The sequence below is a fragment of the Cynocephalus volans genome, chromosome 4 (assembly GCF_027409185.1).
Source record: "Cynocephalus volans isolate mCynVol1 chromosome 4, mCynVol1.pri, whole genome shotgun sequence".
NCBI lineage: Eukaryota > Metazoa > Chordata > Mammalia > Dermoptera > Cynocephalidae > Cynocephalus > Cynocephalus volans.
In genome coordinates this window covers 80,061,078-80,205,256 of record NC_084463.1, presented here as the reverse complement: position 1 = coordinate 80,205,256, position 144,179 = coordinate 80,061,078, and the positions used below count along the sequence as shown (strand labels likewise).

Below are 144,179 nucleotides of genomic sequence, written 5' to 3'. Positions count from 1 at the left end.
AGCATCCCTGTGTGTTAAGTAATTCCTCTCCCCATGTAGTAGATGGTTACTTCCTCTCCACCTCAGAGACTCTCCTCCCTAACCAGCCCTAGCTCCCTTCACCTGGTTACCTCCTACTTATCCTTTAGGACTCACTCAGTCATTACCACCTCCTCTGAGAATGTTTCCCTCCCCTGGGCCTCTGACCTCCCACAGCAGCCTGCATTTAACATCATTATAGCCCGTAGTATATGCTGTGTAGTAATTATTTGTTTACTTTTCTGTCAGCCTCCACTAGGCTCCTGGAGGGAGGAATTTCATCTTATTTGTCTTTGTGCTTCTCAAACTTAGCATAGTGCCTGGCATGGGATCCATGCTTAGTTAATGTCTGAAGAAAGAACTGAGTAAATTGCCCATAGGTATACAGTTAGCAATGGGTAGAGCTTCCATGTGATTCCAAAGCCTTATCACAGTAGCATCTATTGAAGACTTTTTAATAAGTAGACATAGTATGCAGAGCATTGTTTCAGCAAAAAAGGGAGAGAGAGGAAAACTCATTATCCAAGTTTAAATTGATGTCAGGGGTCATGGGGAATCTTCTGGCATTTTTGGAAAATGAGCTTTCAGAGATATGTTGCTGGTGAACACAAGGGTAGTGCTGCAGAGTTGCGTAAAATGAGTTAGTTGTTTGTAGATACCAGAGCAATTCTGCCCCCTTTCCAATCCTTCTGTGGCCCAGTTCACTAGGACCAGGGGACAACAGCGCCTCCTGCTGCCCCTCTTCAGAGTATAAAGATTTCAGGTTTCAACACCTTGAAGAATACCCAGCCCAAGAACTTAATCTTGTTCCCCAAAGTAAAAACTAAACAACTTTAATTTTCAAGCTTTGGCAAGATATTCCGAGTAGCCGAGTCGGGACCTTTGAGGGGTAGATGGCCATAATGGTCCTGGTTTTTTTTCACCAAGAAGGCACAGGACTAGGGACTTGCAGAGACTGACAAAACTCTGCATAATAATATAATATTCTATCTCTGTCACTGGTAAGAGCATTTCAGTGGACCATGTAGCAATTAGAATTATGTTTCATTTCCTCAATATGGATTTAGGCTGCATTGTGTGTGTGTGTATTGTTAGTGTGTGAGTGTGTCCAAGTGACTTAATAGTTATACAAAGGATCACCCAGAAGGGTGAGGCAGCCTATGTGCACCTCATCCCGGCCAACAGACCTTGAAGGGGGCAGTTAAAGCCCATCCTTGACTATTATGTTAAATTCTAGTCTAGAGTATATCATTCAGACTGTGAAATGTACTTCAGGAGATTTCTGTGTTCTTGGATTGCCCCAGGAGTTTGGGGGAGGTCAAAGGGGACAGATCCTAGGGCCAGGGTAACCCCTACGTGTAGGGTAAGAGTTCCTGAAAGGGTGCCAGTCTGTGCACTTTGTAACTTTGAGGAAGAATGTGTTCTCCGAGAGGAATGTGGTCCACCCTGGGGATGGAGATCAAGGCTAAGAACTGGGGTGTGCTCTTGAGGTTCCCTTGTGAAGGAGCTGATTTTGTTCATGCTTTTACATTGACCTTGGGGACAGTCACTTGGAAGTTTTTCTTTAAGTTTTCTTTAATTCACTTTAATTCACTTTGGTAAAGTCTGACACATCCACTCACTGGCTCTTGCTGTGGGTAGAAAAGGGACAGAACAATAAAGAGGATGTGGAAACCACCCATTCATGTCCCTCTGCTGATACCCACACAAAAGAGCAGCATCCTAGTGGAAGGACTGTCCCCCGGTGGGCCAGGCAGTATGCCAAGTGAGAGGGGACCCACACCAGGGCCAGAAGCAACAGAGGAACACAGAAATGATGACCCCAAGTGACTCAGGTGTAACCAGAGGGAAGTGGCCTTCAAGGGAGGAACTCAACTGTGCAGGTATAAGTGAGTAGCAGATATGGAGAAAGAGGAATTGTCCTCACAAGCCTTTTCAAAAGTGAGCTAAAACTTCCTCATAAAGTGATAATTAACCTGAATCATGTTTGATATGATTGACCTGTTGATTTTCTTCCTGAGTGGAAAGAGCTAGATTTAAAGTAGATTGTTTCTCTTCCATGCCTGGAAGTCTGCTGCCTGGAAGTTCTCAGGAGACACTCCTGTTTCGGAGAGGACAGAGAACAACAGAGCATATTGCTTTCTGGGACTGGATGCTTGGGCAGTCACAGGAGGTCAATGGGGTCCACTTGGAAACCTCCCTGGGACAATCTGGATGCACTAAAGCAAGACACAGGAGAGCACCTGAGTGATCGCTGTAGCACTGGCCCCAACAATCAGGGACTTGGCAAAGATTTATTCTGACTAGTGCTGTTCCCCAGTTCATTCTTTCCTCTTTCTACTACAGTAAAACCTGAATTATCTTCTCTAATCAGGCTCTCGATGAACCATATCTTTTCTGTCCTCCATTTTTAGGATAAAGAAGTAAATCACAGGTAAACGAGCTACTATCAGCAGTTTATTAATCATTTTTTTAGGATACAAAGAAGAACAGTAACAATACTTTATGTTACAAAGCCCTTACTTAACAAAGTGCTTTCATATCTGTTAGCCCATTGGTCTTCACCACAATGCTCCAAAAAAGAAAGTTCAGATATTGTATTAATGTTATAATTAAGGAAACTGGGGTTCAGAGAAGTTGACTTATTTATACAGGCCATGCAGTTAGAAAATGCTGAACTGGGCGTCCAATCCAGCTCTTGTAACTCCATGATCCATGCTCTTTAATATCATACTAATATTTGAAGAAAACATGACCCATCCACATGCTGCCTACAAGAAACACACCTTACCTACCTACAAAGACACACATAGACTGAAAGTGAAGGTTTAGAAAAAGATATTCCATGCAAGTGAAAAACAAGCAAACAGTAGTAGCTATGCTTATATCTGATAAAAGAGATTTTAAATCAAAATATGTACTAAGAAGCAAAGAAGGGCACTATATAATGATAAAGGGATCAATACAGAAAGAGGACATAATAGCTATAAATATATATGCACCCAACACCACAGCAACCTGATATAAAAAGCAACTATTATCAGATCTAAAGGAAGAGATAGACACCAACACATTAATAGTTGGGCAGTTTAACATCCTACTCTCAGCATTAGACAGATCATTGAGACAGAAAATCAACAAGGAAATATTGGATTGAAATGGTACCATAGAGCAGATGGACCTAACAGACATATACAGAGCATTTTATCTAATGGCTACAGAATACATATTCTTTTCATCAGCACATGGAACATTCTCCAGGATTGACCATATGTTAGGCCAGAAAATAAGTCTCAAAAAGTTGAAAAAAATTGAAAATATAACAAGAACTAGACAAGGATGCCCACTCTCACCACTCCTATTCAACATAGTGTTGGAAGTACTAGCCAGAGTAATCAGAGAAGAGAAGAAAATAAAAGGGCATCCAGATTGGAAAATATGAAGTCAAACTGTCCCTGTTTGTGGAAGACACTATCCTATGTATTGAACAGCCTAATGCCTCTACAAAAAAAACTCCTAGAGTTGATAAATGACTTCAGTAAAGTTGCAGGATACAAAATCAACACACAAAAATCAGTAGCATTTCTATTCTCCAACAGTGAACATGCAGAAAAAGAAATCAAGAAAGCTTGCCCATTTACAATAGCCGCCAAAAAAATAAAGTACTTAGGAATAAAGTTAACCAAGGATGTGAAAAATCTCTACAAAGAGAACTACAAACCACTGTTGAGAGAAATTAAAGAGGACACAAGAAGATGGAAAGATATCCCATGCTCTTGGGTTGGAAGAATTAACATTATGAAAATGTCCATACTTCCCAAAGTGATCTACAGATTCAATGCAACCCCCATCAAAATTCTGATGACATTTTTCTCAGAAATGGAAAGAACTATCCAGACATTTATATGGAATAACAAAAGACCATGCATAGCCAAAGCAATCCTGAGCAAAAAGAATAAAGGTGGAGGCATAACAATACCTGACTTTAAACTATATTGCAAAGCTATAATAACCAAAACAGCATGGTACTGGGATAAAAACAGACAGATAGATCAAATGGAATAGAATAGAGAACCCAGAAATCAACCCATACACCTACAACCATCTGATCTTTGACAAAGTCAGCAAGTCCACACACTGGGGAAGAGACTGCCTCTTCAACAAATGATACTGGGAAAACTGGATATTCATAGGTAGAATGAAAATAGACATGTACCTTTCACCCTATACCAAAATCAACTCAAAATGGATTAAAGAATTAAATATACATCCTGAATAAATAAAACTCCTTTAAGAAAACATAGGGGAAACACTCCAGGAAGTAGGAGTGGATACAGAATTCATGAATAGGACCCCAAAAGCACAGGCAATTAAAGATAAAATAAACAAATGGGATTATATCAAACTAAAAAGCTTCTATACAGCAAAAGAAACAATCAACAGAGTGAAAAGACAGCCAATAGAGTGGGAGAAAATATTTTCAAAATATACATCTGACAAAGGATTAATATCCAGAATATACAAGGAACTCAAAGAACTTTACAGCAAAAAAACAAATAACCCAAATAAAAAATGGGCAAAGGAGCTGCATAGGCATTTCTCAAAGGAAGTTATATGAGTGGCCAACAGACACATGAAAAAATGCTCACGTCACTCAGCATCAGGTAAATGCAAATCAAGACCACTTTAAGATACCATCTCACTCCATTCAGGATGGTTAATATCCAAAAGACTGAGAATGACAAGTACTGACGAGGTTGCAGAGAAAAAGCAACTCTTATACACTGTCAGTGGAGCTGCAAAATGGTGCAGCCTTTCTGGAAATTGTATGGAGTTACCTCAAACAATTACAGATATATCTACCATATGACCCAGCTACTCCACTGCTGGGAGTATACCCAGAGGAATGGAAATCATCATGCCAAAGGGATACCTGTACTCCAATGTTTATTGCAGCACTATTTACAATAGCCAAGAGTTGGAACCAGCCCAAATGTCCATCATCAGATGAGTGGATAAGAAAACTGTGGTATATGTACACAATGGAATTCTACTCTGCTATGAAAAAGAATGAAATACTACCATTCTCTACAACATGGATGGACTTAGAGAAAATTTATTAAGTGAAACAAGTCAGGCACAGAAAGAGAAATACCACATGTTCTCGCTTATTTGTGGGAGTTAAAAATAAATAAATAAATAAACACAGAAACAAATAAAGTGGGGGGAAGAAGACACAACGATCACAACAATTCCTTGAACTTTTTAAGACAAGAGAACAGATATGATTTACGGGGGGAGGGGAGAGATGGAGAGGGGAAGAGGAATGGGTAAAGGGTCATGAAAATCGACTACAATGTATATTGAGAAGTTAAAATAAAAAATTTAATTTAATTTAATTTTTTAAAAAAGATAATATACCATAATTAAGTGAGATTTATCCCAATGATGTAAGGATAATTCAACATGTGTATGAATGTAATAAGCATAATATATCATATCAACAGAATGAGAGAAAAATCCTATGATCATCTCAATAGACACAAAAAAGTATCTGATAAAATTCAACATCCCATCATGATAAAGACTCTCAACAAATTAGGTATAGGTGGAAAGTATCTTAACACAATAAAAGCCATATATGACAAACCGACAGCTAACATCGTATTGAATGGGGAAAGCTTTCAGAACTGGAACAAGATAAGAATGCCCACTCTCACTACTTTTATTCAACATAGTACTGGAAGTCTCAGTCAGAGCAATTAGGCAAGAGAAAGAAATAAAGGGTATCCAAATTGGAAAAGGGCAAGTTGTCCCTGTTTGCAGATGACATGATTTTATATAAAGAGAAACCCAAAGACTCTATCAAAAAACTCTTAGACCTGATAAACATATTCAGGATACAAAATCATCATACAACAATTAGTAGCATTTCTATACACCAGCAATGAACTTGCAAAAAAGAAATCAAGAAATCAATCATTTATAATAGCAACAACAACAACAACAACAACAATAACAACAGAATACCTAGGAACAAATTTAACCAGGGAGAGAAAGATCTCTACAATGAAAACTATAAAACACTGATTAAAGAAATTAAAGACACAAAAAATGGGAAAACATCCCATGCTCACAAATTGGAAGAATTGGTATCATCAAAATGACCGTACTACCAGAAAAGAACTACAGATTCAATGCAATTCTCACAAAACCAGATACATAGGCCAATGGAACAGAATAGAGAATTCAGAAAGAAACCTGCGTACCCACAGACAACTGATTTTTGACAGAGGAGCAAGAACACACTTTGGGGAATGTCCGGAGCCATAGAGCCTGGCTATTGCCTAAGAGCCTGCCTGTCTGGAGCCATAGAGCCCGGCTATCGCCTCGAGGCCTCAGAACCTTGTTTGCTGTTGTCTTCGACCCTCCCCGTTCTGTGCACTATGGGTGTGGGAAACTTTGCAATTTGCCATAGATAACAGGGGAATTTTCCGTTTACTGGAACAACCCACCCTGCGGTTTTCTCAGTAAACCATCTGCTGCTCACTTCCTTATCTGCTGATTCCCTCCTGCTGGCTATATAAGCTGTGACCTTCTGGCTAATAAACGAGACTTGATCAGAATACTGTCTTGTCTCCATTTCTCTCGTCTCTTGTCCCATCCAATTCCTACTCCCCCCTCCAGGGTCTGCGTTGAATATCCTGCGTGTCAGGACAGGGGAAAGGACAGTCTCTTTAATAAATGGTGCTAGGAAAATTGGAAATCCATATGCAGAAGAATGACTCCTTTCTCTCACCGTAAACCAAAATCAACTCAAAATGGATTGAAAACTTAAATGTAAGACTTGAAACTATAAAACTTCTAGAAGAAAACACAGGGTAAAGGTGTCAGGACATAGGTCTGGGGAAAGATTTATAAACAATACTTCAGAAGCACAGGGAACAAAAGCAAAATAGGATTATATCAAACTAAAAAACTTCTGACAGCAAAGGAAACAATAAACAGAGCAAAAAGACAACCTGAAGAATGGGAGAAAATATTTGCAAACTATGCACCCAACAAAGATTAATATCCTGAATATACAAAGAACTCAAATAACTCAATAGTAAAAAAAAAAAAAAAAAAAAAAATTTCAATTAAAAAATGGGGAAAGGAATTAAATAGACAGTTTTCCAAAGAAATTCAAAAGGCCAACAGGTATATGAAGAAATGTTCAACATCACTAATCATCAGAGAAATACAGATCAAAACCACAATGAGATATCATCTGATCCCAATAGAATGGCTATTATCAAAAAGACAGAAAATAGCATGCTGGCAAGGATGTAGAGAAAGGGGAACTCTTATATATTGTTGGTGGGAATGTAAATTAGCACAGCCATTATAGAAAACAGTATGGAGATTTCTCAGACAACTACAGATAGAACTACGTATGTACAGCAGTCCCACTACTGGGTACATATCCAAAGCAATGGAAACCAACAAGCTGAAGGGACACCTGCACTCCCATGTTTATCACGGCTCTATTCGCGATAGCCAAGAGTAGGAACCAACCTAAATGGCCTTCAACAGATGATTGGTTAAAGAAAGTGTGGTATATACACACAATGGAATACTATTTGGCCATAAAAAAAAAAAAAAAAATGAAGTTCTACCATTTGCAGCAATGTGGATGAGCTTAGAGAGAATTACATTAGGTGAAATAAGCCAGGCACAGGGAGAGAAATCCCACGTGTTCTCACTAATATGTGGAAGCTAAAAAAAAATTGATTTCAGAGGTAAAAAGTAGAGCAATGGTTACTAGAGACTGGTGGGGTGAAGGGTGAGAGGGGGATAGGGAGAGGGGAATGGGGAAAGGCGTGGTCATTGGATACAAAATAGTAGAGAGACAGGAAGAATGGGATCGAGTGTTCGATGACAATATAGGGAGACTACAGTTAACAACAAAGTTCTACGTATCTTTGAATAGTTAGTCAAGATGATGCTGAATGTTCCTAACACAAAGAGGTGACAAATGTTTGAGGTGATGGAAATACTAAGCACCCTGATATGATCACTGCACACAGTATGCGTGTACGCAAATATCATATTGTACTCCATAAATATATACAATTATCATGGGTCAATTAAGAAAAATAAATTAAAAAGAGAAATAGAGAGTAGAATAGCGGTTATCAGAGACAGGGAAAGGGAAGCGGGAGGGAGGGCCAGGGAAATGTTGGTAGAGTGATAAAAGTTACAAAGTTACAGTTAGATAGGAAGAATAAGTTCTGGTGCCCTAGGGTGACAAAAACTAATAATACTGTGTGATATATTTCAAGTTAGCCAGAAAAGAGGATCTTGAATGTTATAACCACAAATAAATGATAAATATCTAGGTGATAGATATGCTAATGATTCTGACTAGATAATTGTACAATATATGCACATATTTAAACAACAAGCTGAACCCCATAAACATGTATAATAAAAAAGTTAAAATAAAAAATAACATAAAATAATTTGAGTGCTTACCATGTGCCAGGCTTCACAAATTGACCGGTGTGATTTATTACATTTAATTTTTCACACTTTTTATTTCAAACAAATATTCAGTTCACTTCAAAATGTCTACATCCAAGGTGAGCAACATGTCAAAAGGAGTGTGGCAGGGTAGGCCACTATTCAGAAGCTGTGATGTCATAGGGAATAGAAACAACACTATTACTGACTCCTGGGTTTTGGAAATCTGGGCTGCGCATAGGATATTGAAGTTGAGCTTGAGGACATTTCCCGCTTTAAGAGTCTAGACCACTGCTGACCAATAGAACTTTCTTTGATGGTGGAAATGTCCCATATTTGCACTGTCCATCGAAGTAGCCACTAGCCACATGTGGATACTGAGCATTTAAAATGTGGCTAGCATGACTGAGAAAGTAATTTTTTCAATTTAATTTAATGTTTATTACTTTAAATTTCAATTTATTAGAGTACAGTGTTATAACACCAAGGTCAAGGGTTCGAATCCCATCCACCCCTTCCCCCCAAAAAATTAAATTTAAAAAACCACATGTTGCTAGTGGCTACCATATTGGATAGCACAAGATTTGAGACTATCAAATCAGGCAAACCTGAAATCAAATACCAAATCTGTATAATTTAACTTCTCTGAGCCCCAGTACATTCAAATGGATGTAACAAAATCTGTTTCAGAGATAATAGATGTAAAGTGTCCAGAAGAAAGCCTGATACCTAGAAGGTGATTTTTATATCTGATAATTGTAGTATCTTGGTTAATGTCTCTAATCCCTGCAGGACTGTAAACTCATGAGGGCAGAGATTCTATCTTATTCACACATGCATCACTAGCAATTGGTATGGCATATATAGTAGGTGCTCAATAAATATTTTTTGAGCACAATTAAATAAAGGATGGCAAGCTGGACTGAAGCAAAGCTAACAAAGGATGATTGATGTCCTCTGTTCCTCCATCCCCCGCCAAAATGCATTTTTTCTGAATTGCACTTGGGGGTAACACCATCTGCCTGTATTGAAAAATATTACAAAAAACAGTTCCATAAAATTCATGTTAATGCTGTTGTGAGGATGCAGCTGAAGATGTTGCTCACTATATTCAATAGTGTAATTTTATGAGGATATTCAGAATAATTTTCTGTCTTAACTTAGAGTAGACCATAACCACTTGAGTATTTTTACTAGTACTTCAGTATCTCACGGCACTCTCAGCTATATAAAGATGAAGTTTCCACGTTCACACTGGCTACCATAGAATGTCTGAAAAGTCTGGAAACAGGATAAACTTATTTTTAAATGAAAGGTACTTATTTTTTCTGACAATATGCTAACTAATTCAGATATTTGACCAAAATAAATGCACTACAGAATATCAGATTGTTAATCTGAAAAAAAAGTATAATAAATACACCATCTACCCTGTGTTTTGAAACTTTTTCACTCTGTTGTGTATTTATTGAACTTTTTTCCAGAATAACAATTGGACCCACTGCTTAAAATTAAGAGGTACTTTAGAGGTACTTATCTGGAGTTGAGGATATTATTTGAAAATGTAATAAGCTCCCTCTATGTTTCCAGACTTTGAACATCCTACAGAAGGCTTAGGGTCAAATCAGTGGCCCAGCTTTAGTCAGGGATTGTTTTGTTGAAACAACAAAAACCACCCAAGCTAACTAAACCAAGAAGGGAAGTTCTGGAAGGAAATAGCATCACATGTCACTGAGAACTGTCTCTCTCCCAGGAGAGAGAATCTGATTAGTTCTGTCCAGCTAATGCTTTGTCCAATCAATTCCCCCAATTCCTGCTCTAATCCGCAATGGCAGCAGAACCAGGCTCACCATAATATATACAAACCTGGCCACACAGCAGGGGGAAAGAGAAAAAGTGGCTGAGACCGGTTTATCTGTAGATAATGACTTTTCTTTCTTTCTTTCTTTCTTTCTTTCTTTCTTTCTTTCTTTCTTTCTTTCTTTCTTTCTTTCTTTCTTTCTTTCTTTCTTTCTTTCTTTCTTTCTTTCTTTCTTTCTTTCTTTCTCTCTTTCTCTCTTTCTCTCTCTCTCTCTCTCTCTCTCTCTCTCTCTTTCTTTCTTGATTGTCGTTTTTTGTGACCGGCACTCAGCCAGTGAGTGCACCGGTCATTCTGCCGCACTCTACCAAGTGCGCCACAGGCTCGGCCCTACTTTCTTTATATTTTAGGAGTCTTTGTAAGCTATCTTAAATATCTTAAATATTTTCTAGAAAAAGATGGGAGAAAAAGAGGTGGCAGGAGGGTTGGGGATGTTGGGAAGCAAGGATGTAATTATGACATACTTAACAAACATTTGAGTACAAAACTATATATCCCAGTAACCCTAGTGAAAATTTAGCCTTGGTGCCAACTTGCCTAAATTTGCCAAAGTCTGTTCTCCAGCTTCTAGATTTTCAGACCTCTGTGATGAAAGCCAGTATTCAGAGCGATGACCAGGTGCCCAAAGAGCTTCCATCACTGCAGATAGATGAACTTACATACTTATGGAACTGTCTGAGGGTGGGAAAATGGGCTTGTCCACTTGGAGTTATTTTCAACAAGATCTGGACCAAAGGAGCTTCGTAGTTAATTTTAAATTAAACTTTCAATAAACAGGACACTCCATTCCCCATCTAAGGCCTTACCATAAAAGACTCATGTCAGTGAGAATTAATAAGTAAACAAGAACTGAGAGAAAATAAACTATAGAGAAATATAATTTGGTGGTAGATGACATGATTATTTCCTGCTTGCGTGATCTGCATGTACATGCAAAATTAAGCAAAACATATGCCAAACGAAAAACACAAACCTAAGGGAAACAGAAAATTAAGCCCATGGTTTTTATACATCTGAGTGAGGAATCCTGGTAAAATCCTAGAGGGGGCCACTGCATAGTAATTGCAATGATAGTTATACCAGGTACCACTATGTTAGCCACTTAGTATGTAGTAACTTATTCAAATAAGATACAAATACATGTATTGATGCATACACATATTCATATATATTCATATGCATATATGACTTGTGTATAACTCTGTGAGGTAGAGATTATTATCACTTTTATTTTACAAATAAGGAAAGTACAGCAAAGAGTGAATAAAACCTTTTGATTACACAAGCCAGTCTGTTCTTAAAAAACTTTGGAGGTTTAATAAGTCAATAGTTAAAGAGTAGAATATAAAGATGAAAGTAAGTTAGTTAACTACTCAGTAGTTGTCCAGGCACCCAACCTAGATAATTCTGGCTCTGAAATAGATTTTGGAGGGCCTAAATTATTCAGTCATTCAAGTAAGTTTCAATTCTACAGTTTAAATCAACAATGATGTCCACTCCAAATCATGCATAAGGGTGACGACCACTTATAAAAATCCTAAAGGGTCTAACTCTTGAATTCAGTTGTGGAACTCAGACAAGAGGCTTTATATTTTTTTTTTTTTTTTCGTGACCGGCACTCAGCCAGTGAGTGCACCAGTCATTCCTATATAGGATCCGAACCCGCGGCGACCGCCGCGCTCCTAGCGCAGCACGCTACCGAGTGGGCCACGGGCCCGGCCCGACGAGAGGCTTTTTAGCTCAAGCACAAATGTTGGGGTAGCAGAATCACACTGAGTCAACAGGGAAGTCATTTATCATCAGTCATCTGAAAACTGGGAAGTCACCTATCAAAGAAAATCAAAGACTGTAGCAGAATTGCTTGTTAAAAGCAATCATAAACCACGGTGCAAAGATTGATGTTTATTAACATTTTTATTATTTTCATTTAAAAATGGATAGTTTAGCAAACTATTTATCTGTTTTGAGGCGCCCCCAACTGGGCTCTAATGAGTTGACTTTATAAAATACTGAAAGTGGACCATGTTGTAAAGGCTGAAGTTGAGTAGCCCCGTGAGGACTTCTCAGTAAAATGAACAGTCAACACAGACTGTATTATTGGAGGGGACAGTGTCATGTGGAATGGCAAAAGGAATGAAGTCTTGTGTTTGGCAAGAGTATAAAGTCAGGTAGTTTTGGAGCAACGGGAGATGAAAGGCATACATTTTCAGTTTGGCAGTCACTAATGTGGGTGACACTCTGTCCCCAGATTTTCCTTGTACTTTCTAATTGAGTTTTTCCTCCTCTCAACCATATAGAACTTTTCTCCTGGCTCTTTGAACAGAATGAAACATCCCTTCCATTCCTCTGCCCACCAATCACTGGGCACGTAAGCTCCTCTCCCCACCTCTAATCACACTGCGTTTGTCTATTTTAGCATTATCTTGCTTGGCCGTGGTCTGGCCATAACAACAGAAAGCAAATGTGTCCAGTGAGAGAGCAGGTGGACAGAACCACTCTGGAGCGTGCGCAAGGCACTCCTGGGGCTGCCCAGTTCCTGCCTACATGTTCCGCATGCTCCTATCTAGTCCCAATTCTCATGTTGGAAACTTCCCAGAGTATGGTGACCGGTACTTGTGAGCAGCTGGCGGGGTCATACTCGGACCAAATAGTATAAAAAGGAGCATGTAAAGTTAGTTTTTAATGCTGGCTTAAAGGAAAATGGGAGATTCTAAACAGGGCTTCATAGACTAGAACATTTAGAATACACTGAAATATTTAAGAAACTAGTTATAGTGGTTGCCTCTGGGAAGAGGAACTGGGAGACTGGGACCAGGTGAAAGGGTGGCTTCCTTTTTACTGTACTGAAATTGTTTTATGTGTTTTAGATTTTGTATAGGGTGTATTTTTTTTTAATTAGTTTTTAATGGACCTCGGGGGTCATCTAGTTGAAGCTGAGACGTAAGGCATGATTTTCAAAAATGGAATCCTTGACAACTGTTCATCTGCCTCTTCCCTAGACCACCCCAAATGGAGGCCGCCCATTCACCGGTTCCCCATGCTTGCCCACAGAATTGGTGCAAAAGTGGAGAGCAGGTGGGCCCAGCTTCCTTCACGCTGCTTCCAACTCATTGCTCATGAAACTTCATATAAAAACTACTCCTTCAGTGTTCTTGTTCCCCAGGTATTCCATGCTTAATAATATCTACATTTATTGAGTTTTACTAAAGATATACCATTGCTAAATGCTCTAAATACATGATCTAATTTATTCCCATTTACAGATGTGAAAGCTGAAACTAAGAAAAGTTAAGTGATGACATGGCTGCTGGGTGCTAACACTGAAATTCAAATCGAGATGTGTCTAAAGCCTACATTCTTAATAACAATACAATACTCCCAGTTCTTACTCTCTCTTTGCTCACTTCTGTTATCTCCTGTTACCCCGACATACACTGAGGTATTTGCCATGTGATATGGTATTTCTGTACTCTCCTTAGCACAACTTTATCCTAGGGTGAGGGAAAGGACTATAGAAGGGCAGGAAGGGAAGGTGGAGGAAGCAGAATTAAAAGCACTGGGGAAAAAATAACCATCAGGAATATCCTAGCATTACCTCTTCCTCACTCTCTGTTACCACCTCCTCTTTCCAACACACACACACACACACACACACACACACACACACACACACACACACACACACACACACACACACACATATACACACACACACACACACTCACACATACACACACTCATACTCAGAAACACAAACATGCATACTTAAGCCCTGACAATTGTAGATTCTACTGTTTAGAATTCTGTTTCGCTTATTCCTAGGACCTTGAGCTTTGGCTTTTTATTTCATCTTTTATTAGGAATATCACTAAAAGACTCACTGGAAAAGAGAGTAGAAAGACCTACCTGGTGGATTCCCGCTTAGTAAACAGAAAAGAATGCTCTCTCACATGGGGAGCCTCTACAGGGTTGGGATGGGTGTAATCCAGAGTGGACCAGAGTGTGGAATGGGGAAACAACAGCTGGCCAGCAATAGGCTGAAACAGGAAAGAGGAGGGAAGCCAGGATCAGTGAAGCTCAGTAGAAGAGAAGGAGAAAAGGGACATGTCTTAGTTTTGGGGGGGGGCTGCTATAACAAGTTACCATAGACTAGTGTGTCTTAAACAACACACATCTATTTCTCATAGTTCTGGAGGCTGGGAAGTTCAAGAGTAAGGCACTGGAAGACCAGGTGTCTGGTGAGGGCTCAATTCCTGGTTTGCAGATGGCCACCTTCTCACTGTGTGCTCACAAGGCAGAGAGCAGAGAGAGAGAGAGAAGCAAGCCTTTTCTTCTGTCTTTTCTTATAAAGGCATTAATCTCATTCATGAAGGCTCCACCTTCATGATCTTGTCTAATCCTAATTACCTCCTACAGGCCCCACCTCCCAATACTACCAAATTGGGGGTTAGGATTTACACATATGAATTTGAAAGGATGGGGCACAAGCATTCAGCCCATAGCAAGACATATTTTTTTCTTCCAAATTTACAAAGTAATCATAGAAATAAGAAAGTTAATCATTTCTTTGCCCTTGACCCCTGACTAATCAATGGCCCCAAAATAAGTTCCTGAATTGTCATCCTCCTCTCAGCCATCCCAATAAGCCATCCCACAGTAAAAAAGTAAACTATAAGCAGAACCTGGGTACCGGGAAAAAATAGAGAGCTCATATTTGGTTTTCAGACTCAAAAGTGGTTGTCATATAGTTGGGTATTTTTGTATCTTTTAAGTTTCCTACAGCTTGTGTCCCAGGCAGAAAAGATGTTGTTTCAAGTTCTGATGGGGGACTAGCTTCAGAGAGAAACTTTGAAGGATTTAAACAGCTTTCTGAATGAGGTAAAATTCTGTCAAGAATATTTATATTATTTTTTTCTTTTCCCTTACCTTCCTTTTTATTTTCTTTTTTTCTCCCTTGCTGCACCCCGATTGTCTCCTCTTTTTTAGCCTTCCTTCTTTTTCTTCTTCACAAAAACTATTAGAGCAGCCAATAACATGATTTATCTGTATGTCAGTGTTTTGGGGAATTAGAAAAAATAAATGGGATAACCTCATTAGAACGCTGTCAGCCTGGAAAAAAAAAAATCCAAGTGTGAGACATGGGAGCAGAATATCCGGAGCTACAGAGAGCAGCACATAAGCAGGGATACGGGAAGAGCTGCATTTTGGGGGGATGGCTTCACTTAATCAGCTGGGTCGGTGGTAACAGTTATTCCATTGCTGTTCCTAAGGTTAATGCCATAAGCACAGGGCCAAGCCTGCTGTAGTTCTTAAAAATATTATCCCATTAGGATATTTTGGCAGAACTTATAAGCAAGATCTCTAACGTTATGCCTCTGGTTTGCAAGCCACTGTGACTCCTGTGTCAGGGACAATGATGGCAAAAAGAACCTGGATAATTTTTAGAGATATCCTCTCTATCGGTTTGATCAGCCACATGGAAACCTCAGCATGATAGTTCTTTACTAAAGAACCCTGGATTAGGAATCAAGCAAAGCAGACAACATCTACTGTGTGCCAAACCTATGCTAAGCAAGCTTGCAGTCTCTGCCCTGGAAACGTTAAAGTCTGCAGAGGTGATAAAACGTAAAGAAAAAACAATGTACTAAGATAAATACAACAATAAAGTTAAGGATATTTATGGAAGAATTTGTTCTGCTTTGACGAGTAGAAACAGCTTTCTATCAACCTGTGGTCTCCGCTTTCTTCTGCTCTAACCAGCTGCATTCTCTTTTCACCTCAGCTCCCATGTACGGCCATGGGCTCACCCAAATGCTGACATCATTCGTGTCAAGACAGCTGCATAACAAAGATTCTTCACCTCTGAAAACTCCTAATCCATCTCTGACCTTGGCAGCTAGTAGCCCCTTGGCCCTTTGTGGTTCCCCAGACTCCTCACTTTTAGCCTATTTCTGACAAGAATTACCCATTCACTCCTTAGCCCCTGCCCAGACTTTCTAGACTCCTGACTCCTGTCTGTTCCTGTCCACTGATATCCCACTCTCGTGGGTCTTGGGCTCACTTCTACCTAGTGGTCTGGCTAATGCCCAGAACCCAAATGCTTCCTACTTTACTCTCTCTCCCCTTGGCCTGATGAAGCCCTATTCTATGTCTTGCTGGATGGAAGGTCAAGACCCAGCATTCTTTTTTGTTGTTGTTTAATGTCATTAGACATTAGGGAAATTTATTTTTTTAATTTTTTTTATTTTATTACGTCGATATACATTGTGGCTGATTATTGTTGCCCATCACCAAAACCTCCCTCCCTCCTCCCTCCCCTCCCCCAACAATGTCCTTTCTGTCTGCTTGTCGTATCAACTTCAAGTAATTGTGGTTGTTATATCTTCTTCCCCCCCCCCCGGTTTTTTTTTTTTTTTTTTTTGGTGTGTGTGTGTGTGTGTGTGTGTGTGTGTGTGTGTGTGTGTGAATTATATATTAATTTTTAGCTCCCACCAATAAGTGAGAACATGTGGTATTTCTCTTTCTGTGCCTGACTTGTTTCACTTAATATAATTCTCTCAAGGTCCATCCATGTTGTTGCAAATGGCAGTATTTCATTCGTTTTTATAGCTGAGTAGTATTCCATTGTGTAGATGTACCACATTTTCCGTATCCACTCATCTGATGATGGACATTTGGGCTGGTTCCAAATCTTGGCTATTGTAAAGAGTGCTGCGATGAACATTGGGGAACAGGTATACCTTCGACTTGATGATTTCCATTCCTCTGGGTATATTCCCAGCAGTGGGATAGCTGAAGACGCAGCATTCTTACCCTAGTTAAATGATTTACATTATAATAACAGAAGAATGGAAAAATGGTAGAATTTTCTCTGGCAGTGATGTGTTAGCCTTGTCTAACTGAAATTACTCAACCAGTCCCTGTAAGTTTTGGAATCCAGAAAGAAGTCTCCAGGGCTTTAAGAGACCAACCAGGGGTCACCATATCAGAGTGAGCCTCATCCTTTTCCTAGTCATAAAATGAATTAACCCCACAGAGGAAGTCAGCAAGTATCATTACTACCTTCAAGAGTTCCAAAAAATACTACAACTAAATCGACACACTGGGTTCAGTAAGGTGTGATTCCTTGTGTGGCTTGGATTTACCTGAGGAAGGAGCAATGGAGAGCTAACAAAGGGGACAGCCCATGCCTGCTGTCTTCTGTCTTTCTCCCGATCTGTACACCAGATGCGAAAATACTGCTCTACTTTGCAGAAAGGTGCTGAGGAAACATTGTGGTCTCCCCACTGCATTAGAAGCCTCTAGGATGAAGACAGCATCTTAACTTCACACCCCTACGCTTAGGTCAGTATCTGGCATGTAGCAGCACCTTGATTAACATTTGATGAACGAATAAATTGGACTGTGTTTCACTCTGTTTTGAATCTTCCGACTAAGTATTCCTTCAATTAATACTTCTTGAATTGAATTTAATTGTCATTAACAGAGATTAAGGGGCCCTTTCTGAAACATTGGCTTAGGAGACCCAAACTTTTTTTTTTTTTTTTTGTCTTTTTCGTGACTGGCACTCAGCCAGGGAGTGCACCGGCCAGTCCTATATAGGATCTGAACCCGCGGCGGGAGTGTCGCTGCGCCCCCAGCGCCTCACTCTCCCGAGTGCGCCACGGGCTCAGCCCCCAAACTTTTTAACTAAAGTAGTGATGCTCCTTCTGTTTAGGCAGCACATAATCTTTGGCCAAAAAAAAAAAATTAATTTGAATCCATTCTAATGTGAATGGTAAAGATTTCTTTCTTAGGGTTGGTGTCACTGAGCTGTGACCCTCAGATTTTAGTCTGGTATTTAGAAGCTGGACTCTTGAGTTTAACTATGATTGAGAGCAATCAGTTGAATGAAATTGACTAAAAATTTTTCATTTGGACAAATTTCAGATGTTCGTATAAAAACTATATTGTGTTTTCTTCCGATATGGCAAGAATACTAATGGACAAAGAGGTACAAGTCTCTATCTAAGGCGTAATTCTGAAGCACTTAACTGAAAACTTGAGTAACAATGGTGACTTGGATATGGCTTTTGGAAGCAGTGACAGTGCCTAAGAATCACTTTACCTGAGACTGAAATGCATCTACTTCTACATATATATTATGCAACTCGGACAGTGTTGCATGTGCACATGGAACCTACTGAAGATTAGTTTGGAGCCGGGACCGAATCCTATGGGAAATCTGTTATATTTTTCTCAAAATACTAATCCATCCTCCTAGAGATTATGCCAGGACCCAAGGAGTTAGTAAGGCTTTTTCTAAACTTATCAATAATTTTTAGTGATCTCCTAGTCACAAGGCCATCCTCTATGTCATTTGGTCTAAATGATCACATCTGCTTGCCAAGTCTTGGCTGCTTGCTGGTGTGGAAAAACTCTGGATAAGACTGTAAAAATGTCAGAGTTTGTCTTTGTGACTCAGTTCAATGCCCTGCACCTTCCCCTACCCTCTCTATGCCACCTCTCTGCCCAGATACCCTTCAGATACCCCAGGCCCACAGGCAAAAGTTCTGCCCCTTTCTCTGCTTGCAGGAAAGGCTTGACATGTGAATCCAAGTGACTGGACTTCCTATTCTAAAAAGCATTCTTGTGGAATGAAAGGCTTTGTTCCTTCTAATTTGGGGTGGAGGCCTAGTGAGAGGCATGTGTAGATTGACATGTGTGCACGTAATGTTGTCTTGGATTGAGTGTCCCTCCAAAACTTGACCCCCACTGTGACAGTGTTAAGAGGGTGAGAAATCCTATTATGGTAATCGAAAGGTAGGGCCTTGAAGAGATGATTAGATTGTAAGACCATGCCATAATGAATGGATTAATAATGGTAGTCAGGCCTGTGGTTCTGAGGACTTTAAAAGGGGAGCATGAAGAGTTTGTCTCTCTGCTCCACTGTTTTTGCAATGTGATACTCTGCCATCTCTGTAGCCACCAACAAGGCTCTCATCCGATGTGTTCCCTGGACTTTGCAGCCTCAGAAACTGTAAGCAATAAATTTTGTTTTCTTTATAAATCACCCAGTTTCAGGTATTTTGTTATAAACTACATAAAAGGACTAATACACATGTATATGAGGGTATTTCAAAAAGTTCATGGAAAATAGAATTAAAAGATAGTACTGATTTTCCATGTACTTTTTGAAGTATCCTCATATATCCACATGCCTAAGGAAGCCCTTGTCTGGTACTCTTCAAGTTTAAGCAATGTACCCTACTTTGCGAAGGTAGAATGGGGTAGGACAGTGACTCTCAACCTTGACTACACATTAGGGTCACCTGGGAGGCTTTTGAAACATACTGATGTCTAGGCCTCACCCAGCCCAGGTCATGAGACTTTCGGACAGTGTTTAGAACCAGTGGCAAGGTAGAAAATGCTTGGGCTTTGGCATTGGCAGAGGTGAGTTCAAATCCCAGCCCTGATATTTACAAATGGCTCCATTTTGAATGAATTATCTTCTGTATGTTTCAGTGTCTTCGGTTGTAAAACAAGGAAGTGAACCAATCCCACTGTGAGATAGAGCAGCTAAATGACCAGCAGGGTGCCTGGTCCATAATAAGGGATCAGTAACTTGAGTTTCTTTCCTCCAGTCTGCCAGGCATTTGAGCTAGCTGCCAGAAGTCACACATACAAAGAACCAAGTGTCACAGCAATATCTGGTCCACATAGAGATACCTTCCTTTTGAAGAGAAAAATTTCCTCTGGAGGCTCCCTAAAACTTCCAGAGCAGTTATTTCTCTCTTCTGGACGCATGTTAGTGTCACCTTCAGAGTTTGGGGGGAAAAAAGAAAAAGAAGAAGAAATACAGAGGGACATTGGCTCTACCCCAAAGATTCTGATTTAATTATTTGGAATAGGACCTGGGCATCTGTATTTTTAAACAGCTTTTAATGTGAGTCCAGGACTGAAAAATATTTTTCTAAAACAAGCATATGTCTGCTATTGTGCAAACAACAATAAATCAGTGGTCAAAAGACGGATTTGTCTTCCAGCTCTGTCACTTATAAAGTATGATATGACCTTAGACACATCACATAAATTCTCCAGACTTGAAAATGGAGATAATATCATTTGACGTAAAAGATAGTCAAATAAGATAATGTAAGTGAAAGTACTTTCTAAATCATAAAGCACTGCACGATTTTAGTTCCTGCCACTTTGAAGAGGATGATGTCTCAGATTAGTTGCATGATTTGCCTACAATTCTTCCTAGATTGTCCAGTACCTGGGATTGGATGGAGGGTTTGGCGGCTGGCCAGTATGGGGGTCTGAACCCTTGACCCTGGTGTATACAAGGCGGCGCTCTAACCAGCAGAGCTAACCGGCCAACTCGGGATGGAGCATTTGGTCATAGAAATACATCAGGACATGACGTTGACTATAACAAGACTTTGCCCACTCTCTCCAAATGGAAAAAGAAGTTTTCCTCTGAGTTGAGAATCCATCAAACTTCAAGGCATATTGAAAAAGCAAATTACTTACAATCCCAAATGACAATTTGTCTGATATGTAAATAGTTTTTGGGACTTTTAAAATTTAATTTAATTTAATTTTATATTTTTGGCCGCTGGCCAGTATAGGGATCAAACCCTGGACCTTGGTGTTATCAGTACCATGCTCTAACCAACTGAGCTAATTGGCCAGCCCATGGAATTTCTTATTTTTGTGAAACAGTTTCCACTTCCCAAATTTGGCTTCCTCCTGCTCCTACGATACTCTCCCCCTGACAGGTCTTTGAGGTAGTTTGGAATAGTTCATAATTCTAATCATGCTGGGTATCAGGTCCTGGGTATCAGGTTTAATTTAGCTGCCTGTGCAGTAAGATGCTGGGATATTTTCAAACCTTTGGCCCCTGGCATTGTAAATCAGCCTGAATGTCAGCTAAGGAAGGTATTGAGATGAGAGTTAGCCGAGTGTTTACAAATACCACACATTACTTCTGTAATAAAGGAAACAAAATAAATAAAAAGTGTTGCATTTAAACCCTATTTTGTAGCAGGTCTTAAGTATCAAGAAAGATGAATTGGGGAAGTTTTCTAAAAGCTACTGTGATTTCCCCCTTGCCTCAGTGTTCAGACTCTCATTACAGGCTGCAGCCGCATGCCGTTCCAACTATTCTTTAGACAGTGATTCTCGACCTTGGTCACATCATTTAGGAATTTGGGAGAAATCAGAATCTCAGGCCCTACCCCAGATTTGCTGATTCAGAATCTGCATTTTAACCTGCATTTCCCACAGATGATTCCCACGCACATTAAAGTGTATGAAGACCTGTCTGACAAAATCACCTTATCAAAGCTTCCCAAACCAATACGGCAGTTATTATTCCCTGTCTCACAGATGAAGTGACTGAGACAGGCATGAGCAATTACATGACTAGGTCGGGAGCACACAGCTAGTTACTGACTAGCCAGGACTGGTCCCAGATCTGCTGATTCCAAGAGCAGAGTGTTTTCCACCTCATAACACTGGCCCTGATGTAGGATTGTTTGGGATTTCTTAAACTGTCATTAAGGACACAGTGTCTAGAATTTATTTTGCAAACTTTTCTACACAAAGCAGTTTCTCAAGGGTTATTCTTAACAGATTAACTTCAAATAAAAATTAAAGAGAAAAGTTGTGAAAAATGTACCATCCAGAAAATGAAGATGACTGAAAGTAAGTTTTCCACTGATAAGAACATTTACAAGAAAGCTGGAGAAAGGTTTCAATCTATGGATTTCTGGTAACCCTGGAAACCTGCACCTCTGCAGCACAGGGATAAAAATCCTCAAAGACTAGGAAGAAGATTAGTAACGTAATTAAATAGAAGGCAGATGGAACTCTTTGAGAAAGAAATCAATACCCACACAAATACAGAATACCAACATAGGACATCCCCCACCCGTTCCTGGTGGTACCCTGTCGCAAAACACTGTGGCCACGTCCTAGGTGGGGCCAAACATCAGGGTCTCTGATAGCATCGCAACTACCATCGTGCATTTTTGCTCCGCCTGACCCAAACTCCAAGTACAAGCAGTCCAGGCTGTGCTAGAGTCTGAAGGAGCAGCACTACATCAAGGAAAAGCATTGGAATAGAGGTGAATATACTAATTAGATGTGTGACCTTGGATAAGCCACTTAATCTCTGTAAACCTCAGTTTTCATATCCATAAAATGGGGGATAATAAACTTGCCTTGCTGCCATCATGGACTTTTTGAGTATTAACTAGGTTAATCCATGTGAAAGTGCTTGGGAAATCATGAAGGCTGATGATGAATTACAGTGTTATAATTACCAGGGTTTTTTCCTGACCATACAGGCACAAACACTGGAGACCCAGATTCACACTATCTTACCGGAAATGGCCCAGTACTATGAAGAAGTGATCAGCTGCTGTCTGCTTGACTTGTGTGTCAAGCTGGCTGCTCACAAATACGGGTTGTTTAGAAGAGACTAGGAATAAACCAGGGAAGACTTCCTAACAAAACAACTCCCCCAGTGGCAAGCTACATTGCCTTGTATTCCACAATTTTGGCAGTATCTGCTTAGTTGAAGCATTGTCCTTGGGAAGCTTTGAAATGCAAATTTTTCTAGGAAAGATAAATTAGTGACTAGTTGCCAGTCATTTATACTTTAGTCTGAATTAGTCTGTTCACAGATTGTTCAGGTACTGCTCTTAAGCAAATTCCCTAACCAAGGGCTCCGATAAAGGGAATTAAATGATAATTTTGATAGTGCAGAAAAGAGAGAGAATTTTGGGGACTGAGATTCTGCCTTGAGAGGCAAACCTGGGTAAGGTGTTGCAGTGTGATGTGAGAAGGTGCAGGATACCTCACAGGAAGATTCCCAAACTAGTGAGATGAGCACTAAATAAAGCAGAGAGCGCTGAACCAAACTCATTTTACACTCTCAAGGTCTAAAAGAGGAAGAATTGGATCCTTTGCCTAATCCAAGTTCCTGGTTGGACCAATTCTTCATCTTTTTCCTCTTTGTAACAGTGTTTAGCTCAATGTTGCTCCAGGTAATGGAAAAATAAACAAAGCTAACTTAACATTCTTGATTATCGCTCATAAACCATCACTTAGTCCAGGCAAGCAGCTATCTGCAAGACCTTCCTAATTGTATCATCTCATTATCAAAAGTCCTTTAAAGTGGGTTGGGAGGCTTTTGTTCAATATAAGTTACTTGTTTTAAGAAAAAAAAATCATTCAAGTTCCTAAAAATGATCCCTCAGGCCATAGACCTGGGAAATGTTCTAGAATCCATCACTAGCATAACATGCTGCCTCAGTTTCTCCAAGATTATCAGTGTCTGGAGAGCTGAAGACAAGACAATGAAGGGACAGCACTGATCCATGCAAACATAAAATGGATAGCTCAGACTGCCCAGAAGAACCCTGATGAATTCTGTTCCCCAAGCCTGCACATTCTCGAACCTTTAAACCAGCCAGCTCACCATGTCCCAGCTAGCCACTGATCAGTGGACACAAACCATCCAGGGTGTCTATGCAGTCACCCTTGATCCTACCCTTGCTCTGAATTCCTGTGCTCCTCTAGTTCTGATGGATTCTAGCCTCACTGGTCACTTTCATTTCTGGCCCTACTCTCATACATTGAACTTGACCCCTGACTTTAGATCTCAAGCATGATCCTCAAAACTCTGGACTCATTATAGTGGGTTGAATTTACTTATTACCAAATATTCTGATTCTGCTCTCTGTGAGAGGATTAGAAAAGCCTGCCCTGTAGAATTTCAGAGTAGCTATAGGCTCACTTAGCCAATGGACAGTGAGCAGAAGAGACAATAAAAACCAGAGCATGGTTTGCCAACTCTCTTTTCCCTCTGTCTCAATGACAGAAAATGTTCCAAGAAAAGCCTGATCCATCAGCCTGGTCCCAACATGGAGATGTGGAACAGAGTTGAAGCTGTTCCATGATGGACATAGGAGTGAGAAATAAACTTTTGTTATTATAAACATTGAGATTTGGGAGTCTTATTTGTTACTGTAGCACACATCCTTGAATTCCTAAGTCTTACAGCAACTTTAAACAGACAGACTGTCAGATTTGATTCCAGTCCCAGCACACAATGATCTTCAGAGAAGGAGGACAGACCCATCAGCCAGGGAAAAGCAATGTGTTCTATGATGATTTCAGCACCTGGGTAGTGGTGAGTAATGTTCTGAGTCACTTGATTTCATCTGTTTTTCTGGTCAAGGACCTTAACAAAATCTCATCCCAAAATCTAGCATCCTGCTTGACAGCAGGGTCCCCTTTAGGTAAACTAAGCATTATTAGAAGTCCATGTTGGACTCTCAGTACGTGAGTCTCTTTTAGACTTTATAATAGGAAATCACCCATCTGACCTTACCTAGCTATCTACTTAATCTAGTACATTTTCATACTCTATCCAATACTACAAAGTCAAATTTCTAAAAACCCAGCGGTAATTATTAGAGGTGTTACTTTCTATGTCAAATTTTATTCACATATGTGTTTCCGCTTCTCTTTCTCATCTTCTCAACCATGGAAATAAGGTGACACGTTCAAAAGAACACTGCTCTAGAGTCTGACAAACGTTAAGTCCTGATTATGCCACATTCCCCCAGTGTTACTGTGGGAACGTTTTCACCCTCTCGGGGCTTCACCTTCTCCTCTGTGGGTCTGGGTTAACTGTTCAGGGGTTGCTAGTGGCTGTGAGGCATGTCTGATACTAAGTAGGCATTCAAAAATTGGTGGCTGCTCATTTTTCAAGCCCTAGATTTCCTCCTTATTGATAACAGATAAATTCCAGAGAGATATATTCTGGGAAGGCATTTCCTTCATTAAGCTAATGTATGAAAATTGTGTATGTAGGTATTTTCCCTCCTTCCCCCACCCCACTGCTCCAGGATACCTGTGTACCTTGAGGGTGGAGATGGTGCCATACTCCTATTTGAGCCTTAAGTCACTACCAAATGGCCTGGAGTGCAACAAATGTTCAATTAAATGGTGTTTAATAATATAATGAATAAATGGACTCGAAATGGTTAGTCTTACAAAATAATTTCCACTACTTATTCTTTCTACTTCTTTCCCCTTAGTTCTCTGTCTATTCAGACATCAGTCCTGTGCTGCTCAATGAAGGGAATGTGAACATATGTGTGCATGTGGGTAGCACCCTGAGGTCTTCAGAAGAGGAATGTTATGTCAAACAAAATATGTTTTATACTCTGGTTTCTCCACGGATCATATAAATCTTTTGCCTTTTACAAAATGTTTTAAAAATGAATTTTGTTGAAATAAAATTCAAGAGGAAAGATTCTGCCCCTCTGTGGCTATTCTTCATTGTTCTTTAACTCTTCCATGCCCTGAGGAGTTCAGCAATGAACAGACCAATTCTGCTGTGTTGGATGATTTTTATTGTGTTCTGGGTGTACACAATTTATTAGCGGGAGTTACAGCCATCCAGTGATTTAAATTATACATGAAATCATAATAAAAATTTTAAAAGGTAACCAACATCCCTGCTTATGTTCAATTTTGTAGAGTGTGAAAAATAATAAGCTTTTGAGTTTGTTCTTGAACAGATCCCAGATCTTTCCCTTACCTGGTCTCACTATCTGTCTAGAATCCAACCAAACCCCTACTGTGATGATCTGTCCAGCTATAGTGGGATTCCACACTTTCTCCCAAAGGTTGGAATGGGATCCAAAGGTTAGGATGGGATCCAAAGGTTTCTAGAGGATCTCAGTCCAGGATTCGGTGGAAAATCCATTTTACTATCAGCCAAACCCTCATTTTGAAGTGCCTTGGAAATACAGGGAAGTTCTCTCTCCAAAAGCATATTCAGTAAGTATGATAAAGTGCAGTGCTTTGCAAATTGTGTTCTGTGGCCACCTGCTTCAAAGTCCCTGGATGAATGGGTTAAAATGCTGGTTTCTGGGCTCTGCCTCAGATGGCTGGGTCAAACTTTCAGGGAGGAAGCTCAAGAATCAATATTTTTAATAAACTCCCTAGGTAAATCTTCCACACACTAATTGTGAGAATCACTAGTATTTTGTTGAGAATATGGGTTCTAGAGTGAGACAAAACCAACTTTGAATTCTTACTAGCTATGTGACCTTAGGCAAGTTAGTTAACTTCCCTAGACCTCAACATCCACATATCTGAAAAACTATCCCATAGTTTGTTGGAATGATAAAATGAAATGAGATTGTGCGTGTAAAGCAGTGCTTCTCTATGCATGGGAATCACCTTTGGATCTTGTTAAAATACAAAATCTGATTCAGTGAATGTGAGTTGGGACCTTAGATTCTGACATTTTTTAGCAAGCTCCCTCATAAAGCCAATGCTGCTGGTCCTATGTCTACACTCTGAGTAATTACCGGGCACACAGTAAGTTTCTCAATAATGGTTAGCTCTTCCATTCTTCAGCTAGATGAAGATGGAAAGAAAGCAATTGCAGTGGTTTTTTAAATCTTCGTCATCCACTAGAATCACCACACAGTGCTTTGAATAATGGAGATGGCTGGGCTCCCATCTCTGAAAATTCTGATTTTGTATCTTCATGGTGGAGCCCAGGAATCTATGTTTTTAAAGTGCTACAAGTGATCCAGGATGGAGAACCACAGGATCTAAAGTAATAAGTATGGGACTGGACCCCCCTCCCACAACCAGGCACACTGCCAGCACCAAGGAGCATGCCAAAAACACCATTTCCATGTGGGTGGCTCACCACAGCCACCACAATAACCAAGGCTGTCGTGAAAGTGGCTAGACGTCACAGCCTCCACCACCACATAGATGGTCCACCAGCCACTGGAGTGCATTGACACAAAGAGAGTCACCAGCAGAGACCAAAGAAAAGAAAAGGATGTCTCTCTCCACAAAGCCCATTCCAGTGTGACAGAAAAAGCATCTGCCCTGTGATAATATTGGGGGACCTGAACACAACTCTCGGCATTGAACGGATCATGCAGGCAACAAATCAACAGAGTAACCATTACTCTTTCAGAGGGAGAGAAGAAATCTAGGGTTATCAGAGGTGGGAGTGGGGAGGGAATGGGGGATGGGGAGAGATTGGACAAGGGGCATAAAGAATAAGTACAATTTGTGACAATATACATACTAGTAATATTGATTTGATCAACATATGTAAACATTGAACCCCCAAAATATATATAATCAATTATGATTCAATAAAAATTTTAAAAATAAATAAATAAATAAAGTGATAAGAATCTTGGTAGTCATTGACAGAGTGTCCAAAAGACCCCCTAGTACAAAACTCCTGTTCACCATGATGCCAGTCTAAAGTATACTGCCTGAGTCATGGCCATCAGAAGAGAGAGAAAATTTTGGCCTTAGACCCAAGACTGCTCTGGAGCCTCTCCCAATTCTATGGCCAGCCTTCATATGCCCTTCTATTGTTTACTGCACAAATGAGAAGCAAACATCATGGGGGGCCCAACTCCATCACTTACTTGCAGTGAGATCTTTGGCATGGTTCTTTAACACCCAGTTCCTCAGATGCCTTATCTATAAAACTAGGATATTATCTAGCCCACCTACCTCAGAAACATGCTGTGAGAGTAAAATGAATACTCAACCTTGTACTCAAAGTGTGGTCCATAGACCATCAGTACCAATGTCACCTGAGAGCTTCCATGAAATGCAGAATCTCAGATCTACTGAATAAAAATCTGTGTTGGAGCTCAGAGGCTGTTGCGCCAAATATGGTACTTGGACATGCTGGAATAAAAGAGCAGCCTCAAGTTCTCTCTGACCTCCCTGCCTCCAGTCCCCCAACCCACCGCCGTCACTCTCCAAAGCACAAGATGAAGCTTTTCCTTTATCTGCCTAAAGTCCAGACTTGCCAAAGGAGACATTATTTCTGGCCCTTTCTCTGAGTTTTCATTAACTTAACTCATATCACAGGAAGAAAGACTGAGGTGCGTGGACAGACTTTTGTCATAAACCATTGTCTTCTATTTTGGTCCCATTCATTCCATTAGGCATTTTGAAGAGAAATATTTACCAGTCAGTGTCTGCTCTGCAGGCCAAATAAACTTTGTTCAGGACATTGTATGTTCTCTAGGCCCATTGAGTCCTCCTAAAATCATTTATTCCTATATCCCTGATCTCCCCTTTCCCTGTGAAAATTGGTATATAAGCTTCTGTACCCCACTGGAAAATTGGAAAATTACTCTCTTGTGATTCCGCTGTGCATTGCCCCTTTCCAGTACATTAAAATAATAAACTTTGTTATGCCTTTTCTTCATATTAATTAGATATTGACAGTTGATTTTTATTAGTGACCCTTCAGGTATGAAAAGGAAATTTCATTGGCTCCTACATCTGCATACTAATAAGACACCTCCCCACACACAGTGATGCCTATGCAAAGTTTGCAAAACACTGCTTTATGGTATTAAAAAAATTATAGAGAAGAGATATAAGATGAAATGTTCCTTGTTCTTTAGGGTCTCACCATCTTATTGAAAAAGGAGCAAGCCTTAAATTACACGTGAACTATTAGAGAAGGTTGCAAAGCCAACAAAATCAAGTCCTAAATAGTGTCCACACATTCTAGAAACAGGAACTATTAAACAAACATCAGCAGCAACAACATTATTTGACACTCTTTCTAGCTCTGATTATAATAATCAGTGCTCTCCAAATGTTTTCACGATCAAGAAACAAAGAAAGAAAGATCATATTTATACATTGAAGTGGAATAAAACGACGGGCTTGTTCAAAATCAGAGTCAATTGTCTTGGGCACAGCCTCTGAAATTTAAATGGGCAGACAATCACGTGGGCGTCTTGTAGAAATGCTGATTCTGTGATGAGGCCTGAGATTCTGCATTTCTAACAAGCTTCCAGAAGATGCCCATCCTGCTAGTCCACAAACAGTGCTTTGAGGAGTAAGGGTAGGGGATTCAGGCCACCCAGGCCCTGCAACAACAGCTTTGAGAGCCAGGGAGGAATAAATATCTCAGTACACCTTAACCCCATCTGTGGCGCAATGGGTGGGAATTTATATTGGGACCAGAAAGTGCTGTTCCTGCACCTGAGAACATCTTTAGTGCCTGACACACACAGGGGGTGATTATGGATGGGGAGACACCTGCCTCACCTGTGCATATGTCTAACACCACTTTGTGGTGATATATGTCAGCCAATACCACTGACAGAGGAAGGGAAGTAGCTTGTGGATATGCGGTTCTGCAAGCTGAGAAACCTGTCAACGCAAACCTTTCTGTTTCTCCAGAACTGTGTAGTTGTGTTCATTTACATGTCTCTCCCTGGAGCAGAACAATGTGAGTGTGCAGCTCCCAGGAGCTACACAATGCTCTCCCTTTGGCACCTGCTTTATGCGTACATAATGAACAACTGTGTCAGTTCACCCTTCCATGACTCCCCAGGTAATTCCTCTCTTGGCATTTTGCCTTGGTATAGCGTTCCTGCTCCCCAGATTCATGGGTCTATATGTTTGATAGGCCAAGTAGTTCTATACCACCTCCTTCTACCTGGACTCATGATATAAGACTTTAGCAAGACATTTATCCACAAGAAAAGAATATGCTTAATAAACATTACCAAGAAAGCCTGAGCAGGCATAATGTTCAAATATTCATTCATGTAACTCATTCTTATTGGAAAAATAAAAAACTACAAGGGAAAAGATGAATAAATTTACATTAAAAATTTTAACTCCTTTTTGGTGGCAACATCAAAAACAAGATTAAAAGACAAATGGCAAACTGCAAAAAAATGCTGGCCATTTAAGCAAAGATTTAATACACAAAGAACAAGTCAACAAGGGAAAAAATAATAATAGAAAAGTATTCAAAAAACAGAATGAAGGAATTCACACAAACAATGCATATACAAATTGTTAATAAATGTATACATAATAACATGCAAATAATCCCAAAATGTAAATAAAAAGAGTTAGAGTGCAGCCTTATAACACCAAGTTCATGGGTTTGTATCCCTGTTCTGGTCAGCCACCAAAAAAAAAAAAAAAAAGGTAAATAAAAAGAAAATATTTTACCTAGAAGATTACTAAAGATAAAAACTATTGACAAAACTACTTTTGGTGAGATTTGGGCCAATGGCACTCTCATGCACTCTGTTGATGGGAATGTAAATGTGTCAAATATGTCTTTAATATTCATACCCTTGGAGTCAGTAATCCCACTCCTAGAAATACACCCCAAGGAGATAATTGCACTAGAAGATGAATATTCATTCATTCACTCAACAGATATTTACTGAGCCCTTACATGTGCAAGGCATTAGATGAGGAGTTAGGGATACAGCCGGTAACAAAATAGGCAGAAATCTCTGCCTTGAAGAAGGACTCATTATAGTCAGGAGAGACAAACAACAAATAGTGTGCATGCCTGTGTGTGCATGTGGTGATAATGGTGAGACAAATAAAGCAGGTCAGGGCAATAGAAGATGGAGAATGCTGCTCCTACAGGGTCATTAGGAAAGGCCTCTCTGATAGGGAGACATGTGAGCAGAGACTTGAAGGAAGTAGGGAAGCAGAGATAACTGGGAAAATATGATTCCAAGGTGAGGGAACAGCAGGTGCGAAGGTGGGAACGTGCTGATGTGTTAAGGACCAGTGAGGTGGCCAGTGAGACTGGGGCAGGGTGAAGGAGGGATGAGGTGGGGGAAACTGAGGCAGGTGGGGGTGGGGCTCTGAGATCATTCAAGGCATTGTCAGCCTTGGTAAGGCCAGCAGGGTATTGCTGTCAATGAGACAGGCAGAATTGGTAGGGCTTTGAGGAGAGTGGTGATGGGCTATGATTTGAATTTGCTGACTCTGCAGCTGCTGGGTGGAAAGTGGGCAAAAGTGTAAGCAGGAAGACTACTTGGGATGTGATGGCAATAATCCAGATGAGGTATGATGGGGAAGGGGACAGTGGAGGGTTGAAAGTGGTTGAATTCTACAGGTTTTGAAGGTAGAGTCATTAAGATTTCCTGATGGAGCAGATGGGAGTTGTAAGATAAAGAAAGGAGTCGAGATGACTCTGGGATCTGTGGCTGAGAAGTAGGATATTTATTGAGATGGGGAAGCCTGTAGGAAGAGAAGTTGGGAGAGGTGAGGTCAGAGAAATCAAGGGCTTTCAAATTGTCAAGTTTAGGGTGTTTATTAGACATCTAAGTGGAAATATCAGGTAAATGGCTTATGAATCTGGAATTCAGAGAAAGAACTAAGCTGGAGATATACTTTTGGGAGTACGTAAATGGTTTGTAGTTCTGAAACTGGATGAGATCACCTAAGGAATGGATGTAGATAGGAAAGAGAAGAGGTCAAAGAACTGAACCCTGGGATACGACGGAATTTGGAGGTCAGGAAGATAAGGAAAAACAAGCTAACGGGATTGCAGAGCGGGGCCAGTAACAGGAGAAAATCCAAGAGAGTGGTACCCTGCAGGGCAAATGCTGCCTTTGCTTTTCCTGTTTCTGGTGATCCTGGCCTCTTTTCTCTGTCTAATGCAGGGGAATTTGTGAGAGCAAAGAAAGAAAAACTTCCTGTGACTTCGCAATTGCCAGGAAATTTTCCAAAATTTGGCTAATCTGCCCTCTAGTGGCAGACAGTATAATTTCCACCGCTTTTTCGTTAACCGGAGTTGAAGGAAAATGCCCACTAAGGGGGCCCTGTGAGGTCTTTACCTCACCTTCTACTACTGGTCCTGCTCTCACATGTAAAGGTATGACAGTGCCTAAAACTGGCCCAGTGCTCACTTCCCTGTGTTAAGGCTTCAAAGATTTTTCTTAAAATGTGAACATGTGCTTAGGAAAACTGGTCTAACTAGTCCTCTAGCTTACATTACGCTAGGCAGAGGAATGAGACGCAGAGTAGATTACTATCACGGTAGGGTGAGAATCAGGAAAGTGCACAGGAAGTCAGCCATAAAGGGGGCCTCTGTCACTTCCAAGAGTGAAGAGCAAAAGACACAAGTGCCAAAAATGCTTCCTCTGCTCCTTCAAAAATCTCAATTGCCTATCTAGGAGTGAAACCTCAAAACAGAGGTGGATGTGATAAAACTGGGATATAGTTCTTGAAGGAGAGGAATGCAAAACTTCCTAGCCCAAAAGGTGGCCCTACTTAACATGCTAGTATGCATCGTGCTGGCATAAAGAGCCTTAGATTTGAGGTCAGAAGACTGAGGATTGAGTGCCACTCTTGCCATTGACAAGATATATAACGCCAGGCAAGCCACTGAGACTTTTTGAGAATGAGTTTTCTCATCTGTTGAATAGGCATGATGGTAACAATTCTGCTCTCAGTGAGTGCTTGGGAAACCATAGACCATGTAATGGTTTTGTTTATTATTTTATTTATTTATTTTATTTATTTATCGAATCAAAATCGATTATACATATTTTGGGGGTTGACATTGAGATATGTTGGTTAAATCAATATTACTAGCATATAGATTGTTACAAATCGTAATTATTCTTTATGCCCCTTGTCCAATCTCTGCCCTTCCCCCATTCCCTCCCCCTCCCGCCTCTAATTGCCCTAGATTTCTTCTCTCCTTCTGAAAGAGTAATGGTTATTCTGTTAATTTGTTGCCTAGATGATCTGTCCAATGCTGAGAGATGTGATCAGGTCCCCCAATATTATCACAGAGCAGATGCTTCTTCTGTCACTCTGAAATGGGTTTTGTGGAAAGAGACATCCTCTTCTTTTTTTTGTCTCTGTTGGTGACTCTTCTTGTGTGAATGCACTCCAGTGGTTGGCGGACCATCTGTGTAGTGGTTGTGGTGTCTAGCCACTTTTGCAGCAGCCATGGTTATTGTGGTGGCTGTGGTGGGCCACCCATGTGGAGGTGCTGTTTTCGGTATGCTCCTTGGCACTGGTGGTATGCCTGGTTGTGGGGTGTGTTTGGTCCCCTTCTCCATGCCTCTGGTCCCTGGGCAGGCCCCAAGGTGCTGGCGCCATGTGCCTGGTTGTGGGAGGAGGGTCCAGTCCCCTTCTCCATAGCTTGGGTACCCAGGTGGGCCCCGAGGTGCTGGCATTTTGTGCCTGCTGTGGGAAGAGGGTCCAGTCCCTGGCTCCATACCTCAGGTCACTGGGTGGGAAATAAGGCACTCACTTGGTGTACCTGGTTGTGGGAGAGAGGGCCAGTCCCCTTCTGCATGCTTCTGGGCTGGGTGGGCCCCGAGGTGCTGGCATGGTGTCCATGGTTGTGAGAGAGAGGTCCAGTCCCCTTCTCCTTGCCTTGGGTCCCTGGGTGGGCCCCAAGGTACTGTTGTGGTGTGCCTTGTTGTGGGAGGAGGGTCTGGTTCCTGGCTCCATACCTCGGGCCACTGGGTGGGACCCAAGGCACTGGCTTGGTGTGCCTGGTTGTGGGAGAGAGGTCCAAACCCCTTCTCCATGCCTCAGGTCCCCGGGCAGGGCTTGAGGCACTGGCATGGTGTGCCTGGTTGTGGGAGGGGTGTCCAGTTCCCTTCTCCATGCCTTGGGTCTCTGGGTGGGCTCTGAGTTGCTGGCATGTTGTGCCTGGTTGTGGGAGAGAGGTCCGGTGCCCGACTCCATACCCCGGTTCTCTGGGTGGGCCCCAAGTCGCTGGCTCAGTGTGCCTGGTTGTGGGAGAGAGGTCTGGTCCCCTCTCCATGCCCTGGTTGTTTATTATTTTAAGTCTTTCTTGAGAATGGTATGTTGTGACTAGTGTTGAAGGTGAAAGACGAGCCTGTACTGAAAAGGGATCCCTCTTCTGACCTGGGCCTGGTGGCTTGATGATATCAGGGTACATTATGAAGTCCTTAGCTCTTTAGTAAAGCTGAGGTGAGAATGTGCAGGATGAATAGATCCTTATTGGAGGACTTGGAGAGAAATTCCAAAAAATGGGATCCCAATAGTGAAGTCTCAGGAGCAAAGATGGGAGGAAGAGATAGAGAAAGGGTGGGGAAGGGGAGCATAGAAGCTTGAAACCTGGGAAGTGTTATTGGAGATAAGAGATTTAACTTACAGAAATACGATTAGGGATTTATCCAAAGGAGAAAGGTCAACATGAGCCCAAATGTGTAACCCACAGAGATGGTGTGAGAGAAATGAAACTTGCTGGAGGAGGTTCTGGGACCTCCAGAAAGGTGGTTCTATTATGAGTGGAGCATGACTGAAATGGTGATAAGATCATTTTCAACTGATTTGACCTGAAAATTGGGTCTTCAAATGCTACTTGCTTTGGAACAAGTCAGATAAAAGGCAGTACACCAGGCACACTCTTAGAGCCAAAGTTTTATCACATGAGATATATGGAGGGAAAGACCCCTTACTGGCAAATGAATTAAACCCCAGAGTTATTTTTTAAGCTAGATAATATTATGATAATCAGAACAGACCTATAAAAGAATCTAATGTCTAATATTTGTGGGTACATACATTCTTTCATTTGTTCATCAGATATTTATTGAGGGCTGCCTGTGATTCAAACACTGTGCTCTACCTAGCCCTGCAGGGATGCAAGATAAATTAGACATGGTGGTTTCCTTCAAGGTAGAAGGTGTCATTGTTGAGCAGAGAAAGTTCAGGATACAGGCAGATCACAGCTGGCTGGAGGAGAAACACAGAAAGCACAGGGCATTGTTCATACAAGTATGCATGGAATATTTATTTATTCAGTGAGTGAGGTGGAGTGGAATGCCGTGGACTAAGCAGAGAGAAATGGGAAAAGTATGGATTCTAGTGTTAGAAATGTCTGGGTAAAAACCCTGGCTCTGTCACTTGAGTCATGTAACACCAGGTAATTTGAGGGCTCAATAAAATGGTAGATATTAGAATTTTTATGACTACATTAGCCTTGAAAGATGGGTAGGTTTCGGATTTATGGAAACAAAGGGGAGGGCATTTTTCTCCCACTGCTTATCAAGCACATACTCAGCTTCACTCTCTAAGGAATCATCCTTCTCATGCAGAAGCTCACGTTATAAATAAGCAGCACGGCAGGCACACTAGAAAGATGAGGGCAACCCTTGGAGTCCCACAGTATTGATCCCACACTAGTAAGGAACAAGGAATCCCACATACATTGCTGTGATATTGTGAAAATATATATTTGTTCTTCATCCCCGTCTCCTGACATACAACTCCTAAAATCCTTAGAATCTCCAAAGTGACAAGAGTTTGTTCATATGCTAATGAGGGCTGGCAACTCATAAGTAGCTACAGAATGGGGGCTGGTCACAGGAAAGACCAAGATGGGACTTTTAGTCCCAGCTCCCCAACCTCCAGGGAAGGGAGAGACACTGTAGATTAAGTTGATCGCCAGTGGCCAATTATTTATTCAATCATGCCTATGTGATGAAGCCTCTATAAAAACCCAAGAGGCCTGAGTTAGGGGAGCTTCCAGAAAACTGAACACGTTCCTGGAGGGTGGCGTGCCCGGGGAGGGCATGGAAACTTAGTGCTCTTTCTCCCATACCTCATCTCATCCATCTCTTCGTCTGTATCCTTTGTTAATACCCTTTATGATAAACCAGTAAACGTTAAGTATGTGTTTCCCTGAGTTCTGTGAGCCCTTCAAACAAACTAATAGAAGCCGAGGAAGGGATTGTGCGAACTCCAATTTATAGCTGGTTGGTCAGAAATCCCAGAGGGCTAGGCTTGTGACTAGCATCTGAAGTGGGGGGCAGTCTTGGGGACTGAGCCCTTAACCTGTGGGATCCAATGCTATCTCTAGGTAGATAGTATCAGAGTTAAATTGGAAGACACCCAGCTGGTGTCCTTTGAAGAATCAGTGGCTTGCTTCCATTTTCACCAACATTTGACTGTTGAGTGTTTTACTTTTCAAAGGGAACAGGCAGCCAGACCTAGGCCTGGTAACACCGCCAAAATTCATACATTGAAATCCCAATCCCTAGCAACTCAGAATGTGACTTTGTTTGGGTACAGGATTATTACAGATGTAATTAGTTAGGATGAGATAATACTGGAGTAGGGTGGACCCCAAATCTGTTATGACTAGTGTTCTTATAAAATGGGGAAATTTGTGCACATACACATGTAACAGCCTGAATAGAAGTGACTCCATTTTATTAAACTCCTAACTTAAAAAGTTTTTTTTCTTGCTGTTGTAAACTGAACCACAGAGCTTGCAGCTGGACATTAGAATACAATGATTCTTGTTCACATGATTGCTAGAACATAATGACTTTTGCTCACACTGTACACAGAATTACTATAAAACATATTATTAACCCAGGTGGCCATTCTTTACTAATTTACTAACTAGATCTTTTTGAGGTTAACAAGAACTGAATCCGTGACTTGACTTCATGGAGGACAGTCACCATGAATCAGCTCCCACCTGAGAAGTTCTTTGATGTTTATCTGCAGTTTTATGATTATGCCTGCACGTCCCTGCTTAGATCCCCATGAATCAACCCCTACCACCTATAAAACCCTTTGGCATGTCTGGGAAAAGTGGAGATGGTCTTTGAGACATGAGTCCACCATTTCCCCAGGCTGCCGGGTTCCTGATTAAAGGCTACCTTTCCTTACACCAACACTTGTCTCTCAATTATTGGCTATTGAGCAGCGAGAAAATGGACCTTTGGGGTTTTGGTAACATGCACACACAGGCAGAACACTATGTGGAGCTGAAAGCAGAAAATGGGATGGTGCATCTACAAGTCAAGGAACCACCAGGAGCAAAGAGGCTTGTAGCAAATCCTTCCCTGCATCTTCCAAGGGAATATGGTTCTGCCAACAGATACCTTGACCTCAAACTTCTAGCCTACGGAACTGTGAGATAATAAATTTCTGTGGTTTAAGCCACTCAGTTTGTGGAACTTTGTCATGGCAGCCCTAGCAAACTAATACAGGAAGGCTTTCTTTATGGATTTGAGAAAGGGGAGAGAATGTTTGGTGTACAATTAAGAGTCAAATATCCTGCATGAGGAGGGGAAAGGCAAAAAGGCTTGTATCTAAAATGCAGGGATATGGCTGAGAGAATCACACACAGGGGTAATCGTATAAGGCCTGGAGCAGATGTGTGGATGTTACTAACTGAAAGGGAGGGAGTCAAAGAAACAGTATATCCTAAAAAGAATGACTTTGGACAGCAACAGGTTATACTGACTCTAGGAGATAAGATCAAGAAATAAAAGAGTGATCCTAAAGGGTCTGCCATTATCTAATCAGAAAACTAAGATTGGGGTTAAGAAATACCAATTGATCTGTTCATTCCAAAATGTACAGCATAGAATCAAACTTATTTTCCTTACAGGGGCTTTGCATAGAGCAGTGCATCTCAAACTCTGATGTGTGTACAAACTGCCTGCAGGTCTAGTTAAAATACAGATTCTGATTCAGCAGGACTGGGGTGGGGACAGAGATTCTGCATTTCTAACAAGCTCCCAGGTGATACCCATGCTGCTGGTCTTGGGACCACACTTTGGGTAGCAAGAGTGTAAATTACTGTTATGTTCACAGGTACATGGAAATAATTTTGAATGAAGAGAACGCTGAGCAAATAGTACTGATTCTTGTCCTTGTTCTATAAAAGTTGGGTCGGTTAAAGTAGGTGAAATGGCTACTTTAATAAAGGAATGGTGGTGCAGAAGTTACCTGCCCTGAGTCTGTACTGGTGGCTAAGTCATCCTATGACCTTTTACAGTTGTTTATATGCTTCTATATAGGATATTTGCAGTTTTTCTATATGATCTTTAAAACTGAAGTTTTTAAATGTAATCTTTATAATTGCTGTATAAGATAGGATGGGTATTAACATTTCTGGTATATGGAGTGCCCCCAAAATGTTGATGTTTGTTTTGTTTTGTAGTTGGATGGTATGGGAATTGTTGGGTATTTTTGTTACACTTCTCACTGTGTAACGGAGATGCAAAAAAGGATTACTCAAAGCAACATGAATGCAATGAGAAGCCCAAAGGGACTGCACCTCAGCAAATCCTCTGTCAGAAGGAGAAACCGGGTACAGCTCTGATTCAAAGTTAGCTTCTGTTTTTTATTGTAAAGACAAGGAAGTTTCACAAGAAAAATCAGTTGATTCAATCATTTCAAAAGGACACAAAAACATGGGCAGTGTGACAAAAGTTATCTATGGCTAAGTATAACTTAAACAATGGAAACTAGTAACATCAGTAAAATGAACAATTTGACAGTCCAAAGTACAATTTGTGAAAAGTTAACTTGGCCAAACTGCAATTATTTTCTAAAATATAACCTCTCCTCAAATGACTTAAGCAAAAGTTACATTCTTACGATTCAATTTTTAAGTATAATTGTCTCTAAAGTTTCCACCAACAGACAGCTTGCCCTTAACAAACATTTTTTCATTTTTCCCTTCAGCAATTCTTTAAAATCTCTTAACAGGACAAGTATGACAACCATCTGTTAGCTCTAAAATCATTAAAGTATACAATCCCATACCTAAGCAGTGATTAGAGTCGATTAGACAAGCTGTTTCCACGCTACCAATGGGCTATCGCCCCCTGGCTGGAGACTTTTGCCTTAGACATGCATTATCTAAAAACTCTATTCTAAAAATCAAATGAGAATCAAGATTTCTAACCCTCTACATATTTTTATCCCCATTTTATGGATAGAGACTGAGCTTCAAAGAGGTTAACTCATCATCAAGAATATGTTCAAACCCACATCTTTTAACTCCAGCTGCAAACTCTTGCCCCACACTACCTAACCCCCTCAACTGCTATGTACCTTTCTGGGTTCTATATGATCTCCTTCATTTTTTTCCTTTTTATCTAGATTTACTTGTCTTTTTAAGCATGTCACTCAAAGCCCAAACACTTATGGTTTAATAAATATAAGTAATTTTGATAAATATTATATTAGCAATGTGCTGAGAAAGAGTTAAAAGATGAACAAGACCAGCGAAAGTCCCTGTTCTTTCTTCTCGTTCTTACTCAAAGTAAATGGCTCAATTCCTTGGTTCAAGCTCTGCCCCACACCTATAGAAAAATATTTATAGCTTTTAACATTTATATTTTTTTCTTGACCCATCTTTCCTCTCCTGCCTGGGCATTCTTAATCTCACTCCTGGTGGCAAACTAAATTAGCCTATTGAGATACTGTCAGGTGTTAAGCTTTTGTGGTTTACGCCAGGGAGAGAGGGGACAGTTGGTAGGTGGTCAGTTGGAAGTTCTTTGGTACTTCTGTTTTTGCAGAAATCCCCTTTCTTCTGGATTTTATAAGGATACTTCAAAAAGTTCAGGGAGATGTTCATATTGTTTTTTAATTCTTTTTTTCTGTGAACTTTTTGAAGTGCCCTCATATACAATTATCCAATACATATACAATTATCAAAGGTTCTTCCCACTTTTTTTTCACTCCCCACTTAAATGTCAGTTTCTCGTACTGGATGTGGATAAAGATTACAGTGAACTCAGAACAGTGAAACTGTTACCATCAGAGAAACATCTTAAACTGCTCCAATCCTAAATTATTTCAGTTGTATTTTTAAGCATTACATGGAAATGAGTCACACAAATGTCTTTACTGCCTAGGGGAAACTCTTCCTCTTGATCACTGGTTATTACTGTTCATTCCCAATGGGTTAACAACACTAGAAGCTAAACAAACATACCTCTCCTTAGGCCTATAATGTACAAAAGGACCTAATGAAAAATCAAACCAAAAACACCAATGAACACATTTAAAAGTGTTTTATTTTATGTTTTTGCTTTCTGTAGTCTAAAACAAATGTATTGAAATAAAAGCCAAAAAGACAACATTTATTGCATACTTTGTGCCAGGCATTGTCCTAAGAGCTTTAAACCTTTACAACAACCTTTTACTACATCATTTTTATAGATGAAAAAATTGACTCTTAGAGAGTTTCAGTAACTAGCTCAAAGTCACAGGGTTGGTAAGCCATAAGTTTAAATTCAGGCAGTTGGACTCCAGGTTCAAGATCATAACCATTTTTCTACACTATCCTCCAAGATACTCAGATGTTGCTTGTCTATGAGAATTTAAAGGTAAATCTACAACCACTTTTGATTTGCAAAAAGTAAAAATCTCCCATTCAAAGCAGCTTAAGTAAAAGGAGGCTCCTATCAGTAAGCTTCAGAATGGGCAGGCATGTTGCTGCACGTCTGCCCATTCATCCAGCTCAGGGATGGCTGGATCCAGGGACTTGAACACTGTGAAAATTCTCTCTGTGTTCTCCTTGCTGTATGTCAGATTCATTTTTCAGACCAGCTTGTGGGGTCCACATGATGGGGAATTTCCCTGGGGAAGTTCCAGCTTCATATCCTAACATGAGCCCAGAGAGGAAAGTATTTGTCTCTACTAGCTCCAGTAAAAAACTTCCTACGAAAGAATTTGGCCCAGTTTAGGTTATACATGCATTCTTGGGCCAGTCACAAAGGCAAGGAAGACAGAGAACTGCAATTTGTCCAGCCTGAGTCACATACCTACATCTGTGGCCTGGGAGGCTAGGTCTGTACCAGAAGAGGAGAGGAAGGTCCTAGATGGAAAAAATAAAATAGCTGCTAAACTACCTAACATGTGTTTACCCTCTTAGAGTTAACAAAGTGCTCTCATATGATTCATCACTTTTGAGTCTCACAATCACCCTGTGAAGAGTGAAGGTCAAGTATTACTAAGGAAACAGTTGTGAACTAAGATGGACACAAGTTCTCTGTCACTCTGTCCATTGAAAGATGGAGTTCATTTCCCCTTCACTTGAATCTGGCTGGCCCTAGGATACTTAACCAATGAAATGTGGCAGAACTTGCTACAACTCCTTCTCGATCTCATTTTTAAAAGGACTTGAAGCTTCCACTTTATTTCTCTGGGAATGCTCACTCTTAGGACACTCCCAGCCACCACACAGTAAGATGCCCAATTTTCATGGAGAGACCACATGTAGGTGCTCCCAGCAACAGTTCCAGCTGAGATCTCAGCTCACAGCCCACATCAACTTTCAGCTGTAATGTTGAACCATTTAGACATTCCAGGGTGGTTTGGTTGGCAGCAACAGAGAATCAAAACAGAAACTGAGACTCATTGGCTTAAGAGCCCACACCTAGAAAGTATCAGAGTTGTAATGCTAATCCCACTAGGCTTTCTTGGATTCCTTACTACCTCCTATTAGAAACAGAATAAGCCTCAATTCCAAATCTGCAATTGTAGAATTTATGCCCAGGATTCATACTGGTAAAGTGGAGCATATAATTTGTTTATTCGTTTGGATGATCAGTAAACATTCTGGAAGCTCTTTATGCCAGGTAACTAAACAAAATGCACTCCTGGTTCTCAAGGAACTTAGAATCTAATCAATAGAGAGACCCATAAACAACTCATTTCAGTAAGAACTCGTAAGTGCTATAATGGGGAATGTACATCATGCTTTGGAACCCATGGCCAGGCACTAAACTTAGCCCAAGACATGCAATAATAGGTGCATCTTTTGTTGGGTGTGGAAGGGAATCTCTGAGATTGTATTGAAGACGCTGGATAAATGTAACAAGAAATGGGGAGTGAGGCAGGGAAGAAGAACCCTAGTATTTGGGATGGAGACACCAATTCAAGTCCTGGTTTCATCCTTCATTTACGTGTGCTTTTGACCAAGTCGCTGAACTTCTCTGTAATTCAGCTTCCTGATCTGTAAATCTGAAGTGGGAACACACACTTCATGTACTTGACAGATCCTTCCTCCAACTCCTTCCCTTTAAGTTTTAGTGTTCCTCAGACTTTGGTCTTTAGTTCATTGCTTTTCTAACTGTGCAAGTTCTCCCTAAGTGACTCATTCACTCCTCTATCTTTTGTTATTACTCATAGGATCACTTCTTTCTGTGGGCTGTCTACTAGTGTATTCATCTGTTTATTGCAAATGACTGGCAATGAAGTTCAACATGTGCAGAGCTGAGCTCATCACCTTGCCCACATAACTAACTCCCACTTCTGATTTCTTGAGAATCAATAACCAACATTGCTACCCAACCTAGTAGCCTGTGAGATTAACTTTACTCTCCATTTACCGTAACTTCATATGCATGCAACCATTTTTCAAGTACTGCTAATTTTGAATCGTAAATATTTCTGGAATTTATCTCTTTGTCTAAATATTCCATAAACAGCTCAAATTCAAAATAATCAAGGCTAACCCCATACTAGCCAGTCGCCAAAAAAGAAACAAAGAACAAATATTAAAAGCTTAACTCATTACTTCTCCCTCCCAAACCTGCTCCTCTTCCCATGTATTCTGCAAAGATATTACTCCCATGCACTCATTTGCCAAATCTGGAACTTGGATATCAACCTTGATTTCTTTCTCTCCTTTGCCTCCCATAACCAGTTAACTACCAATTCCTGATGTTTGGTGTCGTATTTGCCTCTTCAATCTATCCACTTCTCTTGCTATTATCTTTCACTTCATGCAGTAGCATCCTAATCAGTTTCCCTGCCTTCTGTATTCAGCCAAAGTGTAGCCAGATCTAATCTCGTCAGCAACTTCCCCTCCGCAGCCCCCATTTTCTAACCCTTTGATTCCTGGTATGTTTAATTCTCTAGACTGCAAAATCTAGGATAGGGGTGATAATCCATTTACTCTTGTCTCCCTGAACCTAGCACAGTGTATTTGGCACATAACAGATGCTCAATAAACATGAACCGGTGCTCACTACCTCTCTGACCATAGGTTATTTAGAGCAGACAAACCCGTAACATGTTCTAGATGAATGGGAACTCTGGTGGCACAGGGTAACATGATATGGCTGTTTTATGAACTGGAGGCCTTAAATAAAAGCTATCAGACACTAATTGCACGTAATAGTACCAATGAATTGTGCAGTCTGTATAGGAAAGGATGCATATCCCAAGACATCTTTATGATGGGGCCTTAAGACTAAAGCCACTCTTATGGCTCTGGGCCAGTATCTTCCCCTTTCTGGGTACGTAAAAAGAGCATGCTGAAAGTGAATAGGTAAAACCTCAGAGCTGGGGTGAGTAAGAGAAACCACAGGCGTCAGCGTGGGGTTGGCGCCTGCTTGGGCGCGTGCGCATGGAGCGCGGCCTGCCCGGAAGCCCCCGGGCGGGGGCGGGACCAGGCCGGTTCCCGCGGTTTGGTCCCGCCATTGGCGGGCGGTTTGAATGACGGAAGTGACGGAGCTCGGCGATGGCCGCCCCGCAGGCGCACAAACGGCTGTGGGGCAGCTGATCGGCGGGGGCTGCTGAGGCGTTCTTCCTCTGAGTTACGCCTCCTGACTCCGTGCGGGTTTTCAGGTGAGTGACGGAGGCGCCGGCTTCCCCGCCGTCCCGGGGGTACACTACTCCCTGAGGCCCAGGAGCTGGACGTGTGCCCCGAAGGAAGGGAATCCCGGGAAGGCGCCGCCTCGGGAACGCAGCACGGCCCGCGGTTCTTAGGCCTCGGGGGGCCGCGGGCCCCGGAGGCGCGCCCGGCCCAGAGCCTCCTCCTTCTTGCGTCGGGCTACTCCGGGGTCTTTTGCGCGAGTGGCTTTGCACGCTGTCCTGGGGTCAGGTCGGGCGGGCTTCCCCTGCATCCTCACTGGTCCCTCAGCTTCCAAACCGGGACGGCCGCGAGGGCCTCCGCCACTGCTGCAAACACTTCCCCCAGGTTCCCAGCGAACGTGGCCTGAAACCTGGTAGCCGTTTAAGAGCATTTCCTGCAATCGTTTCATGCAACGAGCACGCTCTCATTTGGTGTCTCACCCCTTTAATTCTCAGGTATTAACTTGTCACTAACTCGGCTTTTAAAACGATGGCGAGTGTTTGAGCGTTTAATACTTAGACTGTATTTGCCGTTTCACACTGGTTAAATCACATAATCATCAGAACAAACCTATTGGGGCAGATATAATTCCCTTTATACAGTTTAAGGAAATGAAATCAGTGACTTAAGTGACTTGGCCAGTGTCTTTCTGGTAGTAAGTCGCAGTGTTGGGGCTTGAACCCAAATCTTCTAAGTTTAATATTAATTTGTGATTACCATGTGCTAGGTACCATTAATCCTCAGGATAAAATCTCACAAGATAAGTGGTATCATCCCCGTTATTGGATCGTAATAAAACACAGAATTTAAAATCCATGTTGATAGGAATAAATAATTTAATAAATAAATAAATGGACAGCAGGAAAAACTTCTTACAATAGGATTTCAATTGCTAAGCTTAGAAGGAATAATGGAAATAGAAAGTACCATTTGATAAAGACCACAGTAGTTGTTTCAGACAGCAGTCATAAATGGATACTAAACTTACTGGGCAAAAGTAGGATGAGAAACATTATATTTATATGGCCTCAACTATCTCTTCATCATATACTTACAACTTATAAGGGAAAAGTAGTAGCTATAGTGGAGAGACCTCATAGACATCACCTTCATATCAAAATTCAAAATTTTGATGTGAAAATTTTGCCATCAAAATTCACATCATCAGTAGTAAGGCTTTGCAATATCATTTACCTCTTGACATGATACACTGAAAAAGGTAACATCACTCCTGTGATGTTCTTGCTAAAAATGCATAACCTCATTCTAAACACAAGAAAAGATTAGACCAATCCAAATTGAGGGACAGTCAACAAAATAACTAGCCAGTATTTTTAAAAAATGTTAGGATCTTGAAAAGAAAGACAGACTATCCCAGATTAGAGGAGACTTGACAACCTTGGCAGTCATGAGAATGTAACCATCTCCTGCATTCTGAAATCCCTGATTGCATGGAGGCCAGCTTCTCATGGGCTGCTCCTATACAAAGACTGAGTGGCAGGAATACTAAAGGAGGTCTGTCCCTGAAAAACCCCAAAGGCCTTGCTGCACCTTCCTTAGACTGCATGGCTATCTAAGAGGCACTTACTCATTCCTCTCTTCCTCCTTCATTCAGTGTCAAACTTGCATTGAAGTCTGAAGTGCTCCTAGCTCTTACCATCTCCCTCCCTGTTTTGCCTTAGGCAGCCAGTTCCCCTAATAAAATCTGTGGATTTAATCCTATCTTGGCATCTTCTTCTTGGAGGACCCAGAGTTACACAACAACAAATTCAATATGTTGTCCTTGGATTGGATCCTTATCCAGAAAATAGACATTAGTGGGATACTGACAAATTTTGAATAAGGTCTATAGATTAGTTCAAAGTATTGTGCCAATGTTAATATCCTGGCTTGGATCATTGTATTGTTGTTATGTAACCAGTTGTCATTTGGAGAAGCTGGGCAAAAAGAGTGTATGGGAATTCTAAGTCAAAATATTTCCAAATAAGTTTAAAAATCTTAAAAATTATACACAAGGGAAAACAGATATTCTGTCAGATTTTAGGGGCTAAAAATAAGTGTATATATGTTTTCCTAAAATCTTCTGGCATGAGATGATGGACACTCAAAGGAATCTGAAAAATTAGTTTTTTTTTTTTCTTTTATATTGAGCTGTAACGAAGAATAAAGTACACATATTTAGGTGTACCTTTTCAGAAATTTTTGCATATGTATACACCTGTGTAACCATCATACAGATCAAAATATAGAATATTTCCAGCACCCCAGCATGCTCCTTTGTGCCACCTCCCAGTCAGTAACCTCCAGAAAGGTAACACCTATTTTTACCTCTCATCGTGGATTAGTCTTGCTTGTTTTGAACTTCATATAAATGGAATTTTATTGTATGTTCTCTTTTATGTCTGGCTTTTTTTTTTCATTCATTGATATTCTGTGAGATGCATCAGGAATTAGTCTGAGTATGAGTGAATTGTCAAAGACTTTCAGACAAATTGATAAAGGCACATTGTGAAGACTAAATTTAATCTTGGTCATTTTTTTTCTTTCTTCAGTTCTTCACTGTTCTTCAGTCCTCAATTGTAAAAAACAACTTAAATAAAATTTTCCTCTCTCCACATGTTTCAGCATGTTGGAAAGTTAGGAGCCGTTTGGGATAAGGAAACCAGATTCTTGCCTAGGCTCTGCCACTAGATATTTTCACGTAGGGCAAGTCCTTTAACCCAAGAGGCCCTTGTTTGTTCATGTGCAAAATGAGAAAAATAATCAGCACTTTGTCTACCGTTACTAGAGCCTTGTGAGTATCAAATGAGTAGGATGCATTAAAAGATTTTTAAATGCAAGCAGTTATTCCTTTTTGACATTAGAGTCCTATTGAAGATAGTAGTAATGACTGTGTATACCTATGTAGCACTTTGCATGAATTACTTCACTGAATGAGGCATTCATTCAGTCAACACACTTACTGAAGTACCTACTATGTGCAAGACACTATTTTTAGGCTATGGACATAAAACAGCCAATAAGGTCATACCTGCCCTCATTGAGTTTACGTTCTGATGGAGAATTCACTGTAAAAGTATTAGTCCCTATTGGGTAACCCTGCAGACTCCTTGCCCTCTGTTTATAGCTGATTGAAAACTGTGTGTGTTCATAGTAAGTGCTATAACTTACTGCTAGTTGTTATTGTAAAACTTTATTTAAATATTAAAATTTTTAAAAACCAAAGCCACCATCCTTCAACTGTTAAAAAGGGCAAACTGTAATTGATGAAAAACTAGAGGAGGTAATACCAAGACAACATAAAATTAGTACCCATATGAATATATATGTAATATGAATTATAGATGGGCAAGTCAGGAGTGGGTGGGTGAGTAAAGCAGGAATTACTAGAGGACAGCTTCATGGAAAATTAAATATGTGGACATTAAATATATAAGTACATAGTAACCCAGTTTGCCTGCCTGGTCATTGTAAGGAAACCTAAGAAATGTTGACTTGTCTCAAATAAAATCATAGTTGTGTACTGATGTTAAGCGTCTAATTTTTGAAAATGGTGGTAATGGGAACATGTTCATATCAGAGTTACCTGAGGAGGGTCTTCAAATTATAGAAGCTATAGATTCTTACAATTTTTTTCGTTTCTCCCCACCATACTCCCCCAAATAGGGGCATATTATAATCTATGGAGAAGAGTGAGAACACCTGAGTGTAAACAGTAGCAATAGAAGAATAAACCTGGGATCTAAACACTTGACACATCCAAACAGAAATATTCTAAAGGGATTTTTAATGGTCATTCACTTGCAAATCACAATGTAATTACTGAAGAATTACTGTAGAATATAAAACATGGGATTGATGGGATTCCATGAGATACAGTGATGCTTGGTAATCAAGTTGTATACAATAGACTGGGAGTTGAATCCAGGGACCAGAAGCTCTTGAAATTACAGCAGTCTTGCTGGTATGAACAAGTTATAGAAGTTCCAAGGTGTTAAATTGTAGTTGTGAAAACATTTATTCTATGCCAACACATCTTTTTAAGTCTTTGCTCTTTTACATTTAGGCTAGATAAACTCTGGAAATGCCAATGAGGAATAAGTCAGGTCCCGGTTACTCAGAGTGAACAATAATCTGCTGTAGGTGGGGGCACACTTTTCTGAGTAATTCTGATCCACTCTTTACTTCCCCCTTCTCACTCATCTGAGGACCACTGGTCTAAGTGCTGAATTTATAATTTCTCTTTCTAAATAGGTTGGACTTTGTTTACCCAAATTATTTTATTTGCATGTATACAGCCTTTTAAATGTCAAAAGTATTAACGTGAATTTTTAAAATTAATCTTTGCTGGCCTATTTTAATGGTATATATCTTTATGGACATTTTACTCTTTTTAAAATTCAGAGGATTCCTACTGGAAGTATACAGAAATGAAAAGAAAAGTAGTAAATCCTGGCAAGCTGAGATTGAGTCCTAATGAGGAAGCCTTCATTTTGAAGGAAGATTATGAAAGAAGACGAAAACTAAGATTGCTACAGGTATGATTTATTTGGGATACAGTTTTAAAGTCTTTGTCTTCCCCAGATTATTTGTATTTTTTTGTATTAGAATGTTCTAAATAAAATTTTGCATTTAAAGGCCTTTTCAGCTGTACAAGTGCCCTGGTACTTGCATATTAACTAGTTTTGAGACATTTGAAAAATAGGCTGAGATGGTAAGTAGATTGGAGAAGAGTTGGAAGATAGGTATTATTTGACTCAATAAATATTGGAGAATAGTTCTTGAAATATCATTTTTTTAAATGTTCTATAATTGATGAAGATTAGAACAGGAAGCTTAGAATGACTTTGAAGACCTATTGGAAAGATTATTGGTGGCTGGAACAAATTTATTAGAAACTTGCAGCTTATCCTTTCGTAGAAGTCTTTAGAGGAATATAGTTACGTCTTTGTGAAGCGTGTTTTAGGTGCTATTCTGTCTAGAATTAGAGATGATGTGCCACAGAAATGGCATTCTTATCTGGCTCTCTCTATACTCCTCTGGGATATAAAGTTTGTGGAATCATGTTTACCATTTTAACCTTTTATAGGTTAGCAGAGTGATAATAGCAATCCCATTAAGGATTGGGGTACGGAGGGAGGGGGAGGTAAAAGCTAATCAGTTAGGGGACTTTAGAAGTAGTCTTGAGATTTCTATTTTTTCTACATCACTTCGATTTTCTGTTTTACATAGTCCTTATTCGATGTAAGATGAATATTCAGGAAAATTGACTGACCTGAAGAGAACTCATTTGGGTTCCTGTTTTCAAATAACTTTTCCAAAAAGTTCAAGTAAGCTTTCTTCCAGTGTTGAATACTAATTCTTCAGGTTCGAGAACAAGAAAGAGATATCGCCTTACAGATAAGAGAAGACATAAAACAGAGGAGAAATCAGCAATTTACTCGTTTGGCAGAGGAGCTAAGGGCAGAATGGGAGGAATCACAAACTCAGAAAATACAGAACTTGGAAAAACTATATTTGGCAAGTTTAAGAAATATGGGAGAGGGACATCGACAGGCCAAAGAAAATGTGAGTGAGAGCTTATTTGACTACTTGATTGTGGTGCTAATATTAGTTAAAAATAAATTACAGTTCTTGAATGCTTGTATGATAAAAAATGTTTTCGTGTATAGAATTTGTTTAGGACAGCCTGAGCTTTTTTGTCAATTTCATGTAGTTCGAGAATAACTAGTTTTATTCCTAGGAAGAGTCATATCAAGTAAAATTCATGTCAAGTAAAATCTATCTTCCTGTGATGTTTAAATTACCATTATTCTCTTCTAGTACTTATCTACCTGGGTAAATAAAATAATAACCTCTGAATCAGAAATTGTTGTTCATCACAAGCATTTTAGACAGGTTCAGTGGGGTGAATTTAGATTTCCCATTTCAGTATCATTCCTCATACCTCTAAACGTGCTATTGTTGAACATATATACACTTGGATTTCAAACACAAATAGTAAAAATTCTTTGATGACTTCCAAAAAAAGGCAAAGTAGAACTTAGTATTTAAGACTGCTCCCTGACCTTGATTTGTTTTTGTGATTTATGGTTGGAAAATACTAGTTTGTGGTCCCCAGAGTCAGTCACACACAGTAAGCAAGCTGGTTCTAAAGAAGGCAAATCTTTGATAACAACTAGTGAGGAAAAGAAATATCTTTAAAAAATGTGGCAATCTGTTTCTTGGTCTTTGGTTTTAGTCTGTATTTTTAATAATAGCCTTAAGTTATGACACCAGACTTTTATAGCTTTATTTGTGCCACTATTAACTTTGTGCTTTAGTGCAGTGTTTTCCGAGCCTCAGTCATTTGAATATCACCTTCACAATTTTGCCCTGACTGGAGAACCACCCATATTACTATATATTTGACATTTTGATTTAAATGGACTCTTTTATTACTTAATTTAACCTTTGTCCTAAGTAATTTACTCTTCTATTTTTGTTTTTGTAATAGTATGTTAAATTATTACATTAACTTTAAATTAAAATATTTGTGTTTTTCCTCCCTAATATAGCATATCATCAGTGGTATCATTGCTCTGCTTTGAGAAACACTGCTGTAGTATGTAGGAAGAGGATGACAAAATTGAGAAGTCACTTCTGTTCTGATATCAGATAAGGTGTATTTCTGTTAATCTTGTTTAAAGTGACATTTTAAATAATAAATAAATATTTTTAGGAGCCTGATTTGGTTGCTCTGGCACAGAGGGCAGCAGAAAGGAAAAGAAAAGCAGAAGTGAGGCACAAAGAGGCCCTGAAAGTACAGAAAAATCAAAAAGAAGTATTAATGGGACAAAAAACCCGGTAAAGTAATAATAATTTTTACCGTATTCCCAACTGAAACTGACATTGCTGGAAGTAGAGGGTACATAGGATACTGTGTGAGCAGATAATAAAGTTACATAATGTGTCCATTGCATTTGTTAAACTTGGTTTAAAAAATAATGCGTTGGGGGAGTGAACATAGTGACAAATGAGCTTTCTCTTCTATTTGTGTTTTAAACATTCTAAGTTTCTGGGAAAGTATGGCTAGTTCAGAATGCACGTAAACCAAAATCTGTCTCTGATGTGAAAGAAGTAAAAATAAGTGTCGTTAAGAACATTAAAAGACTGGTCAGATTGCTCACTTGGGAAAGCATGGTGCTGATAACACCAAGGTCAGGGATTTGGATCCCCATACTGGCCAACTGCCAAAAAAAAAAAAAAGAAAAAAAGATATTAAAATAGGTTGTAGATTCTGTGGAAGTCAATAGTGAGTAATTTTTTCATGTTGTAAAAATTAAGGACCCCATTACTAGTTAGCAGTGGTCATTTAAATAATGACCCATCTTTATCAACATTTCTATTTTTTTTTTTTACTCTAAACTATTCTAAACTAAAGAACATTAGATATTTGTTGGGTTGGTCCCCACTATACAGCTTTATGTCTTTAGAGATGCCTCTTTCAATTGGTAAACATTTTCTTACATTTTCTCTGTGATAGATTTTTTATTTTTTTTTTATTTTTTTATTTTTATTTTTATTTTTTTGTCCCCTCTCCGCCCCCCCATGATAGATTCTTTATTAAACAGCATGCTGAGCCTGTGGGATCAGACTGGAGGATTTCTTGAGATCCAGTGACTTATATTTTTAACTCAGAGGATTGTAATATTAGCTGAGAAATTAATTGATGACATTTCTTGTTTTTTAAGGCATATACAAGTTCGAAAGGAAGCACTGCTCGTGGAAAAACAAAGATCTGCCAAAATTACAAGTCTGCCACCTCCTCCTCCATCTCTTTTTGAGGTGAATTACTTTGAATGTTGAGAGTAACCAGGTTATAATTCTTTACTATTAGAATTCAGTGGAGATCAATATAACTATCATTTATTTAAACTTAATTTTTAATTGTACAGTACACATGAGTATATCTGGAATATTTAAAAATAATCCTAGGTATCATTTCACCTGTAAATATTTTAGTATGTATCTCCAGTGTATAAGGACTTTTGTCTTAGTATAATATTAATATTGTTTCCAGTATCGTCCAATATGTATGTGTCCAGTTTTTCCCAATGGTGTCAAAAAAATTTTTGTTGTGTGAAAAATATAATGGTTTTGATTTTTAAAAAACTTAATAGTCTAAACTTTTTTTTCTTGTTTGTTTGGTATTTTTGTTTACTGCCCTTTATTTACTGGGGAGTGGGGAGAAAGAAAAAAGTAGATTATTTGTTCTTTAGGCTTTTCTACATTATGGATTTGGGTCATTTTTAATAGTCACCTTTTTACAGATAAAGAAATTAAGGTGAACCTTAATTTCATAAATAAGTTCATAAATTTGTACAAGATTATAAAGTAATAAAAGAGGTCTGCTTTCTTCATAGGAGTAAAATTTATGCTTTTGTGATTTGGAGCTCATTTTTTAATAGCATTTATTAAGTGGAAATTAATTTTTTAAAGTATTGGTTCTCCTGTTCACATTAGCTCGTCATGGTTATTGAAATGGCTATTTGGATAATTATCAAAATTACATAGTTATTTTTATCTGGAAATTTAAGTAGAAGTAAAAAAACACCCGCAAATACAGGGATGCCTAGTTTACTTGTATATATTTATGTGTATAAATTTATATATATGCGATTAGCAGAAGAACCGGATATTCAGCTCTTAGGCCTTTCATTTTGTGAGCCTTCCTGCTTTTTTTGTTGAGCCATCTGCCATGTAACATTTGATCCAGCGAGATTCAGGTGGAAGGGTCATATTTCATTCACTCCCTCAGTACAGTGTGAGATGACAAAAGCAGGCCATATTTTATCCATGATGCCTTTTGATTGCCTTTGTCATAATTCCTAATGTTCACAACAATCCAGGTCAGAAATTTACAAAAAGCAAACAAAACTTTGGATAAGTGCTTTGGCAGGTATGAATTATATGTAAATGTTAATTAAATGGTTATACTTTTTCCCCCAACTTCTTCTTATGACAATTTTTAAAATACAGAGAGATTAAGAGTGCAATGAATGCCTGTATTGTATATAAATTTCAAAATGTGTATATATGTGTACACATTTAATGTAAATTGCAGAGATGGTATTTCACCCTAAATACTTCCACATGCTTGTAAGAATAAGGACATTCTCTTATGCAATCACAATACCATTATTACACTAAGAAAATTAACATTAATTCCTTAATACCATTTTATATTCAATCCATAATCAAAATTATCTGATTGTCCCTAAAATAGTCTTGTCATTTTTTCTTTTTTTAAACCAGGACCCAGCCTAGTGTCACACATTGTTTCTGCTTGTTTTATTTCTTTGGTCTCTTTTAATCTAGGAAATTATCTCCTCTAACCCAACCCAATTTTTTTCAGACCTTTTGAAGAGACTAGTTTGAAGAGATTAGACTAGTTTCTTATATTTTCTGCTTTTGTCTCGTTTCCACATGGGATCATGCATTCTGTGTTCATTAAACTGGAAGTCAGGTTTAAAAGCTTGCTTATAATTAGGCAAGTATACTATATAGATGATGCTGTATAGTTTATTGCATCACACCTGGAGGCACATAATGTCAGGTTGTTTCCCTATTAATGATTCTAAATTTGGACATTTGGTGTTAGGATAGTGACTATAAGAGATCTCTATCAAAAAGGTATATATTCCCTTTTCAACTACCAAGTAATCTATGAGATAATACTTTGGCATCAAGCAGGAATCTAACATCCTTCTACATTGATTCATTGGCCTACTTTTGTGTAAAAAAAGAAAGAGAACTTTCTGTTAATAGTGGACATGAACTGTAGCTCCGTGTAGGAAGACAGTGTGTATTTCTTGTTTTTTCTCTTTACCAATTTTCAGAATAAAGGGTTGGTGTAATAATCAGTTCCAATGGTGGCAGATAGATTTTTCCTTTCTCTTTTGTGAATATCACTATGGACTTGTGGATCTTTATTCAATATTACATAGTCAATTATAGTAATTATTCTTTTTCTTCTTTCTGATGTTTGTAATGTCTGAAATTTGGTCAGTAGGAGACTCTTCAAGCTGGTTCTATATCCCCATAACACCTTGAGCACTTCCTTGATCTCTGGCCCAGCAAATGACCCAGGCTCACTGTGTACTTACCCTGTACCACATCTGGAATCTCCAAAGAGCCCTGGTTCTTTTTAGCATAGAAGTGGTACTTAGAAAGTAAGATCTGGGTGATTATATTCTTATTTGACTAAAAAACATTGTTTTAGAAAGAGGTTCATTACCCAAGCCTATAAAGGTGTTTGGGAAAGAGCAGTATGTCTGAATATGCTGAATGTTTGGCATGGGAGGGAGAAAAAGGATTTTGGTTTGGGAAAGGCTAGGTTGTAGGGTATTTGGGGATCAGGGAAGTGGTCCATTTAAGGACCTTGTGTCATATACACAGGATGTTGGTGCATCTGTATCACAATTCCTCCAAGCAGATAAAAATATGAATGCTGAAAAGCCTGGGGAAATGAATCTAGACTATTTAGTCTTCTCAAACTAAGAAGGTTTTTCTTTAAATAATCCAAGAAAATAACATTATTTTTGTGAACTAAAATCTTATTAGAGAGCTCTTTACATGGTAAAAAGAATGGATACTTATTGCATATTTATAAGATTTTAGTTGTACTGGGTTTTTTATTCATATCTCATTTAATCACCACAATAACACTGCAAGGTAAATATTATCCCCATTTCATAAGTGAGGAAAACTGAAAGTCACAGGTTAAGTAGCCTGACCAGTCATTTAATATATAAGTAAGAGAACTAGAGTTTATATCAAGGTCTGTCTGACTCTATAAAGCTGATGAACTTTCTACTGTGACACTTAGCTTCCCATGAATATACTGCCTCAGGGTTCACTCTCACTGTTCAAGTAAACTATTCAGACACCAGAGTCTATAAATGTAAACAACCATAATCTTTTCGTAGGACTGTTAAAAGATAAAGCTTGTATTGAAAACCCCCATAAAGATTTCTCATATCTCTAACATCTTACATAGTATGTTATACAAATTTTTTTTTTTTTTTAAAGATGACCAGTAAGGGGTTCTTAAGCCTTGCTTGACCTGGTGTTGTCAGCACCACGCTCTCCCAAGTGAGGCAAACCAGCCATCCCTATATAGGTATCCGAACCTTTGGCCTTGATGTTATCAGCACCACACTCTCCCAAGTGAGCCATGGGCCGGCCCTAGTATTATACATTTTAGAAACATTTCTTTGTCTTTTTTGCACTGCCTTTCAAGATAGTTTACCAGATGCAGGAGAAATTGCCTTTGTTTCATTTATAGTCATGAGACTTCTTCCCTTAGTTGGATGACATTTTTCTTTTTCTTTACTGCATGAAAGTGCTGGTTTTGGCCTGTATCTGGGTAGATAAGGGCAGAAGCTAGAGAGAACACATTAGGAAGTAGAACTGAATGATTTTAAATCATCAACAGTTCATCTCAACTCTGCCAGCCTACGGACTGACTTGAATAAACACTTAAGTGAAATTCACTGGAAATCATGTTATAATTGGTAAGGATTAGTAGTAATTTAAATCTCGAACTGTGACCCCAATTTTGGGGGTAATCCCAAATTCAATATACATAATTGCCTTTATTCTGGAATTACTGGTATTTGATGAGAATGTAATGGCTATACACTGGTCACCTGGGGGGCTTTGTAAAAATATTAGTGCCAGGCTCTATCTCCAAAGATTTTAATTTTAATGGTTTGATGTGGGGCCAAGACATCAGCAGAGTAGTTTTTAAACTACTCTGCACTAGTCAGACTTCATTTTCAGTTGGTTTTCCTTAATCCAGCCTTCTTGCCTTCTTTATTCTTATTTTCTTACTGTTTCTTCTTTGCTTTTTGAGTCCTTCTCATCTTTCCATACTCTTATGTTAAAGCCAAATCTTTTATTAATTCTAATCCTATCATTTAAACTTTCTTCCAAGGTTGTGTTGAATTTAAGATATCAGTGTTACCACTTTGCAATTTTATAAGTGCTTTCTAATACATTAATTGATTCCCACAGTAATTGTCAGAATGATAACATGATATAGACATAGCTATGTACCTACTTTTCTTGAGAAAGCTAAGGGACTAAGAAGTTAAGGAACGTTGTTAAGGTTTCACAGCTAGTATACAGTACAGAAGAGACTCAACAGAAGTGTTAGCATTTCTTTGTGAATATTTCTTTCATCATGTTATATATAAAATGTATGTTTTATTATTTAGTTCATGTCTAATTATTAGAAATTCTAGTTATTAGAACTGTTACTTTGAGCTCCTTGAAGGCAGGGGCCATTATTTTACTTTTTAATATTCACAATGCCTAGCATAATGTTTAACACATAGTGGGGACTTAAGAAATTCCTTGTTTAGTTGGTTTAATTAAACATCAGTGCATAATAAATTGTGATGGACTGAATCTGCTTTTATGACAAAATATAGGAAATGGAGTAGGAAAAGTAGTTTACTTTCATCCTCGTGAAAGTTGTTTTGTTCTAGAATAAGTGTAATTTAAATATTGACTAGTGTTTTAGGACCAAACCTCAAAACACATCGTTAAACATTGAGAAAAGAAGTAAGGCTAGAGTGAACTACAGTACAACTTTTGTGGTTAGATATAGAATAAGACATAATACTGCATGCTATTTTCCTATAAATATAGTGAAGTACTCATAATTTGATTTGACATGCCCTGTAAGCACTTTTATATTCAGGAGATTTAAAGATGAAATGTCTCTTTGAAAAACTTAGAAATTGGGATGAATAAAAGACACTAATTACATTAAAGACATCTGGAAGATGTTTTGAAGTACTTGTGAATCTGCTATTTTTGTTAAATTTTGATATAATTTAACTCTGAAAAAAAGATTTATTTCATTATGAACAGATTTTTAGCTTATCTCAGATGAGGAGAACTGATTAAAATGCTAAATTTTTTTTTGGTATTAGATTCAGCTTTAAATGGCAATTAATGCTTTTAACCTATCTGTTTTTATGTTTCATTTTTCAGAACCTTGAAGCAAAGAGAATTTCTGCAGTTAAAACCAATAGTTCTACCTATCATCATCTTTGCACTTTTGTGAATAGAGAGATGGATACAAAGCAGGTGATTGACTTATTGTTTATTCCATACCCTTACTTGATTATTTCTGTGTTCATTGAATTATAAATCGGTTCTGTGTATGGTGTTCCCAGATTTCAAAATTCGAACAATTCTACAAACCATTGTAGGGTAATAGTGATATCAGAAATCTTTTAAATATGTTTTGAATTTTCATGTCAAGTACAATTGACTATTTAAATGGCTATATTTTAAAATACATTTTTTTATGTTTTTATTATAAAATAATATGTGCTCTTTGTGAAAAACTTGGAACTGTACATATAACCATAAACTATAGGGAAAGCACTAAAAATTCCATCACCAAAGGGTAATATGGCTAATATTCTAATGAATTCATTGTAGTCTTCACTTATACATAAACATATACACACTTTTCAACAGCTGCTTAATATTTCATCATAGAATTTATTTAACCATTCTCTTATTATTACATTTTTTTGCTTCTGTAAGTAATGCAAAGGTTATAATCTTGTACATTTTTAACCACCTCTTTGACTGTATGTAGATTCCTAGAAGAGAAATTATTGATTCCAAACTATGTAGTATTTGATGCAGATCATTAAATTGCCTTTTAAAAGCAGCAGCAACATATGAAAATGACCATCTTACCATACCCTTGTCTGCGTAGAATTTTATGGTTAAGAGTTATTGCCAGTCTTGAGAGTAACAACAAATGATACCATCCTTGTTATTATAATTGCTATTTCTTTGTACTGGTGGGTTTTAATTTTATGTTGATTATATTTGGCTATCAGGAGAATTAATTTTCTCAATATAGCATTCATATGGAGGTTGGAGTGCACCAGATACACATTTTGGTTGACTACTTAATAGCAAGTGTTAAATTCAGTTAAGACCTAAGATAAATATCATTATCATAGAATAAACTTCCAAGATATAAGAGTAAGTCAGATTTGTTTAAAATCATAAAATATTATTACAGTTTTATTATTGTTATAATACAGGAAAAATAACTTCAGTCTATTGCTATCTTGCTCTTATGGTTACTATACTGCATTTTTGCAGTATTCAATAGATGTTGCCTTTCAAATAAGATTGATGAAGAAATTTTTTTACCTAGCTCCATAGTACAAGGTACTGCTAATGCTATTAAGTTTTCCTGTATGATAGTAACTAGACGACCTACCTCCTCTTGACTTTCTGGACATGAAGGTTGGAGCAGTAGTTATAATGCAGTTTTTTGAAAGTGGTCCCACAAGGTAAAGCTTTGTGTACTGATTGAAGAAGATGCTTTGTGAGTATTTTCAGGAACAGATTTCTGACTGTACACAGTTTTTATTCTAATAGTTTCTTTTATTTACTGCTTCGCTCCATTGCTTAGGAAAAATCTGTTCTTATACCTTGGATTTAAAACATGACAAGCAATGTGCTTGGCTTTCAAGATAACAAAATTATCTCTGGATTTTCATCTGCATCTCAGCTTATATGACATGCACAGTATTTTAGCATCTTCCCTAGAGTAGGTGATATGATTTCTACAGCAGGTATCATGTAAAAACACACTTGCACTCTGGCATACATGTTTGGGTAGTTTTTTTCAACTGCTTTTTTTTTTTTTGGAGGCCAGCTGGTCTGGGGATCTGAACCTTGACTTTGGTGTTGTTTGCACTGTGCTCTAACCAACTGAACTAACAGGCCAACCCCGTTCTTCAGCAGCTTTCTGCAAATAAATACAGGGAACATTTGAACTGCATGGGTCCACTTATATGCAGATTTTCTTCAGTAAATAATTGGAAAAGTTTAGGTATGTAGTGAATGCATGAATAGTAGGCTATTTAGTAGTTAACTTTAAGTAGTTAAGTAGTAATTACTTAACTGCCTAACTGCTACTTAAGTAACAACTTTGAAACATGAGAGACAGAGTCAAAAGTTATAGTCGGATTTAGGACTGCAGGAATTGGGGGGTAGTCAGTACCCCTAACCCCTACATTGTTTAGGGGTCAACTGTACTTTCATGTGTTCAGTCAACCTTTTTAACATGTAAGAGCTGCTATTGTGTTTTTAAATATCCTGATAAATTAATTCCAAAATCTCTTATATGTCATAAAATTTATCTTTGGCTAAAGAAGAATTATGAAAGTGGCCTGCTGTCTTATTAGAACCAGTGATTCTCAACATTATGTTTTGCTACATCCATTTTCTATATACACAACTAAACAAAACATTGTATACTTGAAAGTCCTACATTGCTCATGGTCTTCATCATGTCTGATCCTTTGTCAATAATAGTTGCGTAACACTTTTTAAAAATGGATTTTCATTCTAAAAATTATTTCTCCAGTCAGATTGACTGTATTGTTTGCTGTGAGACTCAAAAATGTCTGCAGAAAATGGGGCTGAAACAGTTAAATTAATCATCAGCTTACTGTGCTATCATACTTAAAAAGACTTCTGTCCAAATATCCAATGTATAAGATGCAGAGGTATATTTAATGATATCACTTACCATTTTGTGCAATGTAGATTACATCTCTTGAAAAAGTTTTTCAGAAGAATGTTCTCTAAAAAAATTTTTTTTGACTGGGATTTATATTTTTTGCAAATTTTACATATCTTTTATCTTCAAATACTGGAAATGGAATCTAACAATTATTTCAACCAGATTTTTTTTAAAACTTTTAATTGCATCAACACAAATCTATAGGGATTGTCTTCCTAAAGCATTGTAAAATCTTTTCTTGGAGTTTGCTTAGTAAGAATAACATTTGTTTGGGGCTCATAATTTTTATTTTCTTCATATTGTTTATGTATTTTATTATATCTGGACTGATGTCTATTGTGCATGTTATATGCTATTTTGAAGTGTTTTCTTCCCTTAAAATTTTGGTTTACCAAAATTGATAGTCTGCTTTTAATTCATCCTCAAAGGATGTGAAGAATTCCTAAACAACTCTTTCTTGAAAACCTCCTGGCCTAAATGGATTGAAATATTGTTCTTAAAAGTTATTTTATCTAAAGGTATGCGTGTCGGTACACTAAATAATTCTATGGCGATTATAATTTTGATTTAATTTAAACTTTTTTTGTTCTGCCTGCTGTTATTTAGATTTGTATAAATATTTGTTGGCTCAAAGGGGATTTAATATTTTTAATAAACTTGTTTGGACAGTCTACTCTTTCTTAATACATTAACCATTAGTCTGTACCTATTTATCTCACTATTTGAGAATTTTTAATAATTTTACATATGAAGTTAATAGCTTTCATGGGCATCCTTAGTTATTGTTTCTACTGACTGACAGAATTTCAGCATATAAAGTAGATTAAAAGATTTTCACTCCTGGTTACATTCAGAATATTTACCTATATTTTAAAGTGAATGTTAAGATAATAAGAGTAAATCCAGGTTATGTACTCCTCCCCCTCCTTTTTAAAATTACTATTGTTATTTTAATGAGATGTGGTGGCTGACTATACAATGGCATAATCATTGGTTATGCAAAAGATCTAGGATGCCAGAAATTAAAGTAGGTATTTTGGCCTCAGGTTAAAGCCAAGCAGCAGATATTAGCTAAAAACCAAAGACAATTCTTAGTATTTCCCTAGGTTATTCACATGACTGTAGATATTTGCGGTTTCTTAACTCCTAGCTTTGTGGGTGTTTACTTTGCAACACTGATGTTTTAATGGAATTTCTTTATTTAAAAAATGATAGGGGAATTTGTTTGGATGAGTATAGCTTAATCTGGTTCAAAATGAACAATTTGTAAAATTTTCTGCTAATATGATCTTTTTCATAGTAGATACATGCTGTTGATAATTGTGGGCATTTAAAAATACAGTCGGCTCTCCATATCCATGGGCTGTATATCTGTGGATTCAACCAACTGTGGGTCAAAAATATTTGAAAATAAAAATTGCATTTGTACTGAATATGTATAGACTATTTTTCCTTTTCATTATTCCCCGAATAATACAGTATAACAACTATTTGCATAGTATTTTCATTGTGTTAGGTATTATAAGTAATCTAGAGATGACTCAAAGTATACAGCAAAATGTGCATAAGTTTAATGCAAATACTACACCATTTTATATCAGGCACTTGAGCATCCAGGGATTTTGGTATCCGAGAGAGGTCCTGGAACCAATCCTTTATGGATGCCAGGGGACAACTGTATAATTCTTCTTACCATTTAATTCTGTATAAGTAGAAAACATGACTTTAAAGTTGTTTTGTTTTTTAGTTATTTCTTTTTTTCACACTTTTGGAAAAATTTTCTAAAATGTTATTGATTGACTGCTAGCCAGGTGCTCATTTGGCAGCTGAAGAAGAAGCTAAACGATTGGAAGAGCTACAAAAACAGGCAGCACAAGAGAAAATGGAACAGATTGAAAAGGCTCATGTACGGGGTTTCCAAGCAATGAAAAAGATCCATTTGGCTCAAGTAAGAATTAAATTCTTCCTGTGACCACTACTGATAAACTTACTGGTAGCATTGTAGAACTGGTACATGAATGAACTTAAAGTAAAAGTTATGTGAAGGGTGTTAAATATAGTCTCTGATTCACTTGATTTCAAGTTTCCCAACTTTCTTTGCCCTCCTGTTTCAAGTTCAGACTAGATTAAGTACAGTATATCACTATTCTAAAAATTTTACTAATGAATTCATTTAAAGTTTATTATTTTAATAAGTCCAAAAATAACCTGAGAAGAAATTAATCACTTTTTAATTATTTGAATTGCATTTGAGCTCTATAAATTTGAGGATTCAATTCATTAAATATTTATTGAGCAAAGCTCTCTTTGGCTTTGCAGAGTATTGAGTCAAAGGTAAAGGCATGATCCTTGCTTGACTGTCATAGACCTAAAAGAAATAGTGAAAACTGGCTTTATAGTTTTAGCTTCACTTCTGTCATGCTTATTATTTAGTTAGTGCTTATTCCTGAAACACAGTATAAAAATGATTCATCTTGTTAAAATTCTGATTTTGTTTTCTGAATTGACTAATGTATTTAGATGTTTTAAACACCCATCTTAGAAACTAGTTTTTCTTAAGTACTTCTGTGAGAACTAAATGCTTTTTTATGGACGTTTATTTGTATATGGTCATGAGCCACATAACAACATTTTGGTGAACAACAGACTGCATGTACAACAGTGGTCCCATTAGATAATAAGAGCTGTACCATATAGCCTAGGTGTGTAGAAGGTGACAACATCTAGGTTTGTATAGGTACACTCTGTGGTGATGGCACAGTGACAAAATTGCTTAACATTGCGTTCCTCAGAACGTGTCCCTGTTGTTAAGCGATGCGCAACTGTAGTTCGAACTAAATTATGGCCTTCTCCCTTAAGTTTTTAGCTTTTATAAACTGGGAGTGAATTATGACAAAGATAAATGAATGTCTGAATTTTTATCAGTAATTCTCATCTAAGGCTTAAACGTATAGAAAAAAACACATGAAAACCAATCATAAATTGAACAGATTCTTATAGTTTTTACTGGTTAAGAAAGTGGGTCAGACTGCATGGACTTATCTCTCTTCTTCACTAATAAGTTGTTTGATTTCAGGCAAGTTACTTAACCTCTCTGAGCTCTGTTTCATCATGTGTTTTCTGAGGATTAAATGAGCTTAATGAGTTTAGTAAAACTATTAGAAATGTGCCTGAAATTCTCACAGTAAATGTTAGTGGTAGTGGTCATTATTATAAATAATCCAAGGAGAATAATATGCCAAGCTTTCAGTGAGCCAGAACAGTGTACTTATTCAAATACCTTTGAAGTTAATTTAATGAGATGATTTAAATATTAATATAAATGAAATTAATTTGTTCATAATTTGATTCCTTTTCAGGGCATGGCAAAAAAAATTCATCCCAAATGATGAAATAGTTATAAAGCTTTACAAAAGAATAAGTAATATGTGTATGTTATCACTTGACAAACATGTTCTTATGCAGGCTTTCTCCATCTTATTGTAAACTTAATGTTTCTTCCATAAGAATGGTCGTCAAAAACTATGCAATCTCAAGAAATTGGTAAAAGGCCACAAAAGATGATTAGATTGTGTAATGTTGAATATACTAATTATCCTGATTTGAACATCACATATTGCACACAGGTGTTGATGTTCAACATTGTACCCCACAGATATATAAATTATGTTTCAATAAATATTTATATTTATATATGAAAGAAAAAACCATGCAATCTCACTGCTAATAGAGGATTTCCTTTTCCCTGTCTGAGCCTTTTTGCTGAAGACCCTATAGTGGCCTGGGACCTTATTTCCTGCTAGTATCTGTTGTAACCAGTATTTGGCCTCTATCTGCCTTTCCATTTCTATCTTTTTTCTTTAATGATCCTTGTCCTTTATGCCCTAGCTATAATGAACAGTGTACTATTCTCTGATTATGCTATGCCTTCATTCCATACCTTTATGCTGCAGTTGTTCTTTTTGTACATGTACTTATTCTCCTTCACCCACTTTCATCTGGCTAAATTCTTATTCTAAGGAATGAGAGGTTTTGCCTTATCCCCTCTCCTTACCCTCTACCACAAAAATTCGATTAGATAAACTTACTAAAACACTGCTTGAACTTTCATATTAGCCACACTCTTTAAGCTTAAAGAGATATATTCAGGGGGCTGGCCGGTTAGCTCAGTTGGTTAAAGCTCAGCCTTATAACCTTATAACACCAAGGTCACAGGTTCAGATCCTCATACCAGCTAGCCACCAAAAAAAAAATAAAAAAGAGTGAGAGAGAGAGATTCAGAACCCCTGTAATCATGGGGATTCATAAGTGTGTGAAGTAACGAGATATCATCTGTTAAGCCGTAGTCACTTTGGGTCTTGGTGCTTACCTGAGACAGGTATTTGGAGTACTGGAACAAAGTACATTGCAAGAGCCGTGGCAACTTATACAAGGATTCTTCAAAAAGTTCATGGAAAGATATAATTAAAAGATAATACAAATCTTTCCATGAACTTTTTGAAGATCCCTCATATAGAAAATAACTTCATGACTTTTCTCACAAAGGAAAACCATAACTAGCAGACACTTTTGAAGCTTTATGGCCTAACTAGCACTACTCTCTCATAGATAATATTTACTAACATAATACTACCTGTTTGTTGGTCTCACCACTAGGCTAGGCTTGAGATTGTGTCCCTAGCATTTAACATAGTATCTGGCATTCAGCAAATATTTGTTGAATGAATAAATTAGTGTCTTTTTATAGCAGAACAAATGGTAGAGAAGGGGGAGGGAACTTTGGGCCCCATTCCTCATGATTTCCCCACTTTTCCTTTATTGTTAATGTTACTTTCCAAAGTTTGTGACTCTGCTGTCATTAATTCTCTTTATTCTTGAAGAATCAAGAAAAGCTAATGAAAGAACTCAAACAGCTACAACAAGAGGACCTGGCACGTAGGAGACAGACTGTAGCACAAATGCCACCACAACTAGTTGAACTTCCATACAAACGCAGTGAAATGAAAGAAGACTGGCAGAGAGAGCTGGAATTTGCCTTTGAAGATATGTACAATGCAGACAGGAGTAAGATATTTTTGGTACACTTTCAACAGTGCTTTTAAATGTTTTGGTGGGAAAATGTATTTGTAATGATGAAGCAGTTTTTATTTTGAAATGAATTCTCAATTTAAAAGAGGCCCACATATTTTAGACTTGAAACTATGATTGCCTTTAAATTTTTACCATCAAATTCTTTTTAATCATTTTGAAATGTAAACATGTCTCTATATTTCTTTAAGAGGTGAAAGGAAACCTGATTTTGCATCTTGAACCAGAGCCCTTGCCTATAGTGACTGATCAGATCCAAGATGAAGAACTGGACCTTTCAATGGAACAAGAACCTCCAGGTGAAACTGAAAACTTTCAAGTAACAGAAGTAGAAAAAATACATTCTAATAAAACAGAAGGTAAAAACCTTTTCTAAGCTGAATATTATAATATTTTATAGAAAAAAACTCTAATCATTAGCCAACTTTTAGGAAAATCTTGGCTTTCTTAGGTTATTTAGGTTAGATGTTCAATTCCGAATTCATTTGAAAGGTCAGTGTAGAGTTTCATCAAATCACTAGAGATCCTACCATGTTCATTTACTGCTACGCACTTCATGTATGATGATGAATAGCACAAACTTTGATCTCCTAAACTTCATCTCTGTCTCCAGCATTCTGAACTTTTTTACTTGGTTCTATCTTCCTTAGTGAATGGTACCGCAGTCTGCAGTTACCCAAGCCAGACCAATGGGAATTACATTTAACACTTCTTTTACCTCCAAATCTCCTTAAACACCTAATTATCTTCATTTAATATACCTCGTTCTACCCCCCCCCACCACCTTCCCACCACCTTATCTCCTGGTATTGCTTTTGTTTAAAACCACTCAGGCTTTCTTAACTGCACCCTACACTGTGGGTATAGCCCTTGGGGTTCCAACTTTATGTAGGTCTCCTAGGGTGGGGCCTCAAGGTTTTATCCTTGTTTCCTATGCCCACATTGCTCTCCAAACAGAAGTGTAAGGTTACTGTGTTTTGACTTTGGCATAAACTTGGCAGAAGACCGTTTCAGGGCTCACTTGCCTTCCTTCCAAGGTTCCCACTTAAACTTCGTTTCTGGCCTCTGCAGAATCTTTTATTTTCTTGCCGATCAGCAGTCTCTAAAAAAATATTTTTACTATTTCATCCAGTTTTTTCAGTTATTTTCATTGGAGAGTGCCATTCAGATATCTAGTTTGTCAGAATTGGAAGTCTTACCTAATCTAAAGGGACAGTTACTCTTTAGCTCCTGCTGATTCCACTTAGGATTATTGGCTTGGTGTTGCCAGGGTTTTTGTTTGTTTGTTTTATTTTTTAAAGCTAGAAATCCACTTATTTCTTAAATATTTCTTAAATATTTTTAAATATTGGCAACTAATTTTTTTCCTAAAGATGAGTAGGTCACAGACTAATGGTGAAAAAAGAATCCAGGAAGAAAAGAATACCTAAGTATATGATTCCATATTTATATGGAGTTTAAAAAATAACAAGCAAAATTAATACGGTCTTGAAGTTAGAATAGTGGTTATCTTTAGGGGTATATTGACTAGGAAGGGACATGAAGAGAACTTCTAGGTGCTGGAAATGTTCCACATAATGATCTGCATGGTGTTACATACACACATATGTAAAATTCATTAAACTGTACAATTAAGTTTTGTGTACTTTATTGTTTATAAGTTATAACTCAATTAGAACATTTTTTTAAAAACATGGGTCAGAGAAAATTAAAGTCTGCCAGTTTTCAACCTCTGTAGATATTCATAAATTTTATTTCTTGATTAAACCAGAGAACTATGTACTTGCATCAGAGTTTTGTCCCAGTAGAGAACTGTCAGTATTGTGTTGAGTTTTGGCATTGTGACATCAGCCCATATGGGAGAATGTTTGAAGAAACACCTTGTGAATTTTTTTTTTTCTGTTTATGAAGATAGATGGGAGAAATTTTCCCCAGATAATACCAGGAATAATTTGGGAGCAATTGATTTGCTTTTAGGGTTATAACTAGCAATGTTTTCCTCTGTAGCTTACTAACAAGTACAGAGCCATATTTGGGACCATTTTCTGGGATATAGAGCCTTACAGCACATATTTCACATGCTAATCTTACCCATAGATTAATTAGGAGGTATGCATTCTGTCATCATTTAGCAAGCAGAATAAACATCTTCCTGATAAATTTTTAAGCTTGAAAGTTGTGTTGCATGCATATTTTTGGAAAACAGTTGAATCTTGGGACCTTTACTATTTAAATTTAAGTTGAAAAAGTTATTCCTGGTTACAAAATAATGATTGGAGTCAAACAGCATTAATGTATATACCGTTAAATTACAAATCTTGAGGAAAATAAAAATGTGCTTTTGTATTAACTAATGATTATTGCAGTAATTAAGGATAAAAGTAGAATAATTTGCCTGGTATATAATAGGTGCTGAATAAGTTTTTTTCCTTTTTTTTTCTTTTAGTTCCCTTGGCAATGGAAATCCAACAGGCCCCTTCAAAAATTCTTTTTAAAAAATTATTAAATAAAATCCGAAGCCAAAAATCTCTCTGGACAGTTAAATCCATGTCTGAGGATGAAAGTGAAATGATTACGACTGTTAATGAAATTGAGACTAAAGCATCAACAGTTGAAACGGGAACAATTGCCAGTGAAGAGAGATTATCCTCTGAGCAGGAACAAGGTGGTTCTCTTCAATAGTCTCATAGCATGTAAATCCTTTTTAAGTTGTTCAAAAATATGCTCTTTCCTGAAAAATCAAAGAATAGACATGAAAAGGAAGAAAACAACATCCTAAATGTTAAAAACATTACTGAGTTTCTCTCCAGACCCCTTTCAGTGTAGTATTATTATTCATATATGTATTGGTTCCAGTGTAGTTGATGAATCAAACTTAACCAGTTCCTATTGTTGAGACATTTAAGCTGTTTCTAATTTTTCTTGTTATTTCTTATGTTGCAGTGGGCATCCTCTTAGTGAAGTCTTTGCCCACATCTTTCATTATTTCTTTAGGAAGATCTCTTAAAAGAATTCCTGAATCAAAGGATATGAACATGTTAACAGCTTTTGAGTGTATTATATTGTGTATTTATTTTACATTCCCATCAGAGATTTGGTTTCCTGTTAATTTAAAAATTGTCTTTTTGTTCCATAAATAGGCTATTAAATATATTTCCAGAAATTCCAAAGATTATACCAACAGTATCTCCTTGAATTATATATGAACAAATGAGAATCATGAAGGTTTAACTCCTTTTTGACTCATTTTGTTTTATCTTTTGGATTCTTTTAAAGATGTGATTGGATTTGTATGGAAATGTTTTGCTATCAGGCTTTTTTGAGATGTGACTTATATTCTGTCTTTGGATTTTGGATTTTAAGTACAGCAAGAAACCTTCTTGAAATATTTTCTTTACTTGGCCTCTTGACACCACCCTCTCTTTTTTTCCCACCTCACTGGTTCCTCCTTCATGGTTTCCTTTGCAGTTATTGCATCTCCACAACCACTAACCATTGCCCCTAGAGCTCGTACCTCAAATTTTCTCTTTGTATCAAAACTCCCTAGTTGGTCTCTAATTTCACTTTACATTATCATCTATGTACTGATGTTCCCCAAGTATATTTCTAGGGTCGGCCTCCCCTTGAAACTCAACTCATTTATTTGTGTATTTGACCTCTTTCCTTGTATATCTAATACTTGCAACATCTTAAATTTGTCCCACACTGAACTCTGATATTCGCTCTCCTCTACACCTGTTTTTCCTACAATCTTTTAATTCCCTTGCTCAAGGCAAAAAGCTTACATTCTGATTCCCTTCTTTCATATCCTACATTCAAACTATCAGCAAATCTAGTTGGTCCTACCCTCAAAATACATCCAAAGCCCAACCATTTCTTTCTTTTTTTTTTTTTTTTTTTGTGACCGGTAAGGGAATCGCAACCCTTGGCTTGGTGTCGTCCGCACTGCGCTCAGCCAGTGAGCTCACCGGCCATCCCTATATAGGATAGGGACCCTTGGCGGGAGCACTGCTGCGCTCCCAAGCGCTGCACTCTCCCGAGTGAGCCACTGGGCCGGCCTGCCCAACCATTTCTCATCACCTACCATCCTAGTTTTAGCCATGTTCATTTTCTAGTGGAGATTTTTGTAATAGCCTGCTGTCTCTAGTTTTTGACCTCTGCTGTAGTCTCTTCACAGTATGGTACTGTTAAAACACAAGTCAGCTCATGCTAGTCCTCTGGGTGAAGCCCTCCAATAACTACCAGTTTCACTCTGTAAAAACCAAAGTGCTTATAGTGGCTTCAAAGCCTTATATGATCTGCACACATACCCCACAACCACTACTCTTACCCTCACTATCTCTCTGACTTCATTTTCTACTACACCTCCCCTCAACCACTGCACTGTAGCCCTGGCTTTCTTACTGTTCCTCAAACAGAGCAAACGTGATTCAGGTGGTCATTGCAATGGCTTGTCTTTTTGGCCATAATTCTCTCTTCTTGGATATTTCTCTGGCTTACTCCCTCACTTCCTTTATATGTTTGCTCCACCATCACTTTTTCATCAAGGCCTTCTGTGACTACAATATGTAAAATGGCAAGCTTCTATCCTTCTCCCCACCCCCACCCCCTTCACTCTTAATCTGCTTTACCTTGCGTTTTCTCCATAGCTCTTACAACATTTGATGGGCAATAAATTTATTTTCTTGCTTATTTTGCTTATTGTCTTAATACCTACCCCTCTTCATTCTGTCTATGAGGGTAGGAGCTTTGATTTGTACATTGCTGTATCCCACAGAATTTAGATAATGCCTTGTACATCAAAGGGGCTTAGTTAATATTTGTTGAATTAATTGAATAGCTTAAAGCAAGAAAGGTAAATTTGGAAATATATATATATTCACATACACACATATATATTTCATATACATACACATACACAAACACATTCTTATGTATGTAATATTTAAAGCCATGGGCATGAAAGAACTCTTTTAGGGGAAGGAATTCAATGAGATTAGGTCTTATAAGGCCATCTGAGGGATTCCAGCATCTAGAAGATGGCTAGAGAAGGGGCAGACAGCAAAGGCAGTAAAAGGAGTGGCCTGAGAAACAGGACAGAATATGTGTTGGAATCCATAAAAGGGGGACTCTCATATTCAATCCATAACCAAGTACTTTTGAAAAAAGACCTGGATGAGTAGGCTTTCTCCATTCTCACGTTGCTTCATTCTCCACCTTGCGCCTGGCTACACCCCATTCACATTGATCTTTCAGTTCTTTAAATGGGCCAGTTTTTTTTATCCTCACATGGTCTTTGATACCTGCTGATCTGTCTGGAAAGATCTTCTATACATCCCCATATTCTTCACCTGGCTGATTCTTTCTTACCTTTCAGATGTCTGCTTAAATATCATTTCCTTAGAAAAATCTTACCTGACCCACTAAATCTCTTTGTTGTATTACCCCTCATTTTTCTTATAGTACTTATCGCAATTTCTAATTTTATAAAATTTTGTGGGCTAATTACATGTTTCTGGCCCCCCGCTCACCCCGTAAAATTTCCTTGAGGCCTTTTTTCATTTACCACAGTGTCCCTAGCATCTAGCACATAAGTAGGTGCTGAATAAATGAGTGAGGAAATGAATGAAAGCTCCATGCAGAGTATCTGGGTACCCTGATATAATGAGAGTAAATTGCTTTAACTTCCTTTTCTGCTCTGGTTTCACAAATAATAAAAATTCTAGTATCTAAATATATCAAAGTTACATTGACGTTTCTTTAGCTTCTCTTTTATAACTTTGATACCTTGCTTATTCTACTCATTTTATACTTTTCCATTGTGTGAAACCCTGTCAGCATAACTTTTAATCAGTTCTTCACTGTTTCCGTTTTCATAATTTGTCTTCATTTGTCTTGTTATATTAGGCTTAAGTTTAATGGGTAATATATATGGTCATCAGGAAGGTGACTGAATTTTAACTAAATAAGACATTCAGGTGGACAAGATTGAATTGTTGATCTCAATGCCAGATTTTTATTATTTTGCTCCAGTTTAAGCTTGACAATGATGTTCATAATAATAGTGATATTATCTATTACAGTTGTTGAAAGTGATATACTAACAATTGAGTCTGGACCAATTACTAATGAAGATAAACCACTTCCTTGCAGTACAGATTCTGGAAAGGAACAAGGTATTTCTTTTTATTACATCCTCAAATTAAACTTGCTTGACTCTTCACTTCTTTTTTCTAATAAAATTACATGTAATAAATGAATGGAAAGGCATTATAGTGTTGTCAAAATTCTAAGTTTTTGAAACTAATTTTTGTTTTGGGGATTTTCTTAGAAATAAATGAGCCTCTACCTATCACAGCCGTAGCTCAGAATTCAGTTCTACTTCATCCTCAAGAAGCAGCAGCCAGAATTAGAATGTCAACAAGGCAGAAACAGGTAATTTGAAATTTTATTTTTAAAAGTTTCTTTCTTCCCCTAGGTGCTATAATTTTGTTTCACAAGTGAAATTTGTCTTAATGTCTGGCTATTTTTAATATCATGTTTTCTACCTTGTCTTATACAGACATTCAGCTGATAAAATGCATTTTGCCTTTGCTTATACTACTCATTTGACCCTTACTGCATCTACTTTGTATTTTATTGTTTTGCATATATCTTATCTTCCCTATAAAAGTTATGTTTTTATAAAAGCAGAGACTGTCTTCTTTAAAAAATTCAGTTTATTGTACATAGTTTCTAATACAATGCATTGTACATAGTAAGTGCTGAGTGAATATTTGTTGAATTAACAAATCCTGTCCTAATATTAGACACTCAGATGGGCTTTGTAATCCCAAATGTTTTTTGAAAAATAGTATTTCACAGGAAAAATTTTAAATTCAACTTCCTTAGCTATAATGTTGGTCTCATCTACATTTAATAAAAGATTTTTTAAACACAAATTATCTTGAAGGAGGCTAATTATTACTAAGCTGGTCAGTTTATAGTCATAGTCTTTTCAGAAATACAGCTGGGAAGTGAGAATTCTATGAGCCAGTATTTCTTCTCAGATAAATATTCTCTAATTGATAGTCTAGAAGAATATTATTCAGTAGAACTTTCTGTGGTGAAAGAAATGTTTCATATTCTATATCCAATATGGTAGCTGCTAGCTTCATGGGCTGTTGAACAGTTGAAATGTAGCTAGTATAACTGAGGAACTGAATTTTAAATTTTATTTAATTTGAACTAATTTAAATTTAAATAGTCACATTACTACCGTATTGATATTACAATTCTAGAGGTGCTACAGAACTGTAAACAATCAGTGGCTCATATGAGTGAGGGAAAGTAAGGAAGACAGGAACTCAGCTGTAGCCTTATTAGGAATAGGTAAAGTATCAGGTCAAATATTTCAAAATATTTTTTTATTTTGAAAAAAAGATCATTCTTCATTATCACTAGTAGAAGTGTTCCTCTTCATGAAACTTCACATGCATTCTTTTTTCTACTTATTCAGTAGGTATGTATCTATGTATCAGGGACTGTACAGTAGTCCTCCCTTATCTGCGGGGGATATGTTCCAAGGCTCCCAGTAGATGCCTGGAACTGTAGATTATTCCAAACTCTATATATACTATAAATGAATTTCTTTTTTCTTCGCAATATCATGGATAGAAGATTCGTTCTTACTATAGATCTTAGCAACCTCAGCATATGATTTTTTGTCTTTCCTTGTTGAGAACTTTAACTTTTTCACTTAAAGGAAGTACATTATGATTTTTCTTTGGTATATCCAGATTGCCAGCATCACTACTTGAACACAAGCACTGCAATACTGCTGCAGTTCATCTGATAACTGACAGGTGATCTAATAACCCAGATAGCTCTTGTGACTAGTGGGCGGGTAGTGTAAATAGTGTGGATACACTGGACAAAAGGATGATTCATCACATCCTGCCGGGATGGAGTGGGACAGCGCAAGACTTCACTACTACTCAGAAAGGCACACAATTTAAAATTTATGAATTGTGTAGTTCTGAAATTTTTCATTTAATGTTTTCAGACCGCAGTTAACTGCGGGTGACTGAAACCACAGAAAACAAAACCACGGAAAAGGGGGGGCTACTGTACTGGGTGCTGGATTTGACAGGTAACCAAATAGACTAGTCCTTGTTCTCATTATTTAGAAATATGTTATATTATTTGGAGTGTGTGTGTGTTTGTATAATGTTAGAGTTTGTGTGTCGTCCGTCATCATTTTTTCCCCCTTTGTTTCATGCCTGACAGGAAAGACAGATGTTGTTCATTGTATTATTATCTAGCTTTTAGTTAGCTATACCTCTTAATAGGTATACTTAAAAAATCAAGGTGTTTTGGGAGGGCTTGATGTTTCTTTAGTCATTCATGCTGGAAACAATGTGAAATTAAAGATGTGAACAGGGAATTTGGCTGTGCATCATTTGCTGCTTCTCTGGAAGTGGTTCTTTAGTGGTGATCAGGGTTTCCCTGAAAATAGTAGTTAATGTGTTTATTTTTCTTTCCTTCCACCTCTTTTTACTTCTCTCAACCTTTTTCTCTTTTTCCGTTTTCCCATCTCTTATTCCTGTCATCCCTCTGGCAGTGCAGTAACAGATAAATCACTACTTACTTCTGGATAATTGGTACTGCTGGTGATGAAAATTATTTCTTTTTAATATAATACATATTAACTTTTTTTTTGCATGATTTTGTTCTTAGTAAATCAATAGTATTTTCGTTATCCAGATAATGGAAATAGAAGAACAGAAGCAAAAGCAGTTGGAATTACTTGAACAAATTGAACAGCAGAAGTTAAGATTAGAAACTGATTGCTTCAGGGCTCAGCTGGAAGAAGAAAAAAGGAAAAAAACTCAACAGACTGGGGTAGGATGCAGGAAATCTCATCCCTATGTAAATCATTGGGCAATAAGAAAATACACATTTGGGCAATCGTAGCATTTAGAGAAGTAAAATGGCTTTCTAATACTTATTTGGTAATTTTTTTTCTTTTAGTAATGTATGTATAAAGAAATGAGTTTGCACCAACCTAATGGCTTTCATGTTTCAGTTTCTATAGGGTGCCAATATATATGACTATGATTTGTATGTAATGTGCTTGTTGAGCTTTTGGATTTGGCACTAAAGGAGAATGGAGGATTACTTCTTACTAATTGGGATGCTAGTCTTTTTATAAAAAACAAAGCTATATTGAAATTTATAACTATAGCACTTTAGTTTACATAAAATACCATAGTAGTTGTTTCTGAATTTGGCTTTTAATTAGTAGCTTTGTCTTTTATTAGGTTGGCACTGCTCCAGCATCATGCTCTGTAATTTCTGATGAGGATAGTCAAAGGCAGATGATTCGTAACTATCAACATCAGCTTTTACAACGAAACAGGTATTTACTAGGGTATAATGTATATGTGATAGTATGTGGCTACATTTTCAGGATTTATTATTTGGTTTATATGAAGATCTAGTTGGGATTCCCTTAGAACTATGACATATAGATTTCTCAAAGGGCAGAGGGAGTGTTGTTCCTTTTTCACCATGATTATGGCCAACCCTACGTTGCTGTTTTTTAAATTTAATGTACGAGAGTCCTTCAGAAAGTTCATGGGAAAATAACATTAAAAGATAATATGAATATTTCCATGATCTTTTTGAAGACCCTTCATATAGACACTTGAGAATGTGGGGCATTTTTTTCATTAAAAAAGAATAATACTTTGTTTGTTTGTTTTTGGTAGGTTACACAGGCAGTCTGTTGAAACAGCCAGGAAGCAATTACTCGAATATCAAGCTGTGTTAAAAGAAAGGTACCCATCCATGTCAGCTCCATCATTGATATCTGATTCTGTGATATCAGCACCACCATGGAAATCTGAAAGATCCACTGCTCTATCAGAGCATTGGGATCAAAGTCAGAAACCCAAATTGAGTCCTAACAAATATCAGCCCATACCAGTCTCCAAATTAGAACAAGATCATTTTCAGGTACCAAGACAAAAGCACTTTCCACAAAGACAGGTAGAAACAACAGAAACATTAAGCACTTCTGATGTTTTAGCTACGCAGTCTTTGGAATCACAAAAACATCTAAGGCAATTCTCACAGACCAAAACACTACAGAGAGACTATAAATTGGTATCTAAAGATTCTCGTATACTTTCAAGGGCTTTGTCACATGATAGGCCACTAATATTACAGGATGCTAAAAAAATAACTGAAACATCTAGGGCAACAGCTTTTCAAACTTTAGATTCCCAGCAAATAGGCTTAGAGGACAGTGAAAGTATACCTAAGATAACTGAACCTTCCTCATTCCTACCACTGTTACCTCAGCATTCTTTTAGTTCTCTTCCTGTTAAAGGTGAATATGGAAAAATCCAGGAATCCTTTTCAACCGCAAGCAAAAGTGCGGTTTCTGTAAGCCATTCTGTAATTAGTCAAACACGTGATAGGCCCTTGCCATTCTCAGAGAATATCATAGCCCAGCAAGGTAATTTGAAGGCTCTCCAAGAACAGTTAGACCTGCAGAAGGAAGTTCTTCAGGCAAGACAGGAAGCTCAGGAACAATTGATTTTGTGTAAACAGAAGGAATTGGAACAGCAAGCAAGCCTCCCTATATTCCTTCCATTAGTGCCTTCAGATTCATTTGCTTCACAGCCTTCTGCCAAAGCTGAATTGGGGAGAATCCAGGAATCTTCTCCAACCAAGAATGATACTGCAGTCTCCTCAGGCCATCCTGTGGTCTCACAACCTCAGGATAGGATTTTGAGTTCTTCACAGCCTATCTTATTGCAGCAAAATAATTTTAAATTTCTCCAAGAACAGTTGAATATTCAGAGGGATATTCTTCAGGCTAGACGGGAAGCCCAGGAAGTATTATGTGTACATAAACAGAGTGAATTGGATGGAAGAGTATGTTCTGAACAGGCTGAGCCCTCTTCTCTCCCATTTCAAGTAGTTCAGCATCCATTTACTTCACTACTTTCTGCTGATATAAAATCTGGAAAAATCCAGGAGCCATATTTATCTAAGAGTGAGAGAGGGTTTCTCTCAAGCCAGTCTGAAATACCTAAATCTCAGCATGGGTCTTCGAGTTTCCTACAGCAGTTTCTACCTCTACATGATAGTTTGAAGTTGCTCCAAGAACAGCTGACTGTACAGAAGGACACTCTTCAGGCGAGGCATGAAGCTCAGGAGGAGTTACTTTTACATAGACAAAGGGAATTGGAGGACAAGAAATCTGGGCAGATGAGTTCTTCCTTCTTACCAACGGTTCAACATTCAGTTGCTTCACAAGCATCTGCTAAAGCTGAGCCTAGGAGAATTCAGAAATGTTATTTATCTGAGAAGGAGAGTATAATTCCTTCTAGTTATTTGATAACCCCAACATTTCGGGATAAGTCTCTTAATTTTCCACAGCACAGCCTGCCACAGCCAGAAAAGTTGACGATACTCCAAGAAAAGTCACACATACAGAAGGTACTACTTGGTGCTAAAGAAGAAACTCAAGAATTTGTACACAAACAAACTGCACTGGAAAAAATAATTTCTTCTGAACAGACTGGCACCTCTTCATCCCTATCCCAGCTAGCTGAATCTGAGAAATTCCAGAAATGTATGTCAGTCAAGAGTGACAGTACAGTTCCTTTTAGTCATTCCAAGATCCCAAGATTTCAGGAAAGACTTTTGAGGTTTTCACAGCATATACTACCTCTACAAAATAATTTGGAAGAACACCAAGAATGGCTAGACACAGAGAAAGAGGCCTTTCATTTTAGCCAGAAAACCCAAGAAAATACACCTTCTGAACAAACTGGCTCATCGGCAGTAATACCACAGTTACAGCTTTCATTTACTTCCTTACCTTCTGCTGAGACTGGTACAACCCAGGAACTGCTTCCGACAGTATGTGATAGTAAAATTTCTTCAAGCCATTATCAAATCGCACAATTGCAGGATAGGCTTTTGAGGATATCACAACTTATCCAGCCTCAGCAAGATAATTTGAAGGCACTTCAAGAACAGTTAGCTACGCAGAGGGAGGCCATCATTCAATCTAGACAGGAAGCTGAGGAAGAATTACTTTTACATAAACAGAGTGAGTGGAAGGGAAGAATATCTCCTGAGCAGGTTAGCATTTCTTCCTTACCACTAGTAGTGCAGCATTCATTTGCTTCATTGCCTCTCACTAAATCTGAAAGAATCCAGGGACCTTGTCCAAGTAGCAGTGACAATACAGTCTCCTCAAGTTATTCTGAGATACCAAGATTGCCTGATAGGCTGTTGAGTTTATCACATCCTATTTTACCTGAACGGGATAATTTGATTGCACTTCAAGAACACTTGCATGCACAGACAAATTCCCTTCCTTCTACTGAGAAAACTGAGAAAGAATTGGTTTTGCCTACACAATATAAATTTGAGGAAAAGGGATCTTCTGAGCATTTTGTCCAACCTCATCATGGTGATTTGAAGGCACTTCAACAACAATTAGATATGCAGAGGAAAGCCATTCGATCTAGACAAGAAGTCCAAGAAGAATTACTTTTGCAAAGATTAAGTAAATTGGAGAAAAGGGTATCATCTGAGCAGATTACCTCCTCTTCATTCTTATCCCAGGTAGTACTGCCTGTGGCCGACTATGAAAGAACCCAGAAGTCTTTTCCAACCAAAAGTAATGATACTGTTCCCTCAAGTCATCCTGAGATCCCAAGATCTCAGGATAGACTTTTGCGTTTATCACAGCCTATTCTGCCTCAGCAAGATAATTTGACAGCACAATTGGGTTTACAAAGAGAAGTGGTATATTCTAATGAAAAACCCCAGGAAGAGCTGCTTGTAAACAAACAAAGTGAGTTGAACAAAAATGAATCTGCTGATCATGGTATCCCTTCTTTGTTTCTACCCAAGGAAACAGAGCATTCATTTATTCCACTACCTTTTGCTGAAGCTAAATCTAAAAGCGTTTGTGAACTGTATTCATCCCAGAATGAACGTGCAGCTCCCTCAAGTGATTCTATGATCCCAAGATTTCAAGATAGACTTTTAAGTTTTTCACAGCTTTTCTTAGTTCAGCAAGATAACTTGGGACTTCAGAAGCAGTTGGATCTACAAAGAAAGTTTCTGCACTGTAGCCAAAAAGCCCAGGAAGAAGTGCTTGTACAGAGACAAACAGCATTGCAGCAGCAGATAGAGAAACATCAAGAGATTTTGAAGGATTTCTTTAAAGATGGTCAGGTATGTTTTAAATTTGAATATCTAAGAATTAAACAATGGAGTTTAAACCCAACTCAGTTTTAATCCTGCCCTTAGAAGTTTTTAGTTATAAGTGTTTTGACCTTAATTGTGCCTTAATTTTCTACTCTAAACAATGTGAAAATCAAAACAAAAATTGATCTACCTCACATGGTGTTTTAAAGAATTAAACAATGGAGATTTAAACCCAACTCAGTTTTAATCCTAGGCTTACAAGTTTTCAGTTATTGAGATTGAGTGTTTTGATTTTAAGTGTGCCTTAATTTTCTACTCTAAACTGGGAAAATTAAAACAAATTTGGTCTACCTCACACGGTGTTTATGTGGTTAATAGTTATTTGAAGCCCAACTAGTTTTAAACGTAAATACCACAAAAGAATGCATATTCTCATTTGGAGTTTTGTTATAGTGGCTTTTAAACTTGCCATAAGAATAAAATTATAAAAATAACCGGTTAGCAGAATTTCACTTAGGCAGTAGCAGACCTTGTGTTTTTTATGTATAGCACTTTGATGACATATATATTTGAATCAAAACATGAATCGAAGTCAGTAATATCTTTTTCCTTAAGTGACATTATTATTGCCTTTTGTAAACTGGTGTGAATTTACGCTGATAGAGAGCTAGACCTGCGGCTTGTATCTGAATTGTTGAGAAGACTCGCATGGTCACTCAGACATTTATAGTTTCTCTATGTGGAAGACAGAAGTATGTTCTCCTCAGTATGAATGTATCCATTTTATTTTAAAAGGCCACTTCCCACATTTATTATTTAGTCTAAATAGAATTTTACAAATCCCTTGGTGTTCAGGAGAAGTTTGAGTTGAGTTCCGGAGAAGTGGGGTTCTAGAGATTTAATGTTCATTTGAAGGAAAAATATGTAATGATAAAAGAAAAGCAGAGGGGGATACTCTAGTATAATATCTTATTGAGAGGCTAACTTTTTAGATCCAGGATTATGAATGGTTGTACTTTTTTTTTTTTTCCGGCTGGCCCGTATGGGGATCTGAATGCTTGACCTTGGTGTTATAACGCCACACTCTAACCAACTGAGCTAACTGGCCAGCCCTGGTTGTACTTTTCAATGGGAATATTTCCTTTTCAATATTGGAAGCATATCTCAGTTTTTACTGTGGATAAATTGTAAAATATGATTGATGGAACTACTTATTTGGTTGAGATTCTAATTTCGGAAAGGAAATATAAATCTAATGACTACTTCACATGATCCCTCAACTTGTGTCATCCCCACCCTCATCTGTCCACTTTTTCAGACAAGTAAGCCCACAGTTGAAAATGATTTAAAAACCGAGAAGATGGAGCAGCTTGGAGAGTGGCTTCCTCATATCCAAGACCTAGCAAGAGGTGATCAGGAAAACATTAGTCATGCAGATAGGAGTGACTCTGATGATAATCAGCTGGTTTCAGAAGATGTTAGTGCCAAGCAAAGTGGTAAGACAATTGTACTTTATTGTAATTATTCTGCTGATTATTCTTTGCTTTTACCTAAACTCTGCAGCATGCTGGCTGAAGAAAAGTTTATAGTATGTTAATAGATTTTTCTTGTGCCTAACATTGTCATTGACTTGATAGGTGACCATCTGGATAAAGAACTGGGTAGAAGATCCTCAAAGCCACCTGTAGCAAAAGTGAAATGTGGATTAGACTTAAACCAACATGAACTTAGTGCTATACAAGAAGTGGAATCACCAACAAGTGGCAGAACTTCTATACTAGGTATACTGTTGGTTTGACAAAATAAGAGTTTTTAAATAATTTTAATAGTTGTAAATAGTTTGTTAGGATTCTAAATGGTTTTTGTTAAAGCAACTTAGCTGCAACTACTCATGAAAGGTGAAAAAATGATTTATATAAACAGTATTTAAAATTTGGACTTAACAGTTGAATTTTATATATTGACCTTGATAAACTCATTTATGGGTACTAGTAAATGTTAGTAAATCTCTTACCAAGTTCTTTGTATAACTTTATGTCATCTGCAATTAAAGATAGTTCTACTTTTTAAAAAATAGTAAATAAAATTGGCATCAGGTACCTAGTTTCTTTACTTCGTATATGGGGGAAACCAAATTACTGTAGACAGAATAATTTGGTCTCCCGTATTCTGACATTCTTGCTCCTTCTGCTTCCTTTTATATTTGCCTTCTTAATATGTTTGTTTAGGATGTAACTCAGGTATTTTTCTCTTTTCCCTTGCCAGTTGACTATTTTAGTGCCTTCACTGCTCTTTTCCTTTATCTTCTGTAGGATTGTTATGCTTAATTGCTGGCTTTAAGGACAGTCAGAAGAGCAATATTTCTTTACTGTACTTCTTTCTACATTTAATTATCTAGGACAATTCCTCCCTGTGATCTTTAGTAAATAGCCCTATTTAAATTTCATCATTATCTTTAGATTTCAGACTCAACAAATAGTTTTCTTGATCAAATTTATCAAACCAAATCCTTTTTTCAGGAGGAAAGTCAGCTTTGTTAATAGAAAGGTACATAGAAGTATAATGTTAATATTAGCTATTTTGGTCTTCAGACACAAAATATTGTACTTTTTTTTTTTTTTTGACCGGTAAGGGGATTGCAACCCTTGGCATGGTGCAGTCTGCACCACGCTCAGCCAGTGAGCGCACCGGCCATCCCTATATAGGATCCAAACCCGAGGCTTCAGTGCTACCAGCGCCACACTCTCCCGAGGGAGCCACGGGGCTGGCCCCAAAATATAGTACCTTTGTTTCTGACCGTTTGAAAGAATTAGAGGTAGAGATTCAGAATAACTCTTAAGAATCAATCCCCTTTCTGCTTTCTTACTATGTTTTTTGTGTAAGATAATAATCTTACTTGTTACTGGGCTTTCTAAGGTTTCCTCCTGTTTTACACTATTTGACAAACCACAACTGTTCAGGAATCAGAATGAGCATTGGGAAATTCTTATCATTGATTCCTATAATAAATCATATTTAAGATTGCAAAAATGTCATCTTGTCTAAAAGAGAAGTGCGTATATCCTTTACCTTCACCTCCTTATCTTTCAGCCTTCTTTTTTCAGTGAATTAGTATCCTTATCTTTTTCTCTTATCCATATCTTTCTAACACCCAAAAAATCACCAAATCTTCTCACTTCTACATTGTGAACTTTTGAATCTGTTCACTTCTTTCCATTCCCACTACCACTCATTTAATTCAGGCTATAATTTGTTTCTTGGATGGCTGCTAGAACTTCTAATGTATCCCTATTTCCAGTCTTGGCTTTATACTCAAATATATTTTCCCAAGGTATATTCACAGTAATCTCTCTGTTTTCCCCTATTTAAAACTCTTCATTGGTTTCCTTTTGATTCAATGAATAAGTCTAATAAGTTGAAGTCCCTAGCTTCATCAGTCAGGCCCTTCATGATCTTGCTCCTCCTCTTGGTTTAAGTGCCATTTGTCTGGTAAGCTTATCCTCAGCTATCAGTTATCCCTCTCATGTGGTCTTGGGAGTTCTCATTATATTTTATCATATTTCTTTGGGTAATACTTTTAATCAAAATATTACATGTAAATAATTTTAAAAGGCAAATAGTGCTAAAGATAATCACACGAAACAGTTCTTCCTACTCTTAGCCATCACTTAAACCCATTCACCAGACGCAGTTACTTTTCAAGTCTTAGGTGTTTCTTCTTATATTTACCTTTATAGTTGCAATGGATTTAAGCCAAAGTTAAGCTAAATTATCATCATGGTGATATATAAATATTTTTCACTGCTGAGAGAATATGTACTAGTTATATTTTCTTTTCATAAATGCTTTTTTTTCTTTAGTAAATTGTCCTCTTTATTTTATTTGCTTAAAGTTCTTGTATAATATATGTCTTTTCAAACTCTACTACTATTAAATACCTCTCAATATAATTTTTCATGTAGTGCACACTATTTTCTTTTTTTGTGGAACACCTCTTAACTGGACATTGGATGACCTATATTATGCATTCTTTTTTTTCCCCTGTTTTATACTATGCATTCTTAACAAGGATGTTATTTCCCCCAATAGGGTGAAAATTTGTTCTTGGAGAGGTGAAAAAAACTTAACTCTTTTTATGTATAAAACACAGATATATAGTATATTTGCAGTTATTAAAATTTCATGGAGATAGGGGCAATTAGAAAAAAAAAGTCTAAAAAGTCTTCTTAGTGGAGTGGTAGTAAAAACAATGTTGAGAAACACTGATTTATATTGATCTTTCAATTTTCTTTTCTTCTCTCCCCTGTAGTTACTTTCTTTTTCTTTTGGTTTTGCTTTCTGGCACATTTTCTTAACTTTGTCTTCTAACTTTTCTTCTGAACTTGTATTTTGATTATCAAATTGTAGTTTCTACAAGGTTGCTCTTTTTCATAACATACTGCTTTTGCCTCATGGATGCAGAATATTATCTACTTTAAATAATTATAGTTTTTGTTTGGATTTCTATATTTTCTGTTTGAGTTCTTTTGTTTCTTTTTTTGTTGTCTCTGTCTTATATTTTAGAGGCTTTCCTGTAATATCTTGCATATTTGAGTAGGCTGCTAAAAGGCTAATTGGAGCCTTTCAGTGAGTGGGGAGGCCTTATTTACTATTGGACTTCATTGGAAAGGGTGTGGCTTTTCATTGAGGACCCTCAACTATATTCTTTTCCTTGAAATAGTTTACAGTCTTAATTTCTTCAAAGGAAGATCCTCTAAGCTTGATATAAGTCTGGTATTATGGAGCCAGACCTAGGGGATTTGGGTTGAGATTGCAGACTTACTTTAATACCCCTGATTTCCTAATGGTATTCTTTTACCCCCTTACACCCTTGCCTCCTTTCTGTGCCTAATGCCCCTGAGTTGAGAGTGTATTGGAATTGATTTCACCAGAGAATAAACCTTTAGTTTCCTGTGGGGATGATGTTGAAGGACAGGGTTCTGAGGGGACTGGAGGGATCTAACTGTTCCAAGTATATAGTTTTACACATTCTCCCTGTTTTCAGTTCCCTGACACACGTCTTCCTTTTATAATACCAGGTGCCTTTAATTCTGAAGTTTTTCTGGGATTCTACCCAGTAAATTAGCTTGCTTCTTTTCAGTATCTCATACTCCTTTTTTTGATTGTTTGTTTTTATTTTTTTATCAAAGTGTAGCATTCAGAGAGGTGCACAAATTGTGTTTATTTCAGTGATTTATCAGCATAATAACTACACCCATGTAACCATCACCCAGGTCAAGAACCAGAACATTAGAGAACCCCATAAACCCTCCTCTTCCTTTGTACCTTCCCAGTTATTATCTCCTCTCTTCTAAGCCCCTATCTTTTTATTTTTTTTTGGTGGGTGGCTGGTCTGCGGATAAGCCCCTGTCTTGATTTTTTACACCACAGATTAGTAGTGGCTATTTTTCAACTGTATATATAAATTATGAATGCATATTAATACCTTATAATACTATTAATGGTTAGTAAATTCTCCAGGTATTTTTCCTGTGATTAGTCAATGCCGATGCATATCTGGTATTGGGAAGTAAGAGTATCATTAAAAACTTAGTAAAATTTGGGCCGGCCCGTGGCTCACTCAGGAGAGTGCGGTGCTGATAACACCAAGGCCCCGGGTTCGGAGCCCATATAGGGATGGCCGGTTAGCTCACTGGCTGAGCATGGTGCTGACCACACCAAGTCAAGGGTTAAGATCCCCTTACCGGTCATCTTTAAAAAAAATAAATAAATTAAAAAAAAAAAAATTAAAAAAAACTTAGTAAAATTAAAGTAAAATTATTTAAAGTCCTGACCATGAAAGATAAGCAGTTAAGAGCTGAGATTTTTACCCATAATCTAAATTGTCGATTTCGTTTTAGCTAGCTTTAGAAACTTCAGCGGAAATTTGAGTCAATTTTTTTTTTCTCTTCCCAGGTAAACCAGGTTTTTATCAAGACAGAGACCCCATGAGGGTCTCAATAAGTCGAGAACACAGTTTCTTTGAGAGCCCACTGGCCTATGATCCATTTGGTTGTCTTCAACCAATTGACCAGGAGAATGTCTGCGATAATGACTATGATGAAGCAGGTGAGAGATAAATAAATTGAACATGGAATTGTTATGCACAAAGACATATGGACAAAGATATTTATTGTAGCGTTATGTTTACAGGTTGAGTATCCCTTATTTGAAATGCTTGGGACCAGAGATGTTTCAGATTTTTTCAGATTTTAGAATATTTGCAGATACTTTTTAACCTGTTGAGCATCCCTAATCCGAAATCTAAAATGCTCTAATGAGCATTTCCTTCGAGTGTCATGTTGGTGCTCAAAAAATTTCAGATTTTGGAGCATTTTGGATTTTCAGATTAGGATGCTGTAATAGTGTAAAATGGTAAATAACATAAATGATGATTAGTAATCAAATTGCTGTCGTTCACCCATACTGTGTTCTAAGAAGTTGTTAAAAGAACTAAGGGAGGACAATCTGTGTTCATGCATTGGAAAGTATCTGTAATAATAATCACCAATGTGTTGTACAAATTTACCTTTGCTGGATATTGGGTTTCACTTTCTATTATATATATATATATATATATATATATATACATATATACATGTATATATATACACATATTCTTTAATTTTTATTGAATCAGAATTGATTATGCATATTTTGGGGGTTCAGCATTGAGATATGTTGATCAAATCAATATTACTAGCATATGTTATTGTTACAAATCATAATTATTCTTTATGCCCCTTGTCCAATCTCTCCCCATCCCCTTGTTCCCCCCTCAATTACCCTAGATTTCTTCTCTCCTTCTGAAAGAATAATGGTTACTCTGTTGATTTGTTGCCTAGATGATCTGTCCAATGCTGAGAGGTGTGATCAGTTTCTTCAGTATTATCATAGAGCAGATGCTTCTTCTGTCACTCTGAAATGGGCTTTGTGGAGAGAGACATCCTCTTCTTTTCTTTATCTCGGCTGGTGACTCTCCTTGTGTCAGTGTACTCCAGTGGCATGGTGGTTGTGGCCTCTAGCCACTTTTGTGGCAGAAATGGTTACTATGGTGGCTGTGGTGGGCCACCTACATGGAGGTGATGTTTTTGGCATGCTCCTTTGTCCTGGCAGTGTGCCTGGTTGTGGGAGGGGGGTCCAGTCCCCTTCTTCATGCCCTGGGCGGGCCCTGAGGCACTGGCAGTATGCCTGGATGTGGGAGTGCAGTCTGGTCCCCGGCTCCAAGCCTCGTGTTCCTGGGCAGGCCCCAAGGTGCTGGTGGTGTGAGTGGTTGTGGGCAGTGGTCCAGTCCCCAGCTCCAGCCTTATGTCTCCTGGCAGGCCCCAAGGCGCCGGTGGTATGCCTGGGCTGGAACTAATTTTTTGTCCTTTGCTTACTTCTAAAATGGGGGAACTTCCTGTGGGAACCAGTACTTGAGCTGTGTGGTTGAGCTAAGTTGTTGCTTTGCTGCTGTTTCCCTAGGGAAGGCTTTTTGTGAAGCTCCGGGTTTAAGGGTTGACCTTATAGGTACCTCCGGCTCTCCAGGGACCCAGTGCACCTGGGTTGTGTAGAAACTGATCTGGGCCTGAGTTTTGTCATCAAACTGCACCCCATGCAATTCTGCATTCCTGACCAGTCTCCTTGGAGTGGTCCTGCACTGATTGGGGGTGGATCGGCTCTCCTTGCTGTGTCCCAGTGTTCTCCTGGTGGCGTCTCCCCCACCACCCGTGCTCCAGACACTTCCCATGGGGCAGGCCCTGCACCGGTCCCTTGCAATGACTCACCAGCATCTGAATGGCTCCCCTTTTTCAAATGTTCTGGCTCCTTGCTCTTGCGTGGGTCCACGGGAACCCTAGTAGTGGAATTGCTGTCCTGGGGGCCACCAAGGCTCTCTTCTCCCCTGCTGCCCCCAAGTAACTCCATCTGAAGGGCATATCTGTGGCTTCTGCCGGCTCCTGCTCCATGTGCTCAGTAGCTTGAGCTTTAAAGCAGTCACGGCCTGAAATGCTCAGAGCAGTTTTTTCTTTCTCTCATTGTGTTTTCTCCCACCTTCATGAACTCTATAGGTCTCTCCTCCTTTTCCCCTGAGCTCCAGCGGCCCCAGCTTGGCTGATGTTACATTTTTATAGTTGTAAATTGGTTGATTTGTGGGAGAGAGTGACGCTGGGGACTGTCTATTCCGCCATCTTGACTGGAAGCTCTCTATTTTACATGTTTATATTTTGTAGGTTTTTTTGTTTTTACAAGAGGCATGTATTATTTCTGTACACAAAAAGTTGAATGAGGGGAATGAATTTTATTTAGAAAATAAGTAATTTTGCTTTTAAATTGTTTTATTAAATAAATACTAGTAAGAAGTATAAGAAGCTATGAATTTTATACAATTGGCAGCATCTACAAATTTTATATTTAAGTCTATTTGTAAGAATCCACATTTAATTAAATACTGTTAAATATTCTAAAAATTTTATCTGTGGGCATTCTAAATGATCTGCTTTATTTTTAAGTATTTGGAAAATAAAGAGAATTACAAAGAAAAATCTTTAGATCACTTAATTCTGCCACCCAAATACAGCCAGTGTTACTTTTCTTGCTTTTGAAGTTATGTATGTATGCATTTTTTATAAGCTGTATTATGTGTAATATTGCTTACTGGCTCCACACAGCATGATTCTAGTAGTGCTTTATTAGTTGTTAGGAAACTTTTAAGAAGTTACCTTTCTAATCAGATTTCCTTTTATTTTAGCTGTCACATATACTTAGGTAATTGATATCTTAGTTGTATCTATAATTTAATAGAGAAATGAGAGATACCTGTTCTCTTGAGGGTTTATAGATAAAATTGACTTTAATATCTCCTTTTTACATTGTAGATTGAAATAACTGTAAAGGGTATAATTTCCAGTGAATTATAAATTTTGACATCTCAAAACTGTTACATCATTCTTTTAGATTTAGCCAGTGGATACTTGTACCTCCTTTTTTATTCTAACTTTTGATATCCTCTAGCCAAAGACTACAGGAACACACCTGTAATTGATCAAAGCTTGGGTGTTGTTCTGACCTGTTATAGTGAAAGAGAATTCACAACATGGGCAACAGTGAAGTGTCTAAGTGTAAAAGGGTATTATAAAGGATTTATTATAGGATTTGGGCTTGTATTAGATAATTTGGGGAAGGGTTCAAAGTAACAGAGCTTTCTTTATTAGTATTGGATGTTGTCAAGAAGCAAGGGTAATTCTATTATTGGGTACCTAAAACACTCTTATCCAGAAGGTGGGAGAAATGGAATGAGGTGAAAGCTATAACTGGTAAAGCAACAGCAGTCACTCATATTAGCCAGGATAAGGGAATACTTGGTCATTTTTGTGGTTTGGACCATAGTCATAGTTTTATCTATGTTCAGACATGATTATGAGGGGTCTGGTTTTTGTCTTCCTTCCATCATGGTCATAGAGTGTCCTTTTCTAATATGGGCATTTCATGAAATTGTTAATGTTTAACAGGAGAACATGAAGGCCTAGCTGATAGTGCCAGGTCAGCTCCTGGCTCTCAGGGCCTGATTTTCTTTCTCAGATTCAGATTTTATTTCAGACAGGTTTTAGTTTTATTACTTCTCCATTTCCTAACTACCGCTTTATGCATGTCCTCAACACATTCCACCTCAATTTCTTACTAGCTTTTTAGGTAGAATCATTAACTTGAAGCTCTATACCCTTTGTTTTGTAGGGAAGCAGGAAATGATGCCTTCTTGCATGGCATCAGAAAAAAACTGTTGAAGGTGTTGCTTTCATGATGTTAGTTTTCCTTTTTAGAGAAAGTGGGGTCCCTATTATCAGTGAACCATTTCCGAACTGATGATACTTGTTTCTCTCCTGACTTTCAGGGACTCACCTTATTGAATTTTTCAACATCTTAAATAACTCCAACTTTGCTCCTTTCTCTCTTTATTCACTATCCTAATGCTGCCCTGTTCACTCATCTCTCCTCTGGGGGAATCTTCTAGGTGTAACAGTAAAGAATTATGTTAAATTGAATAGAAAAACCTCAGGTTAGCTTCACATCTCCGAACTAGCTTTTAAAACAAGCTGCTTAAGAAAAAAAAAAAACCTCACTTTAAAGTTTCACCTTTTCTTATTTTCTTTATTTAAAATTTAGTATGTAGAAGCAATCAAATGACAGTTAAATTAGTTATGACACAATAAAATATTTTTAAATGAACTGTAATAGGATAAAGTAAAAAATTGTACTTAAAGACAAGTAATATTTGGTATTAGCTTTGCTTCTACTTCATTAACCATGATATAGATATTATGAATAAATATATATATATATATGTGCACATATACAGATAGATATGTACATGTGTTTATATGTTTGTGTGCTTGGGTTACTGTTTAAGAGATATTTTGTACACCTTAAGAAACATACCTTTAATGTGCATGATTTCTTTTAATAATATCATATGATAATAAGGCAGAAATTTTGTTTAGGTTCAGTGGACCAGTTTTAATTTTATTCTGTTTCAGAGGTACAGACTACCATATGCCTTGGCCAGCTTTCTCACAAATGTTGCTATTTGGAATAAGGAAAAAAAAAAAAAAAACTCAGAATACCCGAGTTATTAATATGAGACAAAAAGTATAATTTTTATGTTTTAGTAAGTCAAATATAATTAGGAATGATAATTCATAATAAAAGTAATGCGTATTCATTGTGAATTTAGAAAGCACTGAAAGGTATAAATAAAAATCACTCTTTGTGCTACCAATCATAAGCAACCCCTGGTTACACTATGGTATTTTTATTATGTTTTTCATATGCATTTTGCTCATCTTTGAGATCATACTGTATTTATGATTGAATATTTTTGCTTTCCCACTTAAAATAATGACAAAGCATTTCCTATCACATTGTCTCTTTTCTAGGTTTTAGACCTAGAATTCAAATATTTTTTTACATGATTTTACTTACAGAATAACAATAACTGCAGTTTTACTGAAGAAAGTATATTGTGCTGACTAGTGAATGTTTTTAACAAATAATAATAAATTTTTTCTTTGGTCTAAGATAAGGCAACTTTGAGAAGCAAAATATCAAAGTGAATTGTAGGAAAGAAGGGAATGGTGCCATCTGGTGCTAGGAATTTGATTTGTCCTAATCCAAACTTTTTTTCCCCCATTTTGAACTACAAACCATTTTTCAGTCAAGGTCAAGGAGTCTGTTGAGAATCAAAGTTATGCTGTGGAGGAAGAAGAGCATATATATCTTGGTTCAACTGTAAAGCCAGATAATAAGGTTAGTAATGTCTTAATGTTTACTAAATTTTTACGCCTATTTGGCTTAATATTCTTTTTTGCTTTGTTTACCAAAGTTGTCGAATATTAAAGTCTGTGTTCTCTGAGATCTGCTCTTACTGAAGTGGATCAATGATGAAAATAGCCAAATCTGAGCATCAGAAGACCCTATAGTCTACCTGATGCATGATCTCTATAGTTCTGAGAAGCAAAACTATAAATAATGTAGAACAAAAGGCTTATGTCTGCTGAGTGTGTGTGTGCGTGCGTGCGTGCGTGCATGCGTGCATGTTTATGAAGATGACAATGAAGAACAGAGGACCTGCCTGAGGGATGAATGAGCTTGGGGAGGGTGTGTGTGTGTGTATGAAATGCTAATCATTTCTGAGCAATGATGAAAAGTTTTTACTACTGACATTTGTAATTATGAAGATTTCTACACTTGACCTGAGCTCAGAATTGACAACTGCTGAGGCTGGTAATTGGGGGTTTTTCTAGATATTAGATCTGACGTCATGGTCTAATGTTCCCTTAATATCTAGGCTGAAACACAAGAGATTTCTCATGAGCCATTATCTTCAGAAACTGTTTCCACGGGGAGCTTTTTAAGTTACCAGAACATAGATTTGAGCCTTACAGATCCAGGTAACAATGTCAAAATGTTTGTAAATAAATTGAAAGACCAATTAAGTTTCAGTACAGTGGTGGGAGGAAGCATTGCTTTTTCACTGTATGTGGCAGGAGGGGGGTGCAGCGGGTATTGTTTCTTTAAATCTCAAAAGTATCCATGCCCGATAGAATATTAGACAGTATGGTATTCTAAACATGACCAGAAGTCATAGGAATATGCTGTGGATTTCCAACACCACTTTGAGAAGTATTTGCTATTCTCTTATTCAATGAAAATCTATGTGAGCAAACTTTTTGGTTGCATTGATCTCTCAGCAATATACTTGTATATTGCCATGCCTCTATACCAAAATATGTCTCTAAGGAAGTACTCAGCCATTAAAAGTGTTAAGGTCAATTAAATATTTTCATTAAACTCAATTTTCAGAGTCTTTTCCAGAGCACGTGGATGACAGGGAACAAGAATCAAGCACCTGTAAAGAAAAGGAAACAGGTATTTTAAGTCCTATGGTTCCTTCAACTCAAGTTGTTTATCAACAGCAGATCTCTTCAGACATTCATAAATCTCTGTTGCCTGCAGGAGAATTTACATCTGGTAGCATACACTTTCAGCAGATCATAGACGAGTACATAAATGAAGTAAATTTGATACCTGAAAAAACAGATTTGCAGGGTAAAACTATTTTAAACAAATACTATTGTTTTGACTTTTCACCTTTCATCATTTTTAAGAAGTGATTGTTTGAGCTTCATATTTTTATGGGCTGCTGAGCACAGTTATACCACAGAAAATACTGAGGGGCATTTAGTGAGAGAGGGGATATGGAACCAATTAGACTGAAGAACATGTAGAGGAAATTAGCAAGTCTTCGTTTAACATTGCAAAGGTAGCTATTACAGCTGAAGCAGTATTGCCAATATGGAAAGCAAGAGCTCAGAAATCAGACAGACCTGGATCCAAGTCATAGTTTGACAATTTTTTAGCTGTAAAATCATGAGCAAGTTACTCTTTCATTTTCCATAAAAGGATGTTGGAGATTAAATGAAATAGTGTACATAAAATACAATGCCTGACCCACAGTAGCACTGAATACAGTGAGCTTTTCTTTATTCTAATCATTGATTTGGAAGTGAGCGGAGAACAAGGCTTGTAGCAAACAATGAACATATTTGGCGTGTTACTCCCAGTTAACCTCATAAGGCTTTGGAGTTGGTAGAAATGGAAATTTATATTTGTCAATAGACTCAAAGGATCCTTATTTTTTTGTTCTTTGGAAACAGTCACAACTGGACTTAATTTGAAAGCATCTGCTGATCATGAAAAAAATGGAAATAATTTTGTTGCATTGGAGTTAACTAAAATATACTTTTATGAATATGCTTTTAGTACTCCTTTTCTAGGATTTACGTTTTAAAATGTTTATCTTTTTTTCCCCTCAAAATTCCAACAGTTGGGCTCGACTTTCCAGAATTGGAGCACATTTTTCCAAATTTGCATCGTCAGCTGTTTAAACCCTTAGAACCACATCCAGATTTTGATTTATCATCATCCTCTGGGATTTCCCAAGACAACAGAGATCCTTACCAGGTATTTTATAGTAGATGCTCCATTATAGTGAATATCTAAGAACAGTTTAAAACCTTTTCTTCTGGTAGAACAATGGTTCTTAACCTTATTAGAATCATGTGGAAATCTTTTAAAAATCCCAATGCCTAGGCTACAATCCTTAGACCAGTTAAATCAGAATCAGAATATTGTGTTTTTTTTGAAGCTCCCCAAGTGATTCTGATGTGGAACCAGTATTGAAAACAGCTCCATTAGAATTTTGTTCTGTTAGCCTTATCTCCAGCTAGTGCATATGACCCCGTAAAAGGCTTGTAATATATTTAATCAGATAAATATGAATTTGTAAAATTTAAATAAAGTCTCTTCCTACACAGTAACGGAGCCGAGATTCAAATCTAGGTCATTACATTTCTATAGCCTGACATCCTGATACCCCAGGCTGTACTACATAGGTCCTGCTTACCAGAAAATTCTCATGTTCTAAACTCCTGGTTAATTCACGACTTATTTTTTAAGTCTTTCATATTGACTGAAAGGGAAGAATTGGTTCTTAGTAAGCAATCTATTACTGTGATGATAGTAAAGCGGAAATTAAGGAAGTGCAATATCAAAGGGACATAGTGATTACTGATTCAACTGGTACTACAAAATCAGTATTTCCCTGTTGTTTTCTGTCAGAACTCAGATTCTTCATCTGAAAGCTACTGTGCTACTGTATCATCCAAAAGTACAGTTTCTTTTACAGTGCTTAGGAGGACCAGCCTGCATTCTCCTCTTAACACAAGCCTGAATCAGCAACCTGACCCTACCTTGACTCATGGTGCAGCTCAGAGCTTTGCTACAGAAAATATTATTGAGGGTATGTATAAGTTAGAAAAAGTTAAATAAAACCCAATACATTTTACATGGTTCTTTACATCCATTTCCTTGGAAATTGTGCCTAGCACCTCTTGGTTTGTCTCCACTCATCCTGACCGCTGTCCCCAGTGTTACAAGTTTTGTATATTTAAATAACAGAAGTTATACAGGAATACTTCAAAAAGTTCATGGAAAAATAGAATTAAGATAATGCAAATCTTCCTGTGAACTTTTTGAAGCACTTTCATATATGCTGTTTGTCTTTTTTACAATATTGAATTTTATAAAATAAAAAGCAAAACTATTGTCACTTGTTCATCAGCTTCCCTACCTCAACCCTATAATTTTCATCTAGATTTTTTGGTACAGATTATATGAAGACACACACACAGTCATGCACTGCATAATGACATTTCGGTCAATGACAGACTGCATATACAGTGGTGGTAGGAGCAACAGGCTAAGGTGTATAGTAAGCCATACCATCTGGGTTTGTATAAGTACATTGGGTGATATTCACATACCAAAATCACCTAATGCATTTCTCATGTATCCCAATCATTAAGTGACATGAGTGTATATATATGCTGTACACACACAAGTATATATATATATATATATATATATATATGATACATTTTGTTCTCAGCCCTTCTGTTATTAAAATATTCAGTTCTCTGATAGGGGAGAAACATCCTTTATTAAGCTATATTAGAAAAGGAGAAAATACGTGGTGTGAGCTATGGAGTTTGAAAATCACTATGATCATCACCTATCTTTCGTTGTTTTGTTTTTTTTTTTTTTTAATTTTTTAAAAAAGATGACCAGTAAGGGGATCTTAACCCTTGGCTTGGTTTTGTCAGCACCACGCTCACCCAGTGAGCTAACTGGCCATCCCTATATAGGATCCGAACCTGTGGCCTTGGTGTTATCAGCACCACACTCTCCCGAGTGAGCCACGGGCTGGCTCTTTCATGTTTATATACGTCAATTTATACTCCTAAAATTATAGGAAGTAATCCAACTTTATTATTTGTAGTTTACTCAGAAACTATTAGACTGTTAGCTATATTCAAGTCTTAACAACGTATAATAATGATTAACTGATTTTTTTAAAAACTTCTTAATGCAGGATGTGAGCAGTCTTTTCAGCAGCTTCTGCCAGAATTTTCTTCCCAGGAGGGGAGCCAGCATGCCGATCTACCAAGTATTTTTAGCATTGAAAGAAGAGATTCTTACCAAGGCATGGAAAATCAGAACTGCTCCTCTGAAGAACAGACTGAAATATTACAAAATAAGAAAAAAAGTGTCCATTTCCAGCTCTCTGTAGGAAATTTAAGTTCAGTGTGCAGTTCATCTGATGAGACCAATGCATCTGATCAGTTACATGGACAGCATAGCACTCCATGTGGTTCTACCTCTAGTGAGTCTTCAATAAAACACGAACTGGAAAGCAGAAAAGAAAGGCTGAACTTTGAAGAACTATCAAAGACAGGGGTTGTAACACTGTTACAATGTGAAGGACTCAACAAAGATGAAAAAAATGAAAGTTGTAGGGTTTTAGATATAAATCCACATGTAGAGGAAACTGACTCTCAATTATGTGTAAGAACAGTGGAGATGGGAACTTCAGTTCAGACACCATGTTCATTAACTACTCAAAATGAAAAATATTTTGAGAATTCAACTAAAACTGAAACTCCAAAGATCCTAAGAAACCTATCTCAGTTACCACAATCAGAGCTCTTTGTAAGTTCTGGATCCTTTCCATTACAGACCTCTATTCCAATCTGGGTAAGTTAGCATTTATGTTTCAGGAAAAACTGGAAGCAAAATGCAAAAGAAGCAACAAAAATACTTCCTATCTTAAGCTTGTGGGGTCGGCCTATGGCTCACACTTGGGAGAGCGTGGTGCTGACACCACCAAGTCAAGGGTTAAGATCCCCTTACCGGTCATCTTTATTAAAAAAAAAAAGGGGGGGGGGAGTGTGATGCTGATAATCAAGCTTGTGATCATTGGAAATCTCCAATGAAATGAATGAGAAAACTCCAAATTCTGAAAGTGATACTCTTAATTTTGCCAAGATCTTTTTCCTATTCAGGTATCTTTTCTCTAGCTTATCTGAGAAATGGTGGCTCTGCCTGTGTTTCAATACTTTCAGTGTTGAGCCTCACTGCACTCACTGCAATGAATTAATCCATTTTTAGAGTAAGTATTAGAACATTGTCCCTAACAAGGAAGTTATAATTACAATTCCAGTCAACCGGACAGTTTTCACGTTCTAACATTATGTGAAGTTTGTCCTTCCACAGATTAAACATAGATTGAAATTAAGGGCTACATCTATATCACAGATGTGTTTTATTTGGCCATTTATATTTTATGTTTTTAAATTCTTATTGAATTTCCTTTGAAAAATTTGGCAGCAGCAGACTTCATTTGGCTGCAACTCAATAGCCACTGCTTGCTTATAGGATATGCCCTCCAGTTCTACACAGCCCCCGATCAATCTGTATTTATATTACCTGCCTAGCCCTACAAGCATTTAGGTTTGTAATCCTTGCAGTATTTTCAGACAATTACAGTTTCACTCCATCCCTAAAATCCTCTCCTGTGTGTCTACAAGTGGATGTTGGGGTTGGGGGTACCCCTGGGGAATCTGATCTGTTGGTCTTTGTCCTCCATAATGAATATTTATGTACTTTTTTGCATTTTGTATGTTTTAAGGCTATTTCACATGGTTTCCTTTTTAACTACTGAACAGGAAACAGAAACTGGCCATGGTATAATGGAAGAACCAGAACTTACTTTAGTAAGCACCAGTGATATCAGTATTGCTGAAACAGATTTTGCAAACTTAACCCTAGAAGAAAAGAAAGAGAATGAGGCAAAAAGCTGTTTTCAGGTAAATTTCACAGCTCACATAATATAGGCACACTTCATTTATACAGCAACCTGTAACTGAAAACTGGGGAAAAGGATACTGTTTTTCACTTTTTTCCCCACATGGCATTTTTTCCTATATTAGAATTATTTACAAATGTCCTTCCCCATATTAGATGCAGATGTGCTCACAGCAGTTGACAGCTGACAAGACCTCAAAACCTCCTGAAAGCATTCTTCCATACCATGTAATAGTTCTAAATTTATGATTCTTTAAGTATCATTAAGACTTGAGTAGGAATTCATGCCTTCCATTAAATTATGAGGAAGAGGTGTCCTAGAAATCCAGTAAGGAAATCCAAACCTGAGGTGAAAACAGATTAAGTGGTATTGCTTTTGAAGTAAATTAGTTTGCACATTCCTTCTATTTTGTTCCACTACAAGCAAACCATTTGATTCTTACCTGATAATCTTTTTTTTGGTGGCTGACTGTTACAAGGCAGTCTTAATTCTTAGAAGGTAGTCATTGGAGGGAATTCTGCTATGGACTAAATTCTAAATGTCAAGTCTTGACATTTACTGTTGTATCAACTGCTATTGATTTTCTCTCTTAATCCCCACATGATTTTGCACAGAAAAGTCCCCAACCGTCCTGTTTTTCCAGAGCTTATTCTTTCTTACCTCTTAAGACAATGACAGAACTAATTTTCATATATCATATACCTAGTGTTCTGATGTCAAGTTAGGAGAGAAAAGAGTCCAGAACCATGACTGGTCATTGTTTTTATAAGGGTAGTGAGGAAACTGAAAATACAGTAGAGGTAGTATGGAAGAGAATAACCAAGACTTGACATTTGGATGTATATACCATACACAAAAACAAGAATCATAAGGAAATAGATGGGGAAACAGGCTGGGCCAATGATTCTTTTGTAGTACTGCTCATCAGATAAAGCACTTTAATAGAAATAAAACCGTTAAAGACTTTCCTAATGCTATTACGAGAGATGTCTAGAGATGTGAGGGTAACAAAGCAGTGAACAAGTAGTGAGAGAACAGGAACCAGATGTCTTGAGAGCAGGCACTCTCCTACCACCCCACACCCACAATGTCAGATCATAGATCATTTAATCCAAAGGGAGTCGGGGCTTAGAGTTTACAAATACATGTGCATGCAAGCCTATCTGCAAAAGGATATTGTTTTAGTTAGCATAAAAGAATGTAAGAATTCTTAGAATAAGAAAGGCCAGACTTTGGGTTACTATAACAGCAAAAAGTGGTAGAACAAAATTCATCTGTGACTTTCTTGCAATTAGGTGAGTGAATTTCTGCCTCTTGTATCAGAAACAGAAACCTCAGACTACCCAGCTGTATCTGACTTTTCAAAGGAGAAGACTACAACAGTGTCTACAGGTATGCCTGAGCATCTGATCTGGGTTAGCAGGGGCCAATGGGAGCTCCCTGCTAAAGTTATCAGCCTCCACACCCCTAAACTCTGCATATTCTTAAAAGGTTTTTTTCCCCCAAAAAACAGAAACCCTTCCGAAGTTCACAGCAACACCAGGGAGTTTACAAGAGGCATTTGTAAAGAGAAAAAAAACATTTATGGAGAGATCCTACCAGAGGCAGAAAGAAATAAGGAATAAAATACATGTCCCTGAAAATTCCCAAATCAAAACAGCTAAGGAGAAAACATCTACAGGTATGTTGAATTTTTAAAAGATAATTTCTTAACTACCTCTGAACATTTAAAGCCTGGATGACTCTTGTCACCACTTGACTTCGGAGAACTTTAGTTTTGTTCTTGTTTATATCTTTTTCGACCCTTCTTAAGAAATCTAAGACCCAGCCTTTTATTTATCAAGTCACTATTTTTTCAGGTTCACCTGTGAGTCACCTAAAGGGTGTGAATAAAGTTAGGTTGTCTTTTCCTGAAGACAGAAAGACTACACAAGCCCTCATGCACCAAAGGGCTCTAAGGTAAAGTAGTGTTCATTTATTTCACTTTAGTGATTTACCTTTTAGTTATGTCTTTAATTCTTTATGAATTTCTTACAGATTACACAATCAGTCAGCTGAAGTGAAACAACAAAAGGAAGAGAAAGCAAAGCAAGAAGCTTATGCCCAAAACAGAATAAAGGCAAAAGAATTTCATAAGGTGAGTGGGAATGGGTCAACTTTTCAAGCCCAAGGTATATCATCAACTGGAACTGCTAAATTTAATTTTTTATTCCCTCCACAGAAAACACTAGAGAAACTTCGAGCCAAAAACACATGCTGACTTTCTACAACAGCGTAAAGGGTTTAATTATTTGTGACATTAGGCAAAATTATTTAAAGTCAATAAATTTTTATTCAAGGAATTTCACTTGTGACTCCTGCTGCTGCCCATCAAGGTCACGTCTAAAGCTTCAGTCAAGACTTCTCTTCAAGACAGCCCTAAAGAAGAGAGCAGACATTGATTAAACTTAGACACTCACTTTCCAACATCACCAATCACGGTTTATGTATATCTCCTCAGGAAAACACAGCACTACTGAGTGACTATGGCACCCTATGGAGAACTTCAATCTCTGGTCATAGCGTTAAGAGCTCTTGGGTTTCACACAGCTCCACAAGCCCTCTTTGAAATGACCTATATGTATTTTCTAACGTGTACATACCTTTTTAAAAGAACTGATGCTTAATCCAGTCATTCTTTCGGCCCTACATAAAAATGTAAAAGTTAGTTTACATTTCTAGAGATGTATCATACAGTATTGAGGATTTGGTTAGCTCAGTTGGTTAAAGCATGGTGCTAATACCGAGGTCCACAGGGTTCGACTCCTATACCAGCCAGCCACAAGAATTTTGAGTTCTGGAGCTGGCCTCCCTGAGCGAGGCAAATCACATTTGCAAGGCTCCAGGGATCTCAGTATAAACTTTTAGAATTTGAACTATGGCTGTTGATAACGGGGGGGCGGGGGGGAATCACATGTGACAATGGTCATCTAAGCAGTGGAAGTAAAACAAGTAACAGTTTAATAAAGGGTTAATAAAATGTTCCCAATAGGCTGATTGCTAGCAAAGTAGCAAATAGAAAACCTAGTGGGAAATTTTTTTATGGTCATGTCCACAGCAAATGAGAAACTGCATTCTAAAAGCCTTGGTAATGACCGTTATACTGTGGTGAATAACTTATAAGTAAGATAAAAACAATTACTTGCCATTCTTTTATGTGGGCTTTTATCTCCACTTTAATATGGACAAACTGATGACTTCAAAAATTCCCCATCTATAGAAAAATTCATATTTCAAATTCATAGTTAATATTAAAAAAGCACTAAATCTAACTTTTAAAATGAGGTTGCACAGGTCCCAAAGTATCCTAAAACTCAGTGCCCACCTACTATGTATTGAAAATTTCAGGCTTAAAATTGCTCATTGCATCTATTCGCATCTTTTCAATTTAGTCCATTTCAACTAATAACTGATCTTGCTGTTAGTTCTGCTGAACTGTAAAGACAGCTATTTTGGGCTGATTGGCCTGTTAAAACCAAAGTTGTGGGTTCAGATCCCTGTCCTGGCCAGCTGCCAAAAAAAAAAAAAAAAAAAAACTATTTTGAAGCTTGCATTGCATGTTGGAGATAGTTTTTACCTTGGAGCTTTTATAATGTTCTAAAATATAGCGTATATTTAATGAGGATAGATGTTCAGAAAGGCTATTTTCATTCAGCCCATTCAGAGCAGTTGAACATTTTGCCCATCATCATAACACCATACATCACTGATAATCAGTGTAAATACACAGCGACATAGTAAAATCTAGCGTTTTGTCTTAAGTGGATTAATCAACCACCAGGTTTGGTTGCAATAGAATTATTAGATAAATTCTATAACTCTAGTTTGCTTTACCTATATTGCCTTTGAGGTAACAAATTAAAACCTTACCAAGAATCTTTGGGATCTTTATTTCTTTAAGCAATTTACTTTAGGGCCCTAGAAATGGAATTGCAGAAAGTACATAATATTTTGGCAAATGATCTAAAATATATTATTTATTAGTTTCTAATATTGAAGTCAACATTTTTGTTGGTACATTTTGTCAAGAGCTTATAGAAAAATGTTACAGGTCTCATTGTCACCACTGCAATACATTTACTGTGATGGAAGCATAACCTGTGTCTCAATTTAGCCACATTAACAATTTTGGACACCATGATCAATGGTGCCCATTCTCATCTAGAATGAGGCTTTGTAAAAGTTCCTCTCATTCTTATACAATATGCAAATGTGTATCTGTATGGAAGTTCTTGTTACGCCGGCAAGGCTACCATTAGGGGAAAACAAGCAGCTAGATGCAATAGAAATAAAAAGCCTTACATTTTTAGAGTAGATTGACCTGCTCTGTTCTCAATTTTCTGACACCCTAGAAAAGGAAAACAATTAGTTACTATTAGAGACAATTATATCAAACTAAACAGTATGAGAAAACTACAGAAATAGTGTATCAATAGAAATACCAGGTTTAACAAGCACAAAGCCAAGAAAACCAACGATGCCAGATACTGAGTTTCTATCGCACTGTTCTTTGAACACTCCAGCAGGAATAAACTGCTGAGTGCAGATACCACGCAGTGCAATTATGACTGACATTCTACTTACAAAGTTTGCGATGATGCTACTATGAGTAAAACACTTTCACAAATCTTTAAAGTTTAAGTTCCTGTAACAGGTACAATAATTTGACCTTATTCCTAATTATCATTCCACTGAGGAAACTACATTAACTGCATTTTAAACTAAAATCCTAGTCATTATCTTTATATCAAGTCTCTCTGTATAAGTTACAGATGTAACTATTTACCCAAATCACTAAAAGAATCCATTAGAAATGTTAAGATCACTCAGTCAAGTTACTAGGCAACTCTTATTAATTTTGGCAGCTGGACAGTACAGGGATGGAACCCTGGACATTGGTGTTATCAGTACCACGCTCTAACCAACTGAGCAACTGGCCAGCCCAGCAACATTCCTTTAAAGAAATTCAATATCCCACACGCAGGTATATGTGGTATTAGGATGAACCATCTGGAATTGCCACTTGAATAAAATAAGAGTGCAAAATACAAAGGCAGTTTCATTTGGTAGGCCTAGACATGTGCAGCTTTTCGTTCTATACATAAATATATGTTGTGGCAAATATTTTTGCCAAGATTTTAATGATTCTGTTTTCCCTAGTTATATAAGTATTGGGGCACTGAACTCAACTTATATTTTTAATAACTTTTGAGTCATAAATTAATAAAATTTAAATATTTCACTTACCTCTCTAATAGGAAGAGTTTAAATCATATTCATTCCTATGAGAAAGTACCAAATGAAAGACTTAGAAAGGGTACTTAAGTATTTCCAGTTGTCAGAAAAAACCTTCAATATAAATTTGATCTCTAGAATTAGCTATGTTCAGCTGTCAGAATTAAGTTTTAGTTCATGTCTGTTATCACTCAGCAGTTGAACAGTTAAATTCATCATCTGAACTGTAATTGTATTCCCAAAAGATTACACTGTCACCAACTAAAACTTACCTAAGCTATTACTTTCAACAACAGTACAGATCTGTGGGATATGCCAATACCTAAGGTAAAAATAAATTATTACATCTTTCATACTTTTACCAACTGTCTTGTAGTTCCTTCCCACAGACCTAACAAATAGTCCTGTGAGTAAAGCAAAACCACAGACTTACTTTATGAGGCGTTTCCAACGATGTGCGGCTACAGGGAAAGCCCCATCGGGATAGACCTCAACCATTTTTTACAATTTTTTATATAAATTTTTATTAAATAGAAACTAATTTATTAGATTCATTTATTAAATTGTTTAATTTATTAAAATAAATTTTTATATAAATTTTTTATATAAGTAAACAAGTCTAAGACTCCACAGGAAAGCAACTATTAGCACTGTGATGTGCTCCACCCTCTTTAAGAGTTCAAAATTGTACAAAAACAGCCATAAACAAGAAAAGAAAATGTAATCCCATTTCAATCACAAAAAAGAAAATCATTTCATAATCACATGGTAGGGATTTTCACCAAGCTGCTTAGGAGCTAGAGTACAGAAGATAAAATATAGGTAGACACAAAGTAACATCAGGTAGCTACCACCTTAGATGCACTGAAGAAAAAAGGTATTAAAACAAAAAGTATAAATTGTAGCCTGAGTCTTAATGAACTACTGCAATTGCAATATAGGATGTTTTTTCCCTATTAAATTCACAGATTACAGCAAATTCTACTTTACCTGAATTCCTGACTCAGAATTTAAGAACTCCATAAAATATTTTCTTAGTTATATGACCAATTATAACAAAGAAAAATATTAATGTGGCTGTAATTATGTTATAATGGGCATTATCAGTAAAAGTAAAACAAATATTTTTAAATTTAATTTTACACAATTCAAATTTATGACATCTTATGACCTATGTAGTCACTTCTTTCATTATACTATTAAATCGCCTACCTCTTTATAGGTTATACATTAATTCAAAATAAATACAAGTTTCTGATTATTGCTACAAACTAACTTTCAGATTTGGACCCTCTAAAACTTATAAGTAAAATGAAGCTGGCATCACATCACTATAAAATGTGTGAATCCAAGATCTTTTTCAGACATCAATGTCATTAATTGGAAATTGAGGGGAAGCCACAAATGTCTCTTAATAAAATGAAACCTGTGGAGGTTTAAATTAATCTGACAGTGTTCTACTTACTACATTTAATCAAAAGGGATCCAAAACCTTTTAAGGCATACCTTCCAATTTCAGACATCATGTTCTGAAGACAAAAGCCTTTAAAAAAAAAAAAAAAAAAAGCCATCTTTATGTATCATGTCAACATGATATCAGAATACTAAATAAATATGGCAGAGATTTCCCTAATATCATAAGCTTTTTAATTATCAGTTCTACAGTGCTGGAACCAACCTTTATGGTTATCAAAACCTTTATCACTTTAAACTATCTCACATTACTGTAATATTCCTTCTTCTATGTATCAAAACTCATACTGAACAATGAGTTCTGGGTTGCAAGAGAGGTGGTTTTTTTAGCACCTGTCTTAAGTCTTTGTCCACAAGTTAAACAAAAACAAAAACACAAGTGCAGGGTTAAATGCAGTATATTCAGCAGAATAGTCAGTTCTACAGTGGTGATTAAAATAAATGGTGGTTGAAGACATATTAAAGTATTCCAGGTATTTGGGAAGGAAAATCAGGTTCTTATTAAAATACTAAACACCTGACAGCAAAGGTTACTTTTGTCTGAAAAAAGCTGGGATAAAATTATAGATTTCAAGTTCCCTAAAGAAAGTGACTAGTTGTGATTTCATCGATGATTTTTTCAGGATTAAAATCTCTGCACATCTTTCAATGTTCAAATGACACCTGTTAGCTCTTTTGAGATCAACAAGCATTGGCAAAAACAGCAGGACCTTCTGTTTATTATTTAGGAGCTGAAAATTTGTTTTATTTCCCTGGTGTCTTAAAATGTTTTTCCTAACAATTACTTCTTATTCTTTAGGAGTTTCTTTCACAAACTTCTTCAGAGGTTTTTATCTAATTCTCTTTAATAGGTTCTCGCATATATAGCCAACATTTATGACCTTTAGTTATTTATTTCTATGAAGTTACTTTTTCTCCATATTGTTTACCTTCTTGACATTTATGTTCCTGTCTTCTTTTCAGGACACTGTGTTCTCTGTCCAATGTTTTTAGCCTTTGAAGCTCTTTTTTTAGATAAAGCGACTTCTTCTTGTTCTAAATACACACTCATCTTTGGGAATTCAGAACATATTATGAAACAACTATCCTCCTGCGTTAGAAAAAAAAGATCAGTATTAAGCAGTAACTCATGTGATTTAGTAATTACACATAGCTGAGTGCTAGGTTACTTCAAATAACCTACAGACTACATCTAGATGTTGGAAGTCCAAATTAATATCTGCATGTTTTCTTTGAACCCTAACTAGCAATACCATATATTTAAAATGTTACTTAAAAACAGTATTGAAAAGCCCACGTTTTCATTATCAAATACCCCAAAAGTTAATATTTTCATTTTTGCATTTCTTGAAGTAATCTTTTTATTAAGACTTTTAAAAATTAAATGCACTGTAAGACAAAAACTACTGGATAAAATTTTTCCTGTACCAACTCCTCCCTTCCCAAAATGAAAAAGGAAAAAAAAAAAATAAGTCACTTACTACCAATTTGATATCACACTCATCATTTTCAAGATGTGTCACATCCTCTTCCTCTGCTCTGAAACATTAAAATGTATCACTTAGATGACAGATCATCTATGACCTAATAAATTGTACTACGCTGACATACAACTGAAAAAGCAATGCTAGTCAAGGCATAAAAAAATACAGTATCCTGTTTAACACCCCAAAATGGCCCATTTTATCCATGTTCACTATTAAAGTACAAAAAAAGTGATGGCAAAATATGGAGCAAGTAACATTAAAATTTAACTTGATAAAAAAATCTATGACCAAAGTTATTTCACATGATTCAACTTACGCTGACTCTTCAATAGGGGAAATGGATCCATCATCATCCAAATACTTATACCTACGACTGTCAAGATCTTCTTTTTCTAAATCTTCACCAACATCCATTTGTTTCAATGATTCTTTAAGATGATGTTCATACTTCAGTTTTTCGATGTAGTTAAAAAATCCTCTTGCAACAGCTTGCTGTATATTGAAAACACCATATTTTATGTATGGCCTTACAAAATTGGAGTTTTTTTCATGACTCAGTACATGCCTGTGTTCAAAAAAGGGCAGGATCCCTTTACAAAAAACTCAGAATTAGCCACCCTGATTTAACTACTCTGCATTTCTGGACCAAATGTATCAAGTACTGATTGTAGAAAAAACTCACATAGCAATTACCAAAACTAACCTAAGCTGGTAGCAAAAAAATTTAAGCACAAATCTTTTGTCAAGTGTTGGAATTACTAAAGGCATTTTTAAATGTAAAGATAGGAATCTTAAAATGTTAACAAGTATTAATCCTCTCAAAATTACAAGTTCTGGCATGGGATCATAAGTTAAACATGCATTCACTCAACATTCAACTCAGATATTTTAAAGAATTTACTGCTAAGTATTACAGTATTTATCAGGAAATTCTATTAGAAACAACCAGACTTTAAGAAAATCTACTGAACATGAAAGGCATGTGTGGGTTTGACTTAGGCTACTGAAAAACTGGGAGTCATGTGAGCTTTTAGGTTGTGGTTTAAGATCTGAGATTGGATGAAATCAAGTAATTTTATATAAACAACTTTGGAGCTTTATTATTTATTTATTTATTATCTATCTATCTATTTATTTATTTATTATTTGCGGGGATCTGAACTCTTAACATTGGTTGTTATAATACCATGCTCTAACCAACTGGGCTAACTGGCTACCCCAGAGCACTATTCTTTAAATTCAGCAAAGGTACATTCACTATTCACTGAAGAAATACACCCGTTAAAGATTCAACTCAGAAATCCAAATGAAATTTTTGCTGAAGGACGGAGTGAACTTTAGGTGGAAGAAGTCAGTACAGAAGAGTACTATCAAAATTGCAGATTGTGTTCCTGTTCTATCTTAGACAATTCTAAATGTGGCCAAAAAATCACTTCAATACACTTTAGCTGTGTGTATTCATATATATATATATATATTACACATATATTATATTATATTAAATATACATGTAAAAAATACTGACTCACCTCAAAGGTTAAAATTTTTCTCCAAGGTAATTGTTTTCTTCCATTCTCTGATTCTAAAAATGGGAACCCAGGCACTCTTTCTTTAAATTGTTTCTTACATATTTGTGAGATTCTAGTGTTTCTCCTTCCCACTGGTCTTCCTGTTGGTCTTCCCGTTGGCTTGTATTTCCTCCTCCTCTTTTTACGTTTCTTTTTCTTAAATCTTTCAAAAATAGCTTTTAAAGTCAATGGTCTTGGCTCAAAAGATGAGTCACTTGATGAATCTCTTGCTTGAACGCTTTCGGGTGAATGAATAATTTTTCTAATGGGGTTTCTTTGCCTCCGTTTAGGTGAGGAAGGAACACATTGAGTTTTAAACAAGCTGCTACCAGAAGAGGAATTATCACTACAAAAATGGAAAAAAAATTTCATCTTATATTACTGAATGCTTTTGTACATTTCTTTCAAGACTATCTCAGAAAACATGCCCAGAATAAATATTTAAAAAAAGAGGGATGGCCGGTTAGCTCACTTGGTTAGAGGGTGGTATTCTAACACCAAGGTCAAGGGTTTGGATACCCCTGCCAGCAGCCAAAAAAAATAATAAAAATAAAATAAAATAAAATGATTAATAAGCACTTATTTATAAATGAAATTTTATCTTCACAGAGAAAATATAAGCTCCAAAAGGGCTGTCTGGTTCACTGCTATAGCCTCCACTAAATAAAGCACACCCTACTAGACAAAATAGAATGCTTTATTTGGGAAAGGATACCAGGTTGAGCCGGAGAATACATTGTTTCCCTAAGCTAAGAATGTATTCCACTATAATATATTCAGATTTTGAATCAAAGTATTTGCAGTAATAGGATACTTCAAAATGTTCATAGAAAAATAGAATTAAAAGATAATGCAAATATTTCTATGACCTTTTTGAAGACCCTTTGTACTATTTCAATGGTAACATAATCAAACTTGGAAGGTCAGTGTAACCTGGTCTTCCTTCTTCCCATTCCTGAAAACTAGTTACTGCCCCTTTCCTGGCAATTCACATACAGTGAATGTTATCATTGAATCTACTTGTTTCCCAGTAGAAACCCACTTACCTTTGATTTTCAATTTCCATAGCTGAATCAGATGTCATGCAGTCAAGAGAATCCATTCCTGCTTTGCTTTAAACACTTTTCTGAAATTACGAAATTCGGTAAATGTGATGTAGCATCTCTAAACAAACAGGTGCTGACACACACAGCTAGTATGAAATATAAAGTTCAACACAGTCAGATTATGCCATTATATTTCAATTTAGGCAAAATCATTCACCAGGCTTTTAAATTTCTTATCTGGAACAGTCCATTTCAGATCAATTTCCAAAATAAAAATGGAAATTTCACTCATAGGTTTTCTTTCAGTTTCTGCCCTCTAAATCTATCAATGCAGCAAGATTCCAGAAGAATAATTTCCAACAAAAGCATCTTTCTGAATACAGGCAAAAAATACACTTTTATCACTAGCCATATAGTAATGTACAATAGCCAATATTAATGCACAATTAATGGCCAAAAAGCCATTTTCCAAGATCAACAGAGAACTCCTAGGAAAATCCTTTACATAGAAAGCCAGAGGCAAAGTATGCCCTCAGTATACCAGGAAAAATAATCCATAGTATTGGATCGCGATCCAATATACAATTTCTCCTGGTCTGGGACTTTTCCTTATTGCCTCATGTCCACATCCATTCTTTGATTCAAAGTAACCGAACTGTCTTGTCATATTATTTATATCTTTGCCATTATTGGTGGAAATTTACGAGTTCTGAATTCTCAACCTTTTTGATAAAAAGCTAAAACTACAATGATGCTGCTTTTTGTCGTCATCTCCTTGGTAGAAAATGCAATAGGTAAGGCAACAAGAGTTAAGGATTCCACTATTGCAACTCCCTTGCTAATTTTTGTGGTTTTTTATTCTTTAGCATCTTAGAAATCGACATAGGAGTCATGACAAATAAACCCTAAGACAAACTAGCAAAATATTTCAAATTCAGAAAAACGTTAAGGTCACTAAGATCTCAGATTTGTGAAATACCCAACGGACCCATGTGGTAATTTTCCTATAGGATGTTTTATCAGTGTTCTTAAGTATCAACTGCTCAAAAGCGAAATTCAACAAAAATTTGGCCCGAAGTCACTGAATGGCAAATCTGTTTAAGGCTTAATAGAGGACTATCAAAATAAAGCTAGTTCACAAATCTGAGCCGTTTATGAAGCATTCCTGCTTAGGTGCGGCTTCCCATTCTGGGACTCGGCGATTTTTAGAGGCCACATGGCCAGATGGCGGCACTTAACCAGAGCTAACACCTGTGTGTGATCTTGGGCGTCTCTCCTGGAAGCAAGGGACACGGCGTTAATAATGGTTACCTTTCACTTAGCAAAATTAAAAAACTTTTAACCCGTCTGGAATACATTTTAACATCTACACCTCAGACACAATTAACCACGGTCTGACTACAACTGTGTTCGTGTGAGCCAACCACAATGCGAACGCTCCAACCTCAGGGCCGACTTCCGAGGCTTGAGTCTCCCGAGCAACGCACGCATTCCGGGGAAACCTAGATCACTTCTCCCCCGCCCACCAGGCCCAGACGGCCACGTCCGCTTCCCTTTATTCAGAATGGCAGACGGCTTACACCAACAAGCTCCGCTTCCGCACGGATCCCAGCTGCGTACCTGCTGCCTGCAACCCACGCCACGGGCCAGGACTCCGGACTGACTTGGTACGTGAGTCCCTGGGGGTCTGCGCCCATCACCTTCCCGACCTCAGCCCTCCAACACACAAACTACCTACCTCCTCCGACCACGCGGAAGAAAAAGACGGAGCAACCTCGCGACCCAGCTAATAGTGGGTCCGAAATCTCGCGTTACCCCTTAGTTCCCGGGAAGGAAGCGAGTGGTGGGAGGAGACAAGACGCGGGCGCCATTTTGACTGTCGTGTGGGGAGGCGTGGTTGGGAGTGGGCGGGGCTTAACCTCGCTTGCCCGGAGAACGCGGGGTTGACCGAGGCAAAGATGAGGATTGAGGTGTGGGCTCTCCGACAGACTAGGTAAGTGGAATAGCCAAGAACATTTCAGCAAGTAGCAAAAGGAAATTGTAGGGTCAAGTGAGCGGAATGGACGTGAGCTGTGAGAAAACAGCCTTTCAGCTCTACTTGTTTCCGGTGGTCTGGCACCTGCTGAGCTGTCGACTGCTTTTCTAAAGCCTGATCTCGGTGTGTGTGCGCGCGTTTGTTTTGCTATACGATGTCTACTTTTGCCTCCAAAAATCTCTACCGTGTTAAAGTATTGGGAAAGGCTCATAACTTTGACCATGACCCCAAATGTGTAATCTTTGTACTGGAGGCCAGGGATGCTCCATAGCACGCCGCATTCCTCTCCCCACCTTTGGACTGGTTTTGTTAGCTCACCCTTTCGCCTGCCAGGCTACTAAACTTCAGCGGAGGACTTTTTTTTTTTTTTTTTTTTGCTTGAGTTCCCCCTTCCCCTATTAGTTCCCTGAACGGTTACTGAGTTAAGATTAAACAGTTTGAACTAGTTTGGTTTGGGTGGATTTTTTTCCCCCCTAAGTAGTTAAAAAAACAGGAATGAACTCGTTTGATTTTTCCGCTTTCAGACTTCGTGTACATATGACAAACCAGTAAAGTTGTCTAGTTTTGTTTAGGATTGGACAGGCCTTTGAAAGCAATCTGGCCTTTTTACTCAATTTTACTCCAAATATTGTACAATTCCAGGGAGAGAAAGTCTGATCCTGTAGGCAGCCCAGTACATTCGATCCACAGTCTATACAATTACTGAAGTGAGCTCTAGGACAGGTATGTCATGTCTTATTCACTGCTATATTCAGGAGCTATGTAATTTGTGAGGCTCGGTGCAAAATGAAAATGCTGGGTCCCTTGTTCAAAAAAAAGGGAAAAGTGCTATTAAGGGTAATAAAATATCAGTTCTTTTTTTGTGGTATTGCTGTCAACTTGTGGTGCTTTTAGATTTGCTATTTAATGTGATTATTAGTAAAGAAAAATTAAAAATTAAAACTATTAGTATGAATTTTACCATTTATCTTTATATTGTGCAATGCCAGTTTTAAATACAAATGTAAGAACATTTAACTCGTATGCAGAATCACTGAAGTTTTGCAATTAGTATTTTGTAGCTCATACAAGCATGTGTATTTCGTTCTTAATAGAACAATGGAAACACTGCACAATACTAATTCACCTGTTTTTATTTTACTTCTTGATATGTGCACGTTCTACCAACATTCTATGCAATCCAGAGACTTTGAGTCTCCCTGAACTCTCATGCATCTTGGGTCTATCAGAATTCTGTGCTTGTGTGGCATCACAAACATTTTATGTGAATGGAGTGGCGAGGCATGGTGGATTAGCTCAGTTGGTTAAAACCGGGTGTTGTAACACCAAGGTCAAGGGTTCCGATCCCCGCACTTGCCAGCTGCGGAAAAAATAAATTGGAAAAAAAAAAGAAAGAAAGAAATAGCCGAGGACACACACATTGCACCTCTCTCCTCTGGTCCTGTTCATACTTCATTGTCCTATCAGACTTCACTCAAACAAAACATAAGTTCAGATACAAAGTTGTTAAGAATTTCAAGGTGACAACAGAGCATTAAACCAAGGTTCATTCTGAGCACATGACCCTGTGTTACACACCCTGTTACACATCAATGAAGCCAGCCCTGTCCCAGAGCCTTGTGAGTCTGGTACATTGTAAATGTATAATAAATAACAGGCTAAACGAGTGCCCACTGTAGGCTAGGTATACTTGGAAGATAGATAAGAGACCACAGTCTAGGGGGAAAAGGCAAAGCAAACAGATGATCACAGGTATACTCCTGAGTGCTTTAGAATCATTCTAAACAAATTCCTCCCTTTTGTGAACAGAAATATATCATTCCTTCACTGGTGAAACAGCATGGTTTACAGTGCATTAGATATGGTTTTGAACCATGTTTCTGTTACTTAGCTGAGATATATTGGGTAAATACAGCGGTATATTCTCTCTGGCCTATTTCCAGTTTTGTAAAATGAAAAGGATAATACCTACCTGTCATGATTATGAGAAATTTTGAGAGAATGTAAAGTTCCTAACGGTGTCTGGTATATTGTGTGTACTTAATAAATGGTAATCAGCTTGGTTGCCATAGTTGGTCTACCCCTTTGGATGTTGTCTCTGCAGCTCCACTTAGCCAAATGCTTCCTATTTCTATTCTTCTGTTCTCTATATCCTATTTCTGGATCATTGACTCCTACCAACTAAATCAGAAAGGTAAATATTGTTTGCCTCCATCTGGTACAAGGCTTTCCTCCTGGAGCCACTCTGAGTTTACATGAGAATCTTTCCTAACTTCTTTCTCATCACTCAACTCCAGCCTCCCCCCACCTCCCACACACATACATACACATAATACCACACTGCCTTCTGTGCTGTTGGCCTGTCTGAAGTTCTGCATTTCTAAACCAGTTATTAAGGTTGTCACCTCCCAGGGTTAGACTTTGTTTCTATTTTGGTGGGGAAATAAAACAAACAAACAAAACTGAAGTTCTTTTAGAGATGGTAAAGGGTATAAAATTAGGATTGTATTTGAAATTTAACTTGAATCCTTTCATTCTTATTGTAAGAAATATCTGAAGTGCTTTTTGTATCCTCATTATAAATGAATATACTATTCATTGTGGAGATTTTGACATGTTCATAAATAAGTTAGTACTTGCTGGTTGCCTAATAAAGAATGTGATAAAATGTGAACATTTGGAAAATCTGGGTGAAGAGGATACAGGAACTATTTGTATGTAATTTTTGTCCATCTGAAATTATTTCAACAGAAAAAGTTAAAGTGTCTCATTCCTGAGCAATGTTAGATTATTCACCTCAAAATTATGTTTAAGATAATTGAAGTATGATTATAAAGGACTTGGGGCTTGTTATCAACAGTTATTTATGTTTTATTTGGGAGATCAGATTATGTATATTAAATAATTAAAAGACAATGAAGGCTGGTATTTGATAAAGTACAAAAGTGAATTTCAAGTCCTAAATGTATGCGATAGCTTGTTTGTAGAAGATATGTTGCTGGAAAGTATTATCAAAACTAGAACCCCAGTTTCTAAGAAACCTGTGAATCTTTGGGAAATTTTTAAAAAATATTTTTTGGAAGAATTTTCAATTGCCGCAAGGGAGCTTTCACTTGCTAAATAAGCATTTAAAAGCCAGAGACTATCCAGATTAATGAGGTGTTCTATTAACAATTTTAATGGGAATTCCAAAGTGCTCTTAGAAAGATCCTTTTGGTGGCTGGCCAGTATGGGGATCCAAACCCTTGACCTTCGTCTTATAACACCGTGCTCTAACTAGCTGAGCTAACCAGACAGCCCCTTAAGAGTTTTGTCTATATTCATTCTTGTGATTGGCCTAGAGTGGGATTCCCTGCCCACTTCATATTACTTTTTTTTTCCTGCCTTTATTTTATTTATCTCACTCTGCTTGCGCACCCCCTCACCCGAACACTTTTGAGGTAAGATATTAATCTGTTTGTGTTTATCTATTTATTGTAAAGCATACTTAGCATATATTTTTTAAATATCAAATTATAATTGGTTAGATTATCAGAATAATTGATCATTAAAGCTGCTTACCAAGAAATTATATTTGTAAGTGAAAGTAAAATTTTAAACTCCAAAGCTAATAATTCTGTAGAAATTTCCATTTCTATTAGAAATTTAAATTTTCTGGGCTGACCCCGTGGCGCACTCGGGAGGGTGCGGCGCTGGGAGCGCAGCAGTGTTCCTGCCGCGGGTTGGGATCCTATATAGGGATGGCCGGCGCGGCGCGGCGGGTCACAAAAAAGACAAAAAAAAAAAAAAAAAATAGAAAAAAAAGAAATTTAAATTTTCTTTTGTAAAAGTCATAGTCTAATAAACTTATTTAATTTTTAGCCTAAATATCAAATATAGAGTAGAAAACACAAATTATCTGTTATGGAAATACTTGAGAGTTCTATAATGTTATTTACAACCGTTTAAATGCTTATTCATAAAACTTAATAAATACCTTCTGCTTCAAGACCTATTTTCCTTAGACTATTAGAAAATTGCATGTTAAATCTAGATATATGACTAAAGAAAATGAATCATCTGTGCCTTCTTGTTTTGGCATTTTCTCTTGTCTATTTTAAACATCAGCCATTTAAAGTATCAGTATTAAAAGAGATCATTTGTCCATTTCTCACTTGGAATATTAAATGCTAGAAGCTATGGTTGCCTTTCTGTGAGGATAGAAACCTAAGTGCCCTTTTGCCCTCTTTATATAATTGAACTCTTCATGTTCATTTCCAGAGCAGCAGCTGTTCATGCTTGGAGCATTGTGAACTCTTAGGATAATTAGCCAACAATAGCTTTATTTGTACAACCTCATACCTAAAGAAGAAAGAAAATGGCTTGTGCTGAGTTTTCTTTTCATGTGCCAAGTCTAGAGGAGCTTGCTGGAGGTAAAAATAATATTAACTTTGGATACTTATGTATATCTATATCTTACTTACCAAAATAGTACTTTTGATACAGAATTCATTTTCCATTTTAGTATCTGTTCTGTACTGTTTTCATTGAGAAAGTCCAAAATTCTGTTTCTCAAAAAATTAAATTCATCATTTATAGATTCTTGATGATACCAACTTAAGAGGATGAAAACAACTATAGTAATCCAAGACTTAAGTACATGTGATGCCCAAAGGTTGCACAATTTTGCTTTAACTTTTTACCAGCTACAATATTCTTTAAATATGTAATCTACCGTGTGTATTAATCATGTTCCCAATATACTACTTTTCTCCCCCTCTTGTTAAGACAGACTGCCAGTGAACTTGCTTAGGTTTCTCCGTGTATATTTTTATATATTTTACCTTGTCCAAACAAGAATTTAAGGCAGCTTCCCAAGATAAATTGGAAGAAGGGAAGATAGGTGAGAAAAGGAAAACAAAAATGGAGACATAAAATGAAGACAGAAATAATACCTAATCATGGTAGCTAGTAAGCAGTCTATATTGCTAGTATTCTTTGGCCTGTATTTCTTTTCTATCAGTCTTTCTGTCTTCCCTGATATAACAGGACATCTAGGAATCTTTTCTTCGCATACCTTTCTAGAACCTATCTTCTCTTGTGTGTTTATGTTTCTATTTTCCTTCTATGTGTACAGGATATATTCAGTACAAAATAGAAATCTAATATAAGTTTTTTGACTTAAAATTTATTTTCAGTTTTATTAGAAAATCTTATAGTAAGACCTTGTTCACTTTGTAATTGGTAAAAAAATAGATTTTGTTATATTTCCACACACTAAATCTTAATTTATATATTCATAAGTCTACAGTAATTAGTCTAGGTAGGGGAATTTTCTAGTCAGTTTGGATTCCATTATTATATAGATAAAAAATCTGGTATGGAGTAACCATATGGCTAGATTTAGGATGACTTCATGTTCTTAAAGAATGCATCTCAAAGACTAAACTTCAGTTGTTTAGAGCTCTGTGTTATATAACATCAAGGTCAAGGGTTCAGACCCCCGTACTGGCCAGCTGCCGCCCAAAAAAAAGCACCTTGGTGTTACAACACTGTGCTCAAACCGTCTGAGCTAACCAGCCAGCCATTGTAAGGACTTTTGATCCTTAAAAGTACATTGCTCTTAGATTTCTACCTTTGAGACACCAATGCTTTTTTACATTTTTATTGAGGTATAACATATCTATGATAAAGTACACTAATTTTAATTGAACAGCTTGATGAATGTTAACATATGTTTACAGCCACATAACTACCATCCAGATCAAAATACATAATATTTGCAACATCCCAGAACACTCTTCATGTACTTCACAGTCACTGTCTCTACCCCAAGACGTAACCACTATTCTGACTTCTGCCATCTTAGGTCAGTTGCCTGTTTTTGAAACACATAAAGTGAAGTCATATATATTATGTACTCTTTTGTGTCTGGCTTCTTTTTTTTTTTTTCTTTTTTGCCGCTGGCTGGTACAGGGATCAAACCCTGGACCTTCGTGTTATCAGCACCACGCTCTAACCAACTGAGCAAACGGCCATTGCTTCTGTTGCTCAACATTTTGCCTGTAATCTTCAATGAAGTTGTTGCATGTGATTGCTTACTTTTTAAACAGTTTAAATATTTACATTTCAGTAGGTTTTTGGAATCCCCTCCTGTAGGGAAAATATAGCAAAATGGTCAGGGTCCCTCAGATGTTCAGAACCTTGCGGAGCATTTGATGTAAACATGCACGTGCGCCCAGGTGTTCCTTGGTTATTGTCTAATGTAATTGCGCATGTGTGCTCAGGTGTCCAGGGTTATCAGACTTAAGTATAAAGGACGAGTGGCTCTGATCCACAGGGTCCCCCACCCCTGGGGGGCCACAGGGAGGCCGCTACTGCTGCTGGAGACTATTGTTACAAGCTGAGCTCTGAGCCCCTGTCATCTGCCATTGGCTCTCGGGATCTTTCCCAATTACCTAGCTCGCGACCTGCTTGTGCGGGGTCTGGTGACCCAGCAGGCATATGAGGGGTCTGTGACCCAGTCTGTACAATGGGTCTGAAGGGTCTGAGCCCTAGCCCGACACCACCTCAAAAGGAAGGTAGTCCTAACCCATGTACAGTATTTTCAGTGGTTTGTAATCACTGTAGATGAAGTATTTAAGTGTCTTGGTCTGTTATATCTTGTGATTAATTATGTCTGTCGTTTTAATTTTATTTGTTTATTGCATAAGTTTAGGGTGGGAGTGTGACATACAAAGAAGTTGAGAAAAGATGTGAAATGTGGTAACCAAATTTTTACCTAATGTTAAGTAACTGTTTTCCTTGTCTTTATTAGTTATGCAGAAGGGGCTAAAAGATAACTATGCTGATGTCCAGGTCTCTGTTGTTGATTGCCCTGATTTGACTAAGGAACCATTTACCTTTCCTGTAAAAGGTAAGCAGTTTTTGCTATTAGCTTTTGTTTTTGAGTTAAAATCTTCTCCTGAAACCAGAATTATTTTTAAGGGTCATCTTAAATTACCTACAAAAAAAGGATGTTATCACAACTTTTAGGCTAAATTGTGCTCAATTTCTGTGCTGTTTTCTAATATTGATCAAATTTCATTTTATAACCTTGTGGGAAAAGATTGTGTTTTATGCACTTTTGTAATCTTTACAGGTTATGTAATAGATATTCAGTAGACTAGAATACGTGATATCACATGGGAGTTCTGTTTTTGATTGCTCAAGTGACTTATGGAAACTTACTTTACTGTTTTTATTTTATTTATTCAAGACCAGAAGGGATCTTAAAAGCATGGTACTTGAATTATCTATTAAATACTTAGAACCTTTCAATAAATTTGCAAATTAACTATCCACTGTTTGAAGTGAGAAGGAAGGGAAATTAATATTGGTTGAATAAAATAATTTGTCAGACAGTGTGATAGATACCTTTATCTGATGTCCTAAGTTTTACAGTAAGACTGCAAGGTAAGTACTAGCCCCAGTTTATAGGTAAGAAAACTGAAGCTTGAAACAGGCTAAGTAAACAGTATGAGTCCTAATCAGGATTTCACATGCAGGACTATCTGCTGTGGTGAGGAATTTGGAGATAAAGAGAATGTTCTTTTATTATGTAATTAACATCTTTGTTAAAAAGTAGTTTGCCATAGAAGTCCTAGACACTAGTTCTATCTCTGCCACATACAGATTACATTACTTTGAGTAAGCCACTTAATGTACCTGGGCCTCAGATACATTAAAGTGGGGGGATTTGAGTTGAATATCTTTCCAGCTTAAATAGTCTTTGATTAAGTAGTTGTGTGAATTCTAGAAGGTTTGTGTACCAGATAGCAATTTCTCTTAGCACTTTGAAAGCATTTAGCATAATACTTTTTTATAGCCATGTTTCTTACAAATATGAAAGTAATATATTCTCCCTGCTAATTCATTAGTTAATTTAAGTAAAAGTCAGAAAACATGGAAGAGTACAAGGAAGAAAAAAGAATGTTGATTTTGGGGCTGGCTGGTTAGCTCAGTTGGTTAGAGTACTGCCTTATAACACCAAGGTTAAGGGTTCAGATCCCCATGCCAGCCAGCTGCTAAAACAAAACAAAAAACAGAAAAAAATTGTTAATCTTAATTCTGTCCTCCAAAGCATCGTACTTTGAAGGAGTTTTTTGGTCAATAATTTGTGAGTCTTCAAATTGCATACTGGAAACCAGATACATATGTATATGTATGATCTTTTATAAACATAGTTATGCACTTTCTACATGAATTGGTTTTTTTTTTTTTTTGTCTTTTTTGTGACCGGCACTCAGCCAGTGAGTGCACCGGCCATACCCGCGGCGGGAGCGCCGCACTCTCCCGAGTGTGCCACGGGCTCGGCCCTACATGAATTGGTCTTGATAAGGTCACCAATGACTGTGGTATGCTTACTAGTATTATTTCATCTCTCTACATGTTTCATGTTGTTTGGCCATTGCTGCCTGACACTCTCCCTTTGGTTCCTTCTCCTGTCTGCTTGGTTCTTTTGCCTCTTCTTCCTTGGTGCCTTTCCTTCCTCCTTTTTTCCTCATTTTACCTGGCTTCTTTTCCAGAATTCTTTCCTTAGAGTCTTCATTTTGTATAATCTCTCTGGGTTTTTCTATCTATGCCTGTGGTTTTAATTGCTGACTGGATACAACAACTTTGAAATCTGTATGTCTCACCTAGATCTCTCTTTTTCTTAGCTATTGATCAGTATTTTCAGCTGCCTATAGGAGATTTCTACCTATATATGCTAAGGGCAACTTGACGTCAATATGGCTAAAATTTAACTCATTACTTCGGCGTAGTTGCCTATTCCCCTTTCTTTGTTTTTTGTTTTGTTTTGATTTTAGCTTCCTCTTCTCCATCTCTACAGTCACCATTATTAGCTTTTTTTTTTTGGAAGCTGGCGGGTATGGGGTTCATGAGGTTCCAAACCCTTGACTTCGGTGTTCTAAGGCTGTGCTCTAACCAACTGAGCTAACTGTCCAGACCTCTTCACTATTTCTTGTCTTTTTCCCTGGACTACTAAAAGAGTCCCCTAATGATTACTTAAAATTTCAGCGGGGCTGGTTGGTTAGTTGGATTTCAATAGGTTCGGCCTGGATGAGTGAATTTATTTGAAAATGAGAAATGGCTGAGAGCTTCAAGGCAGATTACATGCTTATGATCAACATTTAAGTATATTGGGAGATGTGGGAGAAACTGTAACTAATTGACAAAGAAATATATGAAGAGATATATAAATCAACAAAATGGAATATTACAAAGTCCTTTGTCTGGGGAGGTGGTGTTGTACTAGTTGCCCCACCATTGAGAGTTGGCTGAAACAATCTGCTCTCTATGGAAGATAGGAGACTTTGTACAATTGCCTCTTTAAATGTATAAGACATTCTAAAGAGAAACCTGCATCTATTTTCATATTAAGAAATGACCCAAGGGTTCTTTCATTCCTGAGATGTGTTGATTTGCAGATGTATTAGTCCATTTTTGTTGCTTATAACAAAATACCTGCAACTGGTGATTTGTAAGAAAATGAAATTTATTGCTTACGGTTTCGGAGGCTGGGAAGTCCAAACTCCAGGGAACACATTTGGTGAAGGTCTTCTTTGGTGGTGGCTCTACAACAAATGCAGAGGTCTCATGTGGCAAAAGATGGCAGAGCAGAGAAAGATTCTCATGTGTTCTCCTTTTATAGCCTTCAGAACCACACCCCTGACCACCATTATTAATCCATTCACTGCAGCATGGTCCTACAATCTAATCACCTCTTCAAGCCCCCACCTTTCAATTACCATAATAGGGTTTCCCACCCTCGACAGTTACAGTGGGGATTAAGTTTTGGGGGGACATTCAACCCAAGGCAGCAGATAACCTGCACTTCTTAATCTAAGTGGCATTTTTATTTTTCTCCAAACCTTGCAATAAATGTGATCACCAAGATGCAGAACTTTTTCAGGAGCTAGTTTGCTCCATTGTTCTTGCAGACAGTTTCTAATTTTTTTCTCTTTAAATTAAATTTTGATGTTTTCTTTTTGATTAAAAAAAAAAGTAATTAGTGATAACTTTAGATGCTAGAAACTTTCTACTTATATTTTTAGTTAACCTCTCAGGTACAGCTAGACATAATTGGGAGACGGCACTTTTTTTTTTTTTAAATAAAAAGTATAGAGGGGAGAAAAGTTTTGTTTGAGAAATGGAAGTCTTGTCAGTTTCATGCTAACATATTACACAGTACATGTAATTGCTCTATTTCTTCAGCTATACAGAGAGTAGATGAGATCCAGGGGCTCCTTTACAGTGTTGGTAGTCTGGTGGTGGTCCACACCATCCAACATGTTTCAAACCCTGTGCCCACCTCTCATGAGAACACATGAGCCTAATTACTTGCCATTTTTATAAACAACCTTGGGAATAGAAAACGTTGTCAGGATGATTTCCCAGTGTGGATCTAAAGAACTTATATTCTTCCAGAGTACAATATTTAAAAATAAAAAACAATTTTAGCACACATGCAAAAAAACTCTCAAAAACAGATTTTTTTTTTTAAAGGACTAAGGCAATACAGACTAATAAAAGACAGCTCAGCCAATCAAAACTTTAGCTCTAGTTCTAGCACTTGTCCTATTTTAACTACCTGTGTCTCCAATATCATCATATAGTTGATGCCATAAAGGTAAAACAGGACAGGGGTACTAACTACTTACATCTTCTAAACTATGCTATTTGTAAAACTCTTTATGAAAATGGAGAAGTTATACACTCTTAGTAAATTAAACTAGCATCTTCTGGCATTTTATATTTAAATTAGATGTTTGCCTATTTTTTAAGATGGCTTATGTTTTTTAGGCATCTGTGGGAAAACTAGAATTGCAGAAGTAGGAGGTGTGCCTTACTTATTGCCTCTTGTAAACCAAAAAAAAGTAAGTGTACTTTTACTCTTCACATACACATGAAGATTGTAGAAGTTGGGTTGATTACTCTGTTTCTTGTTAGAAGATTCATTGATCAATGTGGAAAAGTGCTAATGAACTCAGTAATGAAAAGTAAACCAGGGACTTTGTGTAAGTTATGATTTAAATATGCTTTTCTTCTTTATAGGTTTATGATTTGAATAAAATTGCAAAAGAAATCAAGCTGCCTGGAGCTTTTATTCTTGGAGCGGGAGCAGGCCCATTTCAGACTCTTGGGTTCAATTCTGAGGTCAGCATATATATAATTATTTTATTTTATTGATTCGACATTTGGTTTGTCTTTTTCCTTTTACTGCCCTGTCAAAAAGTCTACTTTCTGAGTGAACTGAAAGTAGTTGATGTCATATCTCACTACAGATTTGATACTATTTAATATAGATCTGGATTACAGCTCCAATTGGTCCAACTGTAATGAAGCACTAAACTCTAGTTTCAGACTTTCTTAAGGTATAGATTTGGCCTTAAATGAATCCAAGCTCCAAGGATATTCTGCTGAAGGCTGTGGATTATAAAAGATTTTTATCCTCACATATAGATCCTAATTTCTCTATAAACCTTTGCTTTTGGTATGAAGGCAGCTTTGGATCAGAAGATGAATGGAATATTTAATGATCTAGTCAACTCCCTCCTCCAGACCAAATGATAGGAAACTATTAGAGTAGTATGATGGTTATTTAGAAAAATTAATAGCTATTAATAGTATAAATATTTCATATATACTAGTAATATATACTATTACTGTATAAAAATAAGTTTCTTTGCATCTCATGAATAGAAGAATGAATGACCTCTTCCTTTTGCCCGTTCTCTCACAGCCTCTTCTGATGTGACAATTAGTCAGTAATCATACAAATTTGTGGGGGTGAGGTGGCCAGTTTGCAAGTTATTTTTTGGTGGCTGGCCAGTGTGGGGATACAAACTTGTGACCTTAGTGTTATCCAACACTGCTCCAACCGAGTGAGCTAACCAGCCAGCCCTGGCTTACAAGTTCTTTTGCAGAAACATTGATATAATATAATTTGCATAGTGTTAAAGATAGAAAAAAAGTTTAAAATTTAAAATTAGAATTTTATCTCTTTTTTAATTGAAACACAGTTGATGGTACATTGTGAGGTACAGAGTTTAATATCAACACCTATGTGTAATATGTGATGCTCAAATCAGGATAATTAGCATATTCAACATTATACAATGTAATCTTTTTCATGGCCCTTTACCAATTCCTCCCTTCCCCACCTCCCCTTCCCCCTTTCCCACCTCTGATAACCTCAGTACTGTTCTCTCCTTTTGAAAGTTCAATGTATTATTGGGATTGTTGTATCTTTCTTTCTTTTTGTTTGTTTGGTTTTTTTTAGCTCCCACCTGTGAGTGAGGACATGTGTTATTTCTCTTTGTGTGCCTACTTATTTGACTTAATGTAATTTTCTCTAAGTCCATCCATGTTGCTGTAAATGGCAGTATTTCATTCTCTTTTATGGCAGAGTAGTATTCCATTGTTTAAATATAATACATTTTTCTTATCCAGTTATCTGACATAAAACTAGATATTTTTAAAGTGAATGTAACAGTGTTATAGAAATACTGTGAGAAATACTATAGACATTTTATAATATGGTTTTCCAGTTTTTAGTATTTAAAATATTTCATATTTTATGTTTTCTTATTAGGACTTGAAATAAAATGTCTTAAAATCTGGGATAAAATATTTTGTTACCTTATTCAAGATATTCTCTTTGCATAGAGGTAATACTAAGATTGACTAATTACTTTATTTTCTTTTCAGTTTATGCCAGTTATTCAAACAGAAAGTGAACACAAACCTCCTGTGAATGGAAGTTACTTTGCCCATATTAACCCTGCAGATGGAGGGTGCATACTAGAGAAATACAGTGAGAAACATCATGGTTTTGGATGTGCACTATTGGCTAATCTTTTTGCCAGTGAGGGCCAGCCTGGCAAGGTGATTTATGTCCATAAAAACACAGTATTCTCTAAATGTTCTCAGATAACTGAAAATTTGAACTTATATTGCCCCAAATATGGTTTTCCTAAGAAAATCAGAGCTACCAAAGTAAAAGCTCTTTAACCGAATTATGAAAGATTCAGAGAGTACTACAGGCTGAGTGAAAGTCTTATTTAAATCTGACGTTAAAAATAATACTTAGTAAGTAATAACTTTTTCTGAGTAACTAAAAGGTAACAGTACATTAATTTGGGGAGTGAGTTAGTCACTTACATGAACCGTGCAGCTAAAATAAATAGATAATGCCTACTTGTAGGTAGTAAATAGGTAATTTGCTCATTCCTGATTGATCACACATTGTGCTCAATCCAAATGGTGGTGGCGGAAACTTACAGCAGGAGGAAAATAAGGAGAATTAATGCCTCACTTCATTTTTACTTCATGTTAATACACAAAGAGATGACTTCAGTGCTAGCATTTGTGAAGACTCTCAGATTTAAGTAGAGATAGCCACTTTGAGAAATGAAGTAAATAAGTCAAAATACCTAATGAAGTGGAGATAACATAGTCAAGAATTTTAAGGGAAGTGAGAAAATGGAATTGTTTCCCCCTCACCTCCACTTACCAGAGGTTAATCTGTGTAAGCCAGGGAATTCTTAACCCTTGATACATATGTTAAGAGTCTCTAGAGTTCAGTGTAGGTCTTAGCTATACCTCTCTTTCTCAGTTTAAGAAAGTATGAATAAGACTTATTATTACAGTACATTATATATAACTGATATATATATAATTGATCAGTCAAGACTCAGAGTATTGAAACTCCTCAACTCAGATCTGTGTAGTGTTTGCAAAGAGGAGAATATTTGTTTGATGGCATTAAATTATATAATGTTTCATTTTGGTAGTAATTTACATAAAAAGATTGCAGATTAGCCAATAGTATGCATATTTATATCCTCTGTAGGTCATTGAGGTGAAAGCCAAAAGAAGAACTGGACAACTTAACTTTGTGACTTGTATGAGACAGACTCTGGAAAAACATTATGGAGATAAGCCTGTAGGGATGGGAGGTACTTTCATAATTCAGAAGGGAAAAGTGAAGTCTCACATTATGGTAAGGACCCATGTGTGCACAGATGCATTTATGGGATGTATGTGTACATTTGCTTAAGATCTTAGGATCATATGTTGGGAATTGTACCTTTAGAGATACCCTAAACATGTCCTTTTACTATGATTATACTCGTATTATTTCAAAAATTTAAATGACAAGATGTAAATTAGGGCTAGCTGGTTGACACATTTGGGAGAGCATGGTGCCGGAAACACCAAGGTCAAGGGATTGGATCATCTTACTGGCCAGCCACCAAACCAAACCAAACACTGTAAGTCATGTTGTGAGATAATGCCTAGCAAGATTTCTTTCTTGTTAACATATTAGCACTTCCTTTTCAATATTTCTTTTTAAGATCAAGATAAACTCTATTATAAACTTTAAAAACTCCTTTTTATTTTCATTACCAGAATCCCAGACTCAATACATAATAGACTTTGCTATTAAGATGGTTGTGCTTTGGGGGAAAGAAATATTCATCATAAATGTTATAATCAAGAGGGCTGGCCAGCTAGCTAGCTCAATTTGTTAGTGCATGCTGTTATAATAACAAGGTCAAGGGTTTGGAGCCATGTGCCAAGAAATGGACTAAATATATGTTTATGAGACATTATTGGTGGAATACTATATGAAGGCAGTCTCAGAGTATTCAGGACTTTTTTATTTTACAATTTTTGATAGCTGAATGAAGTATAAAAATGACTTAAACTTAATTTTCATTTTATTAGTAAAGCCATCAGAAAATGCTTTGTTTTAATGTTTTTCATCTTGGTTGTTTTAAATGGCAAGCTAGTTAATCCTGCATAGAGAGAGCATTTGTGAACCTATTTAATTGCTTTTCCAAATTATTAACAAGAGAATTATAGACAAATCTGTTTGTAAATACCAAATGATTATAGGATTGAATCACGATGTAGCAGAATTTTATATCAAGAAGCTTATATTTTATTTTGTTCTTAATCAAAATTAACTATCTTCAAAAGTACATAAGAACACTCATTTCTTCCTAATTCCCGGGTATATATATTTCATTTGAGTGAACTGTGAACCTATCACCCTTAAAATTAATTCTTCAGCTACTTATAATTTCATCAGATGCATTTGGTAACTCTTATCAGGAGCAAACAGGCAAATGTTACCATGAATAATACTATACATTTATATTGGCAAATGCATTTGATTTTAAGAAAGAGTAAAAACCAAGGAAAACGAAGCAATGGCCTTCTTCTACCCACTTTTTTTTTTTTTTAATTGTGGTAAAATATACACACTTAAAATTTGCCATGTCAACAATTTTTTTTTTTTTTTTTGTCTTTTTCGTGACCGGCACTCAGCCAGTGAGTGCACCGGTCATTCCTATATAGGATCCAAACCCGTGGTGGGAGCGTCGCTGCGCTCCCAGCACTGCACTCTCCCGAGTGCGCCACGGGCTCGGCCCCATGTCAACAATTTTTAAGTGTACAAGTCCGTGGCATTAAGTATCTTCATGTTATTGTGCAACCATCTCCACAATACATCTCCAGAACTTTTCTCATATTGCAAAACTGAAACTTTATATCTATTAAACAGTAACTCCCTATTACCCTCTCCAGCAACCACTATTCTACTTTCTGCCTCTATGAATTTGACTATTCTAGGTACCTCGTATAAGTAGAATCATACTGTATTTGTCCTTTTCTGAATGGCTTATTTCACATAGCATAATGTCATGAGGGTTTATCCATGTTGTAGCATGTATCAGAATTTCCTATCTTCTTAAGGCTGAATAATATTCCATTGTAGGTATAAACCACATTTTGTTTATCCATTCTTCTATCAATTGACATTAGGGTTGCTTCCACCTTTTGGTTGTTGTGAATAATGCCACTATGAACATAAATGTGCAAATATCTCTTCAAGACCCTGCTTTCAGTTCTTTTGGGTATGTACCCAGAAGTAGAATTGCTAGATTATATGATAATTTTATGTTTAATTTTTTGAGGAACTGTCATACCATTTTCCACAGTGACTGCACCATTTTACGTTTCCATCAGCAATGCACAAGGGTTTCAATTTCTGCACATCCTAGCCAACATTTGTTAATTTTTTATAATAGCCATCCTATTGGATGTGAAGTGGTATGTCATTGTGGTTTTGATTTGCACTTCTCTAATGATTAGTGATGATGAGCATCTTTTCACATTATTGTGAATTATTTTCCTCTTACTGGAATATTTATATATCCTCTTTGGAGAAATGTCTTTTCAAGTCCTTTGCCCATTTTTTAATTGGGCTGTTTGTTTTTTACTGTTGTTAAGTTGTAGGAGTTCTTTATATATTCTGGATATTAACCCCTTATCAGATATACAATTTGCTAATAATTTCTTCCATTCCATAGGTTGCCATGTCACTCTGTTCATAGTACCCTCTGCACAGAAATTTTTTTAATTTTGATGTAATCCAATTTATTTTTGTTGTTGCCTGTGCTTTCAGTGTCATATCTGAGAAATCATGGCTAAATTCAATGTAATGAAACTTTTTCCCTACATTTTCTTTTAAAGGTTTTAGCTCTTGCATTTAGATCTTTGATTCATTTTGAGTTCATTTCTGTGTATGGTGAAAGGTGAGAGTCCACCTTTATTCTTATAATGTGGATATCCAGCTTTCTATGGACCATTTGTTGAAAAGACTGTCCTTTCCTCACTGAACGGTGTTGGCACCCTTGTTGAAAATGTTTCACCATATATGCAAGGGTTATTTCTGGGCTTTCTGTTCTATTCCGTTGGTCTGGATGTCTATGTTGATGCCACTACTGCACTGTTCTGATTACTGTAGCTTTGTAGTAAGTTTTGAAGTGTAGAAGTGCAAGACCTCTAACTGCTTCTTTTTCAAGATTATTTTGGCTATTCAGGGTCCCTTGAGATTCCATATAAATTTTAGGATAGATTTCCTTATTTCTGCAAAAACAGTCATTGAGATTTCAATAGGGATTGCATTGAATCTTAACAGTATTAAGTCATCTGATTCCCAAACACAGGATGTCTTTCCATTTATTGGAGGCATCTTTAATTTCTTTCAGCAGTGTTTTGTAGTTTTTAGTGTACAAGTCTTTCACCTTCTTGGTTAAGTTTTTTCCTAAGTATTTTATTCTTTTTGATGCTTCTACCCATTTTTGTTGCTTTGCTTTTTTCCCCCCATTACTGGTAGAAAGTAATGAGATTTAAGATTAGGATGGGGACATATACACAGGAAAACGGAGAAGCTATGAAAAATAAAAAGAGATGATAGACTCCATAAGTTTTAGTTTGTACACATTGATTTATCCTTTTGAAAACTAGGGTGTATAACTTCTTTGACAAAAATAGTGGAGTGTATAAGAAGGCTTAAAAATTTTAACTTAATAAAATTATATATTTTTCAAAATTTTATTTCTCAATTAATGTTCAGTATGTTTACCAGCTTAATGATCTTTTATTCTAGCCGGCAGAATTTTCTTCCTGCCCATTGAACTCTGAAGAAGAGATCAATAAATGGTTGCATTTTTACGAGATGAAGGCTCCTTTGGTTTGTCTACCAGTTTTTGTCTCCAGAGACCCAGTAAGTCTGTGACTTTCTTTTATAATGCAGTATACTACAATGATAATGCTTACTTGTGTGTGTGTGTGTGTGTGTGTGTGTGTGTATGTGTGGTGTGTGTGTGTGTGTGTGTGTGTGTGTGTGTGTGTGTGTGTGTCCAGTAAGGGGATCGTAACCCTTGGCCTGGTGTTGCCCGCACTGCGCTCAGCCAGTGAGCGCACCAGCCATCCCTACATAGGATCCGAACCCGCAGCCTTGGCGCTCCCAGCACCGCACTCTCCCGAGTGAGCCATGGGTTCGGCCCTGATAATGCTTAATTTTTAGGATATTCTTTTAGAATTAGGCACATTTTGTGTTATTTAAAAAGTAGGATAGTCTCTAGAATTATCTTGAAAGATAAGGGAGCAGGTGGCTCACCACCCTGTGAGTTAGGCAGAGCAGATTTTACCTTTGAGAAAGTAAAGGCACGGGCATTTTATATGTAAGGGGATCTTAGCCCTTGTCTTGGTGTTGTCAGCACCACGCTCTCCCAAGTGAGCTAACTGGCCATCCCTATATAGGATCTGAAACCATGGCCTTGGTGTTATCAGCACTGCACTCCCGAGTGAGCCACGAACCGGCCCTGGCACAGGCATTTTAAATGACACACAAATTCATTTTATTAAATAGTAAAATCACAACTAGGATTCAAGTTTCCTATCATCTTATTTGGTGTTCTTTATATTTGAATACTATACACACACACACAAAAATAGTATAGGGGCTGGCTGGTTTAGTTGGTTAGAGCGTGGTGCTGATAACACCAAGATCCAGGGTTCGATCCCTATCCCGGCCAGCCGCCAAAAACAAAACAAGAAACAAAAAAACAAATAACAACAGAAATATTATAATATAGACCAATTCAAAGCAATTACCTACCAAAATACTGGTCATATCTTTTGATCATGTGATTACATGTCTAGGATTTTATCCTTAAATATATGCATAATGGTGTAAAATCATTAGTTATAAAGGTTATTCTTGACAGCATTATTATAATAGCAGAAGAATTGGAAATAATGTAAATGTCAGTTGGAGGAGTTATGTACGTACAATGGAATACCATATAGGTATAAAAGATTGAGGAATCTCTTATGATCTGATATACAAAGATCTCAAAGGTATATTGTATTTTGGGGGGAGGGGTGGGCTGTGGTTAGCTAGTATGGGGCAAAGCTATATTGTTAAGTGGAAAAAAAGCAATATGCAGAACCGCATGTACGTAGTGCTACAATTTGAGTTTTAAAAAAGTAGGTATTTCTGGAAGGATATACAAGAAACTGCTTACATTGGTTGCCTGCAGGGAAGGAAAGAAATTGGTGGGGCAAGAGAGGGGAAGCCACATTTTACTGACTATATCCTTTTGCACCCTTTGAATTTGGAATCATGTGAATATATTACCTATTTAAAATAAAATGAAAACTATTTTAACATAAAAAAAGTTCTCCCTCCCCCTTAAACAAATTCTAATTAAAATAATTTGACCACTAACAGATTGCTTGTCTGTTGTCCTAGGGGTTTGATTTGCGACTAGAGCACACTCATTTTTTTAGTCATCATGGAGAAGGTGGACACTACCATTATGACATTACCCCAGACATAGTGGAATATCTTGGATACTTCTTACCGGCAGAGTTTCTCTATCGCATTGATCAACCAAAAGAGACCCATTCAATTGGGCGAGATTAAATCAGCTGATACTCTTTTAGAAAAAGAAACAATTAACTAAGGTTAACTAATTGATTTATTAATTGATACTAATATAAAATTCAATAGAAATGCTTTTATTACTTAAACCATTTTTTTGGCCTTTGAAATGAAAGGGATATGTTGACGTTGTATTCTATTTCATGGATCTGTCTGAAAGAGATTATTGAGAACAAAGATACCTAATTGGGATGGTCTTCATTTTTTTTTTTATACATACATACATACATTTATTGAACCAACTTCATTATGTTCTTATTCTGTAATACCAGCAAAATCAGTTTTATGTTTATTCTTCAAGTACAAACTAATCAGGAATCATGTAATTATTCCTACTGTCTAATAGTAATATCTTACATTCATATAACATTATTAAATTTTTCAAATTTGTCTCAACTGCTGAGTGGATGTTTCTGGGTAGTAAAAAAAAAAAAATCAGTGTTTAGAAATGTTGATAGCTGTGAATCTTTGTATTGAATTTTAGAAATCATAGTATACTTTTTTCATGGAACAAGGTGGGCAGGGAAGCCCTTCATCTTTTTGGTTAAATTAAACCATACTCAGAATTTTGCAGTTAGCCTTTCAGAATCATTAGAAACTAGCTGGTATGATTCCTCCTTTGTTTGGATTGCCAATTAGAAGCAGTTTGTACTTTGCTGGTTCTTTGCAAGAGGAGAAAGGAAAACAAACAGCATTACAATACAACACTGAAGTGAGTGTACTTTTATTTATAAGTGAGGCTATTGCTAAACATGACCACTGTCCTTGTGAAATATAAAATTATACGCTTCATGATTGTAATGGCTGAAATTTTCTTTGATGATCTTCTATAATAATCATTAGCCAGAAATCAAGTCTCTAACCTTGCCAGTGCCAGCAATGTGCAAGTTTAGGAGTTCTTTAGTATTAAGGACATATCTTCAAATAATATTTTTTGATTGCCTACTTTCTATATTAGCTATAACATCTCTTGTGAGGATAAATTCCTAAATATTTCTTTTAAGTAAGCACTATTTTAAAGTAAAAAAAAAGAATTTTATATTTATAATCTGATATTGTTTCTTTTAATATTTTGCCTCCAGACAAAAGTAATATTCGTATTCTTTCATTTAACAAATATATATTGAACACGTACCCTGCCCTATGGAATGTAAACTCCATGAGGGCAGATATTTGTTCACCATTGTGTAGACTTGAACAGTGCCTGACCAAAGTAGGCACTCAATAATTATTTGTTGAATCGATGAGTGGGAGGATGATTATGTCAGACACTTCACCAGATGCTGAGATCTATGTAGTGGGACAAGACAAATAATACCAACTGACATATTTGTTAAGTGCTATGAAGAGAAGTAAAACAGGGATGGAAATAAAGGAGGATGCTGTTTTGTTGTGTACATCCCACTCTGAGGCAGGATGGACTCCCTACCCAAAATTTGGTTCAGATGTCCAGACTGATGAAGTCACACATACACCAACAGGATATGAAAGGGTTTATTACTCACATAATGAAGCTTTCTGGGGAGAGCAGGGCAGCTCCTAAGTACGTCCAAAAATGGCCTGAGAGAAAAGAGAAAGACTCTTTTGGGGTTTTTATGGTGCTTAGGGGGTAGGGCCAGGGTAATGGTTCCTAAATGCAGTTTGAGTTTCCCACAGGTGTCAAGAAAGCCTGGGTGCTCCCTTCTTTATCAGCTTACCAAAATTTGGGGAGGAAAAAGACAGAGAGGGTAAGGCTTAACAGCTGTCAGCAGTCAAACATCAAGATGTAATCAGATTCTTCATTACACGTGTTACATAGAGAGATCAGGGAAAACTTCTCATAAAGAGACATTAGCAAAGACCTGAAAGAAATGGAGTGAACCATGAAGTTATGTGATAAACATCCTTCCTGGCAGATTCAAAGGCTCAGAGGCAGGAGAGGTCTTGTATGTTCAAGAAACAGCAAGGAGGCCATCGTGAACAAAATAGCATCACTTGACTTTGGAGCTAACATCTAATGCAACAAATATATACTTTACAATATATACGTATATATTCACAAAATTATAAGTTAATGTCATATTCACTTTAAAATTAGGAATTTGACAGGGATGCCCAATATTGTTAACTATTGGAGGCTCTGGCCAGGAAAAAAGGAAGAACAGTTGTAAGGTAAATGCAGGACATAGACCTATCCACCCTCGCCACACGTGCCAGAGTTCTTCCCCCTGGGAAACTACCCCTGGCCAAGGTAGTTTATCCAAGGAAAGGCACGTCTCCTTTAAGACAAATGGAAGACAGTAGAAAGCAGCAGCCCAGAGTAAATAAATTAGCATGTAAATAGAGTTAGAATACTAGTGTTAACTACTCTGGTGCCAGGAGGGGTTAATTTATCCAGCCAGATCTCCTGCAAGCTCTGAGTTGGGTGAGGGTCTACACATAAGCATGCAAATGATTTATACCTCTTCTTTGATCTGTTCACTGTATGACTGTTGTATGTACCCTATGGCAGTGTGAATTTCTAGCTGACCGGGCCGCCATCAGCACCTCCTGTAAGTCTAATAAACCGGTGTCTCTACCTATTGCAATATTGGGTGAGTTTCTTTGGAATAGGTGAACACTACGCAAGTGCCCTTTCAGATTTGGGGCTCCGCGATACAGCAGGTATAATGATTAAAAAGAAAGAAAAGATTTTTTTTTTTTAGCAGAAAACAAGTTCACTTCATAAAAAACCAGATAGAATCTCTAGTGAAATTAATTATTAAACTGAGTTCAAAAAAGTTCCTAAATATAGTCAGTATACAGTAATGAGTTGTATTTCTTTATACCAACAAGAAACAGTTAAAAAGATAAATTTGAAGAGATATCAGTTACAATGTTATCAAAAGTAATCAGCAAATCAGCAATATTTTTATTTAACAAAGAATATATATAACCTTTATGGAGAAAATTATAAAACTATTGGAAACTTAAAGAAATACTAAATAGTTCATATCTAGGAAGATATACTCTCATAGAAGTATCAATTTTCAAATCTCTAAATTCAATTTAATGCCAGTCTAATCCCAGTAGAGTTTTTCACAGAACCTTACCAGTTGATTCTAAAATATATGATCTAGGGGCTAGCCAGTTAGATCAGTTGATTAGAGCGTGGTGCTGAGAATACCAAGGTCCAGGGTTTGATCCCTGTACTGGCCAGCCACAAAAAAATAAGTAAAAAATAATAAAATATGAGCTAGCAAAGGGCCAAGATAAGCAAACATAATTTGAAGATAAGGTCAGGGTAATTTGATATATATATCAAAATTTATTATAAACTTATTATAAGTAAGATGGTGTGGTTTTGGTATGGTGATAGATAATCAAACCAGTAGAGCAGAAAACCAAAGCCAGAAACAGATCCTTGTATATAGAGACTTGTTTTTTTGACAGAGATGGCATTGCAGATCAATGAGGAAAAGGAAAGGTATTCAAATAGTGCTGGCACAACCAGTTATTTATATGGAAAAATAGAATTGGACTCAATACCAGATAAATTAAAGACCTAAATGTGAACATTAAAACTTTAAAAGATTTAGAAGAAAATATAGGAAGATATCCTTATTACCTTGGGTTATGAAAGAATTTCCTAAAGAACATAAGGTACAAACTATAAAAGAAAAGATAGAAAAACTGGACCTGACAACATTAAAATGTAAAGCTTATGTTGTCAAACTATAGCTAAAAAAAGGAAGAAAGGAAGACAGTCTGAGAGAATATATTTTCAAAACATATCTGATGAAATTTAGCTAGTATTCAGGATGCATTGAAAACATCTATAAATCAATAAGGAAAAGATAAAAAACAGGCAAAAAGTATGAACTTGCATCATTTGGCAGAAGAGGAAGACCCAAAGGCCAATGTTAAATGTTAAGATTTTTATTTCTAGTAATAGTGAATAAGAAAATCCAGACAAACTATCTTACTAACGACAATTTTAAAAGCTGGAAAAATCTAGGGCCGGCCCCGTGGCGCACTCGGGAGAGTGTGGCGCTTGGGAGCGCTGCGGCGCCCCCACCACAGGTTCGGATCCTATATAGGGATGACCGGTGCGCTCACTGGCTGAGCGCGGTGCAGACGACACCAAGACAAGGGTTGCGATCCCCTTACCGGTCATGAAAAAGACAAAAAAATAAAAGCTGGAAAAATCTAAAAAGTACCTTACTGAATATATTGACGAGTTAAGATAGTGAACGACTGCTAAGCCGGTATCTGGGAGAGAATGGAAGCCCAGCCTACCCCCAGGACCTACAGATGCTTCAGCAAGTGTGAATGATTATCGTTTTAAGCGTGTACCTCTGTGGTGCTTTATTACACAGCAATAGGCGACGTACTTAAAAAGAAATACATGAAAATGATAAATCTTGATTAACTTGAGGAGGGAGGGGGATGTAAAGTAGGATGAGCACAAAGGAGCTTCAACTGTACCAATAATGCTTTTATTTCTTAAGTTGGGTGTGAATACAGATGTTTGTTGTTACCTTCTTTTTAACTTATAGGTATAAAGGATGTATTATCATTAATCTCCTTTTTGGAAATATGTTCTTTTGTACTTAACTTTTCATATGTTTTCTCAAAATATCTTTTAAGTTTATAACTAAAGAATTAATGGTAATTTAGTAATTAATTTAATGTTCAATTATTTTAAAGTTAAATATTTCCCTCCAGTTTTCTTGAGTTGACTAGAATTCTTTTCTGACATACTGACATCCTATTTCTGTATATAATACCTTTTTTCCCCTAAGGAGTTACCTTCTGTATTTTCAGTGATCTCCAGTCATGGTATGTTGGAAGTGGTGGACAGTTGAGGAGGAGGGATGACTGTATTGGGTAGGGATATCCTATTTGCCTTTGGGAAGGATGGGAAAATGTCAATGACAGTATACTACGAGATGTTCTTCTGTGAAATGTATTGCAATATCTATGTACTAAGTAAAATTGGATCATGGTATACCAACTTCTTTGTCTTAGATACTACTGAATTCCTATAAGGCGGCAGAGAGTTCTGCATTCAGTAAGAGAGAAAAGTGTAAAATTTCAGAAAGGAACCTGTTCCAAACAAGAAGCAAGAAGATGAGTTAAGTTATTTAAAGGAATCACAGCACTCAGGGAAAGTGAGCTATACTCTTGTAGACTTGCTATGTGAGTTCACACCAGCAGTCTCTAGAAATTGCCTTAAGTACTTAAGCTGAGAACCTGTGCTATATTAAAACAGTTCTAGAGCTAATTAGTTTTAGTCCCACTCTGAGGCTGCTTCCCTACTCATTTCAGATGTGAAGTCCTGGACCTCTTCCACTGACTTGAGATACAAATACTGCCTTTACCCTTCTACCACTGTTCTTCAAAATGGGGTGCATGAACAGCAAGTGCACAGGACATTTGAAGGGGTGTGGAAATATTAGAACATCTTTATATCACTTTCAACCTTTTTAATTTCTAATTTTGAGTACATTTCTTATGGAATTTCAGCTCAAATTATTTTTGCTGATAGACACAATTCAAAAAGCTTGAAGACCACATATATTCACACCATCTAATTGAGAGAGGAAAAAAACAAAAGTGTTTTCCTACTCTCACAAACTCAGTACAGCACAGAACACTTCTGTGACCAATGCCTGGGGGTTTTCCCCCACACATCAAGCAATTCTCCAGCAGACACCAGCTGGATCACACATCTTTCCGAACATTCTGACACTATCTACCTGGAGATCGCATCATATCCCGCAGGTTAATGGCTCAGTCCTCCAAGACTACCCACCACTTCCGATGCCAATCACAAGCCCCAGGTTGGTCATACCAACCTACTATAAATCAGGGTTTCCACGCCCTCCTCTTTGGGATAGATTGATTTGCTAGAGCAGCTCACAGAATTCAGGGGAAACCTTTACTTATATGTCCTGTTTAAAAGGATATAATAAAGGATACAGATGAACAGCTAGATGGAAGAGATGCATAGAGAAAGGTATGTGAGAAGGAGCATAGAACTTCCATGCCCTTTCTGTGCGTGCCACCCTCTAGGCACCTTCAGCTATCTGGAAGCTCTCCAAACCCTTTTCTTTTGGGTTTTTATGGAGGCTTTGTTATGTATGCATGATTTATGAAATCTTTGGCCATTGGTGATCAACTCAATCATCAGCCCCTCTCCCCTCCCTGGAAGTTGGGGGGTGGGCTAAAAGTCCCAACTGTCTAACCACGTAGTTGGGCCCCCTGGCAACCAGCCCCGATCCTTAGGCTATCCAGGAGCCCCTAGCCATCAGTCATCTCATTAGCATACAAAAGGACATCTGGGTTGGCCCATTTTCAGAGTGCGGCCTTATAACATCAAAGTCATGGGGTTCAGTTCAGATCCCCTTACTGGCCAGCTGCCAAAACAATAAAAAACAAAAAGACACATTACTTGGGAGATTTCCAGGGTTTTAGGAGCTGTATGCCAGGAAATGGGGACTAAGACCATACATACATACAACTATATGTATGTATGTATGTATATATATATATATATATATATCTTATAAATCACAACATCACACACATCTTTCCAAACCTAAAGAACACAGATGAACTTCCAGTAAGAACACAATCTGGCAGGGTGATTTATATGTCTAAAGTAAGGAAATATTAAAAATAGAATTTTCCACAGAGAACCTAGTATACTCACTGGCCAAATATATGGTTACTGTTCCTGGAACTCCTACCTTTGGCCTCATTTCTCTGATATGTTCTGTTTTTCCAAAGTGTATTAACTGAATCAAGGAGGCTTAACTTCTTTAAATGTAGACTAATTCTTAGGATTATTTGCATTAGCAACCTAGTATTTGCCACTACAGTAGATACCTAAAAGCAGACTCTCATTTGCTTTTGGTTTTAAAACCCCAGCTTCCTTTTAGATTGTGAAGCCTCTGTGTGTATTCTTTCAATTAATAGCAATTTACTGGTACATGCTGTAGTAGGCACTGTGGCACATACTGTACTGGTACCAGTATATATGAGTACATGCTGTGCCAGGTACTATATATACAAGGATGAATAAGACGTTGTGGGAAAATAGCCTAAGTGATTCATTTTCAAAAATAGCTTAACAAGGGTTGCTTGACTAACTTGTAGTATGATAACCCCTGGAAGTGCACTTTCCCTAGGGTGACTTCTCAAAATGGTGGCTGGTCACCTTGTTCTTTTTACTTCCTGGTTCTTCTTCCTCCTCAGGATTTCTGGTGGGCCTTTTTTGCAGGCTTGTCCTGAGCCCACCCCTTTCTGCCAGAGGGAAGGGGACATTAAATGCCTTGTAAGGAAGTAATAAAACTTAGCTGACATTCAGGAAGATTGTAAACTCCATAGTACTCAGCCAATGAGGAACTGGGGAGGGACTTGTGCACTAGAGAATAAATTGCTCGATGTAACTGTTTCAGGTGTGCCTTGTTCATCAGATACCCAGTCTTGCAAGACCATCATTAAAGTCTCACTTCGCCGTACCTCGTGTCTCTGTGTCCATACTTTGGCATTGGATGGGTGAGGGCATCTCTCACAACATGAGCAAACACCAGAGGAGCTCAGTCTAGTGGAGATACTGACATGTGAACAAATAACTAAAATAGGATAAGTCCTATTGGTATTGCCATATAAGGTACTATATACATGTTTAGAGGAAACTAAGTATCACAGACATAAAAATAAATTTACTAAAAACCACATGAATAGGCTGGCTGGTTAGTTCAGTTGGTCAGAGAGCAGTGTTGTAACACCAAGGTTAAGGTTTGGGTCCCCAAACCAGCCAGCTGCCAATAAATAAATAAATAAAAATACATGAACTTCTGGCACTGGCCAAGATGCAATAAGTCTACAACAGCCTATTTCTCCCACAATTACAAAATACAAAACTTTCAAAAGAATACAAAAAGCAACTCCCAGAACACTCTTGAAAATTAAACAATAGCAGTCAGGTTGAAGAAGGAAGTCAAAACTTGGAGAATGAACAATATGATGATGAGCTTCCCAGATTTTTTTTTTCTTTTTTTATCTTCTGGATTTGACCTGAGACAGCCTGCATCACAGCATGAGTAGCAAAAAGTCCCAAGAAACTGTCCATTTTTCCAACCAGAGAACCAAGAAAAGGAGCCCCTGTAGCCACATGGTGTTGTGACGCTGCTGCATGGAAAAGGAACCAGAATACCCAATTAAGAATTTAAAAAGGGGTCTTTATTGGTTGGCCGGCAACTGTCCCTCCAAGAAAGTCTTGGAAGGGAGCAGCCCTGAATTGAAGTTTAGAGGGATTTTTAAAAGGTACATTTTTACATTAGTCACAGAGTTAAAATTATCAAATAGCCATACAATTATAGTTATCATATAGTCACACACATACACACATACCCTCCTGGCATAAGGAGGGGGTTTGGGGAGGCCTAGTGCAAGCTGATAACAGAAGCTGAAACAAGCCCGTTAATTGCTCAGGGGCAGCTTGGGTGGGGAACATCAAACAAAATTCAAACTTCTCTAAGTGCAGGCTTATATTTAGTTTTTAACTTCTATCAACGGGGGCGCTAAAGAGCTGAGGGGGATTTTTAAACAATAACATCTTTAAAGCAATTCGGACACTATTTAAACTTAATTAATCTACCTTGTCACACAGCAAGCAGTTTCACAGAAGTGAATTGCGTATGAATGTGGGGGTCACCCTATCTCAATGGTAAAAAGAGTCCCCATTTTTTTTCTTTTTTCTCCTGGCCCTGCCCAAAGGCTAGCCCCAGTCACCTAAAAGAGCAAAAGAAAAACTCATCTCTTGGTTTAGAGGAATCAGGAAATGGGCCTCTTGTCTCATTTCTCTTTCTCTTTTCTCTTAACTGCTTTATCTAGAGGGTGGCCCCACTAGTATACAACTGCATAGGAGTGGTGGTGGCGGGGGACGGTCTAAAACTCTTAAGAGAAACTAGAGCTTCTGGCCAGAGGAAGCAGGAAAGGGGATGTTATTCACAGTATTCCCTTATTGTACTGACCAGCTGCCAAAAAGCAAAACAAAAAACATAGTATCCCCTTATTAACTTTTTAATGTCTGTAAGCATTTTGATTTTTCTTTCTTTCTTTCTTTCTTTTTTTTTTTTTTTGTTGCTGGCCAGTACAGGGATCCAACCCCAGACCTTAGTGTTATTGGCACCACATTCTAACCAACTGAGCTAACCAGCCTCTGAAAGAATTTTGAATGTGTATCCCAAATTATCTTATACTCTGTTCTGTTCTTCCTGTGCTTTGGTCTGGATTTTTCCATTGATCAGTCTTTGAGTTTACTAATGCTATTCTCTGTTGCATCAAATCTCTTACTAAACCCACCCAAAGGGTTCTTAATTTTAGCTCTTTTTTATTCTATAATTACATTTGGTTCTTTTTTATAGATTGAAATTTTTTGGTGAAACTCTCTATCTTTTCATCCATTTTGTCCATTTTCATCTATTTTTTAAGCATGTTAATCAGTTATTTTAAAGCCCTTTCCTCCCATCTCTAATGTTTTGATCATCCATGGATATGATGTTCCTATTGTTTTTGCTTTTGATTATCAGTCACTCTTTCCTGCCTCTTTGTATATCTATTATTATTATTATTTATTATATGCTAGATATTTTATGTTCTACATGATATCTTCCATGAATGAAGGTTTCCACCTTTCCTTTGTTAGGCAGATGAGGTGAGATATTGATTACCACAAGGTAATTGGAGACTGATCTGGGGTGGGGTGGGATTGCATTTTAAACAAGACTCAGTCCACCTCTGCTTTGCACCTGCCTGTTATTCCATGAGTAACATGTTACTCCATGAGTAAAACTTCTGGGGTTTTGACTAAACACCTGGCAGATCTGTCTCCTCAACCCTGAAAGATGGTGGAGAATTCAGTTCTTCTCTTTGGGAGATTTGAGCTTAGCCCCAGAAAGGCTCAAAATCTGACATAGTTTTAGTGGAACACTTCCCTCTAAGCAGGACTTAGTTTCATCTGTATTTGAGTCTGCCAAAGATTTCACTGTTTTTTAAAATTAATACATAATAATTGTACATATTTATAGGGGACATATGTACATATTTAATGTGCTGTTTTAATACCTGTATACATTGCGTAATGATCAAATCAGGGTAATGAACATATCCATCACCTCAAATATTTATCATTTCTTTGTTGTTGAAACATTTAAAATCCTCTCTTCTAGCTATTTTGTGATATACAATACCTTAATCTGTTTTTTATACTTAGTTATCTTCAATTCATTTGGAATTTATTTTTCTTTATGGTATGAGATAGCAGAATAAAACTAGATTATTTTCCATATGTGTTAGATTTTTGGCTTTGCCTCTCCCTGTATCTACACCCCTCTGCCATGTAACTCTGAAATTTCTGCAGCTAAAAAGATTGAATGTATCCCCTCCCTGACCTTTAACTTTTGGGCATGGCCATGTGACTTGAGGATGGCAGAGACTTAATACAGGCAGGGCTTGCCTGTTGTACCTCTGCCATCACCATGAGAAGAACATACTATGACCAGCCTGCTGGTACAAGGACAATGAGGTACAGCCATGTGAATAAGCCAAGTGAAGTAGAACCAACCAGCTGAGCCTTGCCGAGATCAGCTGACCCTTAGCCCACTCACAGGTATGTGAACCAGCCTAGCTGAGATGATAGACACCCTAGCCAAGCTACAGAAGTATCAGCACCTTACAAAGGTAAAGATTAATTGGGAAATGAATGTAAAACCCTTAGCGCAATGACTGACACAAAGCCTACGAAAAATACGGATCAAATTTTAAAATAAAGTTTTACTTTCTTTTTCTTTAAAAATTTATGCATGAAGAGTAAGTACATTGGTTCTCAAACATGATTGCAACAGAATCACTTACATAGCCTGCCAAAAATAGGTTCCTCTTTTGAAAATTCACACTCCTCCACACGTTCGCTTGTATTTTCTGCTTCAGTAGAGACTGACACAGGGCAAACATATTTTCCTTAGGAAAGTAGTTTAAAGACCTTGATCAGAACAAAACTTGGCAGACTCATGATACAGACATATAAATTCTTTAAATTAAGTCTAGAGTTTTGTAATATAAAATAACCCATCTTCCCCTGTGGAATTATTACTAATGAAATATCTTCTTGGGGATTCAGACTGAAGTTGTACCACTGCTTCTTAATCCTTTAGATATTTACTCTCACTCACTGAGGCATGAAATAAAAACGAGGGGTCTTCAAAAAGTTCATGGAAAGATTAATATTATCTTTAAATTCTATTTTTCCAAGAACTTATTTATTAAGCACACATTATGTAGCAAAGTTATGTTTGCTGGAGATCTTCGATGTCATGAAGTTTACAACTAACGGAAAACAGATAATAAACTAATTAAGTAGTATATTTTTAAGTGGTGATAAGCACGACTATTTTCCTCACACTACGCCCTTCATTTATAACTCTTCAGATACGCTGTCCCTACTTTAGGCGTAAGCCCCCAAATCTCAGCACTCTCAGCGGGACTCTCATTGCTAAGATCCAGGGACCCATTCACTTCCTTTTCCTTGCCTCTTTTCGGCCTTTTTCAGCTTTTTTTGCTCTACCGCTTTCTAACTCGTAACACTTAAATGCAGACGGACACCCCCAAGCAGGCACTGCACCCTCTCACATCTCAGACACCGTCGGCCCCGCCCGCTGCGGGCCACGCCTCCTACATGGCCGGAAGTTTTTCCAGACCATGGGATTGGCCGGAAGCGCTCCGCGGAATCCGGATCTCCCGCGCCCGCCCAGTTTTGTTACGGATACTGGCGGGGCGGGGGCCTCGCAGTGCATGCTGGGAAAGCCGCTGGGTCCTCTGCTTTGTTTCCAGTCTGGGCACCGCGTTTGGCTTCTCGAGCGTCTTCAGAGGCACCGCGGTTCCCGGTTTCGGGCTCTTGGCTTCCCGCAGAGGCGCCTCCGCTTCCTACCTCGGTTTTCGGCTCGCGCGGGGTCCTCCCGCCGCTCGCTGACGCCGCCGGCATGTCTGGGGTGCGCGCTGTGCGGATCAGCATCGAGTCGGCCTGCGAAAAGCAGGTCCAGGAGGTGGGTCTGGATGGCACTGAGACTTACCTGCAGCCGCTGTCCATGTCTCAGAATCTGGCGCGTCTGGCCCAGCGGATCGACTTCAGCCAGGGTTCTGGCTCCGAGGAGGAGGAGGCGGCCGGGGCCGAGGGCGACGCGCAGGACTGGGCGGGCGCCGGGTCCAGCGCAGAGCAGGACGACGAGGAAGGTAGGGCCCGTGTATGCTGCTCGAGTCTGCCGGGCTGGGGGTCCCAGTACCCATCCGGGTAATGCCACTCTGCCTCTCCCGCGCTGCGTGAGATGCTGTGCGTGGGAGCACTTTGAAAGTGTCATCCGCGCGGAGGAGTAATTATGCTCACCGTTGTCTTTTTCTTTCAGCCGCACAGTATGGAACACTACTTGACTTTTAATACTCCGTATCCTTTTGCGGGTCTCCCAGAACGGGAGCGTTTGAGACAGTCACCCGTGAAGTGTTTAAATAAACACGTTTTTTACAGAGCTCCTGTAATGTGACACGCTTAGTGGTTAAGAGGCCCGCAGCTCTCATATCGTGGCTCTGCTGCTTGTTAGCTGTGTGACCTTGGGCGAGTCACTGTGCTTCCCTGTGCAAGGTGGATGATAATAGCAGCACCTACTGAAAAGAGACCTATGTTGACTAGAATATAAGATGAGGTCTAAGAGGTAGGCAGGGGCTAGCTCATGTAGAGCCTAGTGGGCCAGGGTAAATATTCGCTTTTATTAGAACAACTGAAAGCTTTTGGAGGATTCTGAGTAGAGACAGATGTTATTGTTTACGATCACTCTGTATACTTTGTAGTAAGTGAATTACAGGTAAAGCAAAACTGGAAGGGGGCAGGACTAGTTTGGAGGGATTTGAAGGAAACAGTATGAGTAGATTTTGGATTCTCATTGTCAGGGATTCTTAAAAAAAAAAAAAAAATCACAATTCTTGATTTAATTATGCAGTAGACCCTGTGTAAAAGGCATTTCAAGCCAGTGGTGTTAGGACAATTACGGGTCCATTTGGGGGAAAAAGGGAAATACTACTTCATAACTCACAGAAAAGTTATTTCCACAAGGATTGAAGTGTCAAATGGAGAAAATAAAGTATTGGAAGAAATAATAAAAGAATAATCGTATAACTTTGGGAGTAAGAGAGACTTTCTTAAGACTTTCTGCCTACACGACAACACCTAATGACCCACCAAACCCATGCCTTTTCTTTTAAGAGACTTTCTTAAGGCTTTCTTATAACACAAACATTATAAAGGAAAAGACAGATATATTAATTACATAAAATTTAGAAATAGTAATGGGAAAAGATGCCATAAACAAAATAAGAAGATAAATGACAGACTGGGAAAAGTGTTCACAGCACATATGACACACAATTGGTTGGTGTGTCTGATATTTGAAGAAGCGCTTCAAACTGAAAAGAAAAAGATGACTGATTGAGAAAATAGGCCAAAGATATAAACAGTTCCTAAAGGAGAGACTTCAGAAGCTAATAAGCATAACATAGACTCAGTCTCACTAGTAGGGAGAGGCAAATTAAAACATCATTAAGATACTATTTTCATGCATAAAAGTGGCAGAAATTTAAAAGATTGTTAATATCCAGTGTTGGGAATGTGAATTGGTAGTCTTTTTGGAAGACAGTTCAACAGTTTAATATGTGCCAAAATTTTTAATGTGCATCTCCTTTGATCCACTAATGTCATGGTTCAGAATTTAACCTGAAGAAAAATTTGTATATCTGCACAGGTATGTGTTCAAGATGTTTACCGCTACTACCATTGTTGGAAGCAATCTGCAAGTCCATTAATAGGAATGGTTACATGTATTGTACATCCATGGTCCAGAATATCGTGCAGTGTTAAAAGAATGAAGTAGATCTATATATGCTAATGTGGAAGTGTCTCTAGGACGTATTAAGTGTGGAAAAAAGCAAGTAATAGAAAAATGGGAAGATATTTATGTAGAGGCATAGAAAAACCTTGATAGGATGAGGATGCACCCCAACTATTTTTTTTGGAGGGAGGGTGGTGCTGGCCAGTGCAGGGATCTGAACCCTTGATCTTCGTGTTACAAGGCTGTGCTGTAACCAACTGAGCTAAGCTGCCAGTCCCTCCAGCTGTTAAAAGTGGTTACCTCTCAGCAGGAGAGAGAATTAGGGTGGGGAATGGTGGAAAACTTTCACTTTTTTTTGGTACCTGGCTGGTAACAGGGATCCAACCCTGAACCTTGGTGTTATCAACACTATGCTCTAACAACTGAGCTGACCATCCAGCCCCACTTTCACTTTTTGCTCTCTAATTCTTTATCGTTGAACTCTATACAGTGAACATGTATTTAATTTAAAAAATGATTTTTAAAAAAGATTAAAAGGAAGATATGCTAATATTAGTGTTGACATTATAAGTTTTTTTGTTTTTGTACTTTTCTGTATTTTGGAAATTCTTTACAATTACTTATTCAGGTTCTAAAAGCTGGAAGAAAATGGGTTATTAAAAGGGCTTGAATAAATTTAAAATATACCGAGTGCCTGCCAGTAGTGTTGTATTGGTAGATTTAATCCTACGGGAATTAAATATCGTATTTGTTTTGCCATTGTAATAATGCTAATTTAAATGTTAGAAAATAATCTCTTATAGCCAAATTAAAGTAAAAACAAACAGGTAGAAATATTTTTATAACTTCATTGAAGTGTATTTGCTATGCAGAAAGCTGCACATATTTAATGTATACAGTTTGATGGATTTGGACATATGCACACACCTGTGATACCATCACAACAGTTAAGGTAATAAGCATATCCATTATCTCTATAGAAAAAAAAAATGTTAAAGATTCAAGAAAGGGGGCCAGCCTGTGGCTCACTTGGGAGAGTGCGGTGCTGATAACACCAAGGCCACGGGTTCAGATCCTATATAGGGATGACTGGTTGGCTCATTGGCTGAGTGTGGTGCTGACAACACCAAGCTAAGGGTTGAGATCCCCTTACCGGTCATCTTTAAAAAAAAAAAAAAAAGATTCAAGAAAGGTTTGAGGGAATGGGATAAAGGAGGGAACAATTTGAAATAAAATTTATTATTTCTCATTTCAGTACTTTTAAGCCTATAAATGAGCTTTTTATTTTTTATTCAATGTAACTAATATTTCTGTATTTCTTTTCTTCTTTAGCATTGGTAAAATTTCAACCTTCTCTTTGGCCTTGGGACTCAGTGAGGAACAATTTGAGAAGTGCCCTTACAGAGATGTGTGTTCTCTATGATGTTCTCAGTATTGTTAGGGATAAAAAATTCATGACTCTTGATCCCGTCTCTCAGGATACACTTCCTCCAAAACAGGTATTTGTGAACTGTAATTGAATATTGGCATTTTATTAAGTCCCAGGACTGTTTTTTGGCTGTGCGCCTGTTGTTCCCTTTTCCTTTCTTGCAAAATTAAGTATAGGTGGAGATTTAAAGTTTAGTCTGAAACAAAGGCATAAAACTGCATCTCCATCTGTAATTTTATTATATACCTCTGACCTTTGGAAGAGTTAAGTTTCATTAGTAATGTAATACTTTAAAGGTTCCTGAGTCTTAACAAATTCTTACAGCCCGAGTCCTTGTCTGGGATATATTATACAAAAATGTGATGATAAAATGGCTTTTGGAGTCCTTTAGATCTGGGTTCAAATTCTTCCTCTGCCCTCACTAGCCATGTGACCTTAAGCAAGTTATTTTCTCTAAGTCTCAGTTTTCCCCTCTTATCCTCCTCCCCCTTTTTAATGGGCTGGTTAGAAATGTTAGACCAAATTATGGAGGATATTGAAAGCTGGGTAGAATTGTTGATATTTGATAAAGAATGTATTCAATTAGTGAACGTCTGAAGAAGAAGAAGAGATAGCTAAAGGATGAATTGGTAAATGAAGAATCTGAAATCAAGAAGGCCACTGAGGAGGTCCTTAAGAAAAACCAGCCTCAGGACCATGAAGGAGTTAGCCATGGAGAGGAAAAAGATTGTTAGAACTCATTTGTAGGTAAAATTAATTGAATATAATTACTCACATAGTAATAGTTTCAGAAACATTGTGCTGGAAGACTATGTAGAGTTCATTCAATCTGTTTCCTTCATTTTAGAGAGAAAACTAAGGCCCAGAGAGATTTGTGACGTGTTCAGGTTGCAGTCAAGCCAGTAGTTAGAGCGCCAAGACTAGGACTCCACCCCCTCACTCATAGCCACTCCACTGCCTTTTCCACCATTCTGTGCTTTTCCCAGAAAGAAGTCTCCAGGAATTTCTTTGAAATTAGTTCTTTAATATGATCAAAAGATTATTGTGATGTTTTAATGAAATTTTTTATGTGATTTTAACTCTCATATAGCCAGAAAACTTTCCTTTATTGAACTTGGCTTTTTGGAAGTTTATCTAGTTATTAAAATACACAAATTGGTGATGATTGTAGATATTTATATATGTATAAATAATACATAGATATTTGATTTCTGGTAAGTTTTCCAAAAAATTAGCATTCGTTGAGGTACATTTAATATTAATGTTGCATAATTTTAGTCTTAATTCCAACAGTACTTTAATGGCTTATACAAGATAATACTAGTTGGAGTCATTCCTTTGTTTATTAAATCAAATATTGTGTGGCAGGCATTGTTCTAGGGTCTGTGGATATAGTGGTTTCTGCCATCACGTAGATTACATTCAAGCAGGGATCATAGACTTTTATCGTGAGTATAAGGAGTGCCACAAAAGGATATATATGTGGGTATGGGTGGGGTGGCAATATATAGGGAGAGGAATGGCAGTACATGAGAGAGGACCCTAACCTACGCTGGGCAGAGTTGATGCAGTGGAAGTTCTGGCTTGAGTCCATTGTGGTGTTTTTGGTTTCACATAAGTCTTTATGTGAGTTGACTAAAGAAATAGGTTAAAATTATTTTTAAAAGCATTGTTATGTGTACTTCACCCCCTTCTGTTTGACTTTCTTTAATTTCTACATTTTCTCTTGAGTAGGTATTTTATTATTGAGGAAATATGTAATTTTAAAGTCATTTTAAAATAATACAGAACTACAGTTT

General features: G+C 37.4%; 4 protein-coding genes and 10 non-coding genes across 30 annotated transcripts in view; 5 read left to right on the top strand and 9 right to left on the bottom strand.

The window, feature by feature from the left end:
- Window positions 1–43,548: 43,548 nt before the first annotated feature.
- On the top strand, window positions 43,549–97,179 carry CEP295 (centrosomal protein 295). Of its 4 annotated transcripts, none has more exons than XM_063092822.1 (30): window positions 43,549–43,618; window positions 48,030–48,163; window positions 48,993–49,193; window positions 50,347–50,471; window positions 51,359–51,452; window positions 56,673–56,768; window positions 61,055–61,195; window positions 64,128–64,311; window positions 64,527–64,694; window positions 66,782–67,000; window positions 70,419–70,511; window positions 70,667–70,770; window positions 73,081–73,218; window positions 73,638–73,735; window positions 74,088–77,586; window positions 78,878–79,055; window positions 79,197–79,340; window positions 83,515–83,667; window positions 88,787–88,878; window positions 89,420–89,522; window positions 89,947–90,000; window positions 90,959–91,095; window positions 91,753–91,933; window positions 93,065–93,726; window positions 94,698–94,838; window positions 96,133–96,229; window positions 96,351–96,518; window positions 96,697–96,796; window positions 96,875–96,974; window positions 97,059–97,179. In XM_063092822.1, exons 2-30 carry the CDS (start codon window positions 48,056–48,058, stop codon window positions 97,095–97,097), a joined length of 7,617 nt encoding a protein of 2,538 aa, XP_062948892.1. In that variant the 5' UTR covers window positions 43,549–43,618; window positions 48,030–48,055; the 3' UTR covers window positions 97,098–97,179. The 4 variants fall into 4 exon arrangements, 3 of the variants coding, with proteins under 3 accessions (XP_062948892.1, XP_062948891.1, XP_062948893.1); XM_063092821.1 differs by having other exon boundaries at window positions 89,935–90,000; XR_010023350.1 differs by lacking the exons at window positions 94,698–94,838; window positions 96,133–96,229; window positions 96,351–96,518; ... (1 more) ...; window positions 96,875–96,974; window positions 97,059–97,179 and having other exon boundaries at window positions 89,935–90,000; window positions 91,820–91,933; window positions 93,065–93,148.
- On the top strand, window positions 89,005–89,084 carry LOC134377461 (small nucleolar RNA U2-19). The gene has a single exon (XR_010023502.1). It is a non-coding gene; the product is annotated as a small nucleolar RNA U2-19 (small nucleolar RNA).
- Window positions 89,264–89,333, top strand: LOC134377458 (small nucleolar RNA U2-30). The gene has a single exon (XR_010023500.1). It is a non-coding gene; the product is annotated as a small nucleolar RNA U2-30 (small nucleolar RNA).
- TAF1D (TATA-box binding protein associated factor, RNA polymerase I subunit D) lies at window positions 97,147–107,494 on the bottom strand. Of its 8 annotated transcripts, XR_010023356.1 has the most exons (12): window positions 107,306–107,415; window positions 105,686–105,765; window positions 104,601–104,985; window positions 103,388–103,563; window positions 103,066–103,123; window positions 102,514–102,674; window positions 101,618–101,654; window positions 100,384–100,433; window positions 100,124–100,158; window positions 99,179–99,224; window positions 97,480–97,522; window positions 97,147–97,255 (listed from the first exon to the last, which is right to left on the bottom strand). XR_010023356.1 is itself a non-coding variant. In XM_063092825.1 (8 exons), exons 2-6 carry the CDS (start codon window positions 105,739–105,741, stop codon window positions 102,525–102,527), a joined length of 825 nt encoding a protein of 274 aa, XP_062948895.1. In that variant the 5' UTR covers window positions 105,742–105,765; window positions 107,306–107,415; the 3' UTR covers window positions 98,029–98,090; window positions 101,618–101,654; window positions 102,514–102,524. The 8 variants fall into 8 exon arrangements, 1 of the variants encoding a protein (XP_062948895.1); XR_010023352.1 differs by lacking the exons at window positions 100,384–100,433; window positions 107,306–107,415 and adding an exon at window positions 107,424–107,494; XR_010023351.1 differs by lacking the exon at window positions 100,384–100,433.
- LOC134377450 (small nucleolar RNA SNORA25) lies at window positions 97,322–97,453 on the bottom strand. The gene has a single exon (XR_010023492.1). It is a non-coding gene; the product is annotated as a small nucleolar RNA SNORA25 (small nucleolar RNA).
- LOC134377454 (small nucleolar RNA SNORA32) lies at window positions 97,854–97,974 on the bottom strand. The gene has a single exon (XR_010023496.1). It is a non-coding gene; the product is annotated as a small nucleolar RNA SNORA32 (small nucleolar RNA).
- On the bottom strand, window positions 98,503–98,575 carry LOC134377448 (small nucleolar RNA Z40). Its single transcript, XR_010023490.1, has one exon. It is a non-coding gene; the product is annotated as a small nucleolar RNA Z40 (small nucleolar RNA).
- On the bottom strand, window positions 98,917–99,050 carry LOC134377451 (small nucleolar RNA SNORA1). Its single transcript, XR_010023493.1, has one exon. It is a non-coding gene; the product is annotated as a small nucleolar RNA SNORA1 (small nucleolar RNA).
- LOC134377449 (small nucleolar RNA SNORA8) lies at window positions 99,299–99,437 on the bottom strand. The gene has a single exon (XR_010023491.1). It is a non-coding gene; the product is annotated as a small nucleolar RNA SNORA8 (small nucleolar RNA).
- Window positions 100,264–100,336, bottom strand: LOC134377474 (small nucleolar RNA SNORD5). Its single transcript, XR_010023514.1, has one exon. It is a non-coding gene; the product is annotated as a small nucleolar RNA SNORD5 (small nucleolar RNA).
- LOC134377456 (small nucleolar RNA SNORA18) lies at window positions 100,475–100,606 on the bottom strand. The gene has a single exon (XR_010023498.1). It is a non-coding gene; the product is annotated as a small nucleolar RNA SNORA18 (small nucleolar RNA).
- Window positions 101,840–101,968, bottom strand: LOC134377468 (small nucleolar RNA SNORA40). Its single transcript, XR_010023509.1, has one exon. It is a non-coding gene; the product is annotated as a small nucleolar RNA SNORA40 (small nucleolar RNA).
- An 87-nt stretch (window positions 107,495–107,581) lies between the features above and the next one.
- Window positions 107,582–132,416, top strand: C4H11orf54 (chromosome 4 C11orf54 homolog). Of its 7 annotated transcripts, none has more exons than XM_063095351.1 (10): window positions 107,582–107,678; window positions 108,363–108,443; window positions 111,981–112,132; window positions 114,517–114,615; window positions 118,545–118,618; window positions 118,797–118,898; window positions 120,453–120,629; window positions 121,597–121,746; window positions 125,206–125,322; window positions 132,337–132,416. In XM_063095351.1, the coding sequence occupies exons 3-10, from the start codon at window positions 112,078–112,080 to the stop codon at window positions 132,340–132,342; spliced, it is 780 nt and encodes a 259-aa protein (XP_062951421.1). In that variant the 5' UTR covers window positions 107,582–107,678; window positions 108,363–108,443; window positions 111,981–112,077; the 3' UTR covers window positions 132,343–132,416. The 7 variants fall into 7 exon arrangements, with proteins under 7 accessions (XP_062951421.1, XP_062951422.1, XP_062951417.1 ...); XM_063095352.1 differs by lacking the exon at window positions 132,337–132,416 and adding an exon at window positions 131,833–132,058; XM_063095347.1 differs by lacking the exon at window positions 132,337–132,416 and adding an exon at window positions 126,856–129,837.
- Window positions 132,417–138,882: 6,466 nt separating this feature from the next.
- Window positions 138,883–144,179, top strand: part of MED17 (mediator complex subunit 17) — a 20,399-nt gene continuing 15,102 nt past the window's right edge. Inside the window, exons 1-2 of the mRNA XM_063093952.1 lie at window positions 138,883–139,308; window positions 142,284–142,450. Coding sequence (XP_062950022.1) covers window positions 139,059–139,308; window positions 142,284–142,450 — 417 coding nt within the window. The 5' untranslated portion in view covers window positions 138,883–139,058. The remainder of the gene's footprint in view (window positions 139,309–142,283; window positions 142,451–144,179) is intronic.

Excerpts from the sequence above, each read along its gene's own strand:
- C4H11orf54 (XM_063095348.1), top strand. The coding sequence starts at position 112,078 with ATGGCTTGTGCTGAGTTTTCTTTTCATGTGCCAAGTCTAGAGGAGCTT. Across the intron at positions 112,133-114,516 it reads TCTAGAGGAGCTTGCTGGAG|TTATGCAGAAGGGGCTAAAA; the intron begins GTAAAAATAATA and ends TGTCTTTATTAG. Across the intron at positions 125,323-126,855 it reads TTTTTGTCTCCAGAGACCCA|GGGTTTGATTTGCGACTAGA; the intron begins GTAAGTCTGTGA and ends CTGTTGTCCTAG.
- TAF1D (XM_063092825.1), bottom strand. The coding sequence starts at position 105,741 with ATGGATTCTCTTGACTGCATGACATCTGATTCAGCTATGGAAATTGAA. Across the intron at positions 104,986-105,685 it reads ATGGAAATTGAAAATCAAAG|TGATAATTCCTCTTCTGGTA; the intron begins GTAAGTGGGTTT and ends CCATTTTTGTAG. Across the intron at positions 103,124-103,387 it reads TCCCCTATTGAAGAGTCAGC|AGCAGAGGAAGAGGATGTGA; the intron begins GTAAGTTGAATC and ends TTAATGTTTCAG.
- CEP295 (XM_063092821.1), top strand. The coding sequence starts at position 48,056 with ATGAAAAGAAAAGTAGTAAATCCTGGCAAGCTGAGATTGAGTCCTAAT. Across the intron at positions 88,879-89,419 it reads CTGTAAAGCCAGATAATAAG|GCTGAAACACAAGAGATTTC; the intron begins GTTAGTAATGTC and ends CTTAATATCTAG. Across the intron at positions 96,975-97,058 it reads AGGCAAAAGAATTTCATAAG|AAAACACTAGAGAAACTTCG; the intron begins GTGAGTGGGAAT and ends TTCCCTCCACAG.